Source organism: Salmo trutta, chromosome 27, assembly GCF_901001165.1.
Source record: "Salmo trutta chromosome 27, fSalTru1.1, whole genome shotgun sequence".
Taxonomy (NCBI): domain Eukaryota; kingdom Metazoa; phylum Chordata; class Actinopteri; order Salmoniformes; family Salmonidae; genus Salmo; species Salmo trutta.
Genome location: NC_042983.1, coordinates 19,240,544 through 19,384,722, shown reverse-complemented (window position 1 = coordinate 19,384,722; position 144,179 = coordinate 19,240,544). Strand labels below are relative to the sequence as shown.

Sequence of the window (144,179 nt, the reverse complement as noted above, 5' to 3'; positions counted from 1 at the left end):
GGGCGTCTGTACGTTCTGTCTGCTGTCCGCGACAGTTTGATCTATTGGGCCCACACGTCACCCTCCTCTGGTCATCCTGGCATCGGTTGGACGCTGCGTTGCCTTAGTGGGAAGTACTGGTGGTCCACCTTGGCCAAGGACATGAGGGTTTATGTTTCCTCCTGCTCAGTGTGCGCCCAGTGCAAGGCTCCCAGGCACCTGCCCAGAGGGAAGTTACAACCCCTCCCCGTTCCACAACGACTGTGGTCGCACCTGTCCGTGGACTTCCTGACAGATCTTCCTCCCTCACAGGGCAACACCACGATCCTGGTTGTTGTGGATCGGTTTTCTAAGTCCTGCCGTCTCATCCCTTTTCCCGGTCTCCCTACGGCCCTACAGACTGCGGAGGCCCTGTTCACTCACGTCTTCCGGCACTACGGGGTGCCTGAGGACATAGTCTCTGATCGGGGTCCCCAGTTTACGTCCAGAGTATGGAGGGCGTTCATGGAACGTCTGGGGGTCTCGGTCAGCCTCACCTCAGGTTTTCACCCCGAGAGTAACGGGCAGGTGGAGAGAGTAAACCAGGATGTGGGTAGGTTTCTGCGGTCATATTGCCAGGACCGGCCGGGGGAGTGGGCGGCATTCATCCCCTGGGCAGAGATGGCCCAAAACTCACTCCTCCACTAACCTCTCCCCTTTCCAGTGTGTACTGGGGTATCAGCCGGTTCTGGCACCTTGGCATCAGAGCCAGATCGAAGCTCCTGCGGTGGACGAATGGTTTAAGCGCTCGGAGGAGACCCGGGACGCTGCTCATGTGCATCTGCAACGGGCCGTGAGGCGACAGAAGGCGAGCGCTGACCGCCACCGCAGTGAGGCCCCGGTGTTTGCACCGGGGGACCGGGTCTGGCTCTCGACCCAAAACCTGCCCCTCCGCCTGCCCTGCCGGAAGCTGGGTCTGTGGGGCCATTCAAAGTCCTGAGGAGACTGAACGAGGTATGCTACAAGTTACAGCTTCCCTCATTCCATGTGTCTCTCCTCAGGCCGGTGGTGGCTGGTCCACTCCAGGAGTCTGAGGTGCGGGAGGTTCCTGGCGTATGCTGTTCGAGCCATCCTGGACTCGAGGCGTCAGGCGAGAGGCCTTCAGTACCTCGTGGAGTGGGAGGGGTACGGTTAAGAGGAGAGATGCTGGGTGCCGGACGTCCTGGACCCTTCGTTGCTGCGGGAGTTCCACCGTCTCCACCCGGATCGCCCTGCGCCTCGTCCTCCGGGTCGTCCCCGAGGTCGGTGTCGGTGTGCTGCTGGAGCCTCGCGTCAAGGAGGTGGTACTGTCACGACTTCTGCCGAAGTCGGTCCCTCTCCTTGTCCAGGTGGCGTTCGGCGGTCGACGTCACCGGCCTTCTAGCCATCGCCGATCCACTTTTCATTTTCCATTTGTTTCGTCCTGCGCCTGACTCCTCCACACCAGCTACACACAAGCAGGAGGAGTCAGGCGCAGGACAGCAGAAATGAGTAAGGAACGTAATTTACTCAAGGAATCAATATATACAACACAATAAACTAGCCCACAAATAACAGACCGTATACATACAAACAATCACTCACAAAAAACCATGGGGGAACAGAGGGTTAAATAATGAACAAGTAATTGGGGGATTGAAACCAGGTGTATAAAACAACACTTCATTGAGAAATTTGGCCATTATTTGGAAATGATTGACCAAAAAAGACATCTTGTCAATGTCTGTAAATGGTGTCTTTTCAACTTTAATTTAGAACCGAAAAGGAACCTGATTTCATCCGGAAAATATACATTTTAACATCCGGAAAATACTTATTTTAAACATCAGGAACATACACAGGATCACTATATAGTGTCATTGTTCTGTCTGCTTCTTCTCACTGCCCTACTGGTTCAGACATCTCCCAGAAGCACTGGAGACTTAGTCCTCACAGAGCTTATGGTGGGTACTGCTCCGTAACCCAACTGTCTTTACAGTCTTTAGTAATGATGGCTGTTATCAATGTTTTTTTTTATTTTCTTTGGAGGTTGTTGTTCTAGTAGTCCTGTTCAGTCTCCTCGTGCTCTCTCTCTCTTCTTCTCTCTTCTTCTTTCTCTCTTCTACACTCCCAGAGGAGTAGGTTTTTTGCTGTCTTCCTTCTGTCTGCACAGGGCCCATGCCAAGGGGTCTTTGAATAAGACTCCTGGCCAGTGAGTCAGTGTGCCTCTCTGGGGATGGAGCTTCTGTCCTTCTCCTACAGCTTTGGGCTTTACGGTGAGTCACTTCAATGGTTCACTTGCCTCTCAGTGTATCTTTCATCGAATGTGACGATTGCAAGATCCCAGGACATACAGCAGACTGACGGTTAATCTCTGTAGGGAAATGCATTGTCTTATAGTAGGCATCCTCAATTTGTCCTTACTGCAGGCGAGCCGGTTGGGCACCTCTTATGTGGCCTAAAGCAGAGCTCCAAACTGCTAGCCATTCAGTCCCAGGCCTAATCATTCATGATAAGCTAAATAGACAACTGTGTAAATTCCTGTCCTAGGCAGTAGGGAGTGAAGAGCATGGTGGAGAGAGGCATGCTGGTCAGAGAGAGGTTGAGTGAGAAGCTAAGGCTTCTGGGATGTCCTGGCAGCTGGGATCACCTGATCCAGCATGGTGGACTGTACTGCTGCACTTGGCTGAATGGTGAGCAAACCATCTTAGTCAAGCTCAGAATTTGTCATCTTTTGACCAATTCAAACAGAACAATGTAGCTACTCCATTTAGGCATTGCAACTTCCGGTCTACATTGATCGTGGAATTGGTCGAAAGTCTAAGAGCATTTGAAAACATCAAGACAGGTTGCTTTTGTTTCTTTGCTTTTAAAGAACCAGCATTCTCTACCTAGCCTTTGCTGTCAGCACTTTTCTCACACAATTTCCATGTCTAGTTTGCTTTCATCCACTTCATTCTCAAATATATTCATTATACCATTATCAATGATGTTGTACAGTTTTCTTGAACTGAATTTAACCCCTTTTAGCCGAGCTGAGTTGAAGCAGTCATGCTTTGTAAAAGCGTATGATAAAAGACATAATATACAGTATTACTCAATATAATAATTGCCCGTTCTTTTGTACTAGTACACTACCTGGTACCAGTAAATTATGTAAAATAAAATAAGTGCTATGTTCCATGTTGAAAATGTATTTTCTTTGATCTTCGATTATGACCTCTTCCCCTGTCTCCTTTAGTCCAACAAGTGGAATTAATGGAAAATAGGAGACATATCTACCTGCTTCCCAATGGCTGTCTGAGTGTGAGTGCTATCAACAGCCGTAACCTAGACTACGTAGCTGAGTCCATCCACCTTGCAGTGACCTCTGTCTTCTGAAGTCCAGGGCCTCGTTACATTATAGTGACAGCCTCTATAAAACTCTTATTCAGCTTGACTAAATCCTGTGAAGGAAGCATCTTTATGTCACATAGAGTGCCAAACGAATGAGGGATGGACGCATATGGAAAATGTTTTTTAGTTATAATTTGAAACAAAGTGTAATGTCAAGGTTTCAAATAGAGATAGGGAATATTAATTATTATCTGCATAGCTGGAGAAATACGGTGGGCATGTAGTTGTGGTGTGATGGTCCAGTAAGGAGCACTCTTTCCTCTGGTCCCAACCTGGTCTCAGAGCATTTTGTATTATTCTGTATGTAAATCCGAGACACCCCATTTAGCATGAAATGTATTAATTTGTGGATGTCCATCACCCATTTCATATGATATGTTATGAATTACAGTTCTTATTATATGTTATGAATTTGTAAAACGTATGATACTGTACGTGACCGACCGGCTATATTCGGTCTTATGTAGCAAAATTTGAAATTGAGTTCTTTATATTAGATAAAAGTAGAGACTCAGAGCTAGGAAACGGTATATCATACACGACTGTTGAGGAACAATGAGAAAGTAATTATCCTTTGAAAGTTGATAAAGTTATTACCTCACTTTTGAGAAAATGGCCCTGGGAATGTTTTGGTACACCTACTGGAGAGCTCTTCTTTGTCAACAACTATTCAGCATCATTCACACCCTCTAAAGCCTTATCCTCACCCATCTCTTTAAGGATTCACATGTGAAGCCATGTACTAAACAACCAAAGATTTAAAGACTAAAGGCTGGTTTAAACAACGGGTGTATTCATAAATTTAATCTGGAGTGCCAGAGTGTGCTCAGAGTGCGCTCTGGGCATTAGTAAACTCAGAGCATTGTCATATTGTCCGTTGGTAAATTAAGAGCATTTCGCTCTCGGAGCGTTCACTGGACGCTCTGGCCGAGGAGTAGGGTTGATCCGAGCGTTCTGACCTAACAACAGCAGTCAAGCATCCAAGCTAACTGGCTAACGTTGGCTAGCTTGCTAGCTACTTCCAGACACAAATAAGAGACACATCCTCTGACCATTTTACTCGCCCTAGCAGAGCTGGTTAGGCTGTTTTAACATGATTCAGAGCGTTGGTGACTGCTACTGTGTTTCTGGCAACAATTTAGTTACACGTTTTTGCCAACGTTTTCGGACACCGTCCATATTCACCGGGTGTTGAGTGTTCGTAAATTCGTCAGTTATTCTGTGCTCTGGCACACTCAGACTAGAGTGCTCTGAAATCGGAGTATTTACTAGCTACGTCTATCGACAGTTGTCGCAGTGACATCATGAACATTTTATTGAAATGGTTACTTGCACAGTGGAGTCTTTTGTTTAGACATGTAGCTAGCTAGCTAAACAATGAACCATAATCCCAACTCATAACGTTACTACCCTGCATGAATCTGCAGGTAGCTAACCAACCAGGTTTAATGTTAGCTAGCTAACATTAGGCAATAACTAGCAATGCAAATGGCTCCGACATACGAATAATATAACTACATAGATTATACACGTAATGCTAGCTAGCGAACCAGCCGGCTAACATTAGCTAGCTAGCTAACAGTACACTTTAACTTGAAATGAAAACAACTTTCTGACAAAATTAGAAATGTCTAATATGAAAAATGTAGCTAGTTAGGCTATCTTACACGTATACATGGATGGACACTTCGCCCTCTCTGTCACGGATGCTATGGTTGCCCTTAGTTTGAAGATGTAATCCGGAGACAGGTGTTTTATATAACAGACTTCAGTGTGTTCTCTTTTTGACTCCGTCTGCATAATTTGCAATCAAACGCAATAATTTTCTCCATCTCCTTAGCTATCGTACTCTAATTCCATGGTGCATTCCAAAGATGCTCTCCTCCAGAAAGTGGAGAGCAACACTTATGCAGTTCCACTACATGATATCTTTCAAAAAAGCTGTGTTAGAAAGGATTACCTACACATACTGACCAGTGCATGTTATAGACAGAAGCCAGCAACATGGCAGACCAATCAGAACTCATCTCTCGGCATGTCCAGCCCACTCATTATCTCAGCCACATACGGCTAAACCAATTACCCAACTAGCAATGAGGAATCGGCCCAGAAGCGGCCCACTTCCGGGGGGCCGGAACTGATTGAATCGTCCCGGAATCGGGTGTCGGACTCAACCCGGAATGAAAATGATTGACTGCCCAGAATTGGCCCAAGTACATCGAGCCCTTTCCATCTACCGTAATTCAGCCCACTTTGCTGACATCTTACCAGAATCCCCCCAGAAGCGGCCTGATGCAAATTTAAATAAATGTATACAAAATTACCCGATTTAGTAATTAGAAATATTACTGTTATACATTGTATACATACAAATTATACCCATCCACAAAAAACATTTTGTTGGAGGAAACACCATACACCTGGTGACCGTGTCAGTGTGCATGAGCCTGGCCCACCACAGGAGTCGCTACAGCGCGATGGGACAAGGACATCCCAGCCGTCAAACCCTCCCCTAACTCGGACGACGCTGGGCCAATTGTGCGTCGCCTAATGGGTCTCCTGGTCACGGCCGGCACGGGTCTCGAACCAGCATCTGTAGCAATGCAGTTTGCACTGCAGTCTTAGACCGCTGCGCCACTCTGGAGGCTCCATCCACAAAGTTTTAATGCTTATCAATTGCCTTGCACAAAGTATCAAAATACTAAAATACTACACAGGACTCTTAAAGAATTTCATTTAAATGTTAATTGTATTTTTTGATCACAGAAACAATGAGAAAATATAGAAAAATAAATAATGAAATGTTAATTAAATAAATCAGCCTGTGTAATCATCTGCCAGAGAGTAGCCCCAATCGGCCCGACCCTAAGTAATTCATTTGGGCCAGATAACTCACACTGGAATCGGCCCGAGCCCCAAGTAATATATACATTTGGCCCAGATAACTCTCACCGGAATCGGCCTGAGCCCCAAGTAATACATTTGGGCCAGATAACTCACATCGGAATCGGCCCGAACTCAATCCCTGCATCCTAGCCATAAGTAATACTGCCAAAGACGGCCCAGACTCAGGCCACATGGCGTCGTCTGAGTCTGACTCTCAGCCAAGTGCCCAGACTCGCAGATGGAATCGGTCCAGATCCACTGTGCTAGCTGGGTAGGCTCGTAATTTAACCATTTTATCTGTATTTACAGATGGCATACAGGTTTGTTATTAAGGCACATGAAAGTTCACATGTTCCAGAAGGCATTTCTGCCAAATAACACATTTTTATATAAAAACAAGTTTATGTTCAAATGGCTCTCCTGTGAAGTAGTGACACGCGACATACACCTAGTTTCCTGAAACGAGTCACGTATGTTATGAATTCTGGCTAGGTGGCTAGGTGGCTAACATTAGCTAAGCTAGGGGTTAGGGGTTAGGGTTAAGATTAAGTTCAGGAGTTAGGTTAAAGGGTTAAGGTTAGGCTTTGTTGTTAGGGGAAGGGTTAGCTAAAAGGGTTAATAACCATACCAAATGTAACATCAAACTAATTTGAGTGTCCAGAATTTACATTTACTATGTTACGTCTAGGCTGCTGGTCCAAGTTAATCCTAATACCCTAGTATGGTAAGATGGTTCTCTTGTGTAGTCAAGACAAGCATTAATATTTTGGATGAGATGTTAAACAGAGGTCCTGACTTATAGATACAACTATTATGACACATACTATATGGAGGGAGTAGAGGGATTGTCCTGGCCAAATTCCCAGTCGGACACTAGCCTATCTAGCCTATTGGTCTGCCATTTAATACTTGTGGAAGTCTTCATCCTCATCACTGCAATAACTGTTGTTTGTGCTGAACTCTCACAGAACACTGCCCAATTGGATAGTTTCACGCTTTCATAATTTATTACGTTATTTTAACTGTAGTGATAACATAACCATTAATGTATTTATTTGATTTTACACCATCACGTCAACCTTTTTGTATTTTATTTACCAATTTATTAAATACAAACTATTGTTTGTAGTACGTTGAAATATATTATTTTACTTCCATGTGGGATTATTATAATTCTTTGATAGAAATAACACAATAGATGTTTTGCCCCATTGCCACAGTGAAGTATAAATGCTGTGACGTAATGCCGCATTTTATTTGTATGGCCTTTTAGCTTGCAGGGATGAAACTTGGAGACACAACCCAAACACTGCAGTTTAGTTAATGTGATCACAGGGCAACAACGTGTTTTTCTTATCTATATTGAATACACAATTTAAACATTCACAGTGTAGGTTGGAAAAAGTATGTGTCACGAATCCCACCGAAGGTGGCTCCCCTGCCTGCTCGGGCGGCGCTCGGCGGTCGTCGTCACCGACCTACTAGCCGCCGCTGATCCCTTTTTCCTTTTCGTTTGGTATGTCTTATTGTTTGCACCTGTTCCTCATTTGGTCTTTTGATTTTGGTTATTTAAGCCTGGTTAGCCCGCCCAGTGTTGTGCGGGATTATTTTAGCGTCAGGTTGTACTTTTGTCGTTGGATGTGCTGGCGATTTATTACTTAATATTATATGCATGCTGTGCACCTGTTTTGGGCACTTGGCAATTTTCCCACGCCGTTTGTGTTGGCGTTGATCGTGTTGTTTTTTTGTTCAAATAAACACGAAGTTCCGTACCTCTGCTCTCTGCGCCTGACTCCTACCACCACTCCTAGCAACACTGTGACAGAATCCCGCACCCAGCTATGGAGTCAGCAGGAGCAGCCTCCCCTCCTCTCCCATCGATGGAGGAACGGGTCCTTCACCATACCACCATCCTCCACCGAATCGGCTCAGCGATGGAGCAGATGATGGAAAGGATGGACGATGGGAGAGGAGTGGCCTCCCTACCGCATGCCCAGCACCAAATCCCCCTCCACCATCTACCCCTCTACCGACGTCCGGACCCGGAGCCCTACGCCTGGCTCTCCCCAGGGAGTACGATGGAGCGGCGGCTGGGTTCCAGGGGTTCCTGCTACAGTTGGATTTGTACCTGGCTACCGTTCATCCAGCTCCCTCGGGAGAGGAGAGCGTAAGCGTCCTCGTCTCCTGCTTAACGGGACGTGCCCTGGAGTGGGCCAACGCAGTGTGGTATGGCCCAGACTCGGCAAGGGATCACTACCCCGAGTTCACCCGCCGTTTCCGGGCCGTGTTCGACCACCCAGCAGAAGGCTGGGCGGCGGGTGAACGGCTGTTCCACCTGTGTCAGGAGACGAGGAGCGCACAGGACTTTGCTCTGGAGTTCCAGACCTTGGCTGCTGGAGCGGGGTGGAACGACAGGGCCCTGATGGACCACTATTGGTGTAGCCTCCGGGAGGACGTCCGCCGTGAGCTAGCCTGTCGGGACACTACCCTGTCACTAGATGAACTGATCGACATGTCCATTCGTCTCGACAATCTGCTGGCTGCGTGCGGGCGTCCAGACGGGGCCCTGTTGGTTCCACCTCCAGGTCCTCCAGCTCCCATACCTATGGAGCTAGGGGGGGCCGCGTCCAGGGGAACCGGAGGAGGAGGCTCCCCTTGTCCCCAGTGTGGTCGGAGAGGACACACTACCGACCGGTGCTGGGGGAGCTCCTCTGGGAATCGGGATGGCAGGCGGAGCACTCCTCGTCCATCTCAGGTGAGTAAGCACCAACCTCACCCAGAGCTCCCTGTTGGTCACATGTTCGTTTTAGTAACTTTCCCCTTGTTTTCTCCCTCTTTCCAGCATAAGGCGCTAGTCGATTCAGGCGCAGCTGGAAACTTTATGGATCGTGGGCTCGCATTAAGGCTTGGGATTCCCCTGGTGTCGTTGGACCAACCTTTCCCCGTGCACTCCTTAGATAGCCGACCATTAGGGTCAGGACTGGTCAGGAAGACCACGGTGCCACTGGACATGGTAACGCAGGGGGATCATGGGGAACGGATTAGTCTCTTCCTCATTGATTCTCCTGCGTTTCCAGTGGTGCTGGGGATTCCCTGGCTGGCCAATCACAATCCCAATATTTCGTGGAGACAGGGGGCTCTCATAGGGTGGTCAGAGGAGTGCTCAGGCAGGTGTAAGGGAGTTTCCATCGGTACGACGACGGTGGAGAGTCCAGACCAGGTTTCCACAGTGCGCATTCCCTCAAAATATGCCGATTTGGCTATCGCCTTCTGTAAAAAGAGGGCGACCCGATTACCACCTCATCGACGAGGGGATTGCGTGATAAATCTCCAGGTAAACGCTGCACTTCCCAGGAGTCATGTGTACCCATTGTCACAGGAGGAGACGTTGGCTATGGAGACATATGTCACGGAATCTCTGAGACAGGGGTATATACGGCCCTCCATGTCACCCGTCTCCTCGAGTTTCTTTTTTGTGAAGAAAAAGGATGGAGGTTTGCGCCCGTGCATTGATTATCGAGGTCTAAATTCCATCACAGTAGGGTTCAGTTACCCACTACCTCTCATCGCTACGGCGGTGGAATCATTTCACGGCGCGCGTTTTTTCACGAAACTGGACCTCAGGAGCGCTTACAATCTGGTGCGTATCCGGGGAGGAGACGAGTGGAAAACCGCATTCAGTACCACATCGGGCCACTATGAGTACCTCGTCATGCCGTACGGGTTAAAGAATGCTCCAGCCGTCTTTCAATCCTTTGTTGACGAGATTCTCAGGGACCTGCACGGGCAGGGGGTGGTGGTGTATATTGACGACATCCTGATTTATTCCGCCACCTGCGCCGCGCATGTCTCCCTGGTGCGCAAGGTGCTTGGGTGACTGCTGGAGAATGACCTGTACGTCAAGGCTGAGAAATGTGAGTTTTTCAAACGAGCCGTTTCCTTCCTGGGGTATCGCATTTCCACCTCGGAGGTGGTGATGGAGGATGACCGCGTTAAAGCCGTGCGTAATTGGCCGACTCCGACCACGGTAAAGGAGGTGCAGCGGTTTTTAGGGTTTGCCAATTACTACCGGAGGTTTATCCGGGGCTTTGGTCAAGTTGCGGCTCCCATTACCTCACTGCTGAAGGGGGGTCCGGCGCGCTTGCGCTGGTCAGCAGAGGCGAACAGAGCGTTCAGTCGCCTGAAGGAGCTGTTTACCGTCGCTCCAGTGCTGGCTCATCCGGATCCCTCTTTGGCATTCATAGTGGAGGTGGACGCGTCCGAGACTGGGGTGGGGGCCGTGCTATCACAGCGCTCGGGCACGCCACCCAAACTCCGCCCGTGCGCTTTCTTTTCTAGGAAGCTAGGGCCGGCGGAGCAGAACTATGACGTGGGGGACAGGGAGTTGTTAGCTGTGGTCAAGGCTCTGAAGGTGTGGAGACATTGGCTTGAGGGGGCTAAGCACCCTTTCCTCATCTGGACTGACCACCGTAATCTCGAGTACATCCGGGCAGCTAGGAGACTGAATCCGCGTCAGGCCAGGTGGGCCATGTTCTTTACCCGTTTCCGGTTCACGATCTCTTATCGGCCAGGTTCACAGAACACGAAGGCCGACGCACTGTCCCGCCTATATGACACCGAGGAGAGGGCCATCGATCCGGCTCCCATTCTTCCTGCGTCGTGTTTGGTAGCTCCGGTGGTATGGGAGCTGGACGCGGAGATCGAGCGGGCGTTACGGTCGGAACCTGCACCATCGCAGTGTCCGGCAGGTGTTCAGTACGTACCGCTTGGTCTCCGTGATCGATTGATTCGATGGGCCCATAATCTCCCCTCTTCGGGTCACCCTGGGATCGAGAGGACAGTGCGGAACCTGAGGGGAAAGTACTGGTGGCCCACCTTGGTAAAGGACGTGCGGTTCTATGTTTCCTCCTGCTCGGTGTGCGCTCAGAGCAAGGCTCCTCGACACCTGCCTAGAGGGAAATTACACCCCCTCCCCATTCCACAGCGGTCTTGGTCACACTTGTCAGTGGACTTCCTCACTGACCTTCCCGTATCCCAGGGGAACACCACTATCCTGGTCGTTGTGGATCGGTTCTCGAAGTCCTGTTGTCTCATCCCATTGCCCGGTCTCCCTACGGCTCTGCAGACTGCGGAGGCACTGTTTACCCATGTCTTCCGGCACTACGGGGTGCCCGAGGACATCGTTTCTGATCGGGGTCCCCAGTTCACGTCCAGAGTTTGGAGGGCGTTCATGGAACATTTGGGGGTCTCGGTCAGCCTGACCTCGGGTTTCCACCCCGAGAGTAATGGGCAGGTGGAGAGGGTGAACCAAGAGGTGGGTAGGTTTCTAAGGACGTATTGCCAGGACCGGCCCAGAGAATGGGCGAGATACGTGCCATGGGCAGAAATAGCCCAAAATTCTCTACGGCACTCATCAACCAACATGTCACCGTTCCAGTGCGTGTTGGGCTACCAGCCGGTCCTGGCTCCATGGCACCAGAGCCAGACCGAGGCTCCTGCGGTGGAGGATTGGGTGCAGCGCTCGAAGGACACCTGGAGAGCCGTCCAAGACGCACTCACAAAGGCGAGTGGACGGCAGAAGAAGAGCGCTGACCAGCACCGCAGTGAGACCCCTGTGTTTGCACCAGGGGATCGAGTCTGGCTCTCGGCTAGAAACCTGCCCCTCCGCTTGCCCTGCCGGAAGCTGGGCCCGCAGTGTGTAGGGCCGTTTAAAGTCCCGAGGAGGATAAACGAGGTGTGTTACCGGTTACAACTTCCATCTTACTACCGTATTAACCCCTCGTTTCATGTGTCTCTCCTCAGGCCGGTGGTGGCTGGTCCCATGCAGGAAGGTGAGGTGCCGGAGGTTCCTCCCCCCCCGCTGGACATTGGGGGGTCCCCGGCATATAGGATACGCGCCATTCTGGACTCCAGACTTCGGGGGGGGGGCCTACAGTACCTCATCGACTGGGAGGGGTACGGCGCGGAGGAGAGGTGCTGGGTACCCAGGAGGGACATTTTGGATCCCCCACTACTGAGGGAGTTCCACCGCCTTCATGGGGATCGCCCTGCGCCTCGTCCTCCGGGTCGCCCTCGAGGTCGGTGGCGGCGCGCTGCGGGAGCCGCGCGTCAGGAGGGGGGTACTGTCACGAATCCCACCGAAGGTGGCTCCCCTGCCTGCTCGGGCGGCGCTCGGCGGTCGTCGTCACCGACCTACTAGCCGCCGCTGATCCCTTTTTCCTTTTCGTTTGGTATGTCTTATTGTTTGCACCTGTTCCTCATTTGGTCTTTTGATTTTGGTTATTTAAGCCTGGTTAACCCGCCCAGTGTTGTGCGGGATTATTTTAGCGTCAGGTTGTACTTTTGTCGTTGGATGTGCTGGCGATTTATTACTTAATATTATATGCATGCTGTGCACCTGTTTTGGGCACTTGGCAATTTTCCCACGCCGTTTGTGTTGGCGTTGATCGTGTTGTTTTTTTGTTCAAATAAACACGAAGTTCCGTACCTCTGCTCTCTGCGCCTGACTCCTGAGTTTGCTATTCACAAGAAGCATTGCCTGGTGTGAACCATGCCTCAAATTAAAGAGATCTCAGAAGATTTAAGATTAAGAATTGTTGACTTGCATAAAGCTGTAAAGGGTTACAAAAGTATCTCTAAAAGCCTTGATGTTCATCACTCCACGGTAAGACAAATTGTCTATAAATGGAGAAAGTTCAGCACTGTTGCTACTCTCCATAGGAGTGGCCGTCCTGCAAAGATGACTGCAAGTGCACAGCCAGAATGCTCAATGAGGTTAAGAAGAATCCTAGAGTGTCAGCTAAAGACTGACAGAAATCTCTGGAACATGCTAACATCTCTGTTGACGAGTCTACGATACGTAAAAAACACTAAACAAGAATGGTGTTCATGGGAGGACACTACGGAAGAAGCCACTGTTGTCCATAAAAAACATTGCTGCACGTCTGAAGTTAGCAAAAGTGCACCTGGATGTTCCACAGCGCTACTAGCAAAATATTCTGTGAACAGATGAAACTACAGTTGAGTTGTTTGGAAGGAACACACCAACAGCACAACTGTAAAGTATGGTGAAGGGAGCATCATGGTTTGGGCTGCTTTGCTGCCTCAGGGCCTGGACAGCTTGCTATCATCAACGGAAAAATGAATTTCCAAGTTTATCAATACATTTTGCAGGAGAATGTTAGGCTATCTGTCCGCCAATTGAAGCTCAACAGAAGTTAGGTGATGCAACAGGACAACGACCCAAAACACAGAAGTAAATCAACAACAGAATGGCTTCAACAGAAGAAAATACACCTTCTGGAGTGGCCCAGTCAGAGTCCTGACCTCAACCCAATTGAGATGCTGTGGCATGACCTCAAGAGAGCGGCTCACACCAGACATCCCAAGAATATTGCTGAACTGAAACAGTTTTGTAAAGAGGAAGGGTCCAAAATTCCTCCTGACCGTTGTGCAGGTCTGATCCGCAACTACAGAAAACATTTGGTTGAGGTTATTGCTGCCAAAGGAGGGTCAACCAGTTATTAAATCCAAGAGTTCACATACTTTTTCCACCCTGCACTGTGAATGTTTACACGGGTGTTCAATAAAGACATGAAAACGTATAATTGTTTGTGTGTTATTAGTTTAAATATTTTGTCTTGCCCATTCACCCTCTGAATTGCACAAATACACAATCCATGTCTCAATTGTCTCAATGCTTAAAAATCCTTCTTTAACCTGTCTCCTCCCCTTCATCTATACCGATTGAAGTGGATTTAACACGTGACATCAATAAGGGATCGCAGCTTTCACCTGGATTAAGTCTATGTCATGGAAAGAGCAAGTGTTTTACATTTTTTGTATACTCAGTGTATTTTATTATGTATTCTATTAAATTAACAGTAGGCTATCCTTCTTGTGAAAGAGTGTTGAAGGCTTTTCCTGATATTATACATTTATGTTCTCACAAAAGTAGGCTCTCTAGAGCTCATTCTGTTTGATCCTGTCCTCTCACAGAGGCCTAATGTCTATGCTTTACTGTTGCTTAATATTGAACCTGACATGTCTGTGCTTCCATCCGTTGTTGTCTAAATTCAGTTTGACAATGTGAGCAGGAAGGACACTGCGTCACTTCCAAAAAATCCAACCAAGACGGCACACACCAACGCCTCACATAACACATAGTTTCAGCCCAGTGTCAGCCCAGTGCCAATTTTCCCAGGCAACCTTTTGTGGCTTTTGTTTATTTATGTGGAATGGTAGCATAAACTAGGTAGAAATTTATATTAGATGAAGACCCCACATTATGTTCATAAAGCATACATTACACCTCTAAAAACATTTGGGGCGGTAGGTTGCCTAGTGGTTAGACCCCACAGTATGTTGAATTGGGCCAGTAACCGGAAGGTTGCTGGATCAAATCCTGGTAAAGGTAAAAAATCTGTTGTTCTGCTCCTGAACAAGGCAGTTAACCCACTGTTTCCCGGTAGGCTGTCATTGTAAATAATAATTTGTTCTTAACTGACTTGCCTAGTTAAATAAAGGTTAAATATGTTTTTGATTTCATATATGTGACATAGCCACATCATTATGAATGTATGAATAAGAGAATAATCACAGATGTCAGAGCGTAACCCATAATACAACATTTAAATGTATTATTATGTGAAGACAGCTGATGTCATAACCATACACAATCCCTAATATCACAGAGAAGACAGTCTAATTGAAAGGTATTGTGCTTGGTCATGTAATTTGTATACCTGCAAACATCAGTCTGTGCCTCTAGACACCGGGACTTACCAAACACAATCTATCATATGTTAAATCAAAAGGATAAAAACAACCTGAGGAAAACAATAGGAGCTGATAAGCCCCAGGCAAGCACCCATCAATCTTTTACTGAAACACGCAAAGATGCTCTCCAGCCATGGCAGCCTCTCTGCTGCCATTAATATCACCCACGTATATAAAACCAAGATATATGTCCACAACAAAAGACTCTGTGTACATAGCAGATCACAGCTCCCAGTTACAAGAAAACAAGGTTTACTGAGTAAATGACCTCCACAGGAACATCGTCATACCTGTTGGTGCTTCCTGACACTGACAATACTCATGTACAGGCAGATCTAATGAAGGATAGTGCAGTTAAAAACATGCTTATCCGGTTTTTTAAATCATATTTCCAAACTATAAGGTAGAAATATCATTCTAAATTGTGAAAATTATGATAATGCCCTTTTTGAAAAGAAAATGCTGGAATTTCAGCCTGTTCAGGAGGTACTTTTGGCCCATATCATGACATCGCAATATGATCTGATTATAAAAGACCAATGACTGTTCATCTGAGTAAGGGGGTGGGATCTAGACCATCCTATCAACCAATTAGGGCTATGTATGTAAATATCTTCAAATTTGTTTCCTAATGCCCACACAATCAGATAACATTTCAAGGGCAACAGGAGGCTCAGGGAAATAAATTATATAAAATATATTTTAGAGTTATTTTCATTTAATAAATATACACAGGGATTTATTAGACATACAGTGATGATTTAAACATTTTATAATTGCAAAGACTGAATGGGGATTTTAAAAGAGCCGTATATATTTCATATACATTGGAGTCTACAAAACATTAAGAACACCAGCTCTTTCCATGACATAGCTTTCACCTGGTCAGTCTATGATCCCTTATTGATGTCACTTGTTACATCCACTTCAATCAGTGTAGATGAAGGGGAGGAGACAGGTTAAAGAAGGATTTTTAAGCCTTGAAACAATTGAGACATGGATTGTGTATGTGTGTATGTGAATCGGAAAGGCAAAATATTCTTGTGCCTTTGAACGGGGTATGATAGCAGGTGCCAGACTCACCAGTTTGAGTGTGTCAAGAACTGCACCTCTGCTGGGTTTTTCACGCTCAACAGTTTCCCATGTGTATCAAGAATGGTCCACCACCCAAAGTACACCCAGCCAACTTGGGAAGCATTGGAGTCAACATGGACCAGCATCACTGTGGAACGCTTTTGACATCTTGTAGAGTTCATGCCCTGACAAATTGAGGCTGTTCTGAGGGCAAAAGGGAGTGGAACTCAAAATTAGGAAGGTGTTCCTAATGTTTAAACACTCAGTGTATGTTACCCATTAGTGGGAGGATAAACCCACTAGTACACAACCACAGAGTGCATGTACTATCAATGTAAGTACGACGTAATTACTAGGCGTTACACAGGATTTAGCTAGCTAACCCTTTGACGCAAACGAGCACATGGTTGTGATCACTCTACAGTGGTCCCTGCAGCATACACTCAAAGTGGTGTGATTAGAACACTTCATTAGAACGTCTAGTTAAAATAGACGCATCAGTCAGCGTTTGAGCTGGCCACACTGTGTTTTCCCAGAAACATTTTTGCACAAACACAGTCTTTACAACATTATGTTCTCAATGTGAGCACTTTATTTTTGTATGAAGATGTTAAGACATTCACAGAAGTAGCAACAGCATAACACAAATGTCATCCAAATCGGAAAATGTGAGCTATTTTAGTCCTAGTGCTGACTGGGGAAAGAGTAAGCTAACACAAGCGGTCATGTTTAGCTAACTCTTGGCGGACAGAAACCATAAAATGAATTAGCTAATAACAATTGCTATTTACAATTGATGACATGATGGGCTCATCAGCGTTCAAAATAATTGAGTAAAACACTTTCTAATAGTAATCTGACGGTGGGTTGAGTTTGTGCATACCGCCATGTTTGTTCTTCCATGTCAACCAGAGATAAGACGAGGTGAAAAAATGAGTTGGGTCTGTTTGCAGTATGCATGCCGAAGGCGAAGGGGTGTGTTGTCTACCATCATTCACTTTTCATCATTCACTTCCGGAAGTTTACTCAAAAGACAAGTGAACCATCCCTTCACCTCATTTTGCAATAACATCCTATATCTGACAGACATTTATGTGACACCCAGAATGCTTTGAATGATGTCAACAAACAGGGCTCCATACATAGCTGGCAAATAGCTTAGCCTTAGTTCATCATAATCAGTACAACCTTCAAAAAAGTATTTTACACAAATCATATGTGTCCATTACAATCTATGCAAGAATCAGAATGCATGATTTGCCACCAGAACTTGAACACGTGAATAGAACACTAAATAAAAAAATGATTACCACACAAACCATTTTCTGATAGTGATTTATTTATACCAGTGGCCCATGCCGGTGTTATGATACTGATGATTTGTCGCCACAGATGGTTTGTTTATGTTTCTACCATTGTGGCTAGATGGAGTAGCTAGGCCTCCAACAGCTCTATCTAGTGGTCACGTCAGGGACAGCAGTTGTTGACAACTGTAGCATGGGAGCTAAGCCTAACTCTTTTCCTGCCCTTAACCTATTACATGAATTCATCTAACCTGCTATGTTAGTTCTCCTAACCTGCCACATGAATTATCCAAACCTGCTATGTAAACTAACCATCTGTGGAGACAAATCCTCAGTATCTGACCTCATTAGCATTGTTTTACAGAACTAATAAAAATAATGTAGCTATATAAGCACAATTGAGTATAATGCCACGTTCACGTGCTAGTTGGAATTAGGAAACTCAGAAATGCATGGCTTGCTAACTGGTTGTAGTTATACACATGCCGTGTTCAACCAGTTAGCAAGTCAGACATTTCTGAGTCCGACTAGCATGTGAACGCAGCATCACACCATCAAGGTTATGAAATGAGTACCTCGCGGTTATAAAGGAATACACACAGAATACATTATGTGAAATACATACATACATATATGGTGTGCTACAGTGAAATTACATAACACAATATACAGAAACTGTGATATGTGACTGACCGGCTCAAATCAGTCTTATGTAGCAACATTTTAAATTGTGTTTTTACAGTGGAAAAAGTAGAGACTCAGAGCTACAAAATGGTATATCATACACTACAGTTGATAAACTTGTAAACTCACTTTTGAGAAAATGGCATTTTAATGTTTTTGTACTACTATTGGAGAGCCCTTCTTTGTCTACACCCTTTCAGCATCCTTCACACCCTCTTAAGCTTTAGCCCCACCCAAGGTTGATCTGAATGTACTAACAACAGCAGTCAAGCACCCAAGATAACTTGCTAGCTACTGTCAGACATCTAAGTGAGAGACAACAGCTCACTGAACATTACTCGCCCTAGCAGAGCTGGTTAGGCTGTTATGTTATCCAGAGCGTTGGTGACTGCAACTCTGCTGTCAGATTGTCCGTTCATAAATTCAGAGCGTTTCGCGTTCAGAGCGCACACCGGACACTCTGGCGAGTTTACTGACATTTGCTGACACCAGAAATTCATCAGTTATTCTGCGCTCTCCGGCACACTCAGAGGAGAGTGCTCTGAAATCGGAGTAGATGGCCAGACTGAATTTACGAATGCACCCAAAATGGTTATTTGCATAGTGAAGTATTTTAAGACATGTAGCTAGCTAGGTAAACAATGAACCATAATCACAACTCATGATGTCACTACCCTGCATGACTGCAGGTAGCTAACCAACCAGGTTCAATGTTAGCTAGCTAACATTAGGCTTTAACTTGTTAAGCAAATGGCTCTGAGATACGAATAATAAAGTCATACACGTAATGTTAGCTAGCGAGCCAGCCAGGTAACGTTAGCTAGCTAGCTAGGTAAACAATGAACCATAATCACAATTCATGATGTTTCTACGCTGCATGAATCTGCATGTAGCTAACCAACCAGGTTCAATGTTAGCTAGCTAACATTAGGCTATAGCAAGCGAAGCAAATGGCTCTGTCAAAAGTAGAAACGTGTAATATATGAAATTATATTTTACCCGTAAATATGACCTTCCTGGTCCTGTCCCTCAAGTCAGTGATCCAACACAGGAAGGAGTAATGGATGGATAGTTCATTTATTTTCAAACTGCAATCGTAGGACACACAGTATGGATGAATGATAAGTAGTCAATGGGATATAAATAGCACTCCCACAGCAATTCTCCATAGATCTGCTGTATAATATACTAACAAAAGAACAATTGAAATGTCTATCAGTCATTGTGATCATATAGTGGATTTAACAATTTCTAATAATTCTTAATTTACTATAGTAAAAATATATTGTTTCCATGTGTAATCTCATATTCACACCAGAATAAACTATCATCCATTTTAGTATTCAAAATATATCAAATTAACCTCCTGGCGAAGAAATATAATACTCCTAGAATGTACCACATATTTTCCTAAGCTAACAAAACCAGGCTAATATGCTACTAGCTGGTGCTTATAAATGTATAAAACATACACATTTGTCATAAATTAACTGCAATCATGGGACACACACAGTATGGATGAATGAGTAGTGACGGGATATAAATAGCACTCCTAAAGAAGATGCATTTTCAAATTAGCTACCAACTTCAGAGGGAACTTTAGCTAGCATAAAACTCACATGGCAAACTAAGATTCGGCAAATAACATATAAAGAGTGGCTTATTTGACGGCAAACCAAAATTAGTTACTAATAACATAAATTGCTAATGTACAATGTAAAAGGTGGATTTTATGATGTAATGTCAACTTTATACATTTCTATCCTGGGACCATTCAATTTAACTCAACCACAGCAATTCTCCATAGAGTTGCTGTGGATTTCCCAGAATCCCATACCTTTACATTGTCTAATACACTCAGTGATAAACACACTAATCCACCAGGAGGTGGCATAATACAATTTTTTGCAGGAATTTAACAACTTAAATACACTTTAACGCGGGTCGTATAAAGGGGACCAAGGCGGCATGTGAAGTGCTCATATTTCCTATTAATGAATATACTTAAACAAAACGACCGACAACAGTTCCGTCAGGTGACATACACTAAACAGAAAACAACTACCCACCAAACCCAGGAAGAAAAACCCCTACTTAAATATGATCTCCAATCAGAAGCAATGAGGATCAGCTGCCTCCAATTGGAGATCAACCCAAACAACCCCAACATAGAAATAGAAAACATAGAACAACCCAAAACACCCCCTGTCACGCCCTGACCTACTCTACTATAGAAAATGACATCTTACTAGGGTCAGGACGTGACAGTACCCCCCAAAGGTGCAGACTCCGAATGCAACATAATCAAAACCCCACAAAACACAAAGGGAGGGTAGGGAAGGTGACAAAAGTCTATGGCGGCACAAATGCAGTCCACATAACCTCCAGCATAGGGGGCGGCTCCGGTTCGGGGCATACTCCCCGCTCCACCTGCTGATCCTTCTGCTTTATTACCACCTGACCGTGGATCGTCGTCGAAGGAATCGGACTGTAGATCATTGCTGGAGGTTCTGGGCTGCGGGCCGCCGCTGGAGGTTCTGGATCCGGACTGGGGAGCGTCGCTGGAGGCTCCGGACTGGGGAGCGTTGCTGGAGGCTCCGGACTAGAGACTGGCATAGGTGACGCCAGACTGGTAACACGCACCTCAGATCGAGTGCGGCGAGGAGGCACAGGACGTACTGGGCTGTGGAAGTGCACTGCAGGGAGAGTGCGAGGAGCAGGCACAGGACGTACTGGGCTGTGGAGGCGCACCGGAGGTCTGATGCGTGGGACCGGTACAGGTGACACCGGGCTGATGACACGCACCTCAGGTCGAGTGCGGGGAGGAGGCACAGGACGTACTGGGCTGTGGAAGCGTACTGGAGGGAGAGTGCGAGGAGCAAGCACAGGACATACTGGGCTTTGGAGGCGCACTGGAGAGAGAGTGCGAAGAGCAGGTACAGGACATACCGGGCTGTTGAGACTTACTGGAGACCTGGTGTGTATCGCCGGTATCACTTGTTCCGGAACTTCCACACACTTCTCAGGATGAGTACGGGGAGCTGACTCAGGTGGCATCAAACTGACGACACGTTCCTTTGGGAAAAACTTGTGCGTCCTCCACCAACTCAATAACTCTCCCATTTCTCCCTCTGCTCCCGGATTGGCTCTGGTTTGCTCCTCGGCTCCGCCGACTGCTCCATGTGCCCCCCCCCCCCCCAAAAAAATGATTTGGTTTCTGTAGCCTCTCGTGCTTCCCAGGTAGGCTCCAATATCGCTTGATTACCTGGCCCCAAGTCCAGTCTCTCCTCTCAATCCACTCCTGATGTGACTAGGTGTCCATTTCTGCCCGGGCACGCCGCTTGAGCCAATCATGGTGGGTAGTTCTGTAACGCGGGCCGTATAAAGGGGACAAAGGCGCGGCGTGTGAAGTGCTCATATTTCCTTTTAATGAATATACTTAAACAAAACGACCGACAACAGTTCCACCAAACCCAGGAAGAAAAACCCCTACAAAAATATGATCTCCAATCAGAAGCAACAAGGATCAGCTGCCTCCAATTGGAGATCAACCCCAACATAGAAATAGAAAAACTAGAACTTAAACATAGAAATAGAAAACATAGAACAACCCAAAACACCCCCTGTCACGCCCTGACCTACTCTACTATAGAAAATTACATAGGGTCCTTACTAGGGTCAGGACGTGACACATACACCCTCCTTAAATTCTTCTAAATTGGGGAAGCACATCACTAAATCCTCAGACCATAGAGGATAGAAAAAAAAACTCAATGCATATCTCACAGAGCACTCTTGTACATGTGAATTGTAAAATTCTCTTCTAGGAAGTGTGTGATAATGGGGAAGTACCAAGCTCCAAACCTAACACAGATGACTTGTACACCTCTCACATTATTTATTTTTGTATTTTATTTCACCTTTATTTAAAACCTCTTGAGCGTCTCATCCCGTTAGCGGGATCATTTTCCAGCGAAAACTCCTAGCGACATTAGCATAACGAAATTCAATATTTTTTTTTTTTCAAATATAGGACTGTCTCATATCGTTTTATAGATACACCTCTCTTGAATCGACCCTCGTTGTCCGATTTCAAAAAGGTTTTACAGGAAAAGCACAATATTAGATTATGTTAGAGGAGTACATGGTAAAAGTAGCATCATATGAATTTTCCGACCAAGCACATGCATCACATATAACCAAAAAACAGCTAAATGCAGCACTAACCTTTTACAAACTTCATCAGATGACACACCTAGGACATCATGTTACACACAGCATGCAATCTTTTGTTCAATAAAGGTCATATTTCTATATAAAAACAGCATTTTACATCGGCACCTGACGTTGACTAACTATTTTCCCATAAAATGCGTCCCGGGAAACAGTGCTACAATTTTATAAATTACTATTCGAAAACGATTTTTTTTTTTATATTGTCAATCTAAGATTTATAGATGAATATCTCTTGAAAACACCCGTCATAACAGATTTTAAATTAACTTTACAGGGTAATCACACTTTGAGATAAAAGGGGATGCGATACTCAGAAAATGAGCTAGAAAGCCTAGCTCGTCGCCATCTTGGAACAATCGCACATCACATCTGATCTTGTATAATATTGCCAATAATCCCTCACCTTTAGTTGTCTTCATCAGAAAGCACTTCCAGGAATCCCAGGTCCACGACAAATGTATTTTCGGTCGAAAAAGTCCATCCTTTATGTTCCATTAGCTTGCTGTTGTTAGCGCGTCCGAAGGCTGTAACCAAAGGTTGATACGGGCGCGGGACTTGGCTAACGAAAAATGACTATTTTCCCTCCTTTAGGTTCGTTCAAACATGTCAAACGTTGTATAACATTAATCTTCAGGGCCTGTTTCAACAAGAGAGCCAATAAGATTCGAGTGGGACGATTTCATTGTGTTTCAAAACGTTTCCAAAGGTGGGGGCAGACACGGCCGCCGACGTCACAATGCTGATGGCCCTCCTACTGTGACCAATTGCCACATCGTCTCCTACACTGAGTTTCGACAGCAGAAGCCTCAAAACACTTTGTAAAGACTGGGGACATCTAGTGGAAGCACTGGAAAGTGCTCAATTATCATTTTTTCACGTTGTGAATTACAGGGAAGGCTGTGAAGTCGAGTCCACAATTCAGAATCCCACTTCCTGGTTCAATCGGTCTCGGGGTTTTGACTGCCATACGAGTTCTGTTATACTCACAGACACCATTCAAACAGTTTTAGAAACTTTAGGGTGTTTTCTATCCATATAAAATAAGTATATGCATGTCCTAGCTTCTGAGTTTGATTAGTAGGCCGTTGAAAATGGGAACACATTTTTTCCAAAATGCGCTGTGGCGCCCCCAGTGGTAGGATATACTTCGAAGCATGTCAACCGCTGTTTAAAATCAATTTTTATGCTATTTTTCTCGTAAAAAAGCGATAATATTCCGACCGGGAGTCGTTGTTTTAGTTCAAAGACAGAGAAAATAAAAACATGGGGTCGCCTCGCGCATGCGCCTCAGTCTCATTGTACTCTGATCGACCACTATCAAAATGCGCTAATGTTTTTCAGCCAGGGCCTGCAAAGCCAACATTCATCGTTCTGGCGCCTTCTGAGAGCCTATGGGAGCGTTAGAAAATGTCACGTCATGCCAGAGATCCCCTGTTTTGGTTAGAGATGATCAAGAAGGCCATGAAATGGTCAGAGAGAGCGCTTCCTGTTTGGAATCTTCTCAGGTTTTTGCCTGCCATATGAGTTCTGTTATACTCACAGACATCATTCAAGCAGTTTTAGAAACTTCAGAGTGTTTTCTATCCAAATCTACTAATAATATGCATATCCTACATTCTGAGCCCGAGTAGTAGGCAGTTTATTTTGGGCACGTCATTCATCCGAATTTCCGAATATTGCCCCCTGTCACTAAAAAGTTAAAGAAACCAAGGCTATTGAGTCTGCCGGTAAGAATACGGTGATTGACAGAGTCAAAAGCCTTGGCCAGGTCAATGAAGACGGCTGCACAGTACTGTCTTTTATTGATGGCGGTTATGATACCGTTTAGTACCTTGAGCGTGGCTGAGGGGGTGGAGCTGTTGGCCGGGGTTGGAGTAGCCAGGAGGAAGGCATGGCCAGCCGTAGAAAAATGCTTATTGAAATTTTTGTTTATCATTGATTTATCGGTGGTGACCGTGTTACCTAGCCTCAGTGCAGTGGGCAGCTGGGAGGAGGTGCTCTTGTTCTCCATGGACTTTACAGTGTCCCAAAACTTTTTGGAGTTAGAGCTACAGGATGCAAATTTCTGCTTGAAAAAGCTAGCCTTTGCTTCCCTGACTGACTGCGTGTATTGGTTCCTGACTTCCCTGAACAGTTGCATATCGCTGAGATGCTATTGCATTCCGCCACAATATGTTTTTGTGCTGGTCAAGGGCAGTCAGGTCTGGAGTGAACCAAGGGCTATATCTGTTCTTAGTTCTGCATTTTTTGAAAGGGGCATGCTTATCTAAGATGGTGAGGAAATTACTTTTAAAGAACGACCAGGCATCCTCGAATGACAGGATGAGGTCAATATCCTTCCAGGATACCTTGGCCAGGTCGATTAGAAAGGCCTGCCCGCAGAAGTGTTTTAGGGAGCGTTTGACAGTGATGAGGGGTGGTCGCTTGACCGCGGATCCATAGCGGATACAGGCAATGAGGCAGTGATTGCTGAGATGCTGACTGAAAACAGCAGAGGTGTATTTGGAGGGCAAGTTGGTCAGGATAATGTCTATGAGGGTGCTCATGTTTACAGATGGGGGGCGATCAATTCACATATGGTGTCCAGGGCACAGCTGGGAGCGGAGGGGGGTTGATAACAGGCGGCAACAGTGAGAGACTTATTTCTGGAGAGATTCATGTTTTTAATTAGAAGTTCGAACTGTTTGGGCATAGACCTGGAAAGTATGACAGAACTTTGCAGGCTATCTCTGCAGTAGATTGCAACTCCTCCCCCTTTGGCAGTTCTATCTTGACGGAAAATGTTGTAGTTGGGTATGGAAATCTCCGAATCTTTGGTTGCCTTCCTAAGCCAGGATTCAGACACGGCAAGGACATCAGGGTTGGCGGATTGTGCTGAAGCAGTGAGTAAAACAAACTTAGGGAGGAGGCTTCTGATGTTAACATGCATGAAACCAAGGCTTTTTCGATCACAGAAGTCAACAAATGAGGGTGCCTGGGAACGCGCAGGGCCTGGGTTTACCTCCACATCACCCGAGGAACAGAGGAGGAGTAGGATGAAGGTACGGCTAAAGGCTATCAAACTGGTCGTCTAGAGCGTTGGGGACAAAGAATAAAAGGAGCGGATTTCTGGGCTTGGTAGAATAGATTCAGGGCATAATGTGCAGACAGGAGTATGGTGGGGTGCGGGTACAGCGGAGGTAAGCCCAGGCACTGAGTGATGATAAGAAAGGTTGCATCTCTGGACATGCTGGTTATAATAGGTGAGGTCACCGCATGTGTGGGAGATGGAACAAAGGAGGTATCAGGTATGATGAGTGGAACTAGGGGCTCCATTGTAAACTAAAACAATGATAACTAACCTAAACAACAGTATACAAGGCATATTGAAATTTGAGAGAGACATAAAGCGAGGCATAAAGCAATCACAGGTGTTGATTGGGAGAGCTAGCTAAGACAACAACGGGCAAGACAACAACAGCTAATCAGCTAAGACAAAAACAATAGGTAAAATGGCAATGAATGGGCAGAGAGGGTAGGTTAACTACACACAGAGCCTGAGTTCGCGGCTGGGGCCGACAGATAAACAAAAATAAACAGAATGGAGTACCGTCATTAATGGACAGTCCAGCAGGCATCAGCTCTGTAGCCAAGTGATCATAGGGTCCAGGGGACAGCGATAGATGGAACAGGGAAGCCGCGGAGTAGTTGCTACTACGCTAGCACGCGGGCGACACGGCGTTTAAAGTTAGCAGGTCGGGGCTAGTAGAAGCGTCTGCTCCGACGTCCGACAGAGGCCGGTTGAAGGCACAGCGGATGGAGTATTCGTCGGCAGACCAGTCGTGGTGGTGCGGCGGGGCGCCGTGTCGACAAAGGATCCAAGCCAGATGGCGAAAGAGGTATTGTAGTTGTAGTAATTTAGTTTGCTAGCCGGGAGATGCGCCTGGCTCACGGCTAACTGGTGCTAGCTTCGGGGCAGGGGCATTAGCCACCATAGCCACTCGATAGCAGCGGTAACCCGGTGCCAAGGTCCAGAGCTTACGGCAAGGATCCGGTGGAGTAGTGGATTCTAGCCGTGTTTGGGTGGAGTCCGGTTGAACAACGCTCCAGAGGGGGTAAGCAAGGTTCTTGGGACACCGGGGTAGGCTGGGAAGAAGTTCCGCTGGTGTTGGGGTTGCTGAGAGTCTGGGGGATTACTGTTGTGGCTTGCTGCCTAGTAGGGAATCTACAGAATTGCTCTAGACATGTATTAAATGCATGGCCATGGCGTTCTGCCAGGGTATGGAGTCGCTCCATATCGCTTTGCAGTAACTCCTATTTGCAAAAAATGCCAAAAACCTGTTTTTGCTTTGTCATTATGGGGTATTGTGTGTAAATTGATGAAGGGGAAAAAACAATTTAGTTCTCAAATAGCTGTTGCCCAGTGGTGGGCATGCATAATGTTGGATGAGTTGGAATATCAGGTATGGAGAATGATAAAGAGCCTTTATGATACAGAGACAATTATTTTAGAGTTTCAAATACTACATTAAATTATTAACTTTCCTACTAACCTTCTGAAAGTTGACGGTGCCAAAATCTTGCCAATCCATTTATTATTCTATTAACTACGACTGAGTGTGAGACATGTTTTCCATAATGTACGTTTCATGTATATACAGTCGTGGCCAAAAGTTTTGAGAATGACACAAATATTAATTTCCACAAAGTTTGCTGCTTCAGTGACTTTAGATATTTTTGTCAGATGTTACTATGGAATACTGAAGTATAATTACAAGCATTTCATAAGTGTCAAAGGCTTTTTTTGACAATTACATGAAGTTGATGCAAAGAGTCAATATTTGCAGTGTTGACCCTTCTTTTTCAAGACCTCTGCAATCCGCCCTGGCATGCTGTCAATTAACTTCTGGGCCACATCCTGACTGATGGCAGCCCATTCTTGCATAATCAATGCTTGGAATTTGTCCGAATTTGTGGGTTTTTGTTTGTCAACCCGCCTCGAGGACTGACCACAAGTTCTCAATGGGATTAAGGTCTGGGGAGTTTCCTGGCCATGGACCCAAAATATTGATGTTTTGTTCCCCGAGCCACTTAGTTATCACTTTTGCCTTGTGGCAAGGTGCTCCATCATGCTGGAAAAGGCATTGCTCGTCACCAAACAGTTCCTGGATGGTTGGGAGAAGTTGCTCTTGGAGGATGTGTTGGTACAATTCTTTATTCATGGCTGTGTTCTTAGGCAAAATTGTGAGTGAGCCCAGCAAGCTCAGGAATGATAAATGGTTGATTTAGGTGCAATCTTACTGGCAGCAATATCCTTGCCTGTGAAGCCCTTTTTGTGCAAAGCAATGATGACGGCACGTGTTTCCTTGCAGGTAACCATGGTTGACAGAGGAAGAACAATGATTCCAAGCATCACCCTCCTTTTGAAGCTTCCAGTCTGTTATTCGAACTCAATCAGCATGACAGAGTGATCTCCAGCCTTGTCCTTGTCAACACTCACACCTGTGTTAACGAGAGAATCACTGACATGATGTCAGCTGGTCCTTTTGTGGCAGGGCTGAAATGCAGTGGAAATGTTTTTTGGGGGGGATTCAGTTAATTTGCATGGCAAAGAGGGACTTTGCAATTAATTGCAATTCATCTGATCACTCTTCATAACATTCTGGAGTATTTGCAAATTGCCATCATACAAGCTGAGGCAGCAGACTGTGAAAATTAATATTTGTGTCATTCTCAAAACATTTGGCCACGACTGTACATTCAAACAAAGAACACCGTCACAAATAGTTTTTCAGCATTCATTGAGTACAGAGACAATGGCAAAGGTGTCTCAGGAAGTATAGGAAGTATCTAAGTAGAGTGTAACGTACCAATCAATTCATGTCAAGTGCCATAGAGGGCACAATCTTAAAATGAGAGCTTTACCATCTATGCCAAAAGTCTGGGCCTCTGATGGAGAATGAAAAAACTGTCATCAACGCATGCTTTAGTATTCCCCTTCTCTCTTGGGAGCATTTGTGTGTCCAGGCCCCATAGGCGCATTGAAAGGATCGCACTCTGGTCACCAATGTAGCTGACTGATCTAGAGAAAGACACGTGCCTTAGCAGAATGCAATCTAAAGCTTGTGTGGTCTAGAGACAAGAAATCTACAATCTATGGCAAAAGCCTGGGCTCCTGATAGGGACAATATAATTCTCACCCCTGCTTGTTACAATAATTAAATAATCTGTTTGACATCTGTCAAACTGATTCTACATTGAATTTCATCTTTGAGATCAAATCAAATTGGATTAGTCACATGCGCCGAATACAACAGGCGTAGACCTTACAATGCTTACTTATGAGCCCCTAACCAACATTGCAGTTTAAAGAAAATAAGGATAAGAATAAGAAATAAAAGTAACAAGTAATTACAGAGCAGCAGTAAAATAACAATAGTGAGACTATATACATTGGGGTACTGGTACAGAGTCAATGTGCGGGGGCACCAGTTAGTTGAGGTAATATGTACATGAAGGTAGAGTTATTAAAGTGACTATGCATAGATGATAATGGAAAGTAGCAGTGGTGTAAAAGAGGGGGAAGGGGGAGGCAATGCAAATAGTCTGGGTAGCCATTTGATTAGATGTTCAGGAGTCATATGGCTTGGGGGTAGAAGCTGTTTAGAAGCCTCTTGGACCTAGACTTGGCGCTCCGGTACCGCTTTCCATGCGGATGCAGAGAGAACAGTCTATGACTAGGGTGGCTGGAGTCTTTGACAATTTATAGGGCCTTCCTCTGACACCGCCTGGTATAGAGGTCCTGGATGGCAGGAAGCTTGGCCCCAGTGATGTACTGGGCCTACAGAGGGTAGTGTGAGCAGTTGCCATACCAGGCAGTGATGCAACCAGTCAGGATTCTCTCGATGGTGCAGCTGTAGAAACTTTTGAGGATCTGAGGACACATGCCATATATTTTCAGTCTCCTAAGGGGGAATAGGTTTTGTCGTGTCCTCTTCACGACTGTCTTGGTGTGCTTGGACCCATGTTAGTTTGTTGGTGATGTGGACACCAAGGAACTTGAAACTCTCAACCTGCTCCACCGCAGCCCCGTCGATGAGAATGGAGGCGTGCTCGGTCCTCCTTTTCCTGTAGTCCACAATCATCTCCTTTGTCTTGATCTCGATGAAAGAGAGGTTGTTGTCCTGGCACCACACGGCCAGGTCTCTGACCTCCTCCCTAGAAGCTGTCTCGTCGTTATCGGTGATCATGCCTACCACTGTTGTGTCATCGACAAACTTAATGATGGTGTTGGAGTCGTGCCTGGCCGTGCAGTCATGAGTGAACATGGAGTACAGCAGGGGAGTGAGCACGCACCCCTGAGGGGGCCCTGTGTTGAGGATCAGCGTGGCGCACGTGTTGTTACCTACCCTTACCATCAGGGGGCGGCCCGTCAGGAAGTCCAGGATCCAGTTGCAGAGGGCGGTGTTTAGTCCCAGGGTCCTTAGCTTATTAATGAGCTTTGAAGGCACTATGGTGTTGAATGCTGAGCTGTAGTCAATGAATACATTCTCACATAGGTGTTCCTTTTGTCCAGGTGGGAAAGGGCAGTGTGGAGTGCAATACAGATTGCATCATCTGTGGATCTGTTGGAGCGGTATGCAAATTGGAGTGGTTCTAGGGTTTCTGGGATACTGGTGTTGATGTGAGCCATGACCAGCCTTTCAAAGCACTTCATGGCTACAGACGTGAGTGCTACGGGTCGGTAGTCATTTAGGCAGGTTACCTTAGTGTTCTTGGGCACAGGCACTATGGTGGTCTGCTTAAAACATGTTGGTATTACAGACTCGGACACGGAGAGGTTGAAAATGTCAGTTAAGACACTTGCCAGTTGGTCAGCGCATGCTCGCAGTACATGTCCTGGTAATCCGTCTGGCCCTGCGGCCTTGTGAATGTTGACCTGTTAAAAGGTCTTACTCACGTCGACTGCGGAGAGCATGATCACACAGTCTTCCGGAACAGCTGGTGCTCTCATGCATGTTTCAGTATCATTTGCCTCGAAGCGAGCGTAGAAGAAATTTAGCTCATCTGGTAGGCTCGTGTCACTGGGCAGCTCTCGGCTGTGCTTCCCTTTGTAGTCTGTAATGGTTTGCAAGCCCTGCCACATCCGACGAGCGTCAGAGCCGGTGTAGTATGATTCGATCTTAGTCCTATATTGAAGCTTTGCCTGTTTGATGGTTCGTTGGAGGGCATAGCGAGATTTCTTATAAGCTTCCAGGTTAGAGTCCTGCTATTGAAAGCAGCAGCTATAGACTTTAGCTTAGTGCGGATGTTGCCTGTAATCTATGGTTTCTGGTTGGGGTATATACAGTTGAAGTCGGAAGTTTACATACACCTTAGCCAATTACATTTAAACTCAGTTTTTCACAATTCCTGACATTTAATCCAAGTAAAAAATCTCTGTCTTAGGTCAGTTAAGATTACCACTTTATTTTAAGAATGTGAAATGTCAGAATAATAGTAGAGAGAATGATTTATTTCAGCTGTTATTTCTTTCAACACATTCCCAGTGGGTCAGAAGTTCACATACACTTTTTACATTTACATTTACGTCATTTAGCAGAGGCTCTCATCCAGAGCGACTTACAAATTGGTGCATTCACCTTATGATATCCAGTGGAACAACAACTTTACAATAGTACACCTATATCTTTTTTTTTTGGGGGGGGGGGGGGGGGTAGAAGGATTACTTTATCCTATCCCAGGTATTCCTTAAAGAGGTGGGGTTTCAGGTCTCTCCGGAAGGTGGTGATTGACTCCGCTGTCCTGGCGTCGTGAGGGAGCTTGTTCCACCATTGGGGTGCCAGAGCAGCGAACAGTTTTGACTGGGCTGAGCGGGAACTGTGCTTCCGCAGAGGTAGGGAGGCGAGCAGGCCAGAGGTGGATGAACGCAGTGCCCTTCTTTGGGTGTAGGGACTGATCAGAGCCTGAAGGTACGGAGGTGCTGTTCCCCTCACAGCTCCGTAGGCAAGCACCATGGTCTTGTAGCAGATGCAAGCTTCAACTGGAAGCCAGTGGAGTGTGCGGAGGAGCGGGATGACGTGAGAGAACTTGGGAAGGTTGAACAACAGACGGGCTGCGGCGTTCTGAATGAGTTGTAGGGGTTTAATGGCACAGGCAGGGAGCCCCACCAACAGCGAGTTGCAGTAATCCAGACGGGAGATGACAAGTGCCTGGATTAGGACCTGCGCCGCTTCCTTTGTAAGGCAGGGTCGTACTCTGCGAATGTTGTAGAGCATGAACCTACAGGATTGGGTCACCGCCTTGATGTTAGCGGAGAATGACAAGGTGTTGTCCAGGGTCACGCCAAGGCTCTTAGCACTCTGGGAGGAGGACACAATGGAGTTGTCAACCGTGATGGCGAGATCATGGAACGGGCAGTCCTTCCCCGGGAGGAAGAGCAGCTCCGTCTTGCCGAGGTTCAGCTTGAGGTGGTGATCCGTCATCCACACTGATATTTCTGCCAGACATGCAGAGATGCGATTCGCCACCTGGTTATCAGAAGGGGGAAAGGAGAGATTAATTGTGTGTCGTCTGCGTAGCAATGATAGGAGAGACCATGTGAGGATATGACAGAGCCAAGTGACTTGGTGTATAGCGAGAATAGGAGAGGGCCTAGAACTGAGCCCTGGGGGACACCAGTGGTGAGAGCACGTGGTGCGGAGATGGATTCTCGCCACACCACCTGGTCGGATCGACCTGTCAGGTAGGACGCAATCCAAGAGTGAGCCGCGCCGGAGATGCCCAACTCGGAGAGGGTGGAGAGGAGGATCTGATGGTTCACAGTATCAAAGGCAGCAGATAGGTCTAGAAGGATGAGAGCAGAGGAGAGAGAGTTAGCTTTAGCAGTGCGGAGAGCCTCCGTGATACAGAGAAGAGCAGTCTCAGTTGAATGACCAGTCTTGAAACCTGACTGATTTGGATCAAGAAGGTCATTCTGAGAGAGATAGCAAGAGAGCTGGCCAAGGACGGCACACTCAAGAGTTTTGGAGAGAAAAGAAAGAAGGGATACTGGTCTGTAGTTGTTGACATTGGAGGGATCGAGTGTAGGTTTTTTGAGAAGAGGTGCAACTCTCGCTCTCTTGAAGACGGAAGGGACGTAGCCAGAGGTCAAGGATGAGTTGATGAGCGAGGTGAGGTAGGGGAGAAGGTCTCCGGAAATGGTCTGGAGAAGAGAGGAGGGGATAGGGTCAAGCGGGCAGGTTGTTGGGCGGCCGGCCGTCACAAGTTGCAAGATTTCATCTGGAGAGAGGGGAGAAAGAGGTCAAAGCATAGGGTAGGGCAATGTGAGCAGGACCAGCGGTGTCGTTTGATTTAACAAACGAGGATCGGATGTCGTCAACCTTCTTTTCAAAATGGTTGACGAAGTCATCCGCAGAGAGGGAGGAGGGGGGGAGGGGGAGGATTAGTATTTGGTAGCATTGCCATTAAATTGTTTAACTTGGGTCAAACATTTTGGGTAGCCTTCCACAAGCTTCCCACAATAAGTTGGGTGAATTTTGGCCCATTCCTCCTGACAGAGCTGGTGTAACTGAGTCAGGTTTGTAGGCCTCCTTGCTCGCACACACTTCTTCAGTTCTGCTCACAAATGTTCTATAGGATTGAGGTCAGGGCTTTGTGATGGCCACTCCAATACCTTGACTTTGTTGTCCTTAAGCCATTTTGCCACAACTTTGAAAGTATGTTTGGGGTCATTGTCCATTTGGAAGACCCATTTGCGACCAAGCTTTAACTTCCTGACTGATATCTTGAGATGTTGCTTCAATATATCCACATAATTTTCCATCCTCATGATGCCATCTATTTTGTGAAGTGCACCAGTCCCTCCTGCAGCAAAGCACCCCCACAACATGATGCTGCCACCCTCGTCTTCATGGTTGGGATGGTGTTCTTCGGCTTGCAAGCCTCCCCCCTTTTTCCTCCAAACATAAGGATGGTCATTATGGCCAAACAATTCTATTTTTGTTTCATCAGACCAGAGGACATTTCTCCAAAAAGTACGATCTTTGTCCCCATGTGCAGTTGCAAACCGTAGTCTGGCTATTTTATGGCGGTTTTGGAGCAGTGGCTTCTTCCTTGCTGAATGACCTTTCAGGTTATGTCGATATAGGACTCATTTTACTGTGGATATATATACTTTTGTACCTGTTTACTCCAGCATCTTCACAAGGTCCTTTGCTGTTCTGGGATTGATTTGCACTTTTCGCACCATGTATGTTCATCTCTAGGAGACAGAACGCGTCTCCTTCCTGAGCGATATGACGGCTGCGTGGTCCCATGGTGTCTATACTTGCGTACTATTGTTTGTACAGATGAATGTGGTACCTTCAGGCGTTTGTAAATTGCTCCCAAGGATGAACCAGACTTGTGGAGGTCTACAATTTTTTTTCTGAGGTCTTGGCTGATTTCTTTTGATTTTCCAATGATGTCAAGCAGAGGCACTGAGTTTGAAGGTAGGCCTTGAAATACATCCACAGGTACACTTCCAATTGACTCAAATGATGTCAATTAGCCTATCAGAAGCTTCTAAAGCCATGACATCATTTTCTGGAATTTTCCAAGCTGTTTAAAGGCACAGTCAACTTAGTGCATGTAATCTTCTGACCCACTGGAATTGTGATACAGTGAATAATAAGTGAAATAATCTGTCTGTAAGCAATTGTTGGAAAAATGACTTGTGTCATGCACAAAGTAGATGTTCTAACCGACTTGCCAAAACTATAGTTTCTTAACAAGAAAGTTGTGGACTGGTTGAAAAACGAGTTTTAATGACTCCTACCTAAGTGTATGTAAACTTCCTACTTCAACTGTACGTACTGTCACTGTGGGGACGATGCTCAAACAAGCATGTTTATCTGTAGTTGGTGTTCTTCAACTCTAAAATGCACTAGACAGTCTAAGACAAAACCCACAAAGAAAAGACATCAGGCAAATGCATATGTTGTCTCAATGTCTAAATGGTGATGGCAGGGGTAATTCAAACTGCTGTAGGATGGTTCTCCTCACAGGTGAGTAAATCAGCCCATGCATGGTGAATAGCACTTGGTTGATCTCTGGGAGCAGAACACAAGAGAGCTGATTAGATCATGTGAGACAAAAGAAAAAGACAATAATTAATAATATAAATCATCACAGCTAAGGAATGCAGTTTGTGAGCTAAAAATGTACATCCTGACAGCCTGAGGCAGGGTGATCTGCATTCGTCCTAATCCAACTATTGACAGGAATAATGTGACATGTCTTATTTGTCTGTATGAATGAAATTAATGGGTCCTGCCTTGATGACTGAAGTAGATGTACACTACTTGTCCTATAGATTTTTGTAATCTTAAATTATTACTTTGAATAAACTGATACCTAAAATGCTCCTTGTCCCAGAATGACATGCAAGCTAGTGATAAAGCTATCTGCTCCTGCTTGCTTGCAACTTGCTAGTAACTTGCTAGTAACTTGTTGTAACTAGCTAGCAAGCTAACTACATTACTAAGGTTGCTGTGTTCTAAGTTTGGAGTCATTTTCCAGCTTGCATTGGTATCAAGTTTCTATAACTAAATAGTTAGATTACAAATAAATAAAACTTTATTTACCTGATAGAAGTTTGTCGGACGGAGAGCTCTCTCGATCTGTCACCAGTTGTCTACTACCTTAAGTATGGCTAACGTGATTGGCAGGTGTGATCAGCAGCGATAGTACCATAGATAGTGCACACGTTATGATTGGTTTAGAGTTTAGTACTTGGCGGCATTTGCCTGTCCAGCTAGCTAACATAAAAGCAAGTATTTAGAAGAAAAATGCGAGATTTGACATTACAAATGTAATTGTGTTAAGAATAAATAAATATTCACAATATGTGTAGCCAGCTCCACATTCGACAGAGATCAATCATGTCAAAAAACTAATGCAGATCAAATTAAATCAAATTTTATTGGTCACATAAACATATTTAGCAGATGTTATTGCAGGTGTAGTGAAATGCTTGGGCAAGATACCTTGTCTATTACTGAGTGCAATTGCCACCAATTACATATTGTTTGTACGGTGTAACTATTAATTATTATGAAATAATTACAATACTTGTTAGAGTGTAATTACATATATAATCACACTGTAATAAGGAACCCTTCAAATGTAGTGTTAGCAAGAGGTTTTATTGACAATGCTAAATGAATGGACATTATGTACAGTTTATATGACAGACAACGAGGGATTGCATTGACCATCTGATATCTGGTATCACTGTTAAAATTCCTTGAGACAAACACCACTGCAACAAGCATACAGCAGACTTGGGTTCAAATACATGAGAATTTGAACAAACTTTTCTGTGTACACAGCCCAAAACAACTATCCTACTTTTATTTTAAAGTATTTGAAAGTGAAATTGTAAAACCAAATATTCTACCAGGATATTTTAAGACAGTACAAATAGTATTTTGGGAAAGTATTTGAATGTAAAAGTATATTTATTTGCTGTATGGCAAACATAGTCCGTATACGTATCCTCTTGTCTAATAAAAAGTGTGACACAAATAATAATGATTCCATGCTATTTTCTCCACTACTGTGTAGTCTTCTCCTCCACACTTGTTGCTATGGTTTGAAAATTATTCTTCACACACCTGAGATTCCTGTGCCTGCAGTGTTCATTATGTTTCATGCATATGGGGACATGTTTGAGACATCACAGCTAGAACAACGTTTAAAATCAATTAACGGCACCTCACAGCTGCCAACTGGAAACTACATGTCAGATCATCAAGAACATACTTATTTACAATGACGGCCTACCAGAAGTCAAAAGGCCTCTTGCAGGGACGGGGGCTGGGATTAAAAATGAAAAATGAAATAAAAATATAGGACAAAACACACATCACCAACAATAGAGACACCACAACACTACGTAAAGAGAGACATAAGACAATAACATAGCATGGCAACAACACATGAAAACACAGCATGGTAGAAACATGACAACAACATGGTAGCAATACAACATGGCAGCAGCACAACATGGTAGCAGCACAACATGGTAGCAGCACAAAACATGGTACAAACATTATTGGGCACATACAACAGCACAAAGGGCAAGAAGGTAGAGACATCAATACATCAGGCGAAGCAGCCACAACTGTCAATAAGAGGGTCCATGATTTAGGTTTTGAATGTAGAGATGGAGATAAAACAGTCCAGTTTGAGTGTTTTTTGCAGCTCGTTCCAATCGCTAGCTGAAGCAAATTGAAAAGAGGTGTAACCCAGGGATGTGTGTGCTTTGGGGACCTTTAACAGAATGTGACTGGCAGAACAGGTGTTGTATGTAGAGGATGAGGGCTGCAGTAGGTATCACAGATAGGGGAGAGTGAGGCCCAAGAGGGTTTTATAAATACGCATCAACGGGTATACAGAGATGACCAGTTTACAGAGGAGTATAGAGTGCAGTGATGTGTCCTATAAGGAGCATTGGTGGCAAATCTCATGGCCGAATGGTAAAGAATATCTAGCCGCTCAAGAGCACCCTTACCTGCCGATCTATAAATTACGTATCCGTAATCTAGCATGGGTAAGATGGTCATCTGAATCAGGGTTAGTTTAGCAGCTGTGGTGAAAGAGGAGCGATTATAATAGAGGAAACCAAGTCTAGATTTAACCTTAGCCTGCAGCTTTGCTATGTGCAGACAGAAGGACAGTGTACCATCTAGCCATATTCCCAAGTACTTGTATGATGTGACTACCTCAAGCTCTAAACCCTCAGAGGTAGTAATCACAGCGGTGGGGAGAGGGGCATTCTTATTAACAAACCACATTACCTTTGTTTTGGAGGTGTTCAGAACAAGGTTAAGGGCAGAGCAGGCTTGTTGGACACTAAGAATGCTTTGTTGTAGAGCATTTAACACAAAATCCGGGAAGTGGCCAGCTGAGTATAAGATTGTATCATCTGCATATAAATGGTTGAGCTACTGCTTGAGCTATGCTTAATTTTGCTTGAGCAATGCTCAATGTAAATTGAGAAGAGTATGGGGCCTAGGATCAAGCCTTGGGGTACTCCCTTGGTGACAGGCAATGGCTGAGACAGCAGATGTTCTGACTTTATACACCGCAATCTTTGAGAGAGGTAGTTAGCAAACCAGGCCAAAGACCCCTCAGATACACCTTCGCCGGCCCAGAAGAATGGAATGGTCTACCGTATCAAAAGCTTTGGCCAAGTCATTAAAAATAGCAGCACAACATTGCTTAGAATCAAGGGCATAGGTTAAAATCATTTTGGACCATGTCCATAACCTGAGCAGAAACCAGATTGCATACCAGAGAGAATACTATAGACATCAAGGTAGCCATTCAGTTGATTATTGACAAGTTTTTCCAACACTTTTGATAAACAGGGCAAAATAGAAATTGGCCTATAACAGTTTGAATCAGCTTGATATCCCCCTTTCAATACATGATGCACCGTGGCTGCCTTCCAAACAATGGGAACCTCCCCAGAGAGGAGAGACAGGTTAAAAAGGTCAGAGATAGGCTTGGCGATGGTAGGGGCAGCAACCTTAACACCTCTTACATCTAGATGTTCCGCTAGTGGAACACCGCTCCAATATCCAATGATAGGGCGTGGCGCGAATTACAAACTCCTCAAAAATCAAAAAACGTACATTTTTCAATCATATGACTATTTTACACCATTTTAAAGACAAGACTCTCCTTTATCTAACCACATTGTCCGATTTCAAAAAGGCTTTACAACGAAAGCAAAACATTAGATTATGTCAGGAGAGTACCCAGCCAGAAATAATCAGACACCCATTTTTCAAGCTAGCATATAATGTCACAAAAACCAAAACCACAGCTAAATGCAGCACTAACCTTTGATGATCTTCATCAGATGACACTCCTAGGACATTATGTTATACAATACATGCATGTTTTGTTCAATCAAGTTCATATTTATATCAAAAACCAGCTTTTTACATTAGCATGTGACGTTCAGAACTAGCATACCCACCGAAACTTCAGGTGAATTTACTAAATTACTCACGATAAACGTTCACAAAAAACATAACAATTATTTTAAGAATTATAGATACAGAACTCCTTTATGCAATCGCTATGTCCGATTTTAAAATAGCTTTTCGGTGAAAGCACATTTTGCAATATTCTGAGTAGATAGCCCGGCCATCATGGCTAGCTATTTTGACACCCACCAAGTTTGGCACTCACCAAACTCAGATTTACTATAAGAAAAATTGGATTACCTTTGCTGTTCTTCGTCAGAATGCACTCCCAGGACTTCTACTTCAACAACAAATGTTGGTTTGGTTCCAAATAATCCATAGTTTATTGCGTTTGTTCTTGCGTTCAAGACACTATCCGAAGGGTGACGCGCCGGCGCATATCGTGACAAAACATTTCAAAATATTCCATTACCGTACTTCGAAGCATGTCAAACGCTGTTTAAAATAAATTTTTATGCGATTTTTCTCGTAAAATAGCGATAATATTCCGACCGGGCGACGTTGTTTTCGTTCAAAGACTGAAAATGTAAAATGGACTCTTCACGTGCACGCGCGCATGCATTTCATTGCTCTCAGATCGACCACTATCCAAATGCGCTACTGTTTTTCAGCCAGGGACTGCAGAGTCATCATTCCCCATTCTGGCGCCTTCTGAGAGCCTATGGGAGCCTTAGAAAATGTCACGTTACAGCAGAGATCCTCTATTTTCCATAAAGAGGCTATAGAAGGCCAAGAAATGGTCAGAGAGGGCACTTCCTGTATGCAATCTTCTCAGGTTTTGGCCTGCCATATGAGTTCTGTTATACTCACAGAAACCATTCAAACAGTTTTAGAAACTTTAGGGTGTTTTCTATCCAAATCAAACAATTATATGCATATTCTAGTTTCTGGGCAGGAGTAATAACCAGATTGAATCGGGTCCGTTTTTTATCCGGCCGTGAAAATACTGCCCCCTATCCTAAACAGGTTAAAGAAGAAAGGGTCTAAACCATCTGAATCAGATGTTTTTGGGGGGTCAAGTTTAAGGTGCTCCTTTAGTACATCAGACTCAGTGACCGCCTGCAGGGAGAAACTTTGTAGCGGGGCAGGGGAGAAAGAGGGAGGAGCATCAGGGATAGTCGCATTAGAAGGGGTGGGAGAGGAAGAATTGTTGAATGGGCAAGGAGGCATGGCAGAGCCAATTAGGAATCCTGACTTGATGTGGTGATTAAAGAGCTCAGCCATGTGCTCCTTGTCAGTAACAACCACATCATCAACATTAAGGGACATGGCCAGCTGTGAGGAGGAGGCTTTATTCTCCAGGGGCCTCATTTATAAAAATGTTCTTAGATTTATACTTGAACTTGGTCGTAAGATAATTTCCGACAGTGTGCTTACGTTCGATTCATAAAAAATGCTGAGCATAAAAAATCTTGCTTACGCAGGTTCGAAGAAGCCCATTTGTAACTTACGCACCTGTGATCTATACATTTAAAATTGACGGCACCTGAACGTGCCTTTACAATCAGCGATTTCCCCTTATAGAATGTTAGCACAAATGAGGGTTTAGTCAGGAATAGCCATGGACCAAAAGAGAAAAGCAAACTTTTTGGAAGACGAGATCACGGCGATGGTAGAGGAGATTGAAGACAGGCAACACGTTTATTCGGTGGATTAAGTAGTGGGTTGACCAGCAAAGCCAAACAGGTAGCTTGGGAGTGTGTCACCGCTGCATTGAATGAGCGGGGGCAGCAAGACAGAACTGTGGCTGATGTGAAAAAGAAATGGTATGACCTTTAACTGCAAGGGAAAAAAATAATAGTCATATATATAACCGCAGTATTTTTTATTTAACTAGGCAAGTCAGTTAAGAACAAATTCTTATTTTCAATGACGGCCTAGGAACAGTGAGTTAACTGCCTTGTTCAGGGGCAGAACGACAGATTTGTACCTTGTCAGCTCGGGGATTCAATCTTGCAACCTTTTGGTTGCTAGTCCAACGCCCTAACCACTAGGCTACGCTGCCGCCCCGCATTAAGGCAACGGGAGGGGGGCCTGGCACACCGGAGCTCTCCCAAGTGACCAGCGTATCGGGGCAATCATTGTGGAAAGCGCATACAATGGCACATGCTCCGAACGGCAACAGTGAATGTTTCAAAAAAGGTGAGTTTCTTCTATTTTGCTTAATTTAAATTTTTCATATGGTTTATCCCAACTTTTACATCATTTAGCAGTAACATCGGAAACTGTGAAGTCGGCGCACGAAACCCCCACGATTATATCACTGGATAACGGTAAGTAATTAAGAGAATGTGAAACTTGGTTGTCAGTCATTGTAATACACAATATACAAGACATGCACTGATTTATTTTATTATTTTATTCACATGGAAATGGGTGGAGCTTCGTTGCAGCCTGTGTGCCTGGAAAGGGTGCCCCCTCCACCAAGGGAGGATTGCAGCCTGTGCGCCCTCCACCCAAGGATAAAGTGCGTGAGGCTCCCAAATCAGCAGGTGCCAGGAGTGAGGGGGAAGGTTTGGCCACAGGTGTCGAGGGTCCGTCCACGTCTGTGTCCGTGCGCCGGGATGAAGTCCCAAGCATCGCAGACCCGCAGGTGCCAGGAGTGAGGGGGAAGGTTTGGCCACAGGTGTCGAGGGTCCGTCCACGTCTGTGTCCGTGCGCCGGGATGAAGTCCCAAGCATCGCAGACCCGCAGGTGCCAGGAGTGAGGGGGAAGGTTTGGCCACAGGTGTCGAGGGTCCGTCCACGTCTGTGTCCGTGCGCCGGGATGAAGTCCCAAGCGTCGCAGACCCGCAGGTGCCAGGAGTGAGGGGGAATGTTTGGCCACCAGTGTCGAGGGTGCATCCATGTCTGCGTCCACGTCTACAGTTCGCGTGTTGACTGCCTCAGTCCTGCAAACCCAGAACAAGTTGAACACATTAGTTGGGCAGATTGTGACTGAACTCGGAAGAATACGCAGGCTTTTGAATCATTTACATAATGCAATTGTTGAACAATTTCCACAACATGAATAATAACCCTATGCTTTGTATATTGTCTGGCATTCTGTTTCTTACCACCAATCTCTGTATGAGCTGCCGCCTCCTTCTCACTGCATCAGGTGGGGCAGGTGCTCCATTGGGTGGTAGGTTAGGAGGCTCTTGGGCGTCCATTCTAATACCATGCCTCAGGGCTATGTTATGCCTCTCACCTTTGATTGGGGAGGGAAACCATTCATTCTTAAAACTGGCCAACATTTTATACTTAGGTGTTATTGTCAAACAAACTTGCACTACTAATGGGCACTACAATTACTGAGATGTCCCCTTGAAATCTGTTCGCATTTTGTTGCAATGCTAGTGGAAATGATAGGAATCAGCTGATTCCATTAGTTTACACTAGCGTTGCTTCAAAAGGCACAAGCTTCAAGGGGACATCTCAGTAACCGCAGGGCCAACCGCCGTGCCAACCGCAGGGTTTTCAGCTATTTGGCCAGAACCTTTCAGTGTGCAATTTCAATAAAATGCTAATTAGAAAATGTTGATATCTGTTGCTTTAAGTTGACCCATTTTAAAACTAAATTAAAGTTTTGCATTTTTATTAAATGAAGTTACCTTTTCTGGCTTGTAGAGGTGTTTTCCACCTGATGCATCAAGGCAAAGCCACCTGCCCTTTAGCAGTCCGATGATGCGCTCCACAACCGGCCTTGTTCTGCCGTGCATCAAGTTGTAGCGCATTTCCTCTGGATCGGCAAAGGGAGTGAGAAGCCACGTTTTCAGTGGATAGCCCTGTCACCTAATAGGGTAAAACCGTTGTGTTACATTATTTTGCACGGTTAATAGGCTATTATACACTGAAAAGAAAAGAACTCACCGAGAAGCCACTCGCCTCCACTCTCACCAGCTTCTAGATGCAGGCCTACTCTGCTGTGGCACAGAATGAATTAGTCGTGCGTAGACCCTGGCCACTTGGAGCATATATTGAGAAGTTGCATACTCATCACAGATGATGTGAATATTTAATTAATGGAAATTCTTCCTGTTAACATATTCATGTCCATCTATAGTCGGTGCACGTAAGGCAATATGCGTGCAGTCAACTGCACCTATGACCCTTGGGAAATTAAATGAGCGCACAAACTCGGCTTTGACGCGCGCCTGTTTGTCGGCTGTAAATGGGAAACTAATGTATCTCCTGGACAATACGTGTAGTATCGCCTCGGTCACTTGTGGCAGGATGCGGTTCAATGATGGCTGTGATATAGAACATTGCATCCTGTTGTTAATTCAAAACATGTTGCATCTGGCAATTAATTCCTCACACCTTTAATTGATAATTCCTAACAAATTATTCATAAAGCTAATGCACAGTTCACCACAGGCTTGGACGCATTTGCATCCCAAACTGCAATACCCCTACATAACCAGCAGGAAAATCACTTACGTCAAGTCTAGACTTTGCGTAGAGATAAGATAATTTCCACATCAAAGTAAGGTTTTATAAATAACTACTTATACATGGTTTTCTGCATAAGTCATACTTAAGATCAAAATTGATCATAAGTCTGTTTTATAAATGAGGCCCCAGGTTTTTAACCATTTTCCAGAACTTCTTGGGGTTAGACCAAGAGAGAGAACTGCTCCTTAAAGTAACTAACTTTGACCTTCCTGAGTGCACTTATTTCTCATTTGCCTGAACGAGAGCCAGTCAGCCTGAGTATGCGTGTGCCGAGCGATTTTCTAAATGTAATTCTTTAGGTGGAGTAACTTTGCCAGATCACGATCGAACCAGTGGCTGAACCTCTTTTTAATTCAAATTTTCTTTATGGGCGCGTATTTGTTAGTAATACTTCTGACAATATCAAAAAAGAAGGTCCAAGCGTTTTCGACAGAGGGGATCAAGCTGATTCTATACCAATTTACAGAAGCCAGATCATGAAGGAAGGCTTGCTCATTAAAGTTTTTTAGCAAGCGTCTATGACAAGTCAAGACAGGTCGTTTCACTGAGCAGCCATTATGAACACAGGCTGTAAAACAGTGATCACTAAGGTCATTACAGAAAACACCAGACTGATACCTATCAGGATTATTTGTAAGGATAACATCCAGGACATGCCTTTAATGAATCAAATACCAGTGCCCGTTTGAAAATAACATCTATTTATAATCATTAGGTTTGCTTGGTGAAACTGTAACAAAATAATTAATTATATGGAGAGAGGAACAACTGAACCCAGTGCAAGTACATTACTTTACTATCCATCCCTTCCGATCTGTAAAATTGTAAGAAAGCAGACAAAATAGGACCAACAAAAGCATTTTTGCTGTTGTAGTTGAGCTTACAGCACCCAACAATCACAGTGAGTCATGAATATGCAATTGCAGCTGTCAAAACTGCCACCGGCTACATTGTGCATACTGTAGCACTGCATAGACACCTGCCCACTGCCTACAGACTGCCTTCACACCACTCCAATTTAACACCACACTGTCACTATGGCTCACTTCCCAGGTAGCTGACACAGCCAGGAGCAGTGTTTTGTACGAGTAGGTGAGGGAGGTTAACATCTATTGATCTCACTACTATGTGGTCTATGATGAACAGCCCCATGCTTTAATGAATGCAACTGTCAGAGCGAATGAAACACCTGGTCGCCCCCGGCCTGGCACGTAGCCCTGGTCTTCTTAAATCACAGTCAATGATTTAGAATGAATAGGCATTCAATGAATAGCCAATGATTTAGAATCGATAGTCATTCCCTCCAACATGGACAGCCATTGATTAAAACCTAGAGATACTAGAAGACGAAGGCTTTTCTCTACATTCATTGGTCATGAAAACAGGGATCATGTAATCAACTCAGTCTAACTGACAAATAAATAAGGATGCTTGAGGGGATCCATTTGAATAGTTAGTGTTGCGTTTCCACTACATGATACCCCTATAAATTCAATTTGAAACCCTATGCCTAACCTTAACCCTTACCTTAACCCACCCGCTCTGCCGTTCCAATATCCACTTCCAAAAATAAAACAATTTAATCTACGGTGATGTAGACATGTATAGATTGATAAAGCCATCACAAATTGCCAACTGTTACATTCAAATCTACTACTGTTTAGGATGCGACAGACCCTCTGTCCAGTACCTGTTGCATACAAGCAGGTGGTCATCAGAGGCAGCTGTGCACACTGCAGGCAGCCCACTGAGGATTTGGTGCACATTTTCACAAATGACTTTACTGTAATGAAGGCTATGCTGTAAAACAGCTGAATAACTTTGAGAGCGTTCAAGGGTTATTTATTTCACTCTGCTCCTCTCTGTGGAGTGGGAAACGTGGGGACCGTTGATGCGCTCAGTTTGGTGATTCTCCAATGTGGATAAGTTGACAGCCACAGTCAGATTCACTGTCAGTCTCCGCTGATATTGGAGGAGTTGAAACGTGGACACCTGCTCCTCTTGCCGAATAGGTAAGGTTTAAAATGTGGATTTTCATGTTTTCTAGCCTTGATAGGCTATAGGAAATAATTTGACAATCGTTTTTCTGAAAAGATTAAATTAGTAACGTCACTTTTCCTATAGCCTCTGTCATTTGCATTCTACAATCATTTCAATCAGAGCCAGTTTTGTGCCACTGCAAACTTAGAATAGGTTTTATTTCCTGGGAATATATATTTCTAGGATTCATTTGGGTAGAACATTTTACAATGTTTTCCAAATAAGGGAATACAGGACATTATTTGGCAGAAAATATATATAACCTAAGTTTTAGTATGCTATATGTTTACTAAATAAGATGTATTTGGATGTGGTTATGAGGTAAAATGACAAATACTTTATAGTAGAACTTATATGGTCTTTAATAACCAGTGATTCTATCTAGACAGGGTGTCTAACAGGCTGACATCCATCAGCACTACCAAGATAAAGACCTGCATTAGTTGCCATTCAAATGCATTCTCAGAAAGAGGTGAATAACACGTTAGGGAAATGTTTGCGTGCCTGGGGGCATCCCCTGGCATTATTAGACTAAAATGTTCCAAGCTAATGTGTTGCAGCACTTTGCAGAGAGTGAAACCCATGTGCACAATGTGCCTCTATTATACTGAGTCCTGTGTTTTTCATCTATTGAGATATCATATTGAATCAGATATTCCCTTTGTTAATATGTTCTGTCCTTGGTTGGGTTATGAGGCCAGCGGAACAGATATTGACTGACAGGGAGATTGTTTAGTGTTCCAGCCCTGTCTGTCTCCCAGTAGGAGAGTGGGTGAATGTTTAGACAACCTGTCCCACTGGGCAAAAACTGGTTGAATCAATATGTTTCCATGTAATTTCAAACAAAGAAAATGTGGAAAACTGATTGGATTTGCAAAAAAAAAGGCATTTCATATTTTTTGACACCCAACTTTTAAACTAAATCTAATGACATGGTGACATTTGTTGTTAATTTCAGGTTGAATTCACGTTAGTTGAGAACTCAACCAAATGTAAATCAAAACTAGATGTTGAAACTGACATCTGTGCCCAGTGGGGTGGGTTCTCTGACTAAACATTCACATTCACAGCTCTGTTCCACCTATTTTCCTGACCAGCGGGAGTCATGAGTACATTTTATTTTGTTGGTGCACAGCCATCGCTTTGCAATCTGAAGAGGACCTCAAAAGTCCATTACCCTATTTTGCTGCATAATGTGGCTGAATTCAAAATAGAGAAAGACACATACTATCCACTGGGCACAGATGTAAATTCAACGTCTATTCCACAATGGTTCAACGTCATTTCATTTAAATTATGTGGAAACAACGTTGATTCAACCAGTGTGTGCCCTGTCCATCAACTGCATTGTGTGCTTCCTGTTTAAGCATGACTAATCCATGTCTCAAAAGCATTTGAGAGACAGTCAGAGACAGTCAAGATTGTAAATGTGATTGGGTAAAACCGTTTTGGCTCTGATGGTTTGCCCTCCGTACTGGCACAGTGTCACTCATGAACATGGTTCAACTTCTCAACTCATACCATCTGTGTACCTGTTCACAACATGTTCTCAACATGAGTTTCTGTTGAACCACTGCTAACACAGTAAGATGCTGAATGTATGCAGTCATCTATAGACTATATAGAGTCATACCCTAATGATCCTGTGACTCTTTTAGCAAAACATGCTGAAATGAGGTCACAACAACAAATCTGTTGTTGTCAAGCAAAGCATGATTACACAAGGAGAGGCTTGTTGAACTAAAGAGCATATTTCTGTGTCATTCATGTGTCACTGTCTGAGTGCTGCTCATTTGCAGCACAATTCACAGTATAAAGTGAATAGATTTCTGAATGATTTACTATAATTTCACTGATTAAAGACATTGCCCCAGCTAGCACAACATGCTCTGAGAACCATGTTTCTTAGAGCTTGGTGAAAGCGTGGTTGTCCTATAGATATTTTGCATACAACCTTCCCACAACTTTCTGGGAATGATGCAGGACAGTTACTTGGCTTTGGAGCATTCTCAGTAGATTTATTAAGGTACTTGACAAAGAAATTGTATTTTCTTGGTATTTTATTACTTTAACATAACTTTTCCTAAAAGCTCAAACATGGTTACATTTCATTTCACTTTTGGTAATGTTCTAGGAATGTTAGGAATGTTCTCAAATAGTTCAGAGAACACTAAGAAACAATGTTCTTCTGTGGAAATGTCACTACTTCAGCGTTTTCTACAGGTTTCCCCATGGTTCTATTTAAAGTCATGTTCTCAAATTGTTCCGAGAACGTTAAGAAAACCTTCCATAAAAACCACAAGAAAACTTTAGTGACGATCAGAGAATGTTCTAAGAATGTTATTTAAAAACATGTACATTCCGTTCTCAGCATCAACAAATCTCTTTCTACCCTCTATCTTGTTAAGTGTGTTCAGGTGCGTTGGCCTCGCCCACTAATTGGCCACACCTGATCTTATTAATGAGTGCTTGTTTCCTTTGAAATGGGATCTGTTTGAATAGATTAAATTAGCACAGTGGACTAATTCCATGGACAGAGAACATAAGATTATAGGTTTGAATCTCACTGATGCCGTGTCACAATAAAAAAGAAATGTGTTTGCATAATTAATGCCTAAGGAAATAAATGTTCATGTGTCCTATCTGTGCTTAAATAGTTAAACCAAAATACAGTGTTATTAAAAGTCTTGAAACATTCAGTGAAAGTTTTAAAGACATTTTCACTTCTGTTCTCAGAACATTAAAAAAATGTCCAGTTTTACAGGTCAGGAAACATATGGTTTCGTTCCCACAACCAATGTGAAACCAAAAATATATGTTCCCAGAACTTCCAAGGAACCAAACGTGCTAGCTGGTTGATGTGCTGTGTAAATATACTTTATGCATGTTTTATTCACTCTAGGCGCCAAAGGGAATTATTAGATTCCAACCCAACTGTTTTGTTAATAGAAATGTTAATGAGAGGAGTTTTGCTGAGGGGTTATTCAGTGGATGCTAGTATCATCCAGAACAATCAGTCCAATCAAGGGATACAGGTAGCACAGGCCTCTCAGAGATATGCTCACTGTCACCACAGTGCTATAGTAGAAACAGGCTTTTAGGTTAAGTTATTTAGTTTGGATATGAAGAATTTCAATAGACTTGACACAACCTCATCAGAATCCATTGAGCCCAACAAAAACAAGTGGACTGATAAGCTAAGTCTTCCTTTTTCTATCTTCCCTCTAGGCACCTCTGGCCCTTTGTATACAGTGTGACGTGCTTGACCTACTAAGATGGAGGGCAGTGGCAGTGGGTGGGCTGTAGATCTGGTCTCCCCTGAGCCGTGTGTGGCTGGCATGGAGGGGAACGCCAGCGGTCAGGTTTTTGAGGTGGCACTGCAGAACTCCTCCTCGTCCAAACGGAGCCCTCAGTTTGTGGGGGTGGAGCTGCCGCAGTCCTTCAAGCTGCTCATCATCCCCTGCTATGCCCTGGTGGTGCTGATCGGGGTATTTGGCAACTACCTGTTGCTCTACGTCATCTGCCGCACCCGCAAGATGCACAATGTCACCAACTTCTTCATAGGGAACCTGGCCTTCTCCGACATGCTGATGTGTGCCACATGTGTCCCCTTCACCTTGGCCTATGCCTTCAACCCCCGCGGCTGGGTGTTTGGGAGGTTCATGTGCTACCTGGTTTACCTCATCCAGCCAGTAACTGTCTATGTGTCTGTTTTTACTCTCACTGCTATTGGTGTTGACAGGTAAGCCTTGGTCGAGGTAGCTTTAACTATCATTGAATCTAAGTCAGACTAGACAAAACATTTTGATTTTGGGTAGAATAAACACATTGCTATTACATTTCTATGTAAGCTTCTATCGCATTACGTAATTTCATTTCTGCCACAGGTTTGATAATTTATCCTCTATTGACATTTCCTCCATGGTGTTTCAGTATTTGCGGCTGTAACAGAATGATGATTAGGTATACATTCAAGGTCTGTAACATAAAATACTCTTAACAGCCGTATTCAGCACCATAATATGACTCTTCTGTAAGCTCAAGTCAGTTGAAGATGATTTTATTTCCACTTCACGTCAATAACAATAAATCCAATAATCTACAGCAACAGTACAAGCATGTGATATCAGCGCGACACAGTGCAATCTGACAGTGCAATTACTGTCAGATCAAAAAGCAAAAAAACATACCAAATCACACTTTTTTCATGCTTGTAAATGAGCTGTTATGTAGATCTATCTTTTCCCACCTGTTCCTAGGTACTATGCCACAGTTCACCCTCTGAAGAAGCGGATCTCAGTGCTGGCGTGTACCTACCTCTTATCTGGGATCTGGCTGCTCTCCTGTGGGCTTGTGGCCCCGGCTGTAGCCCACACTTACCATGTGGAGTTCAAAAATGAGGGCTTCACCATCTGTGAGGAGTTCTGGATGGGCAAAGAGAAGGAGAGGTTGGCCTACGCCTACAGCACGCTCTTCATGACCTACGTCCTGCCTCTCTCTGCCCTCTGCATCTCTTACCTCTGTATCTCTGTCAAGCTCCGTAACTGTGTGGCGCCTGGCCACCGCACCAAGAGCCAGGCCGAGGCCCAGCGAACCCGCAAGCGTAAGACCTTCCGTCTGGTCACCTTGGTGGTGGCGGCCTTCGGCGTGTGTTGGATGCCCATCAGTGTATTCAACGTGCTGCGGGACATTGACATTGACCTGATTGACAAGCGCTTCTTCCTGCTCATCCAACTGCTGTGCCACCTGTGTGCTATGAGCTCCTCCTGCTGTAACCCTTTCCTGTACGCCTGGCTACATGACCGCTTTCGCGCCGAACTGCGCAAGATGTTCACCTGCCACCGCCGCATCGGCATCCCTGCCAACAACTGTGCCACAAACAGCGTGGTGCTGTGAACCACTTCATCCCACGCTGCCACCTTTCACTGGATGTGTTCAGAGAATGTCCTGAGGTATTTGGTCCTGGAACTAGCTGGATGATTTTCTGTACTGCATAAGTACTGCATAAGATAAGAATGTCAAATGAATACATTAATTTACAATGAAGCTTAAAAAATATTTTGTGAATAATACGTTGTTGTGCATATTATGTACATTTCTACATGATGAAGTGGTTGTTCATTGCAAAAAACTGTGCCACAAACAAGACTGCTGCAAAAATGCGTACTGCATTAGAAGTTTTCATAGACATGTTGAAATATCAGAAGTTGGTTGAGCAAGATATGGACATCTTCTCTATGTACATATATATGCTGTTTAAATAAGAATGTTCTTTATTGTTCAGGTTATTCCCATGATACAAACACAGTGATGGTTTAATAATATATGTTCTTTGTTTGGTGTTTACTTGAATTCTACAACCTCAAGGCTGTGACTGACAGGCGATGCTACCAACCTCAGAAGCGGTCCTGGCTTGGTGACAAAGATGATAGCTTTCATCTCTCAACCACTAACGCAAAATGAAACACATTATTTGGTCATTTCGAGAAAGATTGTAATTTATTCCATTTAACCTGGTTTCCATTTTTGATCAATTGCATACACTCCTCAGTGTAGTAGTTTTCATTTCTGGGTTAATGTGACTACATTGATGATGTTGCATCATGCATGTTACATCTTTGTAAATGTAATGTGAAGTATGGATTCTTTATTTCCCATGTTGATGTGATGATTTTTGTATTTAAATATATAAAGAAAAGAATAGGTTAGGATTCATCACCCAAATCAAGTTATTAAAATGCAGATGATTGTCTGGTAAAGCAAGTCTAAAGTTGGTATGAAAGAGCAGTCAAACATAATTAATTTATTATGATATTAATTACATTTTTTGGTTCATCAAACTGTTTCAATAATAAATGGGCGTTTGAGTAAAGTCCAGAAGAACATTTGAAAAAGAGAGGATTGAAGAGGAGAATAATTCTTGCCATGGTCACATATACATTCAAGACTCCTGTTTTTCTCTTAGGTTGGTTATGACGTTTTCAATGGTGTACACTGTATATGCAAAAGTACGTGGACACCCCTACAAATTACTGGATTCAGCTATTTCAGCCACACCCATTGCTGTAAGGTATATAAAATCGAGCACACAGCCATGCAATCTCCATAGACAAACATTGGTAGTAGAATGGTCAGTAATGAAGAGCTCAGTGACTTTCAACCACCTTTCCAACAAGTCAGTTTGTAAAATGTCTGCCCTGTTAGAGCTGCCCCGGTCAACTGTAAGTGATGTTATTGTGAAGTGGAAACGTCTAGGAGCAACAACAGCTTAGCCGCGAAGTGGTAGGCCACAAAAGCTCACAGAATGAGACCGCCGAGTGCTGAAGTGCATAAAAATCATCTGTCCTAGGTTGCAACACTCACTACCGAGTTCCAAACTGCAGCTGGAAGCAACGTCAGCACAAAAACTGTTCATCAGGAGCTTCATGAAATGGGTCTTAGGCTGTGTGCGGACACAGCCTAAGATCACCATGAGCAATGCCAAGGGTCAGTTGGAGTGGTGCAAAGCTCGCCTCCATTGTACTCTGGAGCAGTGGAAAAGCATTCTCTGGAATGATGAATCACGCTTCACCATCTGGCAATCCGATGGACAAATCTGGGTTTGGCAGATGCCAGGAGAGCGCTACCTGCCCCAATGCATAGCGCCAACTGTAAAGTTTGGTGGAGGAGGAATAATGTCTGGGGCTGTTTTTCATGGTTCGGGCTCCTCAGTTCCAGTGAAGGGAAATCTTAACGCTACAGCATACAATGACATTCTAGACAATTCTGTGCTTTCAACTTTGTGGCAACAGTTCGGTGAAGGCCCTTTCCTGTTTCAGCATGACAATGTTCCCATGCACAAAGGGAGGTCCATACAGAAATGGTTTGTCGAGATTGGTGTGGAAGAACTTGACTGGCCTGCACAGAGCCCTGACCTCAACTCCATCGAATACTTTTGGGATGAATTGGAATGCTGACTGCGAGCCAGGCCTAACCCCAAACATCAGTGCCCAACCTCACTAACGCAATTGTGGCTGAATGAAAGCAAATCTCTACAGCAATGTTGCTGTTACAGCATCAAAGGAGGGACCAACTCCATATTAAGGCCCTTAATTTTGGAATGAGATGTTTAATGAGGTGTCCACATACTTTTGAAGGTAAATGTTCCGTCAGTGTCTGCAGTCTGGTTTGTACAATTTCAACATTTAATGAGAAAGCTTGCACTGCATGTATTTGTTTGGACCATTGCTCCCGAGATGGTGAGGGACTCTATTCACAGGTTGTGGTTGTTATTTGTGAATTATTGTCTGTGGGTCAGAGACCTCATTACCATGGTTTCTCACCTATTCGTAGATTTTTTTGTGTGTCTGAAAGTACACTACAATATCAATATACTCGAGAGCAGGGCAACATCCCGTGTGCACCACATATATTTCTATGGGCACAAGCGCTGTTCATGACACAAACTATTCACACACCCCTTGTTGGCGGATTAAACATTTTGCAGGTTTAAAGCTTATTTCCTGTAATTCTACACATTTTGTCATGGGGTGCAGAGAAAATGTTGCCGTTTTAAAGCAAATGTTCTTTCAATTCTATACATTTTGCCATGTATAATGTGTCTTCATGTGAAATGAGTGACTGAAACATAAAATCTATTGGTTAAGAAACCTAGCAAAAAATGTTACCTGACATGGGCTAGTTGATCTGAACATTTCTGACAAGTTATAAAAAGCACTAAGGTATGCAATGACTGACATGACAAAAACAGATGATGCACTAGCCAATTTCAAAATTCGATGATTACAACTTTCAAGAGTAAGTTGAAAGCCGAACTGCGTTCCTTAAATTATATATATATATATATACACACTGCTCAAAAAAATTAAGGGAACACTTAAACAACACAATGTAACTCCAAGTCAATCACACTTCTGTGAAATCAAACTGTCCACTTAGGAAGCAACACTGATTGACAATAAATTTCACATGCTGTTGTGCAAATGGAATAGACAACAGGTGGAAATTATAGGCAATTGGCAAGACACCCCCAATAAAGGAGTGGTTCTGCAGGTTGGGACCACAGACCACTTCTCAGTTCCAATGCTTCCTGGCTGATGTTTTGGTTACTTTTGAATGCTGGCGGTGTTTTCACTCTAGTGGTAGCATGAGACGGAGTCTACAACCCACACAAGTGGCTCAGGTAGTGCAGCTCATCCAGGATGGCACATCAATGCGAGCTGTGGCAAGAAGGTTTGCTGTGTCTGTCAGCGTAGTGTCCAGAGCATGGAGGCGCTACCAGGAGACAGGCCAGTACATCAGGAGACGTGGAGGAGGCTGTAGGAGGGCAACAACTCAGCAGCAGGACTGCTACCTCCGCCTTTGTGCAAGGAGGAGCAGGAGAAGCACTGCCAGAGCCCTGCAAAATGACCTCCAGCAGGCCACAAATGTGCATGTGTCTGCTCAAACGGTCAGAAACAGACTCCATGAGGGTGGTATGAGGGCCCGACGTCCACAGGTGGGGGTTGTGCTTACAGCCCGACACCGTGCAGGACATTTGGCATTTGCCAGAGAACACCAAGATTGGCAAATTCGCCACTGGCGCCCTATGCTCTTCACAGATGAAAGCAGGTTCACACTGAGCACGTGACAGAGTCTGGAGACGCCGTGGAGAACGTTCTGCTGCCTGCAACATCCTCCAGCATGACCGGTTTGGCGGTGGGTGAGTCATGGTGTGGGGTGGCACTTCTTTGGGGGGCCGCACAGCCCTCCATGTGCTCGCCAGAGGTAGCCTGACTGCCATTAGGTACCGAGATGAGATCCTCAGACCCCTTGTGAGACCATATGCTGGTGCGGTTGGCCCTGGGTTCCTCCTAATGCAAGACAATGCTAGACCTCATGTGGCTGGAGTGTGTCAGCTCTTTCTGCAAGAGGAAGGCATTGATGCTATGGACTGGCCCACCCGTTCCCCAGACCTGAATCCAATTGAGCACATCTGGGACATCATGTCTCGCTCCATCCACCAACGCCACGTTGCACCACAGACTGTCCAGGAGTTGGCGGATGCTTTAGTCCAGGTCTGGGAGGAGATCCCTCAGGAGACCATCCGCCACCTCATCAGGAGCATGCCCAGGCGTTGTAGGGAGGTCATACAGGCATGTGGAGGCCACACACACTACTGAGCCTCATTTTGACTTGTTTTAAGGACATTACATCAAAGTTGGATCAGCCTGTAGTGTGGTTTTCCACTTTAATTTTGAGTGTGACTCCAAATCCAGACCTCCATGGGTTGATAAATTGGATTTCCATTGATTATTTTTGTGTGATTTTGTTGTCAGCACATTCAACTATGTAAAGAAAAAAGTATTTAAGATTATTTCATTCATTCAGATCTAGGATGTGTTGTTTAAGTGTTCCCTTTATTTTTTTGAGCAGTATATATAAAAACACGCCCCCTGTCCTCCCCAAAGTTTGGGAACCACTGCTCTAAAGGTCAGGCAAGACAATGTTATCACAGATTAAGTTACCTAATTCTTCAGAATGTTTATTCAAAATATTATATTTTTACTAATAACCTGTGAGAAATGTAAAGGTAGTGATGCATTTATTGACCAGAACCCAAACATATATTCCTTGCACATACACTAGTCATTTCTCAGTTAATTATAGTGACAGCTATTATAATACATTTTCAAGCTGTCTTAATAGTATACATGACAAAACATTAAGATTTATTATACTTTATTTCAATTGGAAAGATCAAAGTGTATACAATACTCTGAATTTAAAAGCAGTATAAACAAAAAGCTCTTAAGGAATCCAGACTTACAGTAATCACAAAAAGTAAATTCTTAGGTGTAAAACCCTTGAAGGCACAATCATAGATGTGAATATTTCACAAGATTTCTTATTGCTATGACATTACACAAAGGCATAGTTGCAGAAGATGCATCGAGTAGATTACATTGAGACTTACACAAATTGTAAGGCCATTGTCAGTGTCAAAGCCTACCGCTTAATAAGCACTTCAAAGTGCCAAAGGCATTACATCTAACATGGACAAGGTTCATTTTTAAACATTCATAATGCTTAAAAAGGGAAATTTCACAACTTTTCAACTTCATATTCCTCATTTCCAGCAGCTCCCCAACATATGTGAAAATGGCACGTTTCGTAGTAACGATAGAGGAAGATGGGTTTCCAATGACATCATCATTGTGCACCAATTGTTTGGCATTGCTTACTAATTGTTTGACGTAATTGGAAACACTTAGTTCTCTCATTTTTACTACAAAACATAGAAACACGATTTTCACATACTGTTTGTTGATGTTGGGGTTGTGCTGGAAATGAATATGAAGTTGTAAATTTTTTTAATTTCCCTTTAAAATGTAATTATATTGGAAGCTCTCTCAAAGTTAAACTCTTAGTTACTCTTGCATAAATATTTGACCTGGTTTGTGCACTTATATTTGCATAAATATTTTACAATAGAAAGAAAAGACTGCACAGTGGGTACATCAGTGATTCAACAGCAGTAGATAAAAATAAATACATTCAAAAAGTGAATATCAGGTCTCTCCTTACTCATCAACATGATCAGTTCTTTCCACCTTGCCGGCTGAGGGATTCGAACCAGTGACCTTTCGGTTACTGGCCAAATGCTCTTAACCACTAGGCCTACTTATCCATGACTTCAAAATGTAACAAGGGGATGGAAGAAAAAAAACTAAAGTAATAAGGTAACTAATGCAAGAAACTGAAGTAAGGAATGTTGACTGATGAGTGTTTTCAATCAAACCACGAGAATCTGATCACAGGTTCAATAATGCTTCAACGAACTAACTACACTAAGACCATTGTTTATCCGACATGTTCCTACCACACATGGACTTTCTGATTAAGGTTCATGTACTTGTACCTAGCTCCACAATAATTATTATCCATTTTATTTGGTATTAGATTAACTCCTGTGATTACACCAAGAAGTATAGCGGCAGCACCAAGGCAAGTCATGATAATGTAAAGAAAAGGATGACAAACATAACCCTAGAAAACAATGAAAGAAGATCAAGGTTTAAGAATGCAACAAAATAAAACACTAGCATCTTATTATTGAAGCGCTGTGTTAAGGCTTTGGGATGAGCAGATATCAAAGTATAACTAGCTAATTAAAGTCCACTGAATTGTAGGCACCATGGAGTCACTTTGCAAAGGCCTGGACAGATACATTTCATCAGTGACATGGACATCAACATACCTAGGGCATCCAGTTCTATTCTGCCTAAAGAGGAGAACGATTTAAAAAGTTTATAAAAAAAAGTACCAACCCAATGACAAGAAATGTGCGCATACGGTAAATTAGTATAAAAGGGAATTCCAGTAGCGTAGTGTTACAACAAGCGCAAAAGCAGGTCAAATAATAGTAGCCTGGAATGATTCATTAATTAGTTCTTGAAAAAAAGCATTCCAGCATGCATCCCATGCTGGATTCCAGCATGCATCCCGGTTTCTGAAAGAAACCTGGAAATTGAATCTCAGCCTGACTCCTCATGGAGACAAAAGTGCATACGCGCAAAGGAAATAAGACCTTCATAGAGATTGCTTGATCCAAAGCAGTGACAGCAATATAAAACCACACACAAACTAAAAGAAATGTTGGAGTAGAAGCCTAAATCTTTCCCTCCATCCTACAGTTCCCTGGTCCACTCCTCACACCTTACAGGGCCTGCTTGGGAGAGTTGAGGCCTTGCAGGATGCTGGGCTTCTCCTCAATGACACGCACCAGCAGGTTGTCTATGTACTCCTCCAACTCAACGATCTTGGAGTCCTTCTTAGAGAGCTCCGTTTGCTGCTTCACCACCAGGGTAATCAGCTCCTCCTGGGTCAGCTGGGTGAAGGGCCCACTCTCCACCTTACCTGGTGTCTGAGGATGATGGAGCAAACGGAGTCACAGATATTAGCGGTCTATCACTGCTTTTTAAATAGACATATGAACATGTAGTACCTTCATATTTCCCAGTGAGCTGTCATAGGTCTTCATCTCTCTCACCACTGGGGTGTTGATGAGAGCATGGCTCTCCATGGAGCTCATGGGCTTCACTGGGTGAGGCCTGGAAAGACAAGATTACAAAGAAAACACTAAGAGGGTGGAGCATAACAATTGTTCACAGAAGTCAAGGGATTAGTTGGAAATGGAATGAAGGTCTATTTCAGTTAGACGCCAGTTACAGAAACCAGGGAAAACAACGACAAACAAAAATTGTCCCAATGTGCCATCATGAATCAGAATAGGTGCACTGACAACCAAGACTTTTCCCAAGTTGAAAAAAACCAGAACTCAACAGCATATCCCATGCTCACACCAAAACCAAAAATACGAACAAAATTCCCTTTGATCCAGCTATTCAGCAATTTGTTGGACATTTCTGACACTTAAAATCTCTTTAAATACACAATTGTTAGACTAGACTTCAGGCTTATTGCCCATTACACAGACATAAGTTGATTGATTGAACAGAACAGAAGAAAATCCCCCATGCCGTGAAATGCATACAATCATTGAAGGGCTAAGGGCTGGTTATGACCTCAGAGGGGTTCAGGCTCACCTGAGTGGTGTTAAGGCTGGCCGATCTCCATTGCTACTCAGAACAGTGAGTGGCTGCAGCTCAGAGGTTGAGACCCAGGCCCGTAGCAGGGTCTTACCCTCAGCCCCTGCCTGGGGGTTGGGCTCACCTACTGACTGGGGAGGCTCAGGAGAAGTCAGGTCAGAAGACATGCGGGAGAAGGTAAAAGGGTCTGCTGTCCACTTATCTTTCCTGGCTTGGGTTTCTACCTTTTCTCTACCATAGAGATTTCTCTGTCTAGTATTTTTGGCTTGAGGCTCAAGTTTGACAGATCCTGTAGTGGCTAACCTGACTGTCTCGTTTTCTCTGGGTGAAGGGTCTTGTTTAACCAGCTCACCCTTTCCCATGGCTCTTTTATTGCTCAACGTAGCTGGAGGCTGAGGTGCTGCTCGTTTATTTTTCCTTTGAAAAGCAGGACTGGGCTCTTCTGGTTTTTCTTCCTCTGGATGTTTTTCTGAGTCACTGTCGTTACAACTGGAGAACAGATCGGTTGGATTGTTTGGCACAAAAAGCTTAACAAAGTCGTCAGTTGTCAGTCTCTGTTCAAGCTTGTCGTCTTTCTGTGGTCCTCCAGAGAACAAGTCATCGCCACTGTGGCTCTGCTCTGGTTGGGCCCATGGGTCTTTAGGCAGGATCTCAGCAATGGGGAAAGGGTCATCAAACGTCTCTTTCATAATGAGTTCCAGTTGTTTTTTGTTAATGTCGTTTTCTACAGAGTCAGTAGCTTTAGCCATCGTTGGACTACTTTCCACGATGTCCGGGGTTGAGACTGCCCTAATCTCGGATCTTTTCTCCTGCTGTACCGTGTTATGCTCTGCTGATGTTGGCTCAGGATCTGCTTGCTCTTTGCTGACTAAACTTTGTCTGGGTTTGGCTGAGGGGATCTCTTTGGGAGTGTTTGGCAGTCCTTTAGGTTCATCTGTAGAACTTGACACCAAAACTTGTGTAGGTCTATTAGGCTTTTCTATTGGGAGAACAGATTTGCCATCATTGGCTGACGAAACAGATGTGTTAAGCACCTTCCTTGCATCTTCCCGAGGTTTCACTGAGGGTACGTCTCTGCTCTGAGGCATAGGATTTGTAGAGACTAAGACTTTGGAGACGAAGGTGTTGTGTCTTTCAGATGTATTATTCTGTGCAGTGCTCTGGCTTTGCTTTTTGTTTGAGTCTGCCTCTAGTCTACGGGGTTTGGGAGGGGGGATAAGCGCTGGCGAAGTGTTGGGCACCACTCTCCTCCAAGATTGAACTTCCTGAACTTGTGTCTGTTGCTGGATTAGGCATTCTGCTGCCCTCTCCTGCAAGTAGGAATATTTGTCATTGAGTGGAGGTGCTGGTGGGTCAAAGTCTGTGCGTTCCTTTTTCCTTTGCGAAAATCCCCTTTGAAAAGGACTGGGCTCTTCTGGTTTTTCCTCCCCTGGATGCTTTTCTGAGTCACTGTCATTACAACTGGAGGATGGATCTGTTGAATTGTTTGGCGTAAAATGTTTATCCAAGTCATCAGTTTTCATTCCCGGTTGTTCAAGCGTGTCCTCTTTCTGTGGTCCTCCAGAGAACAGGTCATCTCCACTGTGGCTCTGCTCTGGTTGAGCCCATGGGTATTTAGGCAGGACCTCCGCAATGGGAAAAGGGTCAGGTTCAGAAAATGTCTCTTTCATAATGCGTTCCAGTTGTTTTTTGTTATTGTCGCTTTCTACAGAGTCAGATGAGGGTTGCTTTTCACTGTTAGCAGTTACCTCAGTGTTCTTTGTCATAACTGGACTACTCACTCTCATGTCTATGAAGTCCGGTGTGGAGGCTGCCCTCATTTCTGATCTGCTCTCCTGCTGTACATTGGTAGTAGACTCTGCTGCTTTTGGTTCAGGATCCACTCGTCTCACTGGCTCTTTGCTGGTTAACCTTTGTCTGGGTTTGGTTGCAGGGATCTCTTTGAGAGTGTTTGGCAGTCCTTTAGGTTCATCTGTACAACTTGACACCAAAACTTCTCTTGATGTAAGTCTAGTAGGCTTTTCTATTGGGAGAACAGAATGGCCTTCACTGGCTAAAGCAACTGATGTTTTAGGCACCTTCCTTGCATCCTCCCAAGGTTTCACTGAGGGTACGTCACTGCTTTGAGCCATAGGATTTGTAGAGCCCAAGACTTTGGAGACGAAGGCGTTGTGTCTTTCAATAGATGGATTAGCCTGTGCAGTGTTCTGGCCTTGCTTTTTGTTTGAGTCTATCACTAGTCTAGGGGGGGCTGCACCACCAGGTTTGGGAGGGGGGATGAGCGCTGGCGAACTGTTGGGCCCCACTCTCCTGAAAGACGAAGAATGAACTTCCTGAACTTGTGTCTGTTGCTGGTTAAGGCGTTCTGCTGCCCTCTCCTTCAAGTACGAATATTTGTCATTGTGTGGAGGTGCTGGGGAGTCGAGGCCTGGGCCATCCACGCTCATCTCTTCTCCAATGAGCTGAGATGTGCATTCCTGCTGTCTCTGATTCACTTCTGCAATGATATGGTCCCATTGAGTCTGTCCTTGTACTCCATGCCTCTTCTGTTTGAACAGGCGATCATAGTCAGGTAGAGGAGGTCTTTTGGCCTCAACCTCCTTAATTGTCACAAGAGAGCCACATTTAGCAGACACGCTTCTGGAGCCTGCATTGGGATTTCCATGGCTATGCAGTTCCATTGGGCTGGGGGGCAGAGGAGCTTGCCGCTTCCGCTCAGATCCGCTGGGGGAAGATCCTATGGCAGCCAGGTTCTCAGTGCTGCTGCAGGGGGACTCAGAGGTGCTCCTCCGTGTCTTAGGGGGAGCCAGGGAGGAGTGAAGGTTGGAGAACATATCAGGAGACTCAGAAGGGACACTAGAGAGAGGGGATTCGGCGCAGGACAGGGAGGGAGATTGTTGCCTATGGGAGTCTGAGTTGGGGGTTTCAGGCTGCTTCAGAGACTCCACCAATCTGCCAAGGAGTGAAAACAATGCTCGGAGGTCAGTGTCTGACCGTCACAATATACCAGAGTTATGAACATGCCCAGCATAGCTGAAATAGCCAACACACCTCTCATGAGTTAGCCTAACCTTTGTGTGGTGTTTCATTCCATCAAGATCTTATCTTCACAAGTGAAGATGCACCCCAAATGCTTCCAAGAAAAGAATGTCAGAGAAATGTGTGTTCTTTCCAGGCTGTCTCTGCTCTTTTCTATTCTTTGTTCATCATTTGGAGCCCTAATGATGATACTTGTGTATACCCAGAACCTTTTCTGTCTGATATTTCAAAATGTTCGTATTCGTTTGTTTCAAAATTAAAGAACAATCCAGTTATATGCTGTCCTATCCTGTCAGAAACTGCGAAAATGGTCTCGCTCAAACATCCTCTGACATTCTTTTCTTGTAAGGACATGGTTACGTCGTCACACCTGGTAAGATCTTGATGGAATTAAACATAATTTGGAAATATTGGAATGCCCACAATTGCCTTTCTTTTAAAAACATTTAAAAAAGGTAGTTATAAAAACATTACATTTACTTTAGGATGGACCATTTCATAATTAATTGTAAAAAGCTCAAACTTAGGCTAATAAACAAATCCAGATTTAGAATGTCTGAATTTCAGCACTAAAATAAGAGTAGGCTATAGTGAAACTAATTATTTTCTCCTTTAAAGGAAATGGGCTATATTGATTGGACAACTCACCATTAGGAAAGAATGGTTCAAATAAAGCCTTGTTTTCCCCAGCAGACATTTTCAATGTAGTTAGTCACCCTGTGCGAGCGCACGTCATCACTTCCAACCTGTTCTGCACCATACCACCCCGTTTCAGACACACACACAGGTTCTACACCGCAGACCAATCAGCACACCGGCCAAACAGGTCCATCACGTGCCAGATTGAATTCCTGATTCTGATGATCCACGCTCATGTTTGTCAAGGCTTTTAAGAGCCGTAAAACAATCAAGAGGAACAAAGAGATGAAACTAATTGCAGCCAGTATAGATTGGAGACATGATCTGGTGTACAGATTAGTTCATCCTAATCCAAACCACCATCTGATTACTAAATCGCCAGACAACCAATTGCAACTGAGAATAATAAACTACTAACTTCAGTTGTATATCATATCAAGCGAGGAAAACATCACCACAGCTATTCAATCTGGACAATATACAGTAATTTCTGTGGAAAAAAAATATTTAAGAGAGTTATAAATATGCAGTAGTTCAGTAGTGACAGTTTGGAAAATGGGTGATAAAGGCTACCAAGGCAGTGAATGTGATCGTTTGAATGTGCTGGCTGGCTCTGAGGTCAAAAATTCCACCACTAAATATTTCAAAATAATATGAAAACTACAGAGACAGAAAAAGGTTATTGGTTAGTGTTACCAGATCAGTAGTGAAATACATTGTGTATATAGTAGCTCCACTTACCATTGTAAATGTAACTTTTGTCAGAACATCAGGTAGGCCTACATTACATTAGTAGGCTGACATCAAAATTCACAGCAGATAGAAGGCCAAATCCTTACTTGAGATATGCACTATTAAAATCATGTATCGGTGGGAGATTTGAGCAATGTTTGGACTTACCTATGCAGATCAAGTTAGAAAAGAGCTGTAAGTGCATGAGAACAAGACTGACACCTACCTGGGCTTGACTGCAGACACCTTGGCAGTACGGTTGGAGTTGAAGACTGCAGCGCTCGGGGTGTTGGTGCCGCAAACACCCTTCTGGTGGTCCACCGGGCTCTCCTCAAACGGGATTGGAGGGTCTGAACTGAGGAGAACATCCTTGAATGGGTTGGCAGCATGGCGAGGGGCAGGGAGAGGGACCTCCAAATCTCTGGTGCTGCGACTGGGAGATGGGTTGGGCCTCACCTCATTGGCGACACTCTGCTGCAGCTCTTCCTTCTTCTCCTCCTTCTTCCTGATTATACCAAACAGAGAGGACAGCCTCTCAGTCACAGAGGCCTCCTCCTGTTGTTTCTGCTCCTCTGCCTTCTTGGCCTCCTCCTGCTTCCTCTGCTCCTCCCCCAACCTCTGATGCTCATCGGCCTTCAGCCTCCGCTTCCGGTCCTCTTCCTCTTCCTGCTGCTTCTTCCTCCTTGCCTCATCCTCCTGGAACCTTCTCTCCTGCTCCTCCCGTTGCTTGCGTTCCTCCTCCTGCAGTACCTTGAGCTGCACTCTTTGCTTCTCCTCATTATGTCTCTTCTCCTCGGCCTGCCGCTTCTCTCCCTCTTCCCGAAGGTGCCTTTGCTCCAGCAGAGCCCTATCCCTATCTGCAGACTCCTTTCTGTAGGTGTTGACAGGGGCACCCTTAAGGGAGTCTACGGCGGCATCAGATGGTTGCCTGTGGCTTCGTACATCCTCCACTGAGCCCTGACCAGAGCTGTTAAGGCTGAGGGTGGACCCTGACATGGGTTCTACCTCCTCTGCATACACATGATTGCCGTTGATGCATGTGCTGTTCGGGTCTTCTTTCTGCTTGGTTCTGCCCAGAAGAGAAAAAGGTCCTGTAGACACTTTGCTGTCATTGCTGCCTGTGCGCTTGTGGCCCAGGAACTTGAACTTCTTTTTAACTGTAGATAGAAAGAGGTTACTGCATATGCCAATTATCATTACTCAAATATGAAAAGGTCAGCATGTTTAACTGAATAGAAGGAGCTCACCATCAGGAGAATCCACATTGAGACCAGAAGAGCGACTGCCACTGAGGGATGCGTTCTTCTCAGGAAGAGTGCCCAGTGTGGACATGGACTGGGAGACATTGCGCTGCAGGTTGGATTTAGGAGCAAAGAGGGACTTGAGCTTGGATTTCTTCTTGGCCCCAGGGGACTCTGGGCACACTGAGTGGGAGTCAGCCTCTCCCTCGCTGTCAATGACTACCTCGCTGAAAGAGGGCACTATTGCAGAGGCTGAGTCAGAGAAGCCGTCCTTTTTCTTCCCACGCACTTTGTCCTTGAGCTTTCCGATGCGGGAGCGTGGTTTGTCTTTCATGGAAAGGTCAAACATGCTGGCTGTCAAGTTGTTTCTCATGAACTGGATGTCCAACATCACTTCCCCTCTGACCTTGTCCTCCTTCCCATTCTTATCCAGCAGTTTGTGCCAACTGAAAATGACAGTCAGAGAAACAACAAGATTAGATGCTCCTGTTCAATTAATTAAAACTACTGAAGGTCAAATATGACTGGAATTGTTTATTACGCAACCAATGACATTTGAATTAGCCTAGCCCCTAGGTAAAACCTTTTCAACAACATCATGATTTGTCAGGAAAGCAGATGTACAGAAATTGTGGTCAAACATGACTTGATAAAAACTATTATTGCGGAACTATAAAAGGGCAGAACTATGACATTTCTAACAGTTTTAGATCAGGACCTAGAATAGATCCAGCTCCTCTAGTGTTGACGTAAATAGGCTGTAAACTAATTGCAGTTCAACTAAGTGTCCTTTGCTTTGTGTATACATGTCTCTTAAGTGAAGACCAGACACATACATGCCATTGACTGGCATGCACCCTGTTCCAGCAACCACTGGGACAAACAGATAAAGGAGAAAATTATTCCTTTGTTCTGCCTCATCTCCTCCCTGTTGAGCACAGTGTTTATGCCTACTCAGAACAAGGGAAAGGCAGAAGTGTTTGAGAGCCTTTTCCATAACCATGACAAAACAAGCAATTAGTATGCCCTGTCACACTGAGCCTCTCTGTGATTGTAGAGACTGCACTGCTAAATTTGTTGGTAAATTAGTAGACAGGTAACGCAAAGTACAGCTTCACAGACTGTCCCCCAGGTGAGTTCTCACCTTCAAGACCAGAGAAACACATCCAATCCATCCTGGAGCAAGTTTAGTGCAAGTCTCTTGCAATATGCTTTTTTTTTGCATATTCAGTGACTTGAAGTATGCTCTTAGTCTTTTTGCATATTTAACTGAGTTAACATCATATAAGTGGAAGTAAACATTTTTTTGACAGGCTTATAAAAGGAAGCCAATAGAGGCTAAAACACCCTGGTTAAATTCAGTGTCATCACTGAACCTCCAGGTTAAGGTCAGCTGAGACAAGGAAAGCATTCACAGGGTCAGAGTTGTGATAGATAAGTTAGGACTCTAGTGAGAAGTACACACATTCTTCCCTGATGACATCATCCATCCATCCATCCATCCATCCATCAGCAGGAAAAGGTTCAAGGAAAACAAAAGACAGCAGCTGGTCACATTTTACTCATGGTAGATCATTAGCCTATGTGCCTACATTTAGGATGCATTCAGCTGAAGTGCTCTGTACTCTGCTGGGCAGTGATCAAATCAATTTTATTTGTCACATGCACCGAATACAACAGTTTTAGACCTTAGCGTGAAATGCTTACTTACAAGCCCTTAACCAACAATGCAGTTCAAGAAATAGAGTTAAGAAAATATTTACTAAATAAAATGTTTTTTTAAATAAAATAAAAATCAAATCAAAAAGAACACACATTTTTATTTATTTAACCAAGAAAATCCCATTGAGACCCAGAGTCTCTTTTTCAAGGGAGACCTGGCCAAGGCAGCAGCAACAATCAATGCAATAGATAACTAAAACATACAACCTGATCCTGCCTAAAAAAAAAAAAAAGTATTTACACTCCTCTGTAACAGAGACTCCCATCAATATTTTAAATTAATTCCGTGGCACTTGCATATCTAGATGAAGCATGGATTGTAGATTATTCCATGCGTCTGGTGCACAAGAAGAGAAGGCAGTCTTGCCTAATACTGTGAATGTATAACTAGGCTATATACAGGGGGTACCGGTACTGAGTCAATGTGCATGGGTACAGGTTAGTTGGTAATTTGTAGTGACTATGCATAGCTAAACAACAAGTAGCTGTTATTTAAAATCAGACATTATTCTATGTCAGCCTTCCCTGTGGCACAGTTGGTAGAGCATGGTGTTTGCAACGCCAGGGTTGTGGGTTCGATTCCCACGGGGGGCCAGTACAACAAAAAAATATTTAAAAAATGCATGAAATTAAAAGTATGCATTCACTACTGTAAGTTGCTCTGGATAAGAGCGTCTGCTAAATGACTAAAATGTAAATTTATGTGGTTCATGTAAAAGATCAGTGCAACATTACCCTGTTACTGGTGTACTAAAACAAACATGACCAGACATGATCCTGCAGGAAAAGTCAGGAAACAGGGAGAAAACCTTCCATAAAGCCCAGCAGAGCAATACAGGACTTCTGTAGACTAATGAAAGCTGTGCTAAAACTTCTCCAAGCATTCCTAATCTTCTTCCCAAAATGGGCCATGCCAAGTAAAACAGCAACTACCAACTTCTGGAGTACTAGTCGGACTGAACACATCAGTGAAGGGATGTTATAAGTTTAAAAGGAACAACGAGTTGACTAGGTACATGTGATAACGTTTACAGAGAAATAGAAAACCCTGGCCCTAATAGAGGAGTGGTGGTCTGTCCTGTTGGACCAGTTCTCTCTCTCTGAGATAGTGGTAGAGGCACAAACTTCCCTCTGAAGTATAATGATTAACATGTCCCATCCAGCTAATGATTAGGGTTGGGTAGTATCCAGATTGATACCGTCCTTCTCTCATCCCGTGATTTACGGTATTACCGGGTTAGTACACAAGGGGGCGCCAAAGAACTCAGAAATGCCCATTGGGCATCTATTACCAGAATAGTAACAAAATTAGCACAAGTAATTGCGCATTTCCAAAAAGGATGGTAGCTAAACATGCTAAAAAATGCAAACCAAAATAAAAATGGCAAAGACATGCAATCCAGCTCATCAAGTTATACACACATTCAGTACCAGTCAAAAGTTTGGACACAGGGTTTGTCTTTATTTTTACTATTTTCTACATTGTAGAATAATAGTGAAGACATCAAAACTATGAAATAACACATATGGAATCATGTAAACAAAAAAGTGTAATAAATTAAAATATATTTTATATTTGAGATTCTTCAAAGTAGCCACTCTTTGCCTTGATGACAGTTGGCACACTCTTGGCATTCTCTCAACCAGCTTCACCTGGAATGCTTTTCCAACAGTCTTGAATGAGTTCCCACATATGCTGAGCACTTGTTGGCTGCTTTTCCTTCACTCTGCGGTCCAACTGATCCCAAACCATTTCAATTAGGTTGAGGTCAGATGATTGTGGAGGCCGGGTCATCTGATGCAGCACTCCATCGCTCTCCTTCTTGGTCAAATAGCACAGCCTGGAAACGTGATTGATCATTGTCCTGTTGAAAAACAAATGATAGTCCCACTAAGCGCAAACCAGATGGGATGGCGTATCGCTGCAGAATGCTGGGAAGCATTTATTTGGGCTGCAATTCCTGAGGCTGGTAACTCTAATGAACTTATCCTCTGCAGCAGAGGTAACTCTGAGTCCTCCTTTCCTGTGGCAGGCCTCATGAGAGCCAGTTTCATCATAGCGCTTGATGGTTTTTACAACTGCACTTGAAGAAACTTTAAGTTCTTGACATTTTCCAGATTGACTGACCATGTCTTAAAGTAATTATGTACTGTTGTTTATCTTTGCTTATTGGAGCGGTTCTTTCCATAATATGGACTTAGTCTTTTACCAAATAGGGCTATTTTATGTATACCATCCCTACCTTGTCACAACTGATTGGCTCAAAACACATTAAGGAAAGAAATTCCACAAAATAACTTTGAACAAGGCACACCTGTTAATTGAAATGCATTCCAGGTGACTTCCTCATGAAGCTGGTTGAGAGAATGCCAAGAGTGTGCAAAGCTGTCATCAAGGCACTTGCTACATGATCCCATGTGTTATTTCATTGTTCAGATGTCGTCAATATTATTCTACAATGTAGAAAACAGTAAAAAAATAAACCCTTGAATGAGTAGGTATGTCCAAACTTTTGACTGGTACTGTACATACACACGAGCTACCGAATATCATTGTTGGTGAGTTACAAGCGAATGTGAACGAGAAACATTGTGCAAATAAACAAAGTTGATAGATGCTTGTCTGAAAAAAGAACAGTATTGGCTCTGGAGCAGCATGTTTATACCCTGTGTGGAGTCTGGAGTCACTAGGGCAATGGGCCTGCCTGCTTTAAGTAGAGGGGGGAGGAGCAAACAGGCCAATGGAGAGTCACCTTAACTAATCCACTTAGATTAGTAACAAGTTAAATTTAAGGGTTGCATTAAATGCTGAATTCTGCATCACCCAAAAAACGCATAAGAAATATATATCTTGCTGCGTTTTGCAAACGCAGACCTAAAAATACTTCTCATTGTCATTCCTGCTCATCAGACTAATATTCTCAGGTGAGAATTCACGAACAGGCATTCTATCAGCAGACAGCGCTCTGACTGATTTGTAACTACTTTTGTCGGTGTAGCCTCATACTTCGCTTTGGTAAAATGCGATAAAAACTAAGCAAGACATTATGAAATGTAGCTGGCTACATTCTTTCTATGATAAACATTAGAAATATGATGGCCATGCATAGTTTTTGCAAAAAGACCTTGCTGTTTCTTTGTAAGCTCATTTACTTGTGTGGCTGCCAACCAAATGGCGTTGCTCTTTGTTGTCATCTGATTAAAATGAAGCCATTTTCTGCCTAATGTGTTGCACCAATGTATTTTCTGTGAAGGAAAACTTGACTTTCAATATAAAAAGCGACCTGTCTACACAGCTGGATTCACCTGGTCCCGCTTTCTCCTGTTGTGCCATTTACAAACATGTGACTGGCTCAAATGTTCTAGGGAACTGCGGTAAGCTTCAAAACGTAAAATAATGTGACAGATCAAATGAAGACGTATTCCTAATGTATTGCACAAGTTAACTGCAGGTATTTACTTAAAAAGCAACTACACATATGAAAATGTATTGAAACACTGCAAAGAAAGTTTCAATGGTATTGACAGTATTGAAAAACATCCCATGGCTATTTCCAAATACCTCGGTATACTTCCCAAGACTACTAATGACTAACATGACAGACTAAACAGTATGGATTTATTTATTGACAGAAGATTGGTTTGTGCCTTTGAGAGAAATATAGCAAACATAAAAAAGAAAAAGTAAACCTCTTGATTCATGCACATATAATTACATAGGCCCATTTCATGATGAATTTGGTGTTGATAAATAGCCTAGTTATATTTTAGACATCTCATGAACATGAAACAGGCCTACAGCTAAGCCAATTTCCAATGTGGATAAGGACATACCAAACATAGGTCAATACCGTTGTCAGTAGTGCCTCCGCATTGTTGTATATCCAAGTTGGAACTTGCTCTTTCAACTAATAGGCCTAAGAACAGTTATGACACATGTTCAGAGCCATACCCGGAACATGATCAGTAACATGGTGTGTTATTTGGTGTCATATCATTTAACTTTGTCTCATGCTGAGAAAATATTCTGCTATTTGTGAGAGAGGACAAAGAGGATGCAGGAGATCCTAGTGCCTTACTTCAATGTCAAACCCTGACCTATCAGCATTACACTAAAGTAGGTCAGTAATATAACACCATACACTGCTAGGGGAAACAAACAGCAACATCCAATACCCTTTTTGTGTGAGAGAGAAGGAGCAAGAAAAGGCAAGTGAGAAGGAAAGGGGAGAGGATAAAGAGTAGTAGAGAGAACTTTGTCATCGAAAGCTATACAAACCGATTTAGTAAAACCTAGATAAGGTTCAAGATATGAGTGTATAATAAGCAAGTGAATTAGGTCATTTAAGTACTGTACAAATGCTGCCCTTGTGGCAGCCTATACTGAGAGAACATTTTACACAGGAGGATACAACCATATGACTAGTAGTCACTCACTTCCCTCAACAACAGTCTTAAATATCAAAATCAAAGTGTCCTTCGGTCTAGAAAACAGTGGCTGTTAAATAAACACTATTACATAAGGCAAGGGTGTGTACATTTTTCGTGAATTATTCATGGTTTGCCATGTTTTGTTATGAAGCTCGTTACACCCTTTATGATGGGCCTATCCCGTCATTGTTGTGAATGTCATCCATGGATCCCAGCTCAACAACATGTCAGTGTGATGGTGTGATTAACCCTCTGCTTTAAATAACCTTGTAGGAACATGGGGAATGTCAGGAATGTTGACACTGGTCAATATTCCTCTTAATGAGATATGGCCCGATCATCAGCATTACCTGATCCAGCTGTGAATGCCAGAGATACAGTAGGCTTCACAGTTAACACTAATGAGCTGGAATTTCCCAACTACTTCCACTCTTTTCAGAGGGAGTTCTTCAAACAGCTAAGTTAATAGTTAGGCTGGGTTCGGATATCAACTCAAGTAGGCTGTTCACAGTCTTGACCCAACATAATCAGATTGCTTTCCCACCAGCTCCATGACTCCACACACTCAGATCCTTTATCTTCAATCAACATGAGAGTTACTTACTCGGTATTTTTGCGGGCGCTGTTATCGTGTAGATCAAGTAGGTTGATCACAGCTCGTCCCAGGAGCTTGTCCAGTCCCACCAGAGCTCTGTGCATTACTATGATATACAGTGTGCAGCGTTCAGCATTGCCATGGTGGAACAGTGGCAGGTCAAACGTTGCCTCTTCCTTCCATACCGGTGCGACACATTTTTCTGCAACCGAGGTAGAAAACTTGTCTTTGGCCACCTGCATGATGGCATAGGCATCGTTGGTTCCATTCTTTCCTTTGATCCTCAAATTCCTGGCTTGGAAAACGGTCACCTGTACGCTTGTGGGATACCACTGCTGACTTTGGTCAGCCAAAGACATTTTCAAAGCTTTAAGCTTTTACAAAAATACTAGTTCGGCAGGTTTTAGGATATCACAACGACTTTGTTCTCACTTCAAGAGACTGACTCACCAAACGGTAGCTCGTCGTCCTCTATAATGTCGACTCTAGCTGATTATGTCGAAACACTTGGCACTCCTCCCCAGTTCACTGTACAACACCGTACACGTACGTAGGCCACACGGTGACTATGCCAAGGATAGTCTGAGTAATGTAGCCAACCTTATATAGCTTTCAGGCTCAATTAATGCAACGCATGCGTTTGTCCGTACTAACCCACTGGGTATCTAGCTACTATAACTAGTTAAAGATTAAATGTCGCCAAGAATTTGCTAACGTACCCCCCAAAATAAACTCAGACGTTTCGCAAGGGCCATCGTATAATATTTTATTCTACAAGAAAATTATACTCTGCTATCTTATAGAAAGGTAAAATACTAACACAACGGCTATCTACTGACTGTAATACTTGCTTTTCACAGCATCTCTCTTCTTGTTTTGACTTGTTTCATTGTTGAACAATAAACTTCCTCATCAACCATTCTTACCGCCCATACTCTCCCACAACCTATCTGATTGGTAAGGATTTGCGTCAATAAGTGAAAGACCTACCGTGATTGGACAGTGGTGCTGGTGCCATTGTAACGTGAATTACGCAGTCTTTTAATCGACACTAGGCACAGGTCTAGGATCAGTTTACAATCTCTGAATCCCCAGGACTATGATGACCTTCCTACACCCTCAGGCTTCCTGAATTTATGTCGTGTGCTCTGTTTCTTGGTAAACTAAACTGAACAAATTGTTATAAAAACAATTTTTAGTGACAAAGGTTTCAGCGGTGTTGAACAGACAGGGTAAAGAAGTCACAAATTATACCAGAACGATATTAACGGAGTCCTCATAGACAGCTGATGCTCAGATAGTCTGCAGACAGCAATCACTGAGTTTGTCTCAGACCTCTTCATTCGCATTCATCTCATGCTCATATCAGAGAAGCATAATTGCCCCATCAGTATGAGAACAATGACAAGTTATGAAGTTGTATTTTTATTTTATTTTGCATCAGTTTTTTTCTATAAGGCACAGTCTGAATTTCTTGAACAATATATTATTGAATTAAAAACCGTTATTTGTCACAATCGTTTCATTCTGATGTCACTGTGACAAATTAAAATATAAATATACATACAACATTTTGAAATCTCCCTTTTTCATTTTGAGATGAGAGTGGACACAAAACTTGGAAATCATTTAGGGACCTATCACCACTGTGATGAATGTTAGTAAATGGATGAAATGTAAATCTGGGTAACCATGAGTGAAAAGATGACACATTCTATCATTGTGTTCTTGCACATTTTGACATTTAATACCTAATGTAAATAAGTGTAATAAGAAGGATGTTTTTTCCAGTGACAAAGTGTTGTAGAAGGTAAACTTATGAATATCAGACACAGGTTATATAAACATGTTGTGACCAGCCACTACCGCAGGTTTAGCAGTTTGACATCCCCTTAACAATTAAATACATTACATGTATTCACGTATATGATACCACTGCTTTGTACTTATCACAAATCTGAGCTTTGTGAGTTTGAGTTTTTAACATTAACCCAAAGGGAGATTTCAGGACCTAGAATAAGGATACAATCTATGAAATGCATCCAATTTGCTAAACACTGACGTTGAGGTAAGCTCTGCTATTCTACACAATCCTTTGGCATAATAATTTCCATGAACACATTGTAGTTGTTTAGAGGAGCTTATCTAAGATGCACTGAGTTGTTGCATTCTTACACACTCTTAAAGAATACTCATGATCAAAATAGCATAATATGGTTTTACACAATATTGGATGATAAAATGTGTGAAGAAACATGAGGCAATTATGTAGATAACATGAACCAGTTCTGTCATAATTTATTTTGCCTTTACTCTGAGCTTTATACATTAACAGAAAAAAATGGTGTAGAAGTAGTTGATTTTTAATGTAACAAGCTTCTAAGCCATTAGTTTATGAGGTAAATGTGTGTGTGTGTGGGGGGGGCGGGGGGGGGGGGGGGGGGTCAGTAAGCACTTACTGTATCTTGATTAATGTGTTATAAACCAGAGCCATTTACCACATAATTTAACAACCGTTAACATAGTCTCCTGATGCAGATGGCAAACTGAACATGGTTTTAACTGATGCATCCCTTTGATTTGTCAGCGCATGAACAATGATGTTTGAAATCCTGGAGGGGGCAGTGTTTAGATAATTGTAAATCCAGAGATTTGAAACTCCAAGAGGGTATGAGAGCACAGGGGTGCGTTCAGTTCGATTGAACATTTGGTACATTGTGTAACCATTTGTACTGAATGACACATTTCCCCAAATTTTTCTTCAACGTTCTTGAACAGACTTTGAGGTACGTTTTCTCCGTTTGGTGGGTGTGGTGGGGTGTGGCTTGAAGCAGTGAGTGACATATTTAAAGGGTAGCGGTCATGCTGACAGCGTTCCACAGCCCACAACCCAATCCCTCCCTGTTTTGAACTGGTCATTCAGAACAGCACTGTTTCCGTTTAATTGAATGTTACAGTACGTTTTTTCCCCGAACTGAACACAGGCCAGTTAGGGAAAATGGAAAAAGGAAGAAGGAAGGGGATAGTTCATATGAAAAATAACCAGGAACATTTCAGAGTACATGCCAGGGTCAAAGAAAGGTCACTCTTAGTTCATTTTATCCAAACACTGATACTTGTCCAACCTGTTCATGAAGGGGAGAAGTTCCCTCTCAGTGCTGATGTGTATTTGAATCCGAGTCAATACGTTTTAATAAAAACATTTTTTTTTAGAAACTGCATTCTCTCATCCTAGATTAAGGATCTCACTCACAAACACACATTCACGGAAGCACACACACGCACACGCACACGCACACACACACACGCCCACAGACCCACAATAATACAAGTCAACATAATAAGAGCAAAAGGATTCTTCACAGAGGAAATGCACAGGCGTACTGTAGAAATGGACAATCTCAGATTCCATTCATGCTATAGTTGATATCCACAGAATAAGAATACAATCGCAAATTGTCCCTTTAAGGTATCCAAAATCAACATCTTATGTCAATTTTAGACTTAGCTTGTAAAACTTCCTGTGAATAAATGAGTATTTTAGGTCCACAAAAGACAGGCCTTGAATTCCTGGCAAACCCAACAAACAGTTCATAAGTGACAGAGATGAAAGTACACATCCCATACCATCACTGTGATGGAAGCAAAAGTAAGAAGCAACACAACCCCATGATCTATCTCCTTTACACATTTAAAATAAAAACCTCACCATGAGCTGAATCCCAATTTGAGATCCACATGTGCAACTTGAAGTTCTTTGCAATTATTTAAATGAAATGTCCATGAAAGTCTGACCCAGCGCTCTGAGAACAGAAATTATAGGTGATCTGGAGGTTTTTGAATTACTTTAACTGAATGTTTCAATAAGACTTTTAGCAACACAACTAGCTTATTTTGAGTCAACTTTATTGAACTCCAAGCACAGATAGGACACATGGAAATTCATTTCCTTAGACATTAATCATGCAAACACATTTATTTTTTTATTGTGACGGCATCAGTGAGATCCAAACCTATAATCTTATGTTTTCTATTCATGGAATTAATCCACTGCGCCACCCGGATGGAGCTAGCATGCCATGTTTTTTTACAAATACAAAGCTTTTCATTTTAGTCTATTCAAACGGACTCCATTTTACAGAGAAAGAAGCACTCGGGTATGGCCAATTAGTGGGCAAGGCCAACACACCTGAACACACTTAACAAGATAAAGGATAGAAAGAGTTTCATTGATGCGGAAGAATGGAAATATATGTTTTTAAATAACATTCTTAGAACTTCCTCTGAACGTTACTAAAGTTCTCTTGTGTTTTTTTTATGGAAAGTTTACTTAATGTTCTTGGAACAATTTGAGAACATGACACTATTTAGATTTTTTTATCTTTATCTTTAACTCTGTATTGTTGGAAAAGGACCCGTAAGTAAGCATTTCACTGTTAGTCTACACCTGCTGTTTACGAAGCATGTGACAAATACATTTAGATTTGATTATGTTTTATTCGAAACATGTAGGAAATGTTATGCTGAAGTACTGAAATTACCACAGAAGAACGTTGTTTCTTAAAGTTCTCTGAACTATTTGAGAACATTCCAAATGTCAAACCAGTTGGAGAATGTTTCTAGAACATTACCAACATTTTTATTAAATGTAACCATGTTTGAACGTTCTCTTAAAGTAATGAAATACCAAGAAAATACGTTTTTTTTGGTCAAGCTCCTTAAATTTGCTGAGAATGTTCCAAAGACAAGCAACTATTCTGCATCATTTGCAGAAAGTTGTGGGAAGGTTTTATACAAAATAACCATAGGACAACCACGCTCTCACCAAGCTCTATAAGAAACATATGGTTCTCAGAACGTTATATGCTAGCTGGGGAGTTACACACATGGATCTCAGATCAGGATTTGTCTCTATAGGTGTAGGACACTACAACAACAGCAGTGATATCAAATATCACCAGGGTCCACTGTGGACATTTGCTGGGAGAGAGTGAGGGTCACACTGTAGTTTCACTCTTCCACATACTTTTCATGCCCACAGAGCTCTGGGAATGGTCTGTACAACTTGTGTCCAATTCCAGCTCTATCACAGAGCTCTTGATGGTGCCGTTAGGGGCAGCCCCTGGCACAGTGGTAGTGATACTGTTCAGAGGGTAGGAGCAGCGCTTAGCTTCCCGCTCTGCAGCCGCTGCCAGTTTCAGATTGTCTCGGCTGGCGCTGCACCTATTACCTTGCATGGCCACCCTGCTGGCCACAGAGGGGAGCAGAGGAAAGGGCTTACGGCTGCCGCTGCTGCCCCCGTCGCTACCCTCTGAGGGGCTGGTGGTCACTGTCCCCCCCACTCTCCTACCGTTACCGTTGGTTAGCGGGCTGGCCGGGCTTTCAGAGTGGCTGTGATGGAGACTGCCATTCTCACTAGTGGCCTGTTTGTGGGCTGGATGGGCAGTGTTGTGCTGTTCTATACCTGTAGGTCCCAGTGCTCCCATACTGCCCCCTCCCCCACCAGTCCTCATGGCTTTGAGACGGTAGTGACCTCTGCCTTCACCTCGGTGGTGATACTGGCTGCTCCCTTGTTTAGTTCTGCCACTGACCTTCCTCCTCTGAGGCTGGACAGGGGCTACAGAGCCTAGTGTGGGCAGCAGGTTGTTAGCTAGCTTGTTGTTATTGTCTGTACTGGTGCTGGTGTTGATGCCTGCTGGGGCACGAGTGGCATTGTTGATATTTTCTTGTGCCACCTGCAGCAGGTTGGTAAGTTTGCAGGGCCCAGGGCCCACACTGCTGATCCCACTGGGGGTGGAGGAGGACCTGGCTGATGAGGTGTTGTGGGGATCCCCTGGAGGATGGCAGCCAATGAAGATCTGGGATCCCTGTTCAGAGGTGGTCTGCACCCCACTCACAGTGGTGCAGGTGTGCGTGTAGACTGGTATGGGCTGGGAGCGCCGATTTCCTGGACAGCAGCTTAGCCAGGAGGTCTGCACATCCAGGCGTCGGAAGCAGTGGTGGACCACCAGGAACACCCCCAACATGATGGCAGCTACTCCATAGAGACAGCTGAACAATAGGCTGCTGCGCCCTGTCAGCCACATGGCCATGGCTCCACAGCTCCACAGGGCCAGGAACAGGAAGTGGGTGGCTACCAGCACCAGGAACTGCACCTTCAGGGTGTACTGGTCCTCTGGGGTCAACACAGCATGTATGGTCCCCACCACAGAGTCTGTGGACAGGAGGCTGGTGCTGCCACCCAGGGCTGGCTGGCTCTCCGGCACAGGGGAGGACAGGGAGAATCTTGGGCACTCTTTGGCCACCCGGTGCCTCAGGCGAAACACAGTGCACAGGAAATAGATCCAGGTCACCAATACCGCCAAGCCTGCGGGGACAAAGAAGGCCCCCAGACTGGGCCGCCACACCAACCAGCAGCTGGAATATGCAATAAAAAAGTCAGTAAGGTCATAGCAAAACAAGGACACCTCTATGTATTCAAAATCTCATAAAAATGTCAACTTTTGCTCTTGAATAAGCACTAAACCAAAATATACTGTGTGAAGGGCCAATGGGTCAATAGCAAAATGTGAAGCACTCACTAAGGGTTGTTGTCCCCATAGTTGTTGACGTTGACAGCTGCAGTGATGCCACATATGATGAGAGGAACACCACCAGCTATTAGATAGAACCTGTATTCAGGAAAAACACAAATTAGATGGATCAAAGAAATGTGTATGAAAAAGGAAGTAACAGTGAATAACAGTGAACTTATTTAGGAGTGAAGTATCATGTGAGAGATACAAGTCTATAATATTGGAAACAACAACCAAAACCCAAGAACTGTATGACAAATAGTTTCTGTGTATTCTATATGATATTTAGGGTCTTTGCTCCTTTGTTTTTTCTTTCAGCAAGCATACACTTCACACAGCTGTAGTGATCCCTAGGCTAGTTGTCTGTGATCTCCTGAGCTGAACTGAGCTGTTGGGCAGCTAGCTGATACAGTGTAACAATGGGCAGTAGGCTGCAGCGGGGTTGTGATTTATCAAAGGGCCAGGTGTCATTGGAGGGCTGACCACATGCGGCGGTGGTCGACAAAGGGGTTTAGGAAAGCCAGAGAGGTCAGCAGTACAGTGCATGATCCCAGCCAGGGAGCACTAGGGCAGAACGGAACATGGGGAGGAGGGGAGTGGCGCAGTAATGAGGGGACAGTACGCCCCCTCCATCACCCTGGCCAGATTTACAACATTCTCCTCAACCTCTGTTATCCCTCGCTCGTATATTCCTCCCCTCCCCCGCTCTGGGCTCAGCTCTCTGCATCTATCTCTACCTCTCTTTTGTGGCTTAGCATTAGTCTACTGTTTTTCCCTCCAAGGTTTTCTAAAACAGAAGAGCCTTGCTTCTAAACACAATGGTGGTCTTTGATATGACACAGTTTTGGTGTCTGTTCACATGAATACAGTCATTTAAAATACCGCACCACAATGAGCTCCCAATTCAACCATAGACCTGTTTGACAATGACTCACAACCTTCTCATATAAAAGTCGACTCTGTCTCACCCTGATGGCATCACTGACCTGAGCATAGGCCTCTGAGTAGGTGGAACAGTAGACTCTCCCTCTGGTTGCCGTGGCATCCTCCAGACAGCCTCTTTGTAGAGGACTCTGGCGCTGACACCGATCCACAGCAGAGTAGACAAGGAGGAGTAGTGTAGAGCGATGCCCACCTGACACAAATCACACCGGGTCAGCCATCACACACCACACGTAGAGAGCATAAGCTGGGTCTGAGAGGAGAGGGACTTACTGCCTGGCACACCATTGGGTAGCTGGTCAGGGTGATACCTCCTGCGTAGACAGCTGTGGCCATAGCGATGTGGAAGCAGGTATTGAGTAACGTGTGCCAGCTCTTTCTGGATATATTTATAGAACTACAGGAGGAAAACAAAAATGAACATTAGCAGAGAAGAAAAGACAGTGGGTTATGTCAGATAATAACGCATGCACGCGCAGACACACAGTACCTGTGGTGTAGTATGTGTGTGATGATGACGGTGAAGAGGCAGAGGAGGAGGATTGCAGTACAGGTGTAAACCACAGGGTGGAGCACCCTCACTAACATGGGTGGGGAGTGGGGGAAGTCAGGAACCTCCTAGGAAAAAAATAAAAATACTAATGCAACGACCACGCTTGGTATAAAATCCTGAGATCGTGAAAAGAGAACATTCATCCAGTGCAGTCATCAATACATTACATCCACCATGTACATCTGAGAGTGAGTGATCCCAGGATGCCCTACCTGCAGCACAGCGTAGTTGCTGAGCACAGAGCAGCGCAGGGTGGAGGTGGCAGAGTCAGTGTGGGCCAGTTGGCAGCCCTCCTGGCTCCACCCCCCCTGCTTCTGCAGCAGTGCCTGTAAGCTCCAGTGGGCCGCCACCGGCTCGCTGCCCGGGGTCAAGTGGCGCAGGGACACCAGGATAGCCTCCGAGTGGTTCCACAAACTGCACCCGTCTGCCAAACAAAGGAGGAGATAACCATCACCAGCAATTTTTTTATTATAAAAAAATGGACATGTTTTGACCCGTCTCTGTGAATGAGATGAATTGTGTAATAATAGTATAATAACTGCTCCAAACAGCCAGTTCCCTCACCCAGGCCTACGTAGACCACTGGGCTGTTGATACTGTGTCTGCGGGCGTGCTCTCCAGGACCGTTGGAGTTCCCAGAGAAAGGGAAGAACCTCCCTGTACGGAACGCCACAAACTGGAGCTTACAGTCTGACGGGGCGTCCGGGGGGAACAGAGAGGCAGGAAGAACCACAGAGGCCAAGGCTACAGCATTCTAGAAGAAGGGAGGGAGGGAGATCCTTTACTTTCCTACTTCCAAATATATTTGGCCATATTATCTCAATGGAATAGGAGACAGAAAGTTAAAACACTAAATTACAAAATCTAAAACCTTAGGATTTTCTCCCTCTTTTATGTCAGCTGTTGTAAATGACTGTGCTAAATGCGGTTCCATGCCATCTCCAGTAGGTCACGAACAAAGGTGTGCTCCCTCTAATGACAACCGTATGCACTGTCTGCCATTGTACCACACACACACAACCACAGTCCTGTTAGTGGGTGAGGTTAGGTTCAGGTCTGGGTGAGGGAGACGGAGACAATGCTCACCTTCATGGGGAAGTTGTTTAGGGAGGTGTTGTGGGTGCCAGTGGTGCAGCGGAAGCGGAGCTGCTGTTCGTGGGTGGGCTCTGCCCCCTCCATGCCCAGGTTGCCTAACAAGGTCTCCCGGCGTTGGTAGGCTGTGCAGCTCATGCCAGTGAAGTGGGCCGGACGTATAAGGTGGGCCTCCATGACAATGTTCCTGGAGATCTTTGTGGGGAAAAAACAACTTTGATTATAATTCAACCTTTAATAAATCAAAATTCTAGTACATAAAAACATGCTCAACTTTGACAGTACCATGGAGAGATCCTGGGCATGGCTGTGTAGCTGGGGCCAGGCCAGGGTCTCCAGAGAGTGGACTATGGAGCTGCAGGCTCTCTTCTCTCTCTGGGCAACGGCTAGGATCTGATCATCCACCTGCATCAGGTTACTGCCCATGTCCACCAGCATCTCTGACAGCTGACACATACATACACATGTAAAGACATGAGGACAGAGTCAGACACATACAAAAACAGGCATTCACATAAAAACAGGCATTCACATAAAAACAGGCATTCACATAAAAACAGGCATTCACATAAAAACAGGGGGCAGAAAGAAACAAGGGAATCAAGTCAAAAGACACAACATAAAACCACAAAGACATGCATTGAGGGTATAGAGATCTCATCGCCCTACCTCTCGCAGTGGTCGGATATATCCCATGAATTTCTCCATCATCTGGGCCACGTACATCACGTCCATGGTGTCAGTGAAACCGGATGCCTCCACAGTGTAGGTACGCACCTGATGTGCCAGAGTGGCCGCATTAGAGGCGTTGATGGGCATCTGGAAAAAGAGGGAGTGAGAGTATCATTATTTGTTTAGTAACAAAACATAACTCATATGTTTTGTTACTTTTACACATTTACCTTTCAGGCTATTTACATATTACTACCATAAGACATGCATCATACTTTGATTTTATATGTACTGGACAAAATTAATTTGGGACAGCCCAAGCACAGCCTCTGGCACTGACCAGGATGAAGGTGTGTAGGACCCGTGTGATATCGTTAGTGTAGAGACAGTTGTCATAGTCTCCCTCCTCCCAGCTCCCTGAGCGGTCACAGTAGCGTGATGCCTGCTTCTGCACCACACCACCCCCCATGGACAGGGAGGGGTAGCGCAGCTGCAGACAGTACTGGTAGGAGGTGATACCTGCCAGGGTCTTCTGCCACCTAGGAACCACACCCAGAAATAATGAGGAAGCATGTTTAATCAGAAAGTCTGTTTTTATTGTGGATTTTGTTTCTGGAGAGGGGAATTATTGTTTTCTTCCTTACTTGAACTCCCCCCGGTTGTTAGTGACTCTCTCCTCCGGACAGAAGGAGGCACTGTTCTCCAGCACCACTATCTCCACACTGCGGGAAGTGTTGCCTCGCCCAGTGGCCACCACACACTCCCACTCACCACTGGCCTCCACATGCACGTTGGACAGGATGAGCTCACTGCACCGAGGAGACAGCACATCATTCACTGTCATCACCACATATAGCACAGCACACTAAACCGCATGTCCTGTCAGCAGAAACTAAACAAACAGTGTCATATTTCACTTAAACCTTTATAATAAATAAGTGAAAATAAAACAACTGAGGATGGCAATAAAATGAAAAATTTGAGTGCTGGGAGCGGACCCCTCAGTACTGTACTGTTACCTGGTGATGAAGGTGCAGTCATGCACAACGCTGGCCTCCAGACTGACGCCCTGTTCAGGGTCAGAGGTCACCAGCTGGCCATTGTGCCGCCAGTGCATCACAGTGATTTTGTCCACCAGGGCAGCAGTGCAGTGGAAGGGCATTCGGTCCCCCTTGAAGACCACCTGGCGCTGGGAGGGCAGGAGAGACAGGGTGTGCAGCTCCAGAGGACCATCTGAGTGAGGAGAGTAACACAGCACAGTCAGGGGAGGCAGATGAGACCATAACAAATCACTCTGGTTATTTCTGCTGCTCTCTCATTACTCAACCTCAGCTTAATGCTTATGAGGAAGGCATTATGAGTCCGTTTTTTTTAGGAATATTGGACACAGACAGCCCCAGTTCATAAAGGCAGACCGCAGAGGAGTTGTCAACACAGGCACATGCACTTGGAAATACAACCCACTGAGTAGAAGAGGAAATAAACCCACTGAGTAGAAGAGGAAATAAACCCACTGAGTAGAAGAGGAAATAAACCCACTGAGTAGAAGAGGAAATAAACCCACTGAGTAGAAGAGGAAATAAACCCACTGAGTAGAAGAGGAAATAAACCCACTGAGTAGAAGAGGAAATAAACCCACTGAGTAGAAGAGGAAATAAACCCACTGAGTAGAAGAGGAAATAAACCCACTGAGTAGAAGAGGAAATAAACCCACTGAGTAGAAGAGGAAATAAACCCACTGAGTAAAGGAATAAACCCACTGAGTAGAAGAGGAAATACAACCCACTGAGTAGAAGAGGAAATACATCCCAATGAGTAGAAGAGGAAATAAACCCACTGAGTAGAAGAGGAAATACAACCCACTGAGTAGAAGAGGAAATAAACCCACTGAGTAGAAGAGGAAATACAACCCACTGAGTAGAAGAGGAAATAAACCCACTGAGTAGAAGAGGAAATAAACCCACTGAGTAGAAGAGGAAATAAACCCACTGAGTAGAAGAGGAAATAAACCCACTGAGTAGAAGAGGAAATAAACCCACTGAGTAGAAGAGGAAATAAACCCACTGAGTAGAAGAGGAAATAAACCCACTGAGTAGAAGAGGAAATAAACCCACTGAGTAGAAGAGGAAATAAACCCACTGAGTAGAAGAGGAAATAAACCCACTGAGTAGAAGAGGAAATAAACCCACTGAGTAGAAGAGGAAATACAACCCACTGAGTAGAAGAGGAAATACACCCACTGAGTAGAAGAGGAAATAAACCCAACGAGTAGAGAGGAAATAACCCACTGAGTAGAAGAGGAAATAACCCACTGAGTAGATACCCTGAGTAGATAATAAACCCACTGAGTAGAAGAGGAAAACAACCCACTGAGTAGAAGCGGAAATAAACCCACTGAGTAGAAGAGGAAATAAACCCACTGAGTAGAAGAGGAAATAAACCCACTGAGTAGAAGAGGAAATAAAACCCACTGAGTAGAAGAGGAAATAAACCCCACTGAGTAGAAGAGGAAAAAACCCACTGAGTAGAAGAGGAAATAAACCCACTGAGTAGAAGAGGAAATAAACCCACTGAGTAGAAGAGGAAATAAACCCACTGAGTAAGAAGAGGAAATACAACCCACTGAGTAGGAAGAGGAAATAAACCCACTGAGTAGAAGAGGAAATAAACCCACTGAGTAGAAGAGGAAATAAAACCACTGAGTAGAAGAGGAAATAACCCACTGCGTAGAAGAGGAATAAACCCACTGAGTAGAAGAGGAAATAAACCCACTGAGTAGAAGAGGAAATAAACCCACTGAGTAGAAGAGGAAATAAACCCACTGAGTAGAAGAGGAAATACACCCACTGAGTAGAAGAGGAAATACAACCCACTGAGTAGAAGAGGAAATACAACCCACTGAGTAGAAGAGGAAATAAACCCACTGAGTAGAAGAGGAAATAAACCCACTGAGTAGAAGAGGAAATAAACCCACTGAGTAGAAGAGGAAATAAACCCACTGAGTAGAAGAGGAAATACAACCCACTGAGTAGAAGAGGAAATAAACCCACTGAGTAGAAGAGGAAATAAACCCACTGAGTAGAAGAGGAAATAAACCACTGAGTAGAAGAGGAAATAAACCCACTGAGTAGAAGAGGAAATAAACCCACTGAGTAGAAGAGGAAATACACCCACCTGAGTAGAAGAGGAATACAACCCACTGAGTAGAAGAGGAAATAAACCCACTGAGTAGAAGAGGAAATAAACCCACTGAGTAGAAGAGGAAATAAACCCACTGAGTAGAAGAGGAAATAAACCCACTGAGTAGAAGAGGAAATAAACCCACTGAGTAGAAGAGGAAATAAACCACTGAGTAGAAGAGGAAATACAACCCACTGAGTAGAAGAGGAAATACAACCCACTGAGTAGAAGAGGAAATAAACCCACTGAGTAGAAGAGGAAATAAACCCACTGAGTAGAAGAGGAAATAAACCCACTGAGTAGAAGAGGAAATAAACCCACTGAGTAGAAGAGGAAATAAACCCACTGAGTAGAAGAGGAAATAAACCCACTGAGTAGAAGAGGAAATAAACCCACTGAGTAGAAGAGGAAATAAACCCACTGAGTAGAAGAGGAATAAACCCACTGAGTAGAAGAGGAAATAAACCCACTGAGTAGAAGAGGAAATAAACCCACTGAGTAGAAGAGGAAATAAACCCACTGAGTAGAAGAGGAAATAAACCCACTGAGTAGAAGAGGAAATAAACCCACTGAGTAGAAGAGGAAATAAACCCACTGAGTAGAAGAGGAAATAAACCCACTGAGTAGAAGAGGAAATAAACCCACTGAGTAGAAGAGGAAATAAACCCACTGAGTAGAAGAGGAAATAAACCCACTGAGTAGAAGAGGAAATACAACCCACTGAGTAGAAGAGGAAATACAACCCACTGAGTAGAAGAGGAAATAAACCCCACTGAGTAGAAGAGGAAATAAACCCACTGAGTAGAAGAGGAAATAAACCCACTGAGTAGAAGAGGAAATAAACCCACTGAGTAGAAGAGGAAATAAACCCACTGAGTAGAAGAGGAAATAAACCCACTGAGTAGAAGAGGAAATAAACCCACTGAGTAGAAGAGGAAATAAACCCACTGAGTAGAAGAGGAAATACACCCACTGAGTAGAAGAGGAAATACAACCCACTGAGTAGAAGAGGAAAACAACCCACTGAGTAGAAGAGGAAATAAACCCACTGAGTAGAAGAGGAAATAAACCCACTGAGTAGAAGAGGAAATAAACCCACTGAGTAGAAGAGGAAATAAACCCACTGAGTAGAAGAGGAAATACAACCCACTGAGTACAAGAGGAAATAAACCCACTGAGTTGAAGAGGAAATAAACCCACTGAGTAGAAGAGGAAATAAACCCACTGAGCAGAAGAGGAAATAAACCCACTGAGTAGAAGAGGAAATAAACCCACTGAGTAGAAGAGGAAATAAACCCACTGAGTAGAAGAGGAAATACACCCACTGAGTAGAAGAGGAAATACAACCCACTGAGTAGAAGAGGAAATACAACCCACTGAGTAGAAGAGGAAATAAACCCACTGAGTAGAAGAGGAAATAAACCCACTGAGTAGAAGAGGAAATAAACCCACTGAGTAGAAGAGGAAATAAACCCACTGAGTAGAAGAGGAAATACAACCCACTGAGTAGAAGAGGAAATAAACCCACTGAGTAGAAGTGGAAATAAACCCACTGAGTAGAAGAGGAAATACAACCCACTGAGTAGAAGAGGAAATACAACCCACTGAGTAGAAGAGGAAATAAACCCACTGAGTAGAAGAGGAAATAAACCCACTGAGTAGAAGAGGAAATAAACCCACTGAGTAGAAGAGAAAATAAACCCACTGAGTAGAAGAGGAAATAAACCCACTGAGTAGAAGAGGAAATAAACCCACTAAGTAGAAGAGGAAATAAACCCACTGAGTAGAAGAGGAAATAAACCCACTGAGTAGAAGAGGAAATAAACCCACTGAGTAGAAGAGGAAATAAACCCACTGAGTAGAAGAGGAAATAAACCCACTGAGTAGAAGAGGAAATAAACCCACTGAGTAGAAGAGGAAATAAACCCACTGAGTAGAAGTGGAAATAAACCCACTGAGTAGAAGAGGAAATACAACCCACTGAGTAGAAGAGGAAATACAACCCACTGAGTAGAAGAGGAAATAAACCCACTGAGTAGAAGAGGAAATAAACCCACTGAGTAGAAGAGGAAATAAACCCACTGAGTAGAGGTGGAAATAAACCCACTGATAGAAGAGGAAATACAACCCACTGAGTGGAAGAGGAAATACAACCCACTGAGTAGAAGAGGAAATAAACCCACTGAGTAGAAGAGGAAATAAACCCACTGAGTAGAAGAGGAAATAAACCCACTGAGTAGAAGAGGAAATACACCCACTGAGTAGAAGAGGAAATACAACCCACTGAGTAGAAGAGGAAATACAACCCACTGAGTAGAAGAGGAAATAAACCCACTGAGTAGAAGAGGAAATAAACCCACTGAGTAGAAGAGGAAATAAACCCACTGAGTAGAAGAGGAAATAAACCCACTGAGTAGAAGAGGAAATACAACCCACTGAGTAGAAGAGGAAATAAACCCACTGAGTAGAAGAGGAAATAAACCCACTGAGTAGAAGAGGAAATAAACCCACTGAGTAGAAGAGGAAATAAACCCACTGAGTAGAAGAGGAAATAAACCCACTGAGTAGAAGAGGAAATACACCCACTGAGTAGAAGAGGAAATACAACCCACTGAGTAGAAGAGGAAATACAACCCACTGAGTAGAAGAGGAAATAAACCCACTGAGTAGAAGTGTAAATAAACCCACTGAGTAGAAGAGGAAATAAACCCACTGAGTAGAAGAGGAAATAAACCCACTGAGTAGAAGAGGAAATAAACCCACTGAGTAGAAGAGGAAATAAACCCACTGAGTAGAAGTGGAAATAAACCCACTGAGTAGAAGAGGAAATACAACCCACTGAGTAGAAGAGGAAATACAACCCACTGAGTAGAAGAGGAAATAAACCCACTGAGTAGAAGAGGAAATAAACCCACTGAGTAGAAGAGGAAATAAACCCACTGAGTAGAGGTGGAAATAAACCCACTGAGTAGAAGAGGAAATACAACCCACTGAGTGGAAGAGGAAATACAACCCACTGAGTAGAAGAGGAAATAAACCCACTGAGTAGAAGAGGAAATAAACCCACTGAGTAGAAGAGGAAATAAACCCACTGAGTAGAAGAGGAAATACACCCACTGAGTAGAAGAGGAAATACAACCCACTGAGTAGAAGAGGAAATACAACCCACTGAGTAGAAGATGAAAGGGAACTAGATTTTCCTGCAGGAATATTATAGACAGCAGACCATTGGAGATATCAAAACAATGGTATTTTGCTTTTTTTATTTAATTGTCACTCACAGCTTCTTATTTTTCACATACTGTACACCTACCTAATAGATTTGGGAGATCTACAAACAATATCATGATGAGAAAACAATGACTCTGTCATTCACATACTCAAGTTTTCATACTATTTGAGGGGGGATAGTGGCGAACCACCTCATTCATATGCATTACATTTCCTGTCAGACACTCACCACAGCTCAGCTGACTTTCCCTCAGTCCACGCAGAGGCTTTCCATGGAGGCTCTTGGGATAGGCACAGACGGTCTCGTCCCCCAGCCGCACTGCACTGGTGCGAAAGTAACCAGGCACCCAGCGCAGCCCACAGTCACATGACAGGAAGTCAGAGTTGAAGTTCCTGGTGAGAAAAAGCAGGGTCTTTTACAATACCATTCATCATGGGAGATAACACTGAGGAGCGGGTGCACTTTCCCTCTAATGGCACTGATGCCCTCTGATGTTGCCCATCAGTTAATATCTGCAGTATTCTCTGGTGGTACATTCTAGGATCAACATGTCAGATGTGACAAATGGCTATCCATTGCTTGAATTAAGCCTATAGGGAGAATAATGTGATCGGATTGCCTAGATTTCTTTCATATCGTTTACTAAGTTTATACAAACATCTGTCTGGAGCAAACAGGGACAAAAGTGATGACTGTTAAAAGCAGAGAACTGTACTCACACTAGCTTAAGAGAGGGGAGCTCCTGAAAGACCCCCGAGTCCAAGGTAGATAATATGTTTCCAGAGAGGTTCCTAACAGCAGAAAACAGACAGATGCTCAATCACAATCACTGTACTAGGTACAGTACCCACAATACTACACTAGGATGTGTTCAACGTGACACGCTTAACCAACAGTAATTTAGCCTGCTTACAGTTTGGTGAGGTTGGTGAGTCCCTGGAACATGTCTGGAGTCAAGCAGCCGATGCGGTTGTTGGACAGGTCACTAGGAGAGATAACACAGAGAGTGAGGGCACAGCGGTGAATAATGGTCATTTCTTAAGCTTATAGGTTTATCAAGATAGTTTAGAAAGTACAGACTGGGCTATCTTGACACTGCATGTTGTTTTTGTGATTTCATTGGGAAAGACTGCCTTCTCCAGCACATTGGCCAATAGACTTTTGCTTCTTATTTTCATTTGTTTACAATAACAAAGTATTATCCAAAGAGGCTATCTTGGTCTGTAGGCCTATCTTTCACAATTTCCATTCATACAGCTAGCCAGAGTGTAACACAGCAGGATTTGCAACACTAATGACTTGTGAATGTTCCTTATCGACAGACCATGAAGCTTCCTGTAAAGCCTTATCACCAAAGACGGAGCATAAGCACTCTGTAGCCCCTGCATGCTGTGTCTGCATGGTATAAGGACAGTGTCAGAGAGGGCCTTGTTCCACTGTCCCCCTGACACAACCCAGCCGAGAGCGTGTGTTTATCTCTCCCTGTTTGTTTTGAAAAGCCCCAGACCTTGCAGGGAAAACACAAGCAGTACAGGGAGGGGAAAAGAGTCATGCGGCGCAGGGCAGAGGACCGGAGCCGACCGCGACGTAACCAGACCTCACGGTCCAAACACACAATGAGTGAGCAACAAGCGGTTGCAAACTGCTGCCCTGTCACATCCAATGATGTGTGAGGAGCCTCTGCGCGGTCCTGAGGTTTCCATGGCGGCAGAGCAGGGCACCAGACATGTCATCCCAGGCCCCACAGAGATTAGCACAGCCCAGCATATACACTGAAACCAGTTATCCACAACATATAGCTGAGCCAGCCAGGCTTTTATGATGACACTTAAACTGAGAAGATATGGTATGGTATGACCTGTATCATAAAAGGTTATAACTATGTGTGCTGCTTACGAAAAAAATAGGGAAACAGTGGCAACTAAAACCGTTTTTTTATGCAATATCACTGTTTACGACACACATAATGAAAACAGAGCCGATAAGCACTTACAGCTTCACATAATGAAAACAGAGCTGATAAGCACTTACAGCTTCCGAAGATCAGATAAACTTTGGAAGGCTCCAGGCATGATGGTGCTGATGAGGTTGCTCCTGAGGTCTCTGGGGGGAGAGAGAAATATATATTTTACACAAGACATTAGACTGCATGGCAATGAAACAGACATTTGCATTAGGCTACATGGCAATGAAGAGACCTAGGGCCTTGCATGGAACTAGTTGATACATTGGCCCATAACATCCCCAAACTAAGGCTACAGGCAGGGCAATCACCAGGGGTTCATTAGAAATTGTTAGTAAATATGAACGGTGAATAGCTGGACCCAATATTCAGCCTGGATCCCCAATACAGTGGTTTCTTTAAAATGACTGGGAGTGGATACCTATGCCCCAAACATGACCCCGCCAGTCAGACACAGAAGGATATATCTGCATTCAGAGGGTTTGGAAATCTTACCCCAACAGCCACCTGGGCTTGGGTCAAGCAAGGATGCAAATACTTCACCAAAGAAAACATAGCAGGAATCGAATAGTTTGAAAGCAACTCTTCCCCCGATAAAGTTACTCTGGCTATTGCCAAACCATAAATATGAATTTCTTTGACTGGCTTTGAAGATCTAATTTCATACTACCCACCACATTTCACCCCACACTCTTCCCTCTGAAACTCAGGGAGACTCTTTATTGGTCAGGTGGGAATAGCAATGTTGGAGAAGGTCATCAGACAAAGGGTTGCAGGCAGGACAAGGCTGACGTGTGGGGGCAATGTGATCCTTGTTCCTACAGCATGAAAAACGGTTGCTCCCAAAGGAACAGTCACAGAGGAGGATTTCCTTACAGAAGCTCCCAGACATTAACCCCCCCCCCCCATTCCAATCCTTCCCAGCATGCCATTGTGGTAGCCAGAACCTTCAGGGTCTTTCTGTTCCACTATCCCACAATGCATTATCTCAGATCTATTTTCCTAACCACACCGCCTCACACCATTTAATAAAATGAGAGCCACCTCAAACCGCAGACATCTCCTCTCCCACTCTTGTCCCCGTCCAAGAGATGAGCTATTTTGACCAAATCAGGGAAGATTCATTCTGAGAATGGGTTCCAGTAAATACGAGAGTGAGTGAGAGAGAGAGAGAGAGAGAGAGAGGGAGAGAGAGAGAGAGATGATGTATGGCTAGAACAAAGTGAGATACAGGCAGGGGTTTTACTGGTCAGGATCTGTTTTGGTCATTACTCATATCAGAATGATCTAAGCCAGCACCTAATGATGGACCTGGTCTGGTGTAGTGTTGTTCTGGCTGTGACTGAGTGGACCAGAGACAGATGTGTCTATCTGAAAGGAGTAAGACAGACAGCCTTAGACAGAGCAGACCAGATCTTTAAGCACAGTATGCCAGCCCACTGATTCAACAACTTCACTGCTTTTTACAGATGTGTAATTTACCCCTGACCAAAGCGCTTACAGAACTATGTTAACTTGCCATATCTGTTTGGCATGTGCTTCAACGCTGACCTACAAACAGTAGTCAGCATGTGGAGAGAGAGAGAGAGAGAGAGAGAGAGAGAGAGAGAGAGAGAGAGAGAGAGAGAGAGAGAGAGAGAGGGCAAGACATCCCTTGCATTGAGAAAACAGTGTATGAGAGTGAAAATTACAACGTGTTGGTCTGTGTGTGTGTGTGTGTGTGTGTGTGTGTGTGTGTGTGTGTGTGTGTGTGTGAGAGAGAGAGAGAGAGAGAGAGAGAGAGAGAGAGAGAGAGAGAGTCAGAAGCCTAGCTGGAGCTCTTAACCAGGGCGGAGAGAACAATGATAACGTTTCCGGCCTGGCGTGTCCCGGGTCTCATTAACACCGTGATGAAAGACGGGGCACTGCCCACAACTTCCTCCCTTATCGTGACTACTGTGTCTCAGACACACACTTACTGTACCACACACGCACACATTGTGCCATAGAGACATATTAGCTCTGTGCTACATACTGCACAATAGACACACTACCGTGCTAAAGACACACACTCTGTACCTCATAGGCACACACTCTGTACCACATAGACGCACACTCTGTACCACATAGACGCACACTCTGTACCACACAGACGCACACTCTGTACCACATAGACGCACACTCGGTACCACATAGGCACACACTCTGTACCACATAGACGCACACTCTGTACCACATAGACGCACACTCTGTACCACACAGACACACACTCTGTACCACATAGGCACACACTCTGTACCACATAGACACACACTCTGTACCACACAGCCACACACTCTGTACCACATAGGCACACACTCTGTACCACACAGACACACACTCTGTACCACATAGACACATAGACACACACTCTATACCACACAGACACACACTCTGTACCACACAGACACACACTCTGTACAACACAGACACACACTCTGTACCACACAGACACACTCTCTGTACCACACAGACACCCACTCTGTACCACACAGACACACTCTCTGTACCACACAGACACCCACTCTGTACCACACAGACACACACTCTGTACCACACAGACACACAGGCAGTCAAGTACTTGGGTCCTCTTAAAGGAAAACTCCACCCAAAAAGTATCTGTTGGTATTTGTTTCATTAGTCCATTGTTAATATAGTTCAAAAATGTTTTGCATGTTAGTAATCAAGTTTTCAAGATATATAACTTTCAAAATAGAGCCGGTATGATGCATTTAAAACGCAGCATCATATGATGCAAAATGCATCATCACGTATTTATGTATTTTGAAAGTTATATATCTTGAAAACCTGATTACTGACATGCAAAACATTTTGGGACTATATTAACAATGGACTAATGAAACAAATACCAAAAGATAGTTTTTGGGTGGAGTTTTCCTTTAAGCCTCAACACACGTCCCCTCTCAGAAGATGAATATGATGCCCAATATGTCAACAAAAGTCTTGAGATAAAATCAATTCCATATGCACCCACATATCTGTAATCTCCACAATCTGCCCTTTCATTCACATCTCCAGAAGGGGCAGAGCAATGTGTGCTTTAGGCCTATGAATATCAACAGTTGGGCACTCCGATACACTCTCTTATCACTGAGCTGGGGAATGTGGAGGAGAGCACCAGAGTCAACAGAGCCAGCAGCCCCAGCCCCATGCAGCCCCATGCAGCCCCATGCAGGCCACACACCCAGGCAATGACTCCCCTCTGCCCTCTGAGGCAGCACTCTCCCAGACTACACTTCACAACTCACTGGCCCTCACACTGATGACAGCAGCTGTCAACAGAGAAGAGGAGCAGCATACACAATGACTGAAGGTATTTCAAATGCATATCCTCAAGGTACTGTATTTCACCTTGAAACATAATGGCATGGAATTGCAGCCTTAGGTCCTGTATGAATCTGACATTTGATGGTGGGTATGTTCTTATCATTGGCATCTCATCAACAAAAACAATAAATTCTGTAGTAAATTCTCTCCCTTATATTGACTCTTATCCACTCTCTCACACTCCCACTTATCATCCCTCATAGTTGCAGCACAAACATATTTGAAATGAATGTAAAATCTAACTTCTAAATGAAGTATGGCAGTAGTACCCTGGCCAGACAGCATTACAATGTTTTTTTACTGTTTGAAATAAATAACTGGTCCTCAAATTGATTTGTAACCAACATCCCTCTGAGCCCAGTGCTTTATCCCCTGCACCACATGTGACCCATATGATTGGGCCCTGACAGCATCCAACCCACTGCCAGTCTAAAAAGAGCCATTGTGTTCTTCAGCTGGGCCTGACACCAGGGTCTGCCATTAAAGACTATATTTGTTTCTCCAAGTCTTCTCCCGATCAATGTGGCACATCTATTGCTGCTCTGAAGAGTCATTCCTGTCTGGGACGGGACGGGGCACAAGCACCTGGGGCCCAGGCAGGAAAGGAGAGGAGGGGAAATGAGAGGAGGAGAGAGGAGCGACGTGCTCGCAGGGCAGCAAGAGGGTCATAATTAAGACAACTGCTGTATAGCGCTCCAGACTGTGGAGTGCTCCATTATCAGGCCCAAAGTGGCAGGGGATGGAGTGCTCCATTATCAGGCCCACAGTGGCAGGGGATGGAGTGCTCCATTATCAGGCCCACAGTGGCAGGGGAAGGAGTGCTCCATTATCAGGCCCACAGTGGCAGGGGATGGAGTGCTCCATTATCAGGCCAACAGTGGCAGGGGAGGGAGTGCTCCATTATCAGGCCCACAGTGGCAGGGGATGGAGTGCTCCATTATCAGGCCCACAGTGGCAGGGGTTGGAGTGCTCTATTGACATTGTTCAGGCCATAGCCCTGGGGAATGCTGGGAGAAGGACTGAAGCCAGGGAACGGCCACTTATTATCGCCAGACTGGAATCAAGAATTTCCTGTTTCACTCGATTAGGGATAGGGTTTTTTATAAGTAGAGAAAAAGGACATTCCATTTCCCATGTTCTATACTGTACCTAGCTGCGATGCACAACACAGTTCACACAATCAAAAACCACGGTATGAAACAAGCGTTTGTTTGGGTGTGTGGAGTGAGACAGAGAGAAAAAAGAGAAATGGACTGAATGGTTAACTGGCACCAGAGGTCAGTGGAGACCATTTTTGTGCCGCGTGTCATTTCCTGTCTCGTTGGCGTCTCCAGAACCGAGGCCCTTGCTCGTTTATTTTTACAGTTTCTCTTTTTTTTACGAGCTGCTTTTCCCCTGTAGGGAGGGGCAGGTGGGGATGGGGGGTTGAGGGGTTCGGCATTGAGTAGAATCGGCCCTGTGAAACGCCCCCCCCCTATACCCCCCCACTCCTCAACACACTTGCTCACAATGGGGGCTCTGTAACACAGCCCCCAAAACCTACTCCTGCCTTCCCCCCAAAACAGGAAACCAGGATCTGCCGAGGTCTTGTTTTTCTACTAATTTCCTGCTTTCCTGCCCCTTCCACAGATTATTTTCTTTAAAAAAAATTCTGGTTCCCCTCAGATTGGATCTCTAATCTACGTTAACTTGTGTGCATCTGGAAACCACTTGCTTTAGCCCTGTCGGTTGATTCTCCATTCCAGAGCTACAGTTATTAACCACAGCATGCAGCCTATTGTTTCATAGCAATAATGACCAATAATGACCTAATAATAATGCTAAATTAGGAACAAGCCAATCATTACTCTGGAAAATTCAATCAAAAGAGGCCACACATACAACCCTCAGTTAGAAATACCATTAAAAAACATCCAGGTGATTGAAAATCCTCATGGTAAATAGTGCTTCACCTGAAGGTACATATGGGCACATCTGATGTTGGGTGCAACTAAGAAGGAGCCTCTTCCAACACTGGGTAATTTCAACCATGTCATGCCACAGAGCTCTAGAGTGAACTGTCTTGAAGGAAAATGGCCACAGCTCTGGCCAAGACTGGCACTAATTTAAACTGTGGAACCAACTGCACGCTAGTTGGGGAAAGGATGAAAAGACTGAAATAGCCATGTTATACTTTTATTTGAAGTGTAACATTTCCTAGGTTGATTATATGTTTTCACAGTCTGCTGCTAGGGGTACTGGAGATCATTCTGCCAAGGAAAACTCTGGAACCATGGACTTACTGACTCCAACTCTGAGTTCTGGAAGGAACAGGGCTAGATGGCTGTTCTCTTGATTGCAATTAGTATCCATGAGGTCCTGGTAGCAACACTGTTATACACAACTTCAACCAGGAAAGACTCAGGAATTGACCACAATTCACTTTACGTCACCAATGTAGAGGCCATTCATTTTTAATGTAAGGGTGATTTAATTTGCTGTTTGTTCATGAACAACTGTCCCTCTGTGTAGGACTATCATAACAGTATGGAGATATTCGTCCTAAAAACCAGCCAGCTCATATTCTATAGTTTTCAGCAGTAAATGAACTGAAGGCCCCCCCCACAAAAAAGATAATGAAAGTGTAGTAAATCCATAAACTTATTTAAAAAGCCAACAAAAACAAAGCCAGCAACAGGCCACCTCCTCTATCGCTCTTCCAATGAGTTTGCATACAGTAGTTTGGAAATACTCCATTCAGGGTTGGGAGTGGGCCAACTCTACCAGCGAACTGGCAAACAATGCTGTTCATACAAAATATCAATGGAAAGGAGGGCAATCATGGGTGATGTGTGAATATGCATCCAGTGGGCGGACTACAGCGAATAGAGGAGTAGTGAGAGAAAGGGGGGGTGGGACCGTCCGGTAGATGCAAAGAGGAAAGCAGAAAAGGAGTGAGAATGGAAGTGGGGGGAAGGGAACAGGGAGAAACCTCAAGAACTTGTGAAGGAAAAAGCCATTGAAATCATGTCAGGTTTGCTGCATGTGCATTCAAGAACCACTGGTATATAAGGAATTCTGTGAAGTAATGAGCTTATGAGAGGGCTTGCTCGCCATTTCAATAAACGCCTAGAGCCACGATTGAGTTAAGCTTGCAATACAAACACTCCCCGTTCCTTCAGTTTATCTTCCAGACACATCTGGAGTCTATCAACTCCAACTGCCCCCCCCCCCTTCTGTTTCCACTCTCTAGCACGCTTAACCCCTTCCTCACTCGACCCCTCATGTCACACACACTCATTAAGTGACCGTTGCCTCACAGGGGCCATTCAAAACCGTATGCAGGAGAAAGTACAACACAAACGCTCATTTGTTTGGATAGTGCGAAATGAGAGTCCCATGTCCAGCCATCTCTAGATGCTCCAGCCAGGAGTTCAGCTTGTTTTTGGGAGGACAGATTAAATTAGAGTGTTCCTGCAGCCTGGATATGGACTCTGTTTTGTTGTGTCCAGAGGGGTTTAGACAGCAGGGCTCCTGGCCATGGCCACAGCCACAGCCACCACTGGATTTACATAGCAAAGCAGAGCCCACCTCTGCACTGCTCCCACTTTCAAGGTCATTTGCTTAGCCTCTGTGGAAATAATGTTCACCTCCCCCACTAAAGAAAACAACTTTATACACTGAACAAAAATATAAATGCAACATGAAACAATTTCTAAGATTTTACTTAGTTACAGTTCATATAAGGAAAGGCCCTAATCTATGGATTTTACATGACTGGGAATACAGATAGGCATCTGTTGGTCACAGATCCCTTAAAAAAGAGGTAGGGGCGTGGATCAGAAAAAACTGTCAGTATCTGGTGTGACCACCATTTGCCTCATGCAGCGCAACACATCTCCTTCGCATAGAGTTGATCAGGCTGTTGATTGTGACCTGTGGAATGTTGTCCCACTCCTCTTCAATGGCTGTGCGAAGTTTCTGGATATAACTGGGAATTGGAACACTCTGTGATCCAGAGCATCCCAAACATGGTCAATGGGTGACATGTCTGGTGAGTATGCAGGCCATGGAAGAACTGGGACAATTTCAGCTTCCACGAATTGTGTACAGATCCTTGCGACATGGGGTTGTGCATTATCATGCTGAAGTATGAAGTGATGGCGGCGGATGAATGGCACAACAATGGGACTCTGGACCTCGTCACGCTATCTTAGTGCATTCAAATTGCCATCGATAAAATGCAGTTGTGTTTGTTGTCCGTAGCTTATGCCTGCCCATACCATAACCCCACTGCCACCATGGGGCACTCTGTTCACAACATTGACATTAGCAAACCACTCGCCCACACAACGCCATACACGTGGTCTGGGTTTGTGAGGCCGGTTGGGATTACTGCCAAAACTCTCAAAAACAATATTGGAGGTGGCTTATGGTAGAGAAATGAACATTCAATATCTGGCAACAGCTCTGGTGGACATTCTTGCCAATTACACGCTCCATCAAAACTTGAGACATCTGTGGCATTGTGTTGTGTAACATTTTAGAGTGGCCTTTTATTGTCCCCGGGACAAGGTGCACCTGAGTAATTAATTATCATGCTGTTTAATCAGCTTCTTGATATGCCACACCTGTCAGGTGGATGGATTGTCTTGGCAAAGGAGAAATGCTTACTAACAGGGATGTAAACATATTTGTGCACAACATTTGAGGGAAATAACCTTTTTGTGCATCAGGAACATTTCTGGGATCTTTTATTTCAGCTTATGAAACATGGGACAAACACTTAACATGTTGGGTTTATATTTTTGTTCAGTATATAAGGGAAACTGCTGGTGCACTCACTCTCTTTCACCAACAGCCTTCATACTATCTTTAGCCATCTCGTCTCCTCCCCTGCATCGTATGGTAAAATTGTTTAAGTTGGCCTAGTTCCTAACCCTAACTTCTCAGAATGGCAGAGACAATTTCAAGGTCTGTTTCAGCAGGGCTCAAGCACAGCTTGAGGAGCTCCTGTCTCTACTTTACATAACTGATGTTATCGGGGTAAATATGAATGAATAGGACACAGTATTTCAGAGACACAGTAGACTTATTTCAATGTTATCAAGGACTTTAACCCTCTGCTAAACTCTCCCTCTCCACATCTGCAAATTCCCATGCCTTTCTTGACTTATGATGACCAGGAGTTTCAATGCAAACGTCCCCTCATTCTTAGCCTTCTATATACATCACAAACAAGTGTGTATTTCCTGTTCTTAGCTTAAGTGGCTTTAACTATGCAGGAAGTGAAGGGAAAAGGAGGCAAAACAGGCATACTGCAAACCAAACATGTCTTACACACAAACCATCCATATATTTAAATGTACATATTCTTATTCATTCCTTTACACTTGTGTGTATAAGGTAGTTGTTGTGAAATTGTTAGGTTACTTGTTAGATATTACTACATCGTCGGAACTAGAAGCACAAGCATTTCGCTACACTTGCATTAACATCTGCTAACCATGTGTATGTGACCAATAAAATTAGATTTGATTTGATTTGAACCATGGTTAGAATAGCTATAAATGGCTATGAAGGAAATGTATAGGTTCCGGAAGAATCACGTCCAAAAGTGTGTTTTTTTTGGACAACTTTCAAGTGTGTGAACTGGCCCCATCCTGCTTGGCAGAACCAATCCCATGCAGCTAACTTAGCTCTTCCTTACCTGTCCACCACAGTGCTCCTGCTCCTTCACCTATCCACTCTATCTCTCCCCTCTGTTCTCCCTCTCCACTTTGGGCTCCATCTCTCCCTGTAGGGTGGGCAGCCTGGTAATGAGGGACCCTTATGCCCTGGCTGTCCTGTGTCCCATGGTGCAATGGGGCCCGGTTGGACAGGAGCCAGACCCCCTCTCTGCTCATTATTCTCATTACCTCGCCTCAAATCAGTGCAGGACAGGCCACTGGGATCTGTCCACAACTCATAAAGGTCCCTGCTCGTTAGTGGACCCGCCTCGTTAGGGCCTGCGTCAGCTCCCATCAGAGAGGGTGTGCTGCGAGGAGGTGGAGGTACCAGGAAAGGTGTGTGAGAATGTGTGTGTGAGGGTGTGTGTATGTGTGTATGTGTGTACACTAGAGAGTGTGTACACAAGTGTCATACACTGGAAAGCTGAAGATGTCCTGTAAGAGGGCAAAACAAACATAGCTAAATTGCTCTCTGCTCTTGGGTGGCATGACAGTTTACGAAGGCAACAGCGGCTTTGAGGAGGTTTAGCCCAATGAAAGGGCTAACTGTGTGGAGGAATCCACAGTGTGGCCTGCTCTGGTTGGAGGAGGGGTTCCTGTCCTATAGCTGCGCTTTTATACTTAGAACAGCAAAGCTCTGATTATACTTAGCTCTCCCTCTGCTTGGACTACTGCTTGAAACATGGCTGAGTAGGCTGGGAGGGACAGCATTTCTGTTTAGACATCTACTTCTTACAATTATGCATGGAGGAGTTTGGGATGCCCATAATAGGACACACACAGAGACAGACATTGAAGTTGAGACTGAGATACACTGAAAGTGTGGGTGCAGTTGACTGTCTGGTTGCCCTCCTGACTTTGGGGAGGGGCTGCTGTGGTGTTTTTTCCTGGTGTGTGTTCACCCGGCCCTCGTGGGCTCCTAGCTATAACATAAGATGGCATAGCAGTCAGACGTCCTTTGTCCTCGTCTTGTCGTGTCCCGTGTATATATATATTTACATATTTTCTTCGCATATCTTTTTATATATTTTTTTCTTCTAAAAACTCAACTTCAAAACACTCTCCTGCAACCCGCCTCACCAATTGTTTAAAAAAAAAGTATTATTCACCTCAAATCTGAAATCCACAACAGAAGCTAGCCAGAAGTTAGCCAGAAGTTAGCCAGTTAACGTTAGTATTCAGCTAACCACGGTTGGCGGTCATCAGCTATCCTTTAGCTCGAAAAGCTATCGCCAGTTTTTGTACAACACGACTCAGACGAGAGCATACCGGACGTATTTTCTCTCCATATCCCCAGATTTCTACCACAAGCTCTGGACATTTACACCTGGATCTTGCAGCTAGCTAGCTGCTATCCGAGTGACTATTGGCTAACGTCGGGCCCGGAGCAAACATCAATTATTCCGGAGCTAGCCAGCTGAAGAGTTCCATCAGCCACTCCTGGGCTACAATCACCTATCCGTACCCGTTTTACTGCCGATGCGGAGCCCCACCGGGCCTTCACGACTGGACTACCAACGTTATCTGCTCGAGGGAGTTATCCAACTGGCCCCTCTGTCGCGACGTAACCTGAACGCCCATCTGCGGCCCGCTAATTGTTAGCTGTCTTATCGGCTGCTATCTAAATAGGTCTATCGGACAATTTTCTTGGGCCACTATAACTATAACTATTTTGCCAATTGGATTGGTCCCCTCTACCACACGGAACCCCACTAATATGCTGACGGAAATGCACGAGGTGGCTAAAAACAGCATCTTCTGCCAGCTTGCTACCCATGGCCCGGCTAGCTGTCTGAATCGCCGTGACCCCAACCAACCTCACTACTCACTGGACCCTTATGATCGCTAAGCATGCCTCTCCTTAATGTCAATATGCCTTGTCCATTGCTGTTCTGGTTAGTGTTTATTGGCTTATTTCACTGTAGAGCCTCTAGCCCTGCTCATTATACCTTATCCAAACTTTCAGTTCCACCACCCACACCTGCGATGACATCACCTGGTTTCAATGATTTTTCTAGAGACAATATCTCTCTCATCATCACTCAATGCCTAGGTTTACCTCCACTCTATTCACATCCTACCATACCTTTGTCTGTACATTATACCTTGAAGCTATTTTATCGCCCCCAGAAACCTGCTCCTTTTACTCTCTGTAGACGACCAATTCTCATAGCTTTTAGCTGTACCCTTATCCTACTCCTCCTCTGGTGATGTAGAGGTGAATCCAGGCCCTGCAGTGCCTAGCTCCACTCCTATTCCCCAGGTGCTCTCTTTTGATGACTTCTGTAACCGTAATAGCCTTGGTTTCATGCATGTTAACATTAGAAGCCTCCTCCCTAAGTTTGTTTTATTCACTGCTTTAGCACACTCTGCCAACCTGGATGTGTCTGAATCTTGGCTTAGGAAGACCACCAAAAACTCTGAAATCTCCATCCCTAACTACAACATTTTCAGACAAGATAGAACAGCCAAAGGGGGCAGAGATAGCCTGCAGAGTTTTGTCCTACTATCCAGGTCTGTACCCAAACAATTTGAACTTCTACTTTTAAAAATCCACCTCTCTAAAAACAAGTCTCTCACCATTGCCGCCTGCTATAGACCACCCTCTGTCCCCAGCTGTGCTCTGGATACCATATGTGAACTGATTGCCCCCAATCTATCTTCAGAGCTCGTGCTGCTAGGTGACCTAAACTGGGACATGCTTAACACCCCAGCCATCCTACAATCTAAGCTTGATGCCCTCAATCTCACACAAGTTATCAATGAACCTACCAGGTACCACCCCAAAGCCGTAAACACGGGCACCCTCATAGATATCATCCTAACCAACTTGCCCTCTAAATACACCTCTGCTGTTTTCAACCAAGATCTCAGAGATCACTGCCTCATTGCCTGCATCCGTAATGGGTCAGCGGTCAAACGACCTCCACTTATCACTGTCAAACGCTCCCTGAAACACTTCAGCGAGCAGGCCTTTCTAATCGACCTGGCCCGGGTATCCTGGAAGGATATTGACCTCATCCCATCATTAGAGGATGCCTGGTTATTTTTTTAAATGCCTTCCTCACCATCTTAACCTCTTATGGCTAGGGGGCAGTATTTTCACGGCTGGATAAAAAACGTACCCGATTTAATCTGATTATTAGTCCTGCCCAGAAACTAGAATATGCATATAATTATTAGCTTTGGATAGAAAACACTCCAAAGTTTCTAAAACTCTTTGAATGGTGTCTGTGAGTATAACAGAACTAATTTGGCAGGCCAAAACGTGAGAAGATTCTGTACAGGAAGTACCCTGTCTGACCATTTCTTGCCCTTCTTTGTCATCTCTATTCATTACAAAGGATCTCTGCTGTTACGTGACACTTCCTACGGCTCCAATGGGCTTTCAGAGCCCGGGAAAAACCTGAATGATGTAATTCAAAGCCCTAGCTGAAACACACGAGCGCTTTTGCTAAGTGGTCTATCAGCAGACAAAAGGCTTAGGCGCGTGCACTGGCCTCCCCCGCCTTTCTGTTTTTCCCTCTTTTTACCGAAACGGAGATTCCCGGTCGGAATATTATCGCTTTGTTACGAGATAAATTGCATAAAAATTGATTTTAAACAGCAGTTGACATGCTTCGAAGTACGGTAATGGAATATTTAGAAATTTTTTGTCACGAAATGCGCCATGCGCACGACCCTGATTTACCATTGGGATAGTGTCTAGAACGCACGAACAAAACGCAGCTGTTTGGATATAACGATGGATTATTTGGGACCAAACCAACATTTGTTATTGAAGTAGAAGTCCTGGGAGTGCATTCTGACGAAGAACAGGAAAGGTAAGACCATCTTTCTTATAGTAAATGTGATTTTGGTGAAGGCTAAACTTGCCGGGTGTCTAAATAGCTAGCCCGTGATGGCTGGGCTATGTTCTTAGAATATTGCAAAATGTGCTTCATCCGGAAAGCTATTTTAAAATCGGACATATCGAGTGCATAGAGGAGTTCTGTATCTATAATTCTTAAAATAATTGTTATGCTTTTTGTGAACGTTTATCGTGAGTAATTTAGAAAATTGTTAGTAAATTCCCTGGAAGTTTGCGGGGGTATGCTAGTTCTGAACGTCACATGCTAATGTAAAAAGCTGTTTTTTGATATAAATATGAACTTGATTGAACAAAACATGCATGTATTGTATAACATAATGTCCTAGGTGTGTCATCTGATGAAGATCATCAAAGGTTAGTGCTGCATTTAGCTGTCTTCTGGGTTTTTGTGACATTATATGCTAGCTTGAAAAATGGGTGTCTGATTATTTCTGGCTGAGTACTCTGCTGACATAATCTAATGTTTTGCTTTCGTTGTAAAGCCTTTTTGAAATCGGACAGTGTCGTTAGATTAACGAGAGTCTTGTCTTTAAATAGCTGTAAAATAGTCATATGTTTGAAAAATTGAAGTTTTCGGATTTTAGAGGAATATCATTGGATATTGGAGCAGATGTAAGAGGTTAAATAAGCATGCCCCATTCAAAACATTTAGAACCAGGAACAGATATAGACCTTGGTTCTTTCCAGACCTGACTGCCCTTAACCTGTTGTGGTATAGGAGGCAGTATTTTCACGGCCGGATAAAAAATTTACCCGATTTAATCTGGTTACTACTCCTGCCCAGAAACTAGAATATGCATATAATTAGTAGATTTGGATAGACAGCACTCTAAAGTTTCTAAAACTGTTTGAATGGTGTCTGTGAGTATTACAGAACTTATATGGCAGGCCAAAACCTGAGAAGATTCCATACAGGAAGTGCCCTGTCTGACAATTTGTTGTCCTTCTGTTGCATCTCTATCGAAAATAACGTGACACTTTCTAAGGCTTCCATTGGCTCTCTAAAGCCGCCAGAAAGTCGAATGGGGTGTCTGCTGTCTCTGGGCAAAGTACAGCAGCTCTGTTTGTGAGTGGTCAGCCTGGGGACAGTGAGACTGAGATGCGCGTTCACGAGACTTCTCAATTTTTTTTTTTCAGCCTTTCTTTCAGATTTCGTCCCACCTCCCCTAGAGAGGTTAACCAACACAAAAACATCCTGTGGCGTTCTGCAGTAGCATCGAACAGCCCCCGTGATATGCAACTTTTCAGGGAAGTTAGAAACCAATATACACAGGCAGTTAGAAAAGCCAAGGCTAGCTTTTTCAAGCAGAAATGTGCTTCCTTCAACACAAACTCAAAAAGGTTCTGGGACACTGTAAAGTCCATGGAGAATAAGAGCACCTCCTCCCAGCTGCCCACTGCACTGAGGATAGGAAACTCTGTCACCACCGATAAATCCACTATAATTGAGAATTTCAATAAGCATTTATCTACGGCTGGCCATGCTTTCCACTTGGCTACCCCTACCCCTGTCAACAGCACTGCACCCCCCACAGCAACTCGCCCAAGCCTTCCCCATTTCTCCTTCTCCCAAATCCAGTCACCTGATGTTCTGCAAAATCTGGACCCCTACAAATCAGCCGAGCTAGACAATCTGGACCCTTTCTTTCTAAAATGATCTGCCGAAATTGTTGCAACCCCTATTACTAGCCTGTTCAACCTCTCTTTCGTGTCGTCTGAGATTCCCAAAGATTGGAAAGCAGCTGCGGTCATCCCTCTCTTCAAAGGGGGGGACACTCTTGACCCAAACTGCTACAGACATATATCTATCCTACCCTGCCTTTCAAGGTCTTCGAAAGCCAAGTCAACAAACAGATTACCGACCATTTCGAATCCCACCGCACCTTCTCCACTATGCAATCTGGTTTCAGAGCTGGTCATGGATGCACCTCAGCCACGCTCAAGGTCCTAAACGATATCTTAACCGCAATCGATAATAAACAATACTGTGCAGCCGTCTTCATTGACCTGGCCAAGGCTTTAGACTCTGTCAATCACCACATCCTCATTGGCAGACTCAATAGTCTTGGTTTCTCAAATGATTGCCTCGCCTGGTTCACCAACTACTTCTCTGATAGAGTTCAGTGTGTCAAATCGGAGGGCCTGTTGTCCGGACCTCTGGCAGTCTCTATGGGGGTGCCACAGGGTTCAATTCTTGGGCCGACTCTCTTCTCTGTATACATCAATGATGTCGCTCTTGCTGCTGGTGAGTCTCTGATCCATCTCTACGCAGACGACACCATTCTGTATACTTCTGGCCCTTCTTTGGACACTGTGTTAACAACCCTCCAGACGAGCTTCAATGCCATACAACTCTCCTTCCGTGGCCTCCAACTGCTCTTAAATACAAGTAAAACTAAATGCATGCTCTTCAACCGATCGCTGCCTGCACCTGCCCGCCCGTCCAGCATCACTACTCTGGACGGTTCTGACTTAGAATATGTGGACAACTACAAATACCTAGGTGTCTGGTTAGACTGTAAGCTCTCCTTCCAGACTCACATCAAACATCTACAATCCAAAGTTAAATATAGAATTGGCTTCCTATTTTGCAACAAAGCATCCTTCACTCATGCTGCCAAACATACCCTCGTAAAACTGACCATCCTACCGATCCTCGACTTTGGCGATGTCATTTACAAAATAGCCTCCAATACCCTACTCAATAAATTGGATGCAGTCTATCACAGTGCCATCCGTTTTGTCACCAAAGCCCAATATACTACCCACCACTGCGACCTATACACTCTCGTTGGCTGGCCCTCGCTTCATACTCGTCGCCAAACCCACTGGCTCCAGGTCATCTACAAGACCCTGCTAGGTAAAGTCCCCCCTTATCTCAGCTCGCTGGTCACCATAGCAGCAACCACCTGTAGCACTCGCTCCAGCAGGTATATCTCACTGGTTACCCCCAAAGCCAACACCTCCTTCAGCCGCCTCTCCTTCCAGTTCTCTGCTGCCAATGACTGGAACGAACTACAAAAATCTCTGAAACTGGAAACACTTATCTCCCTCACTAGCTTTAAGCACTAGCTGTCAGAGCAGCTCACATATTACTGCACCTGTACATAGCCCATCTATAATTTAGCCCAAACAACTACCTCTTCCCCTACTGTATTTATTTAATTATTTATTTTGCTCCTTTGCACCCCATTATTTCTATTTCTGCAGGTTTAATCATGGTTCTATTTAAAGTCATTTTCTCAGAACATTAAGAGAACTTTCAATAGAAAACACAAGAAAACATTAGTTCAAAGAACATTTTAAGAACGTTTTTTTTTAACATATCCATTCCATTCTCAGCATCAACAAAACTATCCTCTATCTGTTAAGTATGTTAAGGTGTGTTAACCACACCCACTAATTGGCTACACCTGATTTTAATGAGTGCTTGTTTCCTTTGAAATGGGGTCTTGTTGAATAGACTAAAATGAACAGCTTTGTATGAGTTCCAAAAAAAATGCATGCTAGCTCCATCCTGGTAGCGCAGTGGACTCATTCCATGGATAGAGAATGTAAGATCATAGGCTTGAATCTCAGTGACACAATAAATAAGAAATGTGTTTGCATGGTTAATGCCTAAGCAAAGGAATTTCCATGTGTCCTATCTATGCTTGGAGTTCAAAACAGTTGAGCTAACAGCTTTATTAAAAGTCTTATTGAAACATGTTCTTAGAACGTTATTTAATTACTTTCAAATAACCTATAATTTCCATTCTCAGAACGTTAATTAAACCTCCCAGGAAAACTTTCAGGGAACCATAGTAAAATGTTCTCAGAACCTGCCTGCAACCTAAAACCCAGAACAGACAAAATGTTAACTTCTGTGCTCAGAACATTTTATCAGTCTGGAAACGTATGGCTTTGTTCCCAGGACCAATGGGAAAACATAAACGTACGTTCCTACAACTTCCAAGGAACCAAATGTGCTAGCTGGGCTGGCTTCTATAGCACTGACCACATATATGAGTAACTGCTCGCCACTGGACCAAATGACAAGCACATGTCGACAACAGGCTGGAAATAATGAGAAAGACCTGAACGGTGACCAAGTTAGAGACAAAACAAAACAACATAGCAACTCGCAGGGGGAGCAGCACAGTAGGTGGACAAAAAGCTAAATTAATCTTGCAGTTGTGGTTTTTTACTTCACATCTATCTATCTCTGCCCAGTTAGATTTTTATTATATCAAGTTGGTATATTTTAATATGAAAATAGTTGTTTTCCCATGAGCTCATTTTTTATTGTAGGTCGTGAAATGCTCAATTACAGAGTGTGGAGCACAAGATGAGTGAGCAGACCTCCATTGCAGTGTGTCAGAGGGCTGGTGGAGGTCTGAGGTCTGAGCAGAGGAGTGAAACAAGTCCTGTTGTAATTTACAACATGTCCCCTATGTGTGTGTGTGTGTGTGTGTGTGTGTGTGTGTGTGTGTGTGTGTGTGTGTGTGTGTGTGTGTGTGTGTGTGTGTGTGTGTGTGTGTGTGTGTGTGTGTGTGCATGCGTGTGTGTGCGTGTTTGTGTGCAGGGGGTTCTTGTTCTGTGTCTCTCTCACTAGGTCATGGTTTTAGCACTGTAAGCCTGCTCCACCCCTACCCCCTACTAGTTTCACCACTGTCCCAGGTACAAGGGCCTGCTAGTGGGCAAGCTCAGGTTACCCACCCCAGAAACCCCATGGCATTCTGGGGGGCCTTGTCTGCACTTGCAAAAACAAGTAATACCATCTAATTTTACATCAAACAAACAATTCTGCCCAAGCCTCTAGTTTTCCAAAGCCCCATACCACTAATCAAATCTCAGCTACACCCGATCTAACAATACAGGTCATAAAGATGATCAAACTAAGACTGAATAGATGAGGCTCTAACTTTGATTAGTAGAGAGAGTAAGAAGAAGGTAAGAACATGGTCACACAGGAGTGTTCTAGTCCGGTTTAGCTCACTTAAAAGAGGGTCAAACAGTTTCAGCAGATTTTGCTCTTTTTTCAGACCTGTCATGTCTGTGTTGAGCTCCAATAGGTTGGTACTAACAAGCTAACAACTGCAGCAAATGACCATATTTGTCTTTCTTCCAACATTTTGGAAAAGCTTGTTAACTTCATTGGTGGCAGCTCAGAGACGCATGTGGAACTAATATCGCTTAAGCACCATCTCCCCCCCCACCCCTCCTCCAAAACTGCTGCCTCCTAGACATACACAGGCAAGAGTTTGCCCCATTCCATATTGTACAGTACATCACTGGAAGACCACTGTAGACTATCCTTTTGTTGACGCAATGTAAAACTCCCTTCCTCAGTATCACTCAGCATTTATATTTGTGTTCTTATGTTTACAACAGCAGGGACAATTTGTGCCACTGATGAAAATCAAATCCTCAGAGGACTCAAATGTCATCTAAACTGTAAGGAACAATAAGAAACAGCCAGTGGACCAGCTAGGCAGCGGGACCCTACATCCACAGGGTAGAGCCAGCCAGCTGCCTGCCTCAATCTGAGCTACAGGCAGTGCAGGCAGCGCCAACAGCCTTCTCCTCCCATGGAATCCTCTTATCTTGTCCTGTAGAGCAGGGCTTCTCTGATAATGACGAATGGTGGTGTAATTATGTGATCTCTTCCACATAACTCTGTGATAACCACACTGAGTGTTTCATCCTCCCTGCTGGAAGCCAGCCCACTGGATAGCAGAGCTGCGAGAAGCCCAGATCTCCCTGATACCCTGTCTCTGTGGGACTGTGGGCTCCGCAACACAGGGCCATATGGGCTACAAGCACCCAACCCGTTGGTGTTAAACCTGCCCATGTTAAACCTATGAGAGAGAACCCAGGACAGACTCATTCAGATTTAGTGAAAATCACAAGCGTTACTCACAGTTTCTGCAGGGCATAGAGTCCAACAAAGGATCCATTTCTCAGAACCCTGATGCGATTGTTGCTCAAAATTCTGTTAAAAAAAGGAGCAAACCAAGATATCATTAGTATTGTGCTTCAACAAAACATTCAAAATCACAAAGACACACGTTCATCTCATACTTAGCCTACCTAAGTTTTATTAGTCAGACCCATATAGAATATGAAAGGAGTAAGGGCAATAGCAGAGAAAGAGACGACCAACAACTCAACTGCCCAGAAAATGGGTTTCAGATAAAAGTATGACTCCTCTAAGAGGGTCAGAATCTTCATGAGAGGATAAATAAACTGCACGAGCAGCAGTCACACGTGACCACCCTGGCCAGAGACACTACACAAAGCTGTTTCCAATTAATCCTACAGACTAAATAGGAGACAGAGATTGGGATTGGGGGTGGAGGGAAGGAAGCTTGTGATAATCATCCTGGATTCATTTTTACATCAAAAGCCAACGGCGTTCACATCAAAGGAAAGTCCGCACTCGTCATGACAATTACCCTTTTCCCTATTGGCAAATAATTTGGCTTATAGGGCCCTTATCAGACAAGAGTGCGAGGGGCTTTCTAGGACCAGCCTACACTGAGCAGAGCAGAAGATCTACTTTGTCTCAAGGGGCATCATAGGAAACTGTATTTACAGTGATCAGCCAGCCCATACGGACCAGCTCAGATGGACAGAGAGGCTACACCACAACAGAGCCCGCCAGCCTAGCCCCAGACAACAGCCAGGCCTTCACAGGGTCCACTGTGACATTCCCTATCGGTGTAATCTGCTCAGGAGACACAGTCCCTGGTCCTGAAGCCTGTACCCCTACTACCCTACAAACCCCTGTGTCGTGGGTCCTGTCAGCTCGGCTGTGTGTCTGCAACACCATGTCTTTGTGATCTTGGCCCCTCAGTGGGGTAGCAGGGTACAGCAGGGGCCCGGCTCAGGCGACAGCCCCCATCATTAACACGCCCCTCAGCCTCATGCCGCCTTCTCCCCGTTCCCCGGGGCACTTAATGGGCTGTTTGTGAGATGAAGTGTGTTTTTAATCGAAGCTGAGGAACATAACCGAGTGGAGCACGGGTGTGTGTGTGTGTCTTTAAAAGAGGGAGCTGACTGTGAACAGCCTTTCTTGCCACATGAATAAAAATACAACCCTTAGCCCTCACCTCCTCACCTTTTAGTTCACTTAATGAGCAAATGTAATGAGCAGCACCAACCGGTCACTTTTCCAACTAAGGGGTTGATAACGAATACATTGGTCATTAGTCACTAAATCAGCACTGTAAGAAATTAACTATATATTTGGTAGACATATACCTACCTGCAAAGTGTCAAAAGCTATCTATCCGTCTACTTAAACTATATAATGTTTTCCCTTCCTTTTTTGCTGAACCAAATTATATTCAAATCCATATGCAAATAACAATGAACAGAAAATGCAGACTTGTGTATTGTGGTCGTCCTAGGGCGTAAACTGAATTTGAACCTGTGACTCCCAGTCCTAAGGTCTCATGCGTCAGTTAGACACAGTATCTCTCATATAACTTGATGCAGGCCTGAGATGAAAGCTACAGAAGATCCGGAACTGCCTGAATAATTCAATACAGATAGCAGAGGAGAAAGTCACGTCTGGCAAAACAACAATCCATTTAATTCAACACAGACAGTGTGTGTGTTCATCTTCATCTTTTTGCGCAGGTTAGCTTTTTTCATCATGAATCTTGTTCTGAAAGCAGCTCTGCAGAGCGGTCACAGCCACAAAGTCATAAAATCGGATTTTACACCTAACACTAACCTTAACCACAGTGCTAACCATAATGCCTAACCCTAACCTTAAATTACATTTTTGTAATCAATATTTCTACTACCGCATGGCAAGTGAAACCGGAGCGCCAAGTCTAGGACCAAAAGGCTTCTCCACAGCTTTTACCCCCAAGCCATAAGACTCCTGAACAGGTAATCAAATGGCTACCCGGACTATTTGCATTGTGTGTCCCCCCAACCCCTCTTTTACACTGCTGCTACTCTCTGTTTATCATATATGCATAGTCACTTTAACTATACATTCATGTACATACTACCTCAATTAGCCCAACTAACTGGTTCCCCCGCACATTGGCTACCCGGACTATCTGCATTGTGTCCCGCCACCCACCGCCCGCCAACCCCTCTTTTACGCTACTGCTACTCTCTGTTTATCATATATGCATAGTTACTTTAACCATACCTACATGTACATACTGTTATAGCCTCGCTACTGTATATAGCCTTGCTACTGTTATTATTCAGTCTTTTTACTGTTGTTTTTGATTTCTTTACTTATCTATTGTTGACCTAATACCTATTTTTTACTTAAAAATTGCACTGTTGCTTAGGACCTGTAAGTAAACATTTCACTGTAAGATCTACACCTGTTGTATTCGGCGCACGTGACAAATACACTTTGATTTGATTTGATTTGTACAGTATAGCCATTTTTGACTTTGCAGCTGGCCTATCTAAGGGGAAATCACTCAGTTCTCCCTCCAGGACAAGACTCATGATAAACATCAACCTGCTCTTTTTGCGTGATTGTGTACAGTAAGTGTGTTGTGTGAGAGAGAAAAGTGAGACAATCAGCTCAGAATCTAAAACTATTAGTCTCAAGCGCATCCATTTGAACAGAAAATAATGAAACCTATTTTCTACGTTGCACAGAAGAACTGGAAAGCTCACTTCAGTAAATACACAAACATGATCAAGTAAAGCTCATGGAACCCACTGTTTGGAAACATAAGATGTTCATTTCCAGGGAAACAAAAGGGCTGGCGATTCAGGACATTAGCATGTCATTTTCCTATTCTAGTACACCCATGTATCTCTGATGTCTGTAGCAGAGTGCACATTGCTCTTTCACATGATCAACACAAACAATACAGAGTAGGACTCTGAGAAAGAGCGAAGGTGAGACAGAGCTCTGTAAACAGCCTGAAATAGGCTGGATGCTCCCTCCCATCAGGCTAAACAGGAAACCAGCCAATTAGCTGTTTATTCAGGACGCGGCTGACAGAGGTCAGGGGTCAGGAGGAGAGCACAGACCAGAGCACTGTCCATGAGCAGGTGGAAGACAGGAGCGACCGGAAGAGAGAACAAGCAAGGGATATGAGAAACCTAAACTCCTACATCAGAGTACACAAAGGCTGCATAGAGAATTGGTGTATTTTCAGAAGCACTGGAGATGAGCGAAGTCTGAGCTTAATTGAAAAAGCATGGATCACATACAGCATTCATCACTGAAGTGAAGAGAAGGAGGGGAACTCTACTGCTCACCCTCAAATTGATAGAGTGGCCTGTGTTGTTTGAATGGCCTGCTGCGTCTCCACACTGACTGCCCCCTTGACAGATGGCACATTGAGTTAGTCTGCCTCCAAATACAATTGCAGCTTTATGGTGCACAATATGAAAAGTGCACTAACTCAATCCAGGCGACCTCTAAGGTACAGCAGAGCTGCATTAGCCTCCTCATTAATTTAGCCCTTTCAGACCAGTGGCTTATCAGAGATCAGAGCCAGTAATAGAATCTATATCAGCTGTGTGTAAAACCAGGGCTGCAGGTCAGCATGGGGGGACACACAAAGACACTTCATCTAAGGCCATTCAGTGAAGATCAAACACTAGCAGGGCCAATGATAAGAGCCAGGTCATCCAAGATGATTCAGCTGTTGGAGCAGTAGGCATGTTGTTAATAGAGGCTGAGTGTCTACAGGTTAATGGCCTTAACCCCGATCACAGCTCTGGTCAGGTGTACATACTCCTCTCATCTCCTCTCGTTTCTCTCCTAATAGGGATACAGTATCATGCTGTGATTACTCAACTGGATACATTCACTCTGAGAGATGGAGAGTATACTGTAAAAGCAGAAAGACAATAGAAACTGCTGGTAGCCTATACCTTAGTCATCCCTCTTGGTGCACAGCTGAGACATTTTTCACATTTTAGTCATTTAGCAGATGCTCTTATCCAGAGCGACTTACAGTAGTGAATGCATACATGTCATACAATTTCATACATTTTTTTTTTCTGTGCTGGCCCCCCGTGGGAATCGAACCCACAACCCTGGTGTTGCAAACACCATGCTCTACCAACTGAGCTACAGGGAAGGCGAGGGAGACTGTAAGTCAGAGAGATGCACACTGACTGCCAGACAAAGGGCCATGTCCCAGCAATACAAACCACAGCAGCCCCTCCCTGGGCTGTGCCACTCACTTTGTTGGTTTGCTCAATTTGCTTCCTCAACCCACAAAGCCTTTGAGAGAGAGATGAGGGCATGTCAGCATGTCTCAAATTGTATTCATTCACTGATTTATTTCTGCTCCTTCCTCTCTGGGGAGAGGGGAGGATGAATGGTGACTCCAGGCCACTGTCTGTTTCAGACTGAACCTCTTCAGCTGGCTGGATCATGGATCTGATACACTCCAACATTAGCACACGCTCACACAGGTGTGAAAGAGTGGGCAGATGGATTGTGTGTGGGAAAGAGAGAGTATGTGTGGGAGTCTGTGTCTATTTCTGTCTCTATGTCTGTGAGTGTCTCTGTGTGTTTGTACATGTTTGCCTCTGTGTCTCTGTGTCTCTCTGTGTCTCTGTGTGTCTCTCTGTGTGTCTCTCTGTGTGTCTCTCTGTGTGTCTGTCTGTGTGTCTGTCTGTGTGTCTGTCTTTGTGTCTGTCTTTGTGCATGCTTGCCTGCAGCTGCACTGGGTTTTTTTAGTGAACAATTGTTCCTCTGGTGGTAAACTGAAGGCATGCTAAAGAATGTACAGTACGTACACTGTATACAGCTGAAGAGAAACCTTTCAGCTATTCAAATGACAGCTGAGGGCAGAAAAAATGGTTTAGGATGAGTCTCCAGGCTCCACTTTATAAAATCCTTCTCAAACAAGACAGGATATCCTCTCTTTCAAATCGCACGTATCTGTTCCCAATAAACATTGGTGTAAAAATACGTTTTGATTCTGCTCCACTGTCTCGCTCTCTTTCTAATCATGTCCTCATTTGGAGACCTTCTCTCTCTTCAATAACTGTGCTACCAATCTTAGATTTTATCATTGGGACTTGCAATCAAATCAAACATAAAGAAAAGAAGGGTTGTTACAAAGAAACAAACAGAAGCAAACAAAAGACTAACTAGATGATAGTTCGTCTTCCATGGCTTACTGCAGACGTTTGAGATGTGTAATGTATGAATGAAGAGTCCCATGTTCCCATTTCCCTGATATCTACTGCTTTCCCAAATACCCTGCCATCTTGGAGCCTTTCTCTCCCTGTCTCCACTCCAGAGGGGACTTCTGATTTTAGTTGCATTATCCTACGGCCGACCAAAAGCAGGATAACAGTCTTAAGGAGGGGGTTCTATTTAATAAGAATCCCTCTGCAGGCTAAACTGTACACTCTCATTAACCGTCTCTAACCTGCCAACCCAGCGTCTCATTACAACAATAACATCAACAATCTCCCTCTCTATCATAACACTGATCATCTCCAGAGTCGTTCTGAGACAAGGGTGCAGGAGACAGGGGAGAGGGGAGGGAGGTTCAAAGATCAGCCATGGCTGTGGGCTGTCCTACTACACACTGTGGAGACACAGTCCAATGGAACAACATGAGGATATGAGTACAGATTAGACACTACACGCCCAACCCCACCCCGACCAAGGCAAACAAAGTGAGGTGCAGGTTCAATGTAATAAAGAGAGTCAAACCAACTAAACACGCCACTGTTTAAACATCATTTAACTTTGGATGGACCTCTTCGCTAAAGGACCACACGCGAGGTGAAAGACAAGAACCCTGAAAGAGTTTGGTAAAGCGTCACAAACTCGGCACATGACACAAGGCGCTATAGCTCAAAGATTAAAAGACCAATAGCAGCCGCAATAAGACAATTATTCACTGAGAGTTTCTGAGCATCCAATTCAATCCAGTTTAATCTGCATGGTGAATTTATACTGAAGCGTCAGATTGTGTCACAGCAAAATGTAGCCATTTAAATCCAATAACCCATTGAAAGTAATTTACAGAGGGAACCGAATGAGGCTTTTAAAGAAGGAAGAAGTGACTTCATGTCTCTCAACGCTAAAGCAGACACAATACACCTTTGGATACATTCTCAGTCTGGACACTTTATCTAGAATACCGTAGCTTCATGTAATTAAAAACATATTTGAGTAATCTTTATTTAAGCATTAGTAATTTCATACTCATGCATTATTTAGATCTTAGTGTCCTGGCAATGCATAGGAGAACAGTTACTGTAAAGTAGAGACATGGCAGTCTATTTTTCAATAAAGACATCACAAGGTTGGAACTTGGACTGATGGTGACAGACAGATCGGGTCTGTGAATATTGCGGGTGAACCCACAATTTTATTAAAAACTCCATTACTTAACTTGGCTGTTAACAAGTTTCTCAAGATGTCTTAGTCTTTCCAAGTGCCACGTTTAATACATGAAAAGCAATTACCAAACTCCAGCACATTACGTAGCACCTTCCAACCTCACCTCATACACATGGAAGGGACTCTAACAGACAAGCCCCAGCCAAAGAGTTAGCCAAAGGCTCCCTGCCCCTCTCTCTACTGGGAGAAGGGGCAATTGTCTTCAACACAAACTACTGTAAGGTGTGTGTGTGAGTATGTATACACACTGTACAACATGATGTTTGATCATTGGGTGGTAGAGGAATGAATCAGTGAAGCCTTTGGATGGGAGTGTGACTTTCTGAATGGTTGGGGACCATTTGAACAGCTTAGCGTCTGGTTTGCAATGACAATCCACTTTTTCTGCATTAGCCAACAAGTTATGGACCAGCAGCAGGTCTGTTTCAGAGACACACGGAGCTGGTTATAGGGTTAAGGGGTGTGTTCACTTGTTAGCTGGCTAATGAGTGAGGGAGTCTGGTCACCTGCACACACACACTTTCATTGTGACATGTCACAGTCCTCAGTCCTGCTACTAATGAAGGCCCAGACCAATTACTGCTGTAAGCTTTTAGCCACAGGAGCCCCATCTCAGCAGGAGCATGTGTGTGTGTGTCTATGTGTGTGTTGTGTGTGTGTGTGTGTGTGTGTGTGTGTGTGTGTGTGTGCTTCTAGCCACAGGAGACACATCTCAGCAGGAGCGTGTGTGTGTGTGTGTGTGTGTGTGTGTGTGTGTGTGTGTGTGTGTGTGTGTGTGTGTGTGTGTGTGTGTGTGTGTGTGTGTGTGTGTGTGTGTGTCTGTGTCTGTGTCTGTGTCTGTGTCTGTGTCTGAGTGTGAGTGTGAGAGAGAGATGGTAAGAGAGAGAGACAGAAAAAGAGGGAGAAAGAGAGAGACCGTGTGTGTACGATAAACCTCCCCAACATTAAAGGGCCTCTTTTCATTTGCAGGTCTTCCAGTGCTGGTAGCTCTATCCTGATGGCTAGTTGAGTGCCCTTGAATCACCATTCAGTACCCTGGTCTGCCAATGTTCCAGACCCATCACATGGAGAATCAGGTGGACAAGGGAGACTCCACAGCCACTCAGTGGTAGAAAACTAAGCTACCTCTGGCAGGAAGCAGGTCTGTGTGGCCCAGGGGCACTGGCTCTGCCCTCAGAGGCCTGGGTCACCACACTGAATGCAGCAGGCCACTGAAAGCCCTTGAGCACAACAAGCCCTTTAGCAGTAAATGCATCTTGAGCCGTGAATGTGTCCATTGTCCCTAAGCCACCAGTGTGCTTCCAGCAGGGAAAAGGGAGCTTTGCCAGACTACAAGTCCTATATATCTCCTGTCATGTACATGAGCATCCATGTAATTGCACGTCAAATGTTTTCGTAAAATCATGTCACAGGTACTGATTGAGTTATTCAAGCATTATGGAAAAGTGAACAGAATCTCCCTGACGAGTTTGCTTGTTCTCAGAGTTGTGCAGGGTCATTCTTGGTGTGCAGTCAAAGGCTGTGAAAACCAGAAAGAGATATACAGTGTTCATCCAAATAGTGTATATCTAAGATGCTATGTACAATATTTGTTTTCCAAGACTCAGGGAAACAAAGAAGTTAAATATAAATATAACATTGAAACTATATTGTGACAGTTGATTACAATGTGTCTCATCCTGACGCTGGATAGTGGAGTGAGCTTTTGCATATTATTTGTATTGTAGAGTCGCTTATTATAGAGTATACTGCATTGTACTTGGGTAACCAGGCGGGGCAAGGGAGTCTATATGGTTTGTGGTTACATGTGTGTGTGGTTGCATGTGTGTGTGTGTGTGTGTGTGTGTGTGTGTGTGTGTGTGTGTGTGTGTGTGTGTGTGTGTGAGACAGTCAGATGTATCCGTATGCAACAGCATATGCATATGTTTGAGTGTATGTGTGTGTGTGTAAAATGGCAAGCAGTCCTTCAGCAATTCCTCAGTCTAAAATTATAATTGGGGCTTTATAAACAGTCTCTAATTAGAGAGGGGAGGATGGAATACTATTTTGGATGCTGTGGCCGTGCACACCCTTCCCGCATGTGCGCGCACACACACACACACACACACACACACACACACACACACACACACACACACACACACACACACACACACACACACACACACCGCTCCTGTGTTCAGAGATGGTCTCCCACATGGAAACAGTCTCAGGACAATTCAAGCAGCAACACTATCAATTAATGAGAAAACAAGAGAATGTTAAAAACTGCAAAGTCCAACCAAGTCAGCAACTCCATCACTGTGTAAAGTTTGTTCTTTTAATGAGGCAATTTAGTGAATCTAGGCTTTTCAAACAAGTGGAATGTGGTCCATGCCTGACTAACATTGTCTCATTGTTCTGTCTCATAACCAAGCTCTGTTTTCTGCTCCAATGCAAAGACTGCTGGGAAATGGGTTTGCTTTTACAAAGGATAGGGCCAAAATTATTCTGACCCAAATAACTTAACAATGCTGTTTCGCTAGATGGTGAGTTAGACACTGTTTGTTTCATGCAATAAATATCTACTGTACATTTTAGTCATTTAGCAGACACTCTTATCCAGAGCGACTTATAGTAGTGAATGCATACATTTTCATACAATTTCATACAGTTTGTTTTCTGTGCTGGCCCCCCGTGGGAATCGAACCCACAACGCTGGTGTTGCAAACACCATGCTCTACCAACTGAGCTACAGGGAGAAATGGGTGTTGTCTTATTGAGTGGCTCTGTAACGCTAAGTAAAGTGGAATACAATCAACAGGTTTCATAACTCCACTCCAATTACTGGGTAACGGGCGTCTGTAAAGCCATTGTTCCCTTAGAATTTGTTCAATTGGACCAATTTTCACACCATGCAAATGGTGCTCATATAATTCACCAGAAAGATGTTCTTAGTGTAAGCTTTTACAACGATGATATCTCAGTTTGTATAATTATAGTCGAAGAACCATTTCTTTTTATGACACATTTAACCCATTTATCAAACATAATCATGTTTTAGTTAAAAAGAGAGCAAATGCATCGTTTTCTTTTTCACTAATTCAATGATTAATTTCAACCAGTAAATCAGAACTGATGAGGGTACATTTTGAGATATTATAAACATTTGACAAATTAAGTAGAACTATCTGAGATATGTCCAACACTAAACATACAGGTGGATATTCTTACTATCTTCAGATATCAATACTCAGTATCACACAAACACTTACACAGAAGTGGTCACGCACACAAACTTGTGACGGCATGCATTCTCAGCACGGACACCCACCGCCTTATTCTGTGGGTCTGCAGTCTACTGCTCCCAAAGCAGAAACTCTGGAGGCCATTTCTGTGGTTCAGCACGTGGAAGAGAGGGGAAGGGGAAGACAGACAGATGGGTAGGGGCTATATCTGGAGAAGAATAACCAGAGAGTCATTTACTTTTTGGAGTAAGATAAGAAGGAGCTGTATGAAAGGAAACACTAAAATAACAAAAGTCAATCAAGGGTGTAATGTTGCCATGACAACATATTTCTCTGTTTTTGTCAAGTCTGAAGATCGTGGCCTTTTGAGCAACAATCTAAAGTGATGAATGAACTATGTACACCCTTGTAACTTATCCAGAACGTCGCAGCCCGTCTGGTGTTCAACCTTCCCAAGTCCTCCTACTGGCTTCCAGTCAAAGCTCGCATCCACTACAAAACCATGGTGCTTGCCTACGGAGCAGCAAGGGGAACTTTCCCTCCTGACCTTCAGACTATTGCTTGAACCCTACACCCCAACCAGAGCACTCCGCTCGGCCACCTCTGGTCTCTTGGCCGTCCCACCCTTACGGGAGGTTAGATCCCGCTCAACCCAGTCAAAGACCTTCTCTGTCCTGGCACCCCAATGGTGGAACTAGCTTCCACCTAGCTACAGTATCAGTAAGTCTCTCTGGATAAGAGAGCCTGCTAAATGACTAAAATGTAAATGTAGGAATTCATCAGAGATGGATAAATGGAAACATACAGTAGATATCAAAGAAGTGTTATTTCTAGAGCTGTGACTTTTCCCTTGAGCCCCCATTCAGGCAGGGGTCCTGGGTATGTGTGGCATTGACAGGTGCTGAGGCTGTTCATAGTGCCCTGAGTATCCAGTGTCAGGCCTTTGTTTTTATTTTTTGTATTAATTTATTGCTGACCAGTGCCCCACCTAGGGCTGTGGGGGTCACACAATTTCATCAGCCGGGTTTTAATACATTGTAAGGCTGCCTGATGTGACTCTAATGATTATTTGGAAAAAGTCGCTTGGAAGACATGAGCTCTGCATTGTTTTTTTGCGCAGGTTGTACACACTACATCAGTCACTCATTCCCAATTTGACAAGCACTTGATAATGCATTGAATTTCCCGGCGTCATCCCCTTTGTGTGGCCGTAATGTATTCAAAAAAGATCCATGCCTTTTGCGGCCAATGGCCATTGTGCACTTCTCCCTGAGTTCTGCACACTCCATCACATGACTTTCTCACAGGCTCCAAGTTTTTTTTTTACCATTATTTTACCAGGTAAGTTGACTGAGAACACATTCTCATTTACAGCAACGACCTGGGGAATAGTTTCAGGGGAGAGGAGGGGGATGAATGAGCCAATTGTAAGCTGGGGATGATTAGGTGGCCGTGATGGTATGAGGGCCAGATTGGGAATTTAGCCAGGACACCGGGGTTAACACCCCTACTCTTATGATAAGTGCAATGGGATCTTTAATGACCTCAGAGAGTCAGTACACCCGTTAAACAGGCTACAAGTGAAGACAGACTCATTGGGGACATAACTGCGTGCGTCCTTATCCAATTCTGAGGTGCATGTTGAAGATATTTGAAGAACTGTCCATATTTGCTTTTCGTCAACCAACAAGATGAGTAGGCCTAACAAACAGCAAAAACAGTAGCCTATGTCAATCTACTATCCCCATAGTACAAAGGTTCACCTATTCTATTCTGTGCGAGAAATAAATGTTCCAAACTTAGTCTGGGACAGTTGTGGGATGCAATAGATCCAAAATTAATACAACCACTAGCATCAACAAAAACCTTTTTACGCAATGTGGCTGACGCAACAGATCAGAACATTTACCTTAAAATGTTGATAAACTATTAGGCTATTTCTTCACATTACAAGCACAGAAATGTGCACATGGTAGTAGGCTATAAGCACGAATGTTCCATTAGTGGAAAACACCATTATCAAGTTTTTCCCCGTACATTTTTATGGTGAAAATTATCTTCCCAAACTTGAAACTCACGTGCTGCTTATGTATGCCAGTTAGGCTCTACACCCCTTGTAAAGCGGATGAATGTGCTTAATTTTAAGAAGTTATTTGGCCACTGTAGTTGTGATACAAACCTTTTTAAAACATATAGGCCTATGAGCTAGGCTACATGAGGTGTGATTGGAGGTGTGATTCAAAAAAGTCGCCAAAAAAAAGGCATTGTTTCTTATGCTGGGAAACATTCACAAGTGATAATATATAATTCACATGTGACAGGGTAATATTTTCACCGATCAGACTATTCATGATTTAATCTTGTCTTTACATATATTAAGTAATATATGTTTGAAATTTGTTTTGATTTAGAATGGACCATTATCATGCACCTGTATCGAAACAGGGTCAGTGGAAATAAAAACAAAAGGAATATGCACTTAACAAATGGAGGACACTTTTCCCAGTGGTTTATTTTCATGCCAGCCAGGTAGGCTATACTCCTGTTGTAAATATAAGAAATGTGCTTAATATTAGGAAAGTTGAGAAATAAATATAGTAGGCCTAGCCTATATAAAGCTGATCCTCCAATTTCTAGTAGAGGCCATCTATCACGCCCTGATCTGTTTCACCTGTCCTTCTGCTTGTCTCCACCCCCCTCCAGGTGTCGCCCATCTTCCCCATTATCCCCTGGGTACTTATACATGTGTTTTCTGTTTGTCTTTTGCCAGTTTGTCTTGTTTGTTCAACTCTTTTTATCGCCCTCCTGGTTTTGACCCTTGCCTGTCCTGGCTCTGAGCCCGCCTGCCTGACCACTCTGCCTGCCCCTGAGCCTGCCTGCCATCCGGTACCTTTGCCCCTACTCTCAATTAACGACCTCTGCCTGACCTGACCCTGAGCCTGCCTGCCGTCCTGTACCTTTGACCCACTACTCTGGATTATCGACTCCTGCCTGCCTTGAGCTGTCGTTTGCCTGCCCCTGTTGCTGTAATAAACATTGTTACTTCAACGCAGTCTGCATTTGGGTCTTACCTGAAAAGTGATACCATCACTCTGTTTTCTCACGCAATTGCATAGCCTATTGAAATGTTGCGCAACATGAGCTCATGGGCTCTCATGAAGTGTTTGATTATATTTTCGATTACATTTGCATTGATGTCAGAGTGATTAGAGGAACAGTAGAGTGCTGAGTACCAGGCAGTTAGCAAGTTTGGTACCAGGACCTCTGGGAGGGGTTCAGGCTACTAATGGCTACTAATGGCCATCAGGAGCATCAGAGCTTGGAGAAGCATAATTACCATGACTTAAAGGTCATGTGGAATTTGACTACCTTCATGACTCGTGACCGACGATATGGCGGTAATACGGTCACCGCGACAACCCTAGCCCCACTTAACATGTGTGGACGTAGGAGAGCCCACTCCCCCTCCTCTCAACACCTTTCCCCACATAAATAAACCCTCTCCCAGCAGGAATGCCTGTGTGTTCCGAGTGCTCCACAACTTCACAACTTTTGGAATTCTCTCTGCTGATAAGATGGCTGTTGAGACATTTCATCGACATACTCCTGTCTCAACACATATTGACTCACAGACCCAACACAAACCAATGGCACATCGGCTAGCCCTTTTGATAACCCCACACGGCCCACCCCACTCCCAAGATGGATTTCGTTGGATGGTGTATACCATGTGTAACCCGTACATACGACTAATAAAACTTGAAACTTGAAGATCACAATGTTGGATGGATGGGAGACACTATAACACTCCCATTAGAATCCATATAGACAGTGGTGCACAGTAGGGACAGAACCCAGGCCCTGCCGCGCCCACGCAGGCAGAGAGCAGCCTCACTGCAGCTGTCTGAGGGGGTGTCCTGCTGCTACACATTCCTCTCAGTGCCTGCTGACGGCCAAGGCCAGGCATTGGTGCTGCCCAGCCTGCCACCCCTCACATCTGCGGCCACTCCATTGGGTTGGCACTCGCTGGACCAAGGTCATCAGTAACAGGCAACAGTGAAAACAAATGGCAAAGGAGGGGAGAGGTTTTGACTTTTATAAAAGCATAAATTCTAACCACCCAGACGTATAGACAGCACACTCCCTCCCCAGGAAGATGTGTTTTCACCACCTCAGTGCTACAGTGTTATTGACCATTAGAGACAGAGGATCCATGGTTCTACAGACCTTGCTAAAATAAATGGGATGTGTAACCTCCCATGTGTAGCTTCTCCGTATCCTTCACAAAGTGCTAAACTAGATAACACACACGCAAGTATGCACGCACGCACACAGACACACACTGACACAGGCACAGACGCACATACACACAACCAAACACACACACATTCCCAAAACTATATACCGTAAATTCCGGACTATAAGCCGCAACTTTTTTCCCAGCTTTGAACCTCGCGGCTTAAACAATGACGCGGCTAATATATGGATTTTTCCCGCTTTCATTCGCATCATTCTGATTACGGTAGTCATTTTGTCACTCTCATCATGGCAAAGACACGGAGAAATGCATATGATGCAGCTTTCAAGTTGAAGGCGATTGATCTGTCTGTTGGAAAAGGAAATAGAGCTGCTGCACGGGAGCTTGGTCTTAATGAGTCGATGATAAGACGTTGGAAACAGCAGCGTGAGGAATTGACTCAGTGCAAAAAGAACTAAAGCTTACTGCTAATTTTGTATATTTTGTTACAAGCCGTGTTTTGTTAAAGCCTATTTATTTTTGTTACAAGCCGTGTTTCGTTAAAGCCTGTGTAAAGTTAATTTGTTTCAATGTACCGGTAGGCACCTGCGGCTTATAGACATGTGCGGCATATTTATGTTCCAAATAATATATATTTTTTAATTCAGTGGGTGCGGCTTATATTCAGGTGTGCTCAATAGTCCGGAAATTATGGTAGCTACACACAATGGAAAATGTACTCAACATTTAGTCCTAATATTTGGCAAAATAAATAAATAAATACTAATTACCGGGTGGTTAACATCAAATTACTTTTCATGAAATTATACTACTGTATCGAAACTATACTATAGGTTCAGTCTCTTCCCCAGTGCCCGAGGTCCGGTAGGCAAAGAGAGAGGCAGAGACTGGGGAGCAGTCAGCCTCCTGGGCCACATCCCTCTGAACCAGTGGAGGTTTCTCAGACGAGGAAGGGGAGGACCATCCTACTGAATTTAAGAAAAATACAAAAAGTTATCCTTTTTAGATAAAACTTAACTAAATACATCCACATCACCAAGTAACTATTAAAACACACTGTTTTGCAATTAAGGTCTATAGTAACTTCAACGGCACTTTGTAGAGTAGCACCATGGTGTAGCTGGAGGACATCTCTTTTCCATCCTCCTCTGGGTACATTGACTTCAAAACCAAACCTAAGCACATCATGGTTCACAGGCCCTTCCATAGACTTACATAGTAATTATGGCAATTTCCACAAAGGTCTTTATGTTTGCTAGCTGTCAAAGGCTTTCCAACACAGCAAGTCAAGGTAATCTTTCGGTTGTATTAATTTATTGCCACCGGAGCCCACCGATGAACTGCTAAACTGCTTGCTGTACACTGTACTGCGTGATTGTACACATGGATTGCATTGTGTTGACTATGATGTTAGCTAATATGGTGACAACGATGTAGGACGTGTAGTGGTTAACAGTTATGGTAGGAAAGTTTGGCTTGGAGAGATCTTTTTGTCTGGTCACAGACAGCTGTTGTGTTGTGCACTGAAGTCCACAAGAGAAGGGAAAAGGTGAGACGAGGACAGTGTGTAGATGCCAGAAGGAATTATACTACTAGCAAAGTGATGATGTTGTATGTGGCTGCTTTGAAAGTGAACTATGTGTGCGGGTGATCAGGGTTGTATTAATTCTGTCGATTCTGTTGCAAAACGTTTCTTAAACGCATGCAAATGGAACAAAACGGGGATGGACCTACCTGAATTTGAACTTTTTGCAACTGTTTGGACCTATGTTTACACCCCAGATCAGCTAGATGCAGGCAAGAGTGTGCAAGGCGGTATTGAATGTGTCACTGTCTGTCACCTTGATTACTCCAATTTTTCTCTCAACTTGTTGTAAACTTCATGATGGGTATAGGGCAAATTTGAGTATCATGTAGTAGCCTAAGCCTAGCAATGTTACATTGAGCTGGGTGAATGGAATATGAATGACAGTCATCCAGTATGCTGTAATAGAAATAAGGCCATGCTCATTAAAAACAAATTGTCCTCCTTAATCTTAAACGGCACTGACCAACAATGCTGCCAAGCCTGTAGACTCAGCCTCTCCCTCTCTCTTTTCTCCCTCTCCCTCTGTTTTACCATTTTTCTCTCTCCTCTGCTGTACCTCTTCTCTCGCTTCTCCTTCATTCTTGCCCTTCTCTACCTCTTCTCCCTCTCTCCCCTCTTCCCTCTGCTATACCTCTTCTCTCCCTCTCCCTGCTATCCCTCGCCTTTACAGCCGTGTGCAATTAGCCCTAAACACAGCCCTGCCCTGCCCTGCGCAGGCTCACATCTGGAAGGAGTTTAGACATGGCAGTATCCTACCAAGACGGCTAAATATTTATGTTGAGAGTTACTGTGTGTGGATGAACTCATGATAGAGGGGTGGGGAGGGAGGGAGAGAAAGAGGTAGAGATAGAGAGAATGAGGGAAAAGATGACTAACTCATGGAGCAAGGCTGGGAATACAATTGTAACCCTAAACCACTGATAAGTTGTAAGTCAATGAAAAATGTACCAAAGGGCAGCCATTTAAAATATTTTAACATAGAGTAATGGAGGATATCCAATGCTATCTGATATACTTCAACCTAACTTATTTAAATTTCCCACACATTGTTCAACCAATCCAAAGCCCACAAGGTGTGGTGAGTCGCAGGAGGAGGTGACAGTGTTAGGCTCACTGTTTGTTCCTTTATGGTCCACAGGAACAACAAACATCCAACTAATACTTTTAATAAACAAACCCCCGTTGGGATTTCCCATGGGCTGAGCGGCCTCAGCTGGAATGTTCATGGGGGCCAGCTGTTTTGCATTAAACGTAGCAGTCAGCCCCAGAAGACCTGGGTCAGGCCTGGTGTCCCCTAGCCCCTTAGCCCTGTCCACCGCTGGCTGCATGGAAACATGGAGCAGGATATTCCTCTAACCTGCCCCAGGAGAGGGCCTGGGTGACAGGTAACCAAATCTGAGGAGGGAATGATGCAGAGCAGGCAAAGGCTGAGCCCCCTACTGCACCTAGGATACAGTCTGCACAGACTAAGGAATGTCAGGAATAACAGGAATATCAACACAACTTTTCACATTCCACATCTGGAGCTAATGTCATGAGCGAGGATGAGAGCATCAGTGTTTGAAGCAATTCTTTGAAAGCTTTCTGGCAAATTACCTTACCATTCACCTCGTATTTCAGTAAAGAAATGGTAAGGATGGCCTTGGACAGTTTTTCACATGAATGTGGGAAGGAATTGTTTGTTCCTAATACACAGCCACATAAAAGTGTCACAGTATGCTAAACATGTGTAGGAAAACAAATAAAGTGAAATTAGTAGGTGCAGGGATGCAATATTATCTTCAATCACCTCCACTGCTGCCACCTAGGCCATTTTTAAAATTCTTTCCTCTCCTCTAGTTCTGAGAAATGTGTTCCGCAGATGTTTATGCTGCCTTTATTAAGCAAGAACACAAGGCCCTATAAATGGACCGCTAGCCGACTTGGGCTCCCTCTGGCATAAATCCTCTGGATGTACCTCTTTTGCATGCACCAATGGCCCAGTATGATGTTTTACTGCGCCATATGCAGGCAAGTGATGCTCCCACTGGGTCAGAGAAAAGGAGTATTGTGGGATTGTGGAGGAGTGGAGTACCTTGGGAAACACTTCAATTAGTAAAAACATTGTGTTCTTTGGAGTATTTGGTAGCAGCTTCATATGTGTACATATAGCTCAGGAGGCTGTGTAGGTGTATCTTATCATACAGCAACTACAATTTCTGTACAGCATATTAAGATCCTTTCTCCTCTATAATGGAGTGGAGGTAGTGAAAGCTCATTTCCCTCTTTACACTGTAAATGGCTAACTATGGGTTTGACAATAATTTGCAGGCTGCTCGGTGGAAAGTAAAATTCTGTATTTAATATTACAGTACACCTACTGTAATATAAATACGGTATCAAAACAATTACTGTGTATTGACAGTATTATACGGTAAAAAAAGTAAATGCTACCATAATCGGAATGAATGAATGGATGGATGAATTAATCAAATGAATTGAGGGGAGGGGTTTGTATTACATTTACATTTTACATTTTAGCAGACACTCTTATCCAGAGCAACTTACAGGAGCAAATAGGGTTAAGTGCCTTGCTCAATTTATTTTATTTTTTTATTTTTATTTCACCTTTATTTAACCAGGTAGACCAGTTGAGAACAAGTTCTAATTTACAACTGCGACCTGGCCAAGCTAAAGCAAAGCAGTGCGACAAAAACAACAACACAGAGTTACACATAAACAAACGTACAGTCAATAACACAATAAAAAAAATCTATGTACAGTGTGTGCAAATGTAAAAGAGTAGGGAGGTAGGCAATAAATAGGCCATAGAGGCAAAATAATTACAATTTAGCATTAACACTGGAGTGATAGATGTGCAGATGATGATGTGCAAGTAGAGATACTGGGGTGCAAAAGAGCAAGAGGGTAAGTAATAATACGGGGATGAGGTAGTTGGGTCCTGTCTCAGCCTCCAGTATTTATGCTGCAGTAGTTTATGTGTCGGGGGGCTAGGGACAGTCTGTTACATCTGGAGTATTTCTCTTGTCTTATCCGGTGTCCTGTGTGAATTTAAATATGCTCTCTCTAATTCTCTCTTTCTCTCTTTCTGTCTTTCTCTCGGAGGACCTGAGCCCTAGGACCATGCCTCAGGAGCCCTAGGACCTGGCACGATGACTCCTTGCTGTCCCCAGTCCACCTGGCCGTGCTGCTGCTCCAGTTTCAACTGTTCTGCCTGCGGCTATGGAACCCTGACCTGTTCACCGGACGTGCTTGTTGCACCCTCGACAACTACTATGATTATTATTATTTGACCATGCTGGTCATTTATGAACATTTTAACATCTTGACCATGTTCTGTTATAATATCCACCCGGCACAGCCAGAAGAGGACTGGCCACCCCTCATAGCCTGGTTCCTCTCTAGGTTTCTTCCTAGGTTTTTGCCTTTCTAGGGAGTTTTTCCTAGGGAGTTTTTCATAGCCACCGTGCTTCTTTCACATGCATTGCTTGCTGTTTGGGGTTTTAGGCTGGGTTTCTGTACAGCACTTTGAGATATCAGCTGATGTACGAAGGGCTATATAAATACATTTGATTTGATTTGATTTGCTATTTAAAGATTGGCTGTGTACAGGTACAGTGATCGATAAGCTGCTCTGACAGCTGATGCTTAAAGTTAGAGAGGGCAATATAAGACTCCAGCTTCAGTGATTTTTGCAATTCGTTCCAGTCATTGGCAGCAGAGAACTGGAAGGAAAGGCGGCCAAAGGAAGTGTTGGCTTTGGGGATGACCAGTGAAATATACCTGCTGGAGCGAGTGCTACGGGTGGGTATTGCTATGGTGACCAGTGAGCTGAGATAAGGCGGGGCTTTACCTAGCAAAGACTTATAGATGACCTGGAGCCAGTGGGTTTGGCGACGAATATGTAGTGAGGGCCAGCCAACGAGAGCATACAGGTTGCAGTGGTGGGAAGTATATGGTGCTTTGGTGACAAAACGGATGGCACTGTGATAGACTACATCCAGTTTGATGAGTAGAGTGTTGGAGGCTATTTTGTAGATCGGTAGGATCGGTAAGATAGTCAGTTTTACGAGCCTATGTTTGGCAGCATGAGTGAAGGAGGCTTTGCTGCGAAATAGGAAGCCAATTCTAGATTTTGGATTGGAGATGCTTAATGTGTGTCTGGAAGGAGAGTTTACAGTCTAACCAGACACCTAGGTATTTGTAGTTGTCCACATACTCTAGATCAGAACTGTCCAGAGTAGTGATGCTAGTCTGGTGGGAGGGTGCAAGCAGCAATCAGTTGAAGAGCATGCATTTAGTTTTACTAGCATTTAAAAGCAGTTGGAGGCCACGGAAGGAGTGTTGTATGGCATTGAAGCTCATTTGGAGGTTTGTTAGCACAGTGTCCAAAGAAGAGCCAGATGTAAACAGAATGGTGTCGTCTGCGTAGAGGTGGATCAGAGAATCACCAGCAGCAAGAGCGACATCATTGATATATACAAAGAAAAGTGTCGGCCCGCGAATTGAACCCTGTGGCACCCCCATAGAGACTGCCAGAGGTCCGGACAACAGGCCCTCCGATTTGACACACTGAACTCTATCTGAGAAGTAGTTGGTGAACAAGGTGAGGCAGTAATTTGAGAAGCCAAGGCTATTGAGTCTGCTGATAAGAATGCAGTGATTGACAGAGTCGAAATCCTTGGCCAGGTCGATGAAGACGGCTGCACAGTACTGTCTTTTATCGATGGCGGTTATGATATTGTTTAGTACCTTGAGCATGGCTGAGGTGCACCCGTGACCAGCTTGAAAACCGGATTGCACAGCGGAGAAGGTATGGTGGGATTCGAAATAGTCGGTGATCTGTTTGTTAACTTGGCTTTTGAAGATTTTAGAAAGGCAGGGCAGGATGGATATAGGTCTATAACAGCTTGGGTCTAGAGTGTCTCCCCCTTTGAAGAGGGGGATGATCGCGGCAACTTTCCAATCTTTGGGGATCTCAGATGATAGGAAAGAGAGATTGAACAGGCTAGTAATAGGGGTTGCAAATATTTCTGAGGATAATTTTAGAAAGAAAGGGTCCAGATTGTCTAGCCCAGCTGATTTGTAGGATCCAGATTCTGCAGCTCTTTCAGAACTTCAGTGGGGGGGGGGGGGGGGGGGCTTGGGCAAGTTACTGCAGGGGGTGCTGAGATGTTGGCCGGGGTAGGGGTAGCCAGGTGGAAAGCATGGCCAGCCATCGAAAAATGCTTATTGAAATGATCGATTATCATAGATTTATTGGTGGTGACAGTGTTTCCTATCCTCAGTGCAGTGGGCAGCTGGGAGGAGGTGCTCTTATTCTCCATGGACTTTACAGTGTCCCAAAACATTTTGGAATCAGTGCTACAGGAAGCAAATTTATGTTTGAAAAAGCTAGCCTTAGGATGTTTTTGTGCTGGTCAAGGGCAGTCAAGTCTGGGGTGAACCAAGGGCTATATCTGTTCTTAGTTCTACATTTCTTGAATGAAGCATGGTTATTTTAGATGGTGAGGAAAGCACTTTTGAAGAGCAACCAGGCATCCTCTACTGACGGGATGAGGTCAAGATCCTTCCAGGATACCGGGCCAGGTCGATTAGAAAGCCCTGCTCGCTGAAGTGTTTTAGGGAGCGTTTGACAGTGATGAGAGGTGATTGTTTAACCGGGGGCCCATTACGCACGCAGGCAATGAGGCAGTGATCGCTGAGATCCTGGTTGAAGACAGCAGAGGTGTATTTAGAGGGCAAGTTGGTCAGTATGATATCTAAGAGGGTGCCCATGGTTATGGATTTAGGGTTGTACCTGGTAGGTTCCTTGATAATTTGTGTGAGATTGAGGGCATCTAGCTTAGATTGTAGGACAGCCGGGGTGTTAAGCATGTCCCAGTTTAGGCCACCTAACAGTACAAACTCTGAAGATATGATGGGGGGGTGATCAATTCACATATGGTGTCCAGGGCACAGCTGGGGGCTGACGGGTGTCTATAACAAGCGGCAACGGTGAGAGACTTGTTTCTGGAAAGGTGGATTTTCAAAAGTAGAAGCTCGAATTGTTTGGGCACAGACCTGGATAGTATGACAGAACTCTGCAGGCTATCTCTGCAGTAGATTGCAACTCCGCCCCCTTTGGCAGTTTTATCTTGTCGGAAAATGTTATAGTTAGGGATGGAAATTTCCGGATTTTTTGTGGCCTTCCTAAACCAGGATTCAGACACGGCTAGGACATCCAGGTTGGCAGAGGGTACTAAAGCAGTGAATGAAACAAACTTAGGGAGGAGGCTTCTAATGTTAACATACATGAAACCAAGGCTTTTATGGTTACAGAAGTCAACAAATGAGAGCGCCTGGGGAATGGGAGTGATGCTGGGGACTGCAGGTCCTGGGTTAACCTCTATCACCAGAGGAACAGAGGAGGAGTAGGCTAAGGGTATGGCTAAAAGCTATAAGGGGCGGCAAGGTAGCCTAGTGGTTAGAGCGTTGGGCTAGTAACCGAAAGGTTGCAAGTTTGAATCCCCGAGCTGACAAAGTACAAATCTGTCGTTCTACCCCTGAACAAGGCAGTTAACCCACTGTTCTTAGGCAATCATTGAAAATAAGAATTTGTTTTTAACTGACTTGCCTAGTTAAGTAAAGGTAAAAATAAGAACTGGCTGTCTAGTGCGTTCAGAACAGAGAGTAAAAGGAGCAGATTTCTGGGTGTGGAAAAAAAAAGACAAGGGCATGGTAGGATGTGAGTACAGTGGAGGTAAACCTAGGCATTGAGTGACGATGAGAGAGGTTTTGTCTCTAGAGGCACCATTTAAGACAATAATCACTAACCAAAACAGCAATAGACAAGGCATATTGACATTAGGGAGAGCCATGTGTAGCCGAGTGATCATAGGGTCCAGTGAGAAGCTAGGCGAGCTGAAGACACAGCGATTTAGACAGCTAGCAGGAAGAACCTGTTGAAACCCCCTCGGACGGTTACATCGGCAGACCAGTCGTGATGAATCGGCGGGGCTCCGTGTCGGCAGCAAAGGGTCCAGGCCAATTGGCAAAAGAGGTATTGAAGCCCAGGAATTGTCTGATGGATCTCTTCGGCTAGCCGGGAGATGGGCCTAGCTCGAGGCTAACTGGTGCTTGCTTTTGGACTTAGGCAGGAGTAGCCACTCGGATAGCAACTAGCTAGCTGCGATGATCCGGTGTGAAGGTCCGGAGATGTGGTAGAGAAAGAGCAGTCCGATAAGCTCTGGGTTGATATCGCGCTATGCAGACTGGCAGGAATTGACCCGGCTGAGGCTGGCTGATGCCCGAGTTAACGGTGATGACCGCTAGCAGTGGCTAACTGACTACTAGCTAGTAGCTAGTTAGCTGGCTAGCTTCTGATTGGGGTTCCGGTTCTAAAGTATAAAAAATAGCAGATCCATACCATATTGGGTGAGGCGGGTTGCAGGAGATTATGTTCAGTCTGAAGATGGAAATTGAGATTCAAAAATATATAAAATATGTACGAAATATATACGAAGAAAACAATACATACACGGGACAGGACAAGATAAGACAAAACAAATGTCCGACTGCTACGCCATCTTGGAATCAGGGGCACATTGACAGATCTTTCACCTAGTTGGCTAGGGGATTCTAACGACGAGAGTAATCGACATTTCGATTACTCTCCCAACGCTCTTAACCACTAGGCTACCTACCGCTAGGCTACCTACCGCTAGGCTACCTATCGCGTTTCACAGTATTTTACTGTAATTACTGTAATTTGTGTTTTATATCACTTGCACAGTTTTAGAAACTGTTCTTCCTCCTGCAAGCATTACATGACAACGCAGGAATTTTGGTAGTGCACAGGGCTGCGGGCCACCATGTGGGTTCGTAGACCACCATGGACAAGAGTAATGATGGAAAAATCTCCTTTATAGTAAAAGCACTGAATCTATCATCCTATTTTCCTTTTATAAACATTTCATGCAATTCTACGTCATTTTATATGTCTGGAGACCTTAGCAGAATACCACAGAAATTACAGAAATTATAGGCAAAAAATGGACAGAGAGACAGGCATATGCGTTCATCTTATCATATTTCTCCAGTACCAAAACACTGTGTCTTGTTTGCAACGAAACTCTTCCTGTTAGCAAATAATTCAATCTGAGACGTAATTTCCATCCCAGACAGAGTAGGCCTACCGACACAGAAAAATGTAAGCTTTAACTGCTAGCTACTCTTGTTCCGTGGCTTAACCCAACGAGAGAAGGTCACAAGTGTTTCCCTAAAAGCTTTCTGGGTTTGATCATCTTCTATTGTACAGAAAGCGAACAGCTTAATCAATTGACAGTGACAGAATGAGATTACTTCCCAAAAAAAATAAACATTTGGCTCCTCGGCTCTAGAAGCTGTAGCTCAGCCTCTGAATGTCAAAGAAACTAAACAACGATATCCCCATATGCATCAGAGTCACATCTTTCCCGGGTATCTTACAGCTTGTTTCTAGACCCAAAGTGCTTCTATAGATGACTTTCTATAATTTGATCTGTTTTATTTTCTTAAAATCTTTAGCTAACAATGGGTAGGCCAATGCTTCTACCAATGTTCTTTAATAAAAGGTAGGCCTATGGCATACCCTTTCATACCCCCTCAATTTGAGTCATGGTTTTAATAGCCCTTCACTGACACAGAGGTACAGTAGGCTATTTAAAGAGTGCATGGTGGGTAAAGGAATTGGCCGACAAATCTATGGATACCAACCTATAGCCTAATTTCATCTGTCAAACACGTAGGCCTAACTCTTATTTCTTAAATAGGAAGAAGTAACCTCCAACACAAAGCCCTCTTGGTGTTAGTAAAGTCAAATGAAAATGAAGACGGTTGAAATGAATTATGCCTACTCGAATTTGCCTACTTTCAGCACCATGAGCTGTCCAAATCCTAATGATTGTGTCGCGGCTGCCGCTTCAAGTTTCAGCACCACAATAGCTGCGTTTACACAGGCATACCAATTTCTGATATTTTGCCCAATTATTTGTAAATAATCCAATCAGATTGGTCAAAAGACCAATTAGTGGAGAAAGATCCGAATTGGGCTGCCTGTGTAAACACAGCCTAGGTAAGTTACTCGAATCTGGCATATTGTGAGGTCAATAAGTCTGATAAATACATCATGGGCAAGAAACATATTGTTTTTATTCAAATCAATTATAGCAAGACATCAAAGTTGATCTCCTCGGAATACCCAGAACAGTGTGTAATGCAGCCCAGTTTTATTTACACCATCCCAGCAGCGCAAAAGACTCGGGATGGAAGTACATGTTCTTATAAACATAACTACAAACTTAGTTTCCCTTGTAAATTTAAATAAAATAATTCAAAATACTTCTCCAGAGAGCATGACTTAGCCACAGAGGATCATTAGGTCCTTTAAAAAAATAGCTGTGGATTGTTTCAAATCACAAGCACGTAGGCCTATGTCTAGTTGGGGAGCCCACAATTTGGGCAGCGTGCATGGCAAACAGCCTAGGTGATTATTGAGTTGCGACTGTCAGAGAAAATCATCTAAAATATATGTGAAGATAATGTGTCTTGGGTATAATTTAAAAAGTTGAGACAAGAAGATGTGTGTAGGTAAGATATAGACATGTTTCAATCCAGAATGATCTCAGCTCTGCAGAATGTGCTTAGCTGTCTTTCGCCATTCATTGTTTCATTGTGTGAACTGTTTGCTCTTTTTTTTTTTATATTTGATCAATTCGCCATTATATATGCCACCAGTAGTACATGTACCGTTACTCCCTGTCATTTGGTACATTCATTTCAGTTAAAGCATGTATTAATTAGGCCTACAGTAATTTACAGTTCTCATTCTCAGAGTGGAAAAGTTGTTTGCAGAGTTCACAACCTGCTACACCTGTGAGAAACAAGTTTTGGTTTATTTCATACCATCATTTAGGCCTACGATTAAAAAAAAAGTATTATTATTTTGTTTGGAGCGCTCTATGTGAGCAATAAGCATATATCTGGTTTCTCTGTCCTGTTAATGTTGACGGAGTGAGCGCTTGAGCATGCATAGATGTACCTGGCCTGCTGCATGCAAATGTAGGAACGTGCCCCTTTGGGGAGGTCTGATTTCTGATTGTCTTAACTCACCACATCCACCACTAATAACCTGAGCTTCTCAGTCATTTTTTCTTTACCTCACACAGTAAATCATCAAAGTCATACAGTTGAAGTCGGAAGTTTACATACACATAGGTTGGAATCATTAAAACTCGTTTTTCAACCACTCCACACATTTCTTGTTAACAAACTATAGTTTTGGCAAGTCGGTTAGGACATCTACTGTGTGCATGACACAAGTAGTTTTTCCAACAATTGTTTACAGACAGATTATTTCACTTATAATTCACTGTATCACAATTCCAGTGGGTCAGAAATTAACATACACTATGTTGACTGTGCCTTTAAACAGCTTGGAAAATTACAGAAAAATGTCATGGCTTTAGAAGCTTCTTATAGGCTAATTGACATAATTTGAGTCAATTGGAGGTGTATCTGTGGATGTATTTCAAGGCCTACCTTCAAACTCAGTGCCTCTTTGTTTGACATCATGTCAAAAGAAATCATGTCAAAAGAAATCAGGCAAGACCTCAGAAAAAAAATTGTAGACCTTCACAAGTCTGGTTCATCCAGCAATTTCCAAACGCCTGAAAGTACCACGTTCATCTGTACAAACAATAGTACGCAAGTATAGACACCATGGGACCACGCAGCCGTCATACCGCTCAGGAAGGAGACACGTTCTGTCTCCTAGAGCTGAACGTACTTTGGTGCGATAAGTGCAAATCAATCCCAGAACAAAAGCAAAGGACCTTGTGAAGATGTTGGAGGAAACCGGTACAAAAGTATCTATATCCACAGAAAAACAAGTCCTATATCGACATAATCTGAAAGGATGCTCAGCAAGGAAGAAGCCACTGCTCCAAAACCGCCATAATAAAGCCAGACTACGGTTTGCAACTGCACATGGGGACAAATATTGTACTTTTTGGAGAAATGTCCTCTGGTCTGATGAAATAAAAATAGAACTGTTTGGCCATAATGATGAACGTTATGTTTGGAGGAAAAAGGGGAGGCTTGCAAGTCAAATAACACCATCCCAACTGTGAAGCACAGGGGTGGCAGCATCATGTTGTGGGGGTGCTTTGCTGCAGGAGGGACTGGTGCACTTCACAAAATAGATGGCATCATGAGGATGGAAAATTATGTGGATTTATTGAAGCAACATCTCAAGACATCAGTCAGGAAGTTAAAGCTTGGTCGCAAATGGGTCTTCCAAATGGACAATGACCCCAAGCACACTTCCAAAGTTGTGGCAAAATGGCTTGAGGACAACAAATTCAAGGTATTGGAGTGGCCATCAGAAAGCCCTGACCTCAATCCCATAGAAAATCTGTGGGCAGAACTGAAAAAGCGTGTGCGAGCAAGGAGGCCTACAAATCTGACTCAGTTACACCAGCTCTGTCAGGAGGAAGGTGCCAAAATTCACCCAACTTACTGTGGGAAGCTTGTGGAAGGCTACCCAAAACGTTTGATCCAAGTTAAACATTTTAAAGGAAACGCTACCATATACTTATTGAGTGTACGTAAACTTCTGACCCACTGGGAATATGATGAAAGAAATAAAATATAAAATAAATCATTCTCTCTACTATTATTCTAACATTTCACATTCTTAAAATAAAGTGGTGATCCTAACTGACCTACGACAGGGAATTTTTGACTTGGATTAAATGTCAGGAATTGTGGAAAACTGAGTTTAATGTATTTGGCTAAGGTGTATGTAAACTTCCGACTTCAACTGTATATATTTTTTTTTACATCCGTTGCTAATGATAATAGTTCCTCACAGTAGCCTATTTGGAAAATCTTTCCAACACTCTCCCCCTTGATAATCACAATCCTTGGTGTGAAAGAGCAACATGCAATGCTCTGATGATCGCATATATCTAGTGGAAACGTGATAAAATAGTTAAACACTTTTCTCACAGCAGTGTGCGTGGGAAACTCTTGAGGGCCCGGAACAGGCTAGTTGATACAATGTTGCAAGTTTACTAGCAACAGCTTCGGGCTGGACTCAGTTGATTGATTTGATTAAAAAACATTTACTTCACTAGCAATAGCTAGTCAAGACAGATAGAAAGGGAGGCAGACAGGCGGAGTAGAGAGATGAATGCGATTGAATGAGCCTGGATTTTCATTAGGATATTTAGTTGACAATGGAAGTTATAGGACTACTGCTGCCTTGGCCTATAGACTACCTCTGAGTTCCATGCGCTCATTTCTTTAGCTGCCAATGGCTCATGGTGTATCAATGTGTGGGCACACCTGTATTTGGGGAGTTTCTCCCATTCTTCTCTGTAGATCCTCTCAAGCTTTGTCAGGTTGGATGGGGAGCGTTGCTGCACAGCTATTTTCAGGTTCGATCAGGTTCAAGTCCGGGCTTTGGCTGGGCCACTCAAAGACATTCAGAGACTTGTCCCGAAGCCACTCCTGCGTTGTCTTGGCTGTGTGCTTAGGGTCGTTGTCCTGTTGGAAGGTGAAACATCGCCCCAGTCTGAGGTCGAGCGCTCTGGAGCAGGTGTTCATCAAGTATGTCTCTGTACTTTGCTCTGTTCATCTTTGCCTTGATCCTGACTAGTTTCCCAGTCCCTGCTGGTGAAAACCATCCTCACAGCATGATGCTGCCACCACCATGCTTCACCGTAGGGATGGTGCCAGGTTTCCTCCAAACATGACGCTTGGCATTCAGGCCAAAGAGCTCAATCTTGGTTTCCTCAGACCAGAGAATCTTGTTTCTTGTGGTCTGTGAGTATTTAGGTGCCTTTTGGCAAACTCCAAGCAGGCTGTCATGTGCCTTTTACTGAGGAGTGGCTTCCGTCTAGCCACTCTACCATAAAGGCCTGATTGGTGGAGTGCTGCAGAGATGGTTGTCCTTCTGGAAGGTTCTCCCATCTCCACAGAGGAACTTTAGAGCTCTGTCAGCATGACCATTGAGTTCTTGGTCACCTCCCTGACCAAGGCCCTTCTCCCCTGATTGCTCAGTTTGGATGGGCGGCCAGCTCTAGGAAGAGTCTTGGTGGTTCCAAACTTCTTCCATTTAAGAATGATGGAGGCCATTGTGTTCTTGGGGACCTTCAATGTTGCAGACATTTTTTGGTACCCTTCCCCAGATCTGTGCCTCGACAGATCCTTCGACCTCATGTGTTTTATTTTATTTGCATATATTTTTAGTTTTTGCTCTGACTTGCACTGTCAACTGTGGGACCTTATATAGACAGGTGTGTGCCTTTCCAAATCATGTCCAATCAATAGAATTGACCACAGGTGGACTCCAATCAAGTTGTAGAAACATCCCAAGGATGATCAATGGAAACAGGATGCACCTGAGTTCAATTTCGAGTCTCATAGCAAAGGGTCTGAATACTTATGTAAATAAGGTATTTCTGTTTTTCATTTTTAATCCATTTGCAAAAATGTCTAAAAACCTGTTTCTGCTTTGTCATTATGGGGTATTGTGTGAGGATTATTTTTATTTAATCCATTTTAGAATAAGGCTGTAACATAACAACATTTGGATAAAGGCAAGGGGTCTGAATACTTCCCGAAGGCACTGTATGTGGACATCTTAAGCAGGAATGTGGCTATGGCCATACCACATCCAAGGCTAGTGTAAAATGAAAAGTTGCAAATCTGATGTTGAAGAGAGATAGATCTCACTAGACATATTTTACTAATGTCAATCCACCCTTGTTGGTGAATAGACACATCAATCATAACAATTCAGATTGTCTGTCATACATGAATAGTCTATCAGACTAACAGTGATACAGGATGATTGAAGTGTCAGACAGCAGTGTGAGGTCTCACCATGGGCCGGTCGGCTGGACAAAGGTCTGTCAGTCAGCCTTCCTTCCTGAATAGAAGGCGATTGTGAGGCGGCTGTCTGAGATTGCTGGGATGTTATGGTATTAAAGGAAGGAGCCAAGCCGCCATTAAAGCACAGAGAGGGAGGATAAAAAGAGAAGAAATGTGTTTCTGTTTATTCTAGTTTAGCAAGGCCAAGTCAGCTGGATTGTGGGGTGGGTGTGGGGAGCGAGGAGGGAGGAGGGAACTGAACCCCAGTGTGTTTCCTTGCGTCAGAAGCAGATTTAAAGTGACAGAGTTGTGACAAAGGGGCAGGGCCAGATGATGGTGTTACGTTCGTTGATTGAAGAATTAGACCAAGGTGCAGCGTGGTAAGCGTACATCTTTCTTTATTAGATGAACACCGAAACAAAACCAAAATAAATACAAAACCTAACGTTCAGTAGGGCATACAGCACAGTACCAAAGACAAGATCCCACAAACTAAAGGTGGAAAAAGGCAGCCTAAGTATGATCCCCAATCAGAGACAACGATAGACAGCTGCCTCTGATTGAGAACCATACCCGGCCAACAAAGAAATAGAAAACATGGATTTCCCACCCTAGTCACACCCTGACCTAACCAAATAGAGAATAAAAGGGATCTCTAAGGTCAGGGCGTGACAGATGGCTTTACTTCACAAAGTCTTCCATCAGGATCCACACCAGTCCAGACCAGACCAGACTCCCTACATTGTGCTTTTCAGAGACACAACTGACATTGGACTTGAGCTTTCAGCTCATGTGGTCTGTTACTATGCCGCTGTAAACTTCTGGTCTTTATGGGCCAAAACCATGTCCATTACCTCAGGCAGTCATTAAATACCATCATAAATGAGACTACAAGGTCAGGTTTGGAGGGTTTATCAGCATATGCAACGCATAAAGTGTTCAAATGTTCATAAAGTCAAGGGTCCAGCAACTACTAACAGTGGATACTACCATAGCATGTGAACACTATGTTATAATGTATTTTCTCATGTGTATATTCAGTTATAGTCAGTGTATAACACTGTTAAGATGAATAAGATAACAACATTTGCCACAACTTCAACTATCCTCTAAGGTGTAGATTTCCCATAATCCATTTACAAGTTGGCACTTTGCCCCTTCTATCATCCTCTATAATTATTTCCTCAAATGTTTTTTCTCTTACTCAGTTCTGGGCTATAATAAATCCCAACAGAGTTTCTTAATGATGAACGTGTAGCCCTATCAACAGTATTTTATATATTATCTGCATTATGCTAGTGATACATCAGTCTACAGTGTTTGAAATTTTGGTTTGGACACACATGAGGTCCAGACCCCATCTCCTCCGTCAAAGTTTGGATCAAATTTATTTTAATTTTAAATTCACAGCTTTAAGCGGGAAAAAATACGCATGTATGACTTACAAAGTAACGGTCTGGTTCGGTAGTAGGCCGGACTCTGGAGTTTCAGAAAGTTCTTCGTTACCGCAGCTGACTCTTTTCCGAACGGTTTGAGTGGAGTGGGCTTTGGAGCGTTCATCTGTACAGCTGCAGCCACTAGTGATGAGCCCAGGGCAAGCTTGAGTGAGCCTCGACTCAGAGACAGACAGCAGGACCAACATCAGCAACAGACGCTCCGGGAGCGGGATGCCAACGCCGGGCACAATCATTGTCCTTATCAGTCTCACCTCAGCTGCCCACTGTCATCCCATTTCTCCACCACGAAGGTGCCTGGGGTGATGACAGGAAGAAAACAGCTTTTAATTAACTAAAAAAAATAAAAAATAATTACAAATGTGTGACAAATTGCCAATTTCCGTTTAAATTCAAATTCAAAGATGCTAGAAACTTACTAGTAATAAGGCATTCCCAGTATTTGGCACTCCCAATATTCTAGCTTCCCATTATGTCATGGCAAATTCGTGCGCGCATAGTCCTATGTGGCTTTCATCTTTATGAAAATACCAGTAAAGCTCACCCCGTTCAGTTGTCCTGAACTAAAACTTTACTTGAAATGTGAAGATTCGAGATGAAGATTAAGTATTTGTCCAATTGTCCGTCACTTTGTATCTCCTTGATACGCACTTCAACGCGTCAACACGGGATTTGATTGTCACAAATAGAATTTGGTTACCATTATCTGTCCAAACCACCTATATCCAAACTTCAGTGGTTTTAATCAAATTCCAAACTCAATTGAATAAGATCTGATGCCCTCCACCGTTTAAGTTTAATTCATAGATCTAGAAATAAGTTTGGCACGATGTTCTGAAGATTTCTCCGGGTGTCAACTTAAATTAAACTTTGTCTGAAAGTAACTGAGTTCATTTGGAAGACGATAGAACGGGTCCTGATCGGATCCTCTGTATTCCCAAAAACGGTTTTGCTTGCCACTCTGTCACACAGAAATTCAGTCACTACCCCAGTGCGCGCATTCCGTCGCCTGCTACGCGCTGATACGCGGGGTCCTAGCGCAGATTACTTTGAAAGTTTCACTTGGCTGCTCTCAATTCTTTTGTATCACCGGTAGCCAGCCTTAATGTCTATGGTAGCCAGACTACAGTCTGTCTGAAAGTAGATCTGCAATTGAAGGGGGTGCACTGAGCACATCTGACATTTTTAAACATATGAAGGCCTACAGATGACATTAAATGATGCTGCGCATAATACATTTTCATGTGCCATAAATGTTCATTTGTAAAGAAGAGTTCAATTGATAACTGTAATATCAATATGACATCAATAGTTATAGATTTTATTTAACTAACAATGACAATTTATATTTTCATTAATACAGTACTCACACATCCCTCAAATACTTCATGAATTACCATATCCTGCAGTGTAGCTTGCTCTGAAGTACAGCAGAAATGCAATATTTGTCTTTAAAAGTAGATCTACAGTATTGGTTATCAGGTGATGAATAGATAACAAAAACTTGCAAATGACCCCAGATGTACAAGTGACTCTCTGACTGACTACACTCTTGTAATAACAATGCATTTGATTATGCATGATCCCCTGTTGCTGGAATATTTTTGCCAGTAGATGTAGTATTTATACAAGCCAACATCCAGGGATTTGCCTTGCTGCTGGATTTCAGCACATGCAGTAAGAAGAAGGTGGCCATTCATATGTGTCTTCCCCTTACCAAACTTTGGGCACTAGTGCTCATTTGCAAGTTTCCCATGGACTTCAAGCCACCCAAGATATTGTGTGTGACCAGGGTTATAGAAGACTGGAAAAGGTCTTGGCTTCAATGAGCACATGGGTTATGAGAGCAAAAGAAAGTCAGTGAACCTCTAAAAGTTCCTTGTTAATAGATGATTTTGACATTTTTCTTACATCACAAGAGGGATTTCTGAACTTTTGCTTTTGCCCATCAGGAGAAATCAGATTCACATAAATCAACTTCTCCCAGCTTTAGGAAGAATGTAGTGAGGCCATAATGTTCTGAGGGCTGAAGCTATCATGTTAGAAGCTAAGGTCACAACTTGAGGAGCTTAAATCAGCCTTTCTCGATGGGTCAGCTAAGTTGGCCTGTTACAGTGGCAAGAAAAAGCATGTGAACCCTTTGGAATTACCTGGATTTCTATATAAATTGGTCATACAATTTGATCTGATCTTCATCTAAGTCACAACAATAGACAAACACAGTCTGTTTAAAATAACACACAAACAATTATACGTTTTCATGTCTTTATTGAACACACCGTGTAAACATTCACAGTGCAGGGTGGGAAAAGTATGTGAACTCTTGGATTTAATAACTGGTTGACCCTCCTTTGACAGCAATAACCTCAACAAATGTTTTCTGTAGTTGCGGATCAGACCTGCACAACGGTCAGGAATAATTTTGGACCATTCCTCTTTACAGAATTGTTTCAGCTAAGCAATATTCTTGGGATGTCTGGTGTGAACCGCTCTCTTGAGGTCATGCCACAGCATCTCAATTAGGTTGAGGTCAGGACTCTGACTGGGCCACTCTAGAAGGCGTATTTTCTTCTGTTGAAGCCATTCTGTTGTTGATTTACTTCTGTGTTTTGGGTCGTTGTCCTGTTGCATCACTCAACTTCTGTTGAGCTTCAATTGGCAGACAGCCTCTTCTGCAAAATGTCTTGATAAACTTGGGAATTCGTTTTTCTATCGATGAGCGCAGAGCTGTCCATGTCCTGAGGCAGCAAAGCAGCCCCAAACCATGATGCTCCCTCCACCATACTTTACAGTTGGGATAAGTTTTTGATGTTGGTGTGCCTTTTTCTCTCCACACATAGTGTTGTGTGTTCCTTGCAAACAACTCAACTGTAGTTTCATCTGTCCACAGAATATTTTGCCAGTAGCGCTGTGGAAAATCCAGCTGCACTTTTGCAAACTTCAGACGTGCAGCAATGTTTTTCTTGGACAGCAGTGGCTTCTTCTGTGGTGTCCTCCCATGAACACCATTCTTGCTTAGTGTTTTACGTATCGTAGACTCGTCAACATAGATGTTAGCATGTTCCAGAGATTTCTGTAAGTCTAGCTCACACTCTAGGATTCTTCTTAACCTCATTGAGCATTCTGCGCTGTGCTCTTGCAGTCATTTTTGCAGGACGGCCACTCCTAGGGAGAGTAGCAACAGTGCTGAACTCTCTCCATTTATAGACAATTTGTCTTACCGTGGACTGATTAACAGCAAGGCTTTTAGAGATACGTTTGTAACCCTTAATCTTAAGTCTTCTGAGATCTCTTTTGTTTGAGGCTTGGTTCACATCAGGCAATACTTCTTGTGAATAGCAAACTCAAATTGTGTGAGTGTTTTTTATAGGACAAGGCAGCTCTAACCAACATCTCTAATCTCGTCTCATTGATTAGACTCCAGGTTAGCTGACTCCTGACTCCAATTAGCTTTTGGAGAAGTAATTAGCCTAGGGGTTCACATATACTTTTTCCAACCTACACTGTGAATATTTAAATTATGTATTCAATATAGACAAGAAAAATACAATAATTTGTGTGTTATTAGTTTAAGCACACTGTGTTTGTCTATTGTTGTGACTTAGATGAAGATCAGATCAAATTTGATGACCAATTTATGCAGAAATCCAGGTAATTCCAAAGGGTTCACATACTTTTTCTTGCCACTGTAGGTCTATACATGACTGGATATTTGCAACTGAAATAACATGTTGAGTGAACATAACATTACATTCCTAGTGAATAGTATAGCATTGTGTTGAGAGAGTGTTACAGGTTAATGACTGTACTGCTACTGCCAATTGCCTGTTGCTATAAGCAATATTATGGGGCCTTATCCATGAGTCACCGTATGCTTTAAACAACAAAAAATAAGAAAAGAAAGGCAGCGAGCAAGCAGTAGTACTTACTATACTACTGGTCATTGAACTAAATGGTCCCTTTTACTTCCAGTGAGCAGTTGTGATTTAGTTCATGGCACTGTTTTCATAGCATTATGACCCCAACTAATGCTTATGCCCATCACTAATGAAAGTGTCTGCTTTAGTTCGTTATCCAAATTATTGTAAGGGCAACCACAGTGATCACCTATCTAAAGAAAGATGCATCATTTTTATGTGGGTGAAAGAAGTATAGCTTAAAAGTTACAGATAAAGGTACGTTTTCAGTTGCTTTCAAGGTAGACTATATCAGGTTGTGATGGTTATTGATCCTGATGGGTTGAAATCGATGTTTCATGGCAATGACATTACAATTCCTCCAACTCTAAAATGATGTTTTGCTGAGAGCAAAGAATATAATGAGATACAGCCTGGTAAGACGTTTTGTATCCTAAAGCAATTTTGAACACTCAAAAAAAACATTAAACTTTCTGCAGGCGTCCATTTCAACAAGTCTGTCTTTGTCTTTAAAAAATCCCAACAGTACTGCCTTCTACACATTTATGTTTAAAAATACTTGCTAATATACAGTATGAGAGGCAGGGGAGGAATGAAACTTTAGAGTTTCAAATCTGGAGTGCATTTTGAAATATGAAAAGGTGAACCAGGAGAGTATTTGAAAGGGGTCTTGGTGCAATTGGGGGTGACATGTATTCACAGACATATCCAAAAGCAGGCACCTCAAGTCATGCTAGCATGCCTGGTCGTACAATGGTGCAGTGTGCTCTGACCCACCCTGCAGACCCCTGGTTTGTTATTCCTGTATGTGATACTGTACACAGGAGCAGGCTCAGAGAGACAGCATGATTTCTTAAGGAAACCAGAAAGAGTGGATGGGTGCCTGCTCAGCGATGAAACAGAGGGCTATTTATCCAAGCCGTTAAATAAGGCTTCAAGAACAACACCCCCTCCAACTCCCGTTCCCCAGACCCCAAATCTCTCTCATCTGGAGAGCACAATTTCACGTCCCAAACGGCACATAACATCAAATTGTACTTAATGGCATCCAGACAAACTTTAATGTCGTTCCAAGATTCTCTCTGCATACCCCCCCCCCTCCTCCCCCCTCTCCTCCCCCATTGCAATCTCTCCCTCTCTCCGTTCCACATCTGGACTCCATTCCAGGTGGAATATGGTAAGAGGGGGAACGGAAGGAAGGAAAGGTGGAGGGACCAGCTGAGAAGCTGAAGATCTGAGGAGAGAAGAGTGAGATTCAGTGTTGAAAGCGGTTGGGTGGAAGTGACGTCAGGATGGAGTAGGAATGTGATGATCCCTCTTGGGCATTTCCACTGGCTTTTCCCAACCTCACATTACACACCAGTACAACGAGCACTGTCGTCTTCAAAGTGGCTAATACAATCACAGGTTTCTATAGCCGTAACGAAACAAGTTTACTGGATACAGTATCTTCAAGAAAATAAGGTAGAAATCATCTTAGCATTACTAACAGTGGTGTAAAAACTCCAATAGTGTGGAAACCATTACAGTGTAATACTAAATACAAAGTACTAGACTACTGCTGTACTGTATCATCATGAGGTCTGATGTTGTTCCTTTCTTGAGGAAGCTATGACATCTAATGGTGGATTCAATAACAGCATTGAAGCTGCTGATGGCTGACTTCCATGCCAAACCCACAGGAACCACACCCATATATCCTCAACCTAGACCACTGAATCTGTGGGATTATTCCAGTTGCTAAAAACAATACATGTTAATACTTAAAATGTCTTTATAACCACTATCTATTAAATCACTTTATGGTGTACATCTCATCATTGTCTGCCTTGAAGTTATTGCGCGAAAAAGAATGAGTAAAAAAGTCTAATACAGTAGCGTACAGTACTTGAAGGTATTGAATTGTATACATTTTTGTGAATCTGTTGTTCTTTTAAAGTGATTTACTTAAGCATTTTTTTTATAAGTCCTACTACACAGAATCACCATACTGTGTTGTAAACCCCAGTACAATACATACCAAAGATCATATGTCGGACAGCCTCAGTATAATGCAAAACTTTAACTGTGACAATGTGGCCCCCTTCTGGAGGAAAGATAAAACAGCAGTACCTGTGAAAAACACAGTCTTAAGTATAAATGACCATAGCCGCGGGAAGTAGAGAAGGCTAAGGGTGCTGTAGCACCCCCTGAAAAATCAGAAAAAAATATATATAAAAAAAGAAAAAAAAGTATTCACAAAAGTAGTGCACTTGGCCTTCGCTAGTATTAGCGGATCGATATAGATGTCTGAAGCTCGGCAAAAACTATATTTCAGCATCTCTGCTTTGGCAAAAAAAAGGCAGTATAATATCTTGCAGGATTCAATAGTTGGAAATGTAAGAGTTGTTGCCCTGTCCCTTTCTCTGTGATTGTCATTCTAATAGAATCCAGAAAGAACAAAACCCTGTCCTCAAACGTCGAAAGGTGCAAAGTTATGGGAAAGACACAAAATATCCAT

At 43.9% G+C, this 144,179-nt stretch overlaps 3 protein-coding genes across 6 annotated transcripts in view; 1 reads left to right on the top strand and 2 right to left on the bottom strand.

The window, feature by feature from the left end:
* Positions 1 to 50,231, top strand: part of LOC115164528 (prolactin-releasing peptide receptor-like) — a 64,987-nt gene extending 14,756 nt beyond the window's left edge. For both annotated transcript variants that reach the window (XM_029717092.1, XM_029717093.1), the window contains 2 exons: positions 48,061 to 48,574; positions 49,092 to 50,231. In XM_029717092.1, coding sequence (XP_029572952.1) covers positions 48,108 to 48,574; positions 49,092 to 49,728 — 1,104 coding nt within the window. In that variant the 5' untranslated portion in view covers positions 48,061 to 48,107 and the 3' untranslated portion in view covers positions 49,729 to 50,231. The remainder of the gene's footprint in view (positions 1 to 48,060; positions 48,575 to 49,091) is intronic.
* A 4,304-nt stretch (positions 50,232 to 54,535) lies between these two features.
* On the bottom strand, positions 54,536 to 70,757 carry LOC115164525 (rab11 family-interacting protein 1). Of its 3 annotated transcripts, none has more exons than XM_029717087.1 (6): positions 70,272 to 70,757; positions 63,080 to 63,519; positions 62,059 to 62,989; positions 57,420 to 60,374; positions 56,819 to 56,924; positions 54,536 to 56,737 (listed from the first exon to the last, which is right to left on the bottom strand). In XM_029717087.1, exons 2-6 carry the CDS (start codon positions 63,462 to 63,464, stop codon positions 56,531 to 56,533), a joined length of 4,584 nt encoding a protein of 1,527 aa, XP_029572947.1. In that variant the 5' UTR covers positions 63,465 to 63,519; positions 70,272 to 70,757; the 3' UTR covers positions 54,536 to 56,530. The 3 variants fall into 3 exon arrangements, with proteins under 3 accessions (XP_029572947.1, XP_029572946.1, XP_029572948.1); XM_029717086.1 differs by having other exon boundaries at positions 69,831 to 70,756; XM_029717088.1 differs by lacking the exon at positions 57,420 to 60,374 and having other exon boundaries at positions 69,831 to 70,741.
* A 3,763-nt stretch (positions 70,758 to 74,520) lies between these two features.
* LOC115164524 (adhesion G protein-coupled receptor A2-like) lies at positions 74,521 to 138,848 on the bottom strand. Its single transcript, XM_029717085.1, has 20 exons — positions 138,182 to 138,848; positions 137,754 to 138,059; positions 106,878 to 106,949; positions 88,099 to 88,170; positions 86,981 to 87,052; positions 86,787 to 86,858; positions 86,296 to 86,459; positions 80,675 to 80,888; positions 80,300 to 80,464; positions 79,996 to 80,194; positions 79,653 to 79,802; positions 79,269 to 79,430; positions 78,978 to 79,178; positions 78,456 to 78,645; positions 78,104 to 78,315; positions 77,829 to 77,956; positions 77,612 to 77,735; positions 77,383 to 77,531; positions 76,403 to 76,492; positions 74,521 to 76,238 (listed from the first exon to the last, which is right to left on the bottom strand). The coding sequence occupies exons 2-20, from the start codon at positions 137,996 to 137,998 to the stop codon at positions 74,819 to 74,821; spliced, it is 4,101 nt and encodes a 1,366-aa protein (XP_029572945.1). The 5' UTR covers positions 137,999 to 138,059; positions 138,182 to 138,848; the 3' UTR covers positions 74,521 to 74,818.
* Positions 138,849 to 144,179: the final 5,331 nt, after the last annotated feature.

Bases quoted from the DNA above. Each gene is read 5' to 3' on its own strand.
- LOC115164525 (XM_029717086.1), bottom strand. From the start codon at position 70,180: ATGTCTTTGGCTGACCAAAGTCAGCAGTGGTATCCCACAAGCGTACAG. The intron at 63,520-69,830 runs GTAAGTAACTCT...TGTCATTTTCAG, and splicing joins AGCGCCCGCAAAAATACCGA to TTGGCACAAACTGCTGGATA. The intron at 56,738-56,818 runs GTACTACATGTT...CATCATCCTCAG, and splicing joins GCTCACTGGGAAATATGAAG to ACACCAGGTAAGGTGGAGAG.
- LOC115164524 (XM_029717085.1), bottom strand. From the start codon at position 137,998: ATGATTGTGCCCGGCGTTGGCATCCCGCTCCCGGAGCGTCTGTTGCTG. The intron at 106,950-137,753 runs GTAAGTCATACA...TTTTTTTAACAG, and splicing joins CCGAACCAGACCGTTACTTT to AATTTTGAGCAACAATCGCA. The intron at 80,465-80,674 runs GTAACAGTACAG...TCCTCGGTGCAG, and splicing joins GACTGCACCTTCATCACCAG to TGAGCTCATCCTGTCCAACG.